This window comes from Lemur catta, chromosome 14 (genome assembly GCF_020740605.2).
Source record: "Lemur catta isolate mLemCat1 chromosome 14, mLemCat1.pri, whole genome shotgun sequence".
Lineage (NCBI taxonomy): Eukaryota > Metazoa > Chordata > Mammalia > Primates > Lemuridae > Lemur > Lemur catta.
In genome coordinates this window covers 54,973,035-55,099,757 of record NC_059141.1, presented here as the reverse complement: position 1 = coordinate 55,099,757, position 126,723 = coordinate 54,973,035, and the positions used below count along the sequence as shown (strand labels likewise).

Below are 126,723 nucleotides of genomic sequence, written 5' to 3'. Positions count from 1 at the left end.
TGCCTCAGTGGCCAGCGGACCACCCCCCACATTGGGGTAAGGTGTGCGGCTTCCCAGGGAGGACGGTGGGTGGCGACTCGGGCTTCTGCAGCTCCTCCGGCGAGCTGGGAGGATGGGGGCCCCCAGCCTGGGGCCACCTCCTCTGTGCTGAGATGCTGGGAGGCTGACACTGGCAATGCCTCTAGTGCCTCAATTTCCTCATCTGGAGAGGCTGGATGGGAGAGTGACAGCTTGGGCTCCAGCATCCAAGGGACTGGGGTTCAAACATCGGTCCCACTGCTCACCGCGTAGTGAGCTCAGAGTTTCTGAGAAACTCTAAAAACTAGAAAAGGGGATGATACTTCTTAGCTTCTATTGCTGCATAATGAATAGCCACAAACTAGAAGAGCCTCAGGGGCCCTTCTAGGGAGCCGCAATAAGTGGCTTAAAACAACACCCACTTCTTGTCTCACAGACGTGTAGGTCAGAAGTCCGGCAAGGCGTGGCTGGACTCTCCACTCAGGGCCTCACTAGCCTCAAGTCAGGTTCTCCCCTGGGCTCTGGGTCCTCTTTCAAGCTCACTAGTTGTTGGCAGAATTCAGAGTCTTCTCATGAAACCCCTCCAAAGTTCAAGGCCAGCAAAGGCACCTCGAATCTTTCTGGTGCATCAAGTTGCTCTGTTTTTCTTTTACTCTTAAGGGCACATGTGGTTCCATGGGGCCCACCCAGATAATCCAGGATCATCTCCCTATTGTAAGGTGAGCTGGTTAATAACCTTGGTGACGTCTGCAAAGTTTCCTTTACCCTGTAAGATAACAAGCACGGAGTAACATCGGTGGTAGAGAACATGGGGCCAAAACTCTGCCTGCCACAGCCCCGCCTTCTTGGGGTGGTTGTGAGGATGAGGACACCCCTGCTTGCTGCCCCTCCCCCATCCTCGAAAGAGAAGCCCGGTGTCAGGGACTCCTCGCTGTTGCACTAAGGGACTGGGGGCTGGGAATGTTCCTCACAGCAGTCCCCTGAAGGAACTGGCATTGTTTGCATCTTCCAGATGTGCAAACCAAGATCCCAGATGTCAGGGAACGTATAAGTGGCAGAGCCAAGACGTGAACTTGTCTCTGTCTTTGCTTCACATAAAAGCTTGTCATCTCACCACTGGGCCCACGTCCAGAGCTCCTGCATCCTTCGGAAATTTATTCATTTTGGGAGGCACCCACCATGTACCAGCATCTACGTGCAAGAACATTTCTCTAGCTCAGTGCAGGCCCTGGCACGCATGTGTTTCTGGGGGTCTCCAGCAGAAGACATACATGTGTGTTTCATTGTCTCTCCTATTTCTTCCTCTGTCTTTTTTTTTTGGAGACAGAGTCTCGCTCTGTTGCCCGGGCTAGAGTGCCGTGACGTCCTCCTAGCTCACAGCAACCTCAAACTCCTGGGCTCAAGCGATCCGTCTGCCTCAGCCTCCCGAGTAGCTGGGACTACAGGCATCTGCCACCATGCATGGCTGATTTTTTCTATATATTTTTAGTTGTCCAGATAATTTCTTTCTATTTTTAGTAGAGACGGGGTCTCGCTCTTGCTCAGGCTGGTCTCAAACTCCTGAGCGCAAACGATCCACCCGCCTCGGCTTCCCAAGTGCTAGGATTATAGGCGTGAGCCACCGCGCCCAGCCTCTTCCTCTTTCTTAACTGGGAGTGGCCATGGCTGCAGTGTCATGGCACTCCCGGGTATCGCTGCTTCTGTTGGACACCTTGGCTGATCCGCAGGAGCCTTCAAGTGGTCAGGACTTCAGAGGGCTCTTTCGAGAACTGGCAAAGAAAGTCTCCTGGCAGTTCTTGTTTCTCCACGTTGAGACAGCGGCCTACATTGCGAGTCCCTCTTTCCCTCCCAGAAAAGCCAAGCACACTTGCCAGGCTCCCTTGCAGGCACTTGACCCAGCTTCCACCAACCAGACGCACGGGACTTGAAAGCAAAGACACGTGGGCGATGTGAGTTAGCAGGAGAACGGAGGAGAATGATCTTCTGGCCAGCAAGTGTGACGGCGGTGGAGCTGCCTGTTTCGGTTGGGGTGGCTGTGGTCGGAGCCCCTACCGAGAGGTGGGCTGCGGTGGTGGCTGTGTTTGAACTAGAGCAGTCCTGCCCTGTGGTCGGGTGGGGCTCCTACCTGTGTGGTTCCTGGTTGTGCAGCATCCCAGCCTCCTTCCCTGGCCCTCCCAGAGTCTGCTATTTGCAACAAAGTAGAATCTGCTGTTTGTGACAGAGTGGCTTCTGTGGTTTATAATTAAGAGCCCAGCCTGGTGCGCTCTCCTCTATATGCCTTTCTGATTCCTAGATCTCTAGCCGACACTGTTTCTGTTTACCTTGGACATTCTTCCTCCTGCCTTGCCAATAGGAGCCTGATATTCTTCAAACAGCAATATGACAAACTCTGGGGGATGAATTGTGATCAGTCTCAAGCAGTCATAACCATTCCAGTTCTTCTTCCAAACTATCTGCTTTCTCACCTTCGCTTGTTGCTAAGGGTGGCCATGTGGCTCATTTCTGGTCACAGAGGTGCTTCTCAGGATATTTTCCTGCTTAGCCTCTTCTTATCTGGAATAGGGTTGTGTAAAGCTAAAACGCTTGGAACCACAGCAGCCATCTTGTGGCCATGAAGCAACAAGATTAAAAATAAAAAACCAAACAGCAAGAATGGTGAGAGGAAAGATGGAGTGTTGGTCCCTGAAGACATTATTGAGCTGTTGAACCAACACCAGCACCTGCCTATCTCCACGCTCCTTGTTCTGTGAGAAAATGGAGCGCTTTGCATTTAAGCAACTAGTAAACTGTATATTCTTTTAGTTGAAGCTCAAAGCAGTCCAGACTGATTCAGGCCCCCAAGCACTGTGGCCTGTGGTTTAGAGTTGGGGCTAGATTACCCTGTTTACTTTTTCTTCAGGCTTCACACTGAACTTGGAGTCATGCCCACCAATGGTGAGGCCTCATTTTCCTTAGGAGTATGAATTTTCTCAGAGGGGGCTCCCATCCCCTGTGCAGTTAGACTGGGGCAAGCCCAGGCCCCCCCCATCCAAGGAGTTCGAGTGCCCACACTGGGCAGCCCACCTCACCCTGCTGCAGACCTGTGGCACCTCATCAAACCCTCCCAGTCTCCCTGACAGCTAGGATTGGTCACCCACGTTCTACCAGTGAGGCTCAGACACGAGCAGTGACTCACCCGAGGTCCCGCAGCCAGGATGTGGGGATCGGCAAGTCTTACACGACCAAGGCTGCATCTTTCCACTCCAGGGGAGTCTCTCTATTTGCCTCAGGGCCAGGGGCACAGGGGACAGTGGGCGGCCAGATGGGGTGGGTGCTTCTGTGCAGTGAGCTGGGGCCGGGGCTGGGGCAGCCCACGTCCTCCCGGGCATGTGGGTCAGGTTTCTGCCACAACAATGCCGTGGAACAGCCCCAGATCTCAGTGGCTTCCAAAATAACTCTTTACTGTCTCGCTCCTGGATCAGCAGGTCTGCTGGGTGGTTCTGCTTCAAACTGTGGGTCCAGGTCATTCTGAGACCAGCGGCCACCTGGGGATGCTCTCTCCCAGTGGACAGCACAGGGGCAAGACGCCAACCACACAGGTGCATTTAGAGCCCCTGCCTCTGTCAAGTCTGCTGAAGTTCCATTGGCCAAAGCAACTCACCTGGCTGGGCCCTGAGTATTGGGGTAAGTGTGTGTGGTCCACCCGCTCCATGGGGTGGCCCTGCAAGGTCACTCGCCAAGATGTGTAATTCTGTTACAAGTGGGGGCGTGATGAGCCAGGATCAGCAATCCAATCTAACAGGTCCCACGTATCCGAGGGTGTCCCCAAAGCCTTGGTTGCAGGGCCTCCCCCTGCACTGGGCAGGACCCCAGCAGGGCAGGTGGCCCAGGGACACTGCCTCATGCAGGAGTTGCCTCCAGGCCTGGCTGGACCCAGGGCCTTGGCAGGGCACCGTTCCCAGCCTCTGCAAATCCAGTCTTGCCCAGTTCCTGAAGGCTCAGATTTCCCCATCTTGCCTTCTGTCGGCTCTGGGTGGACACGAATGTGGTTGCCCCATAGACCCCCGGCCCCCACCATCCCCACTGCCGTCCTGAGCCCAGGCTGGAAGGGAGCTGGGGGCTTGGCTCGCCTCTCCTAAGTCCAGCCCGGAGCACCTCCCTCCCTGGGAAGGACAAACTCGCAGCTCCTTTTCTCTACGCTACCCCCACACTCGGCATATGCTCACCCCCCTAGAGATGCCGGGCAACACAGCCATGGATTGCAGGGCTCAGACTCTGTTGCACGGAGACCTCTCAGCTCTTGTTTGCATCTGGCAGCCCCTGAGCTGGCCTGGGGACATATTTGGTTTGCCTTGCTCAGTGTTTTGTTTGTTTTAATGTAGCCAACACTAAACAATCAGAAGATTTCACAAAGAATTCAGATTTGACTTCCATTCCTTTTGAAAAAGTAGAATTGCCTACATTGGGCCCCCTTTGCTGCACAGCAGCGTGGCTGGGGCTGCCTGGTGCCCCTCCCCACGTCAGATGGGGCAAGTGCCCTTGCCCCAGTCCCCACCACTCCCTGCTGCCTCACTCCCAAACAACTTCACTCACTTCCCATACTGGTCTCTATGCTGCTGGCCTATGAGCTGTAACCTCTGATTTAATCCACTCCCTGAGGCCCAGAGAAGGGAGATACCTGCCTGGGGTCTACAGTGAATCAGAAGCCTTTATTTTTCTTTCTCTTTTCCTGAGTAGGAACCTCACTTGGAGCCCAGAGAGCAGTCCCTCTTTTGAACTCCAACCTGGGAACCCAGTCTCTCTCTGCCTTCCACCCCCACCGGCTCAGGCTGGGGTCCTGTCCCTCTGGGCAAAGCTGTTCCTGCCTCGGCTGAACCTCAGAATGCCCCTGGCATTGCTGCCTCAAGTTCACAGTCCCCTTGAAGAGAAGCTTTGGGAGACATTTGGGAGCTCAGGTCCTTGAACTGCATAGGGAATCCCCCCAGATGTGTAAAAATGGGACAAGAACAGCTAAGACTTCTGTAACACTGTGTGCTGGCCTCTTCTATGACTTCATATTGACTCACTTAATGCTCACAGGAGCCCTGGAAGGGCAGGGTACCAATTTTATCCTCATCTTACAGGAGAGGAAGCTGAAGTGTAGAGAAGTTAAGCAACTTGTCCCAAATTGCATAGCTTATAAATGGGAGAGTAGAGATTTGAAGCCAGGTCCTCTGGTTTCAGGGCTCGCAGTTCTTAGCCACTGAACTGTCCTGGAGGAAGTGCCACCCCCATCACGTGGCTTCTCCTCATTGGATAAGATGGCTGGTGGAGCTCCAGCCTTACACTTCACTCCGATTTCCAGGAAAAAGCTAGGACAAAACAGAACTCACCCCCTTCCTTTAAGGACCCTTTCTGAAAGTTTCACATCCTCTGACCAGCACTTAGTCACATGGCCACACTGCAGCCAAGACATGGTCTTTATTCCAGTGATTATGTGCTCAATGAAAAATCAGTTCTACCATTAAAGTTAAAAGGGACAATGGACACTGGGAACATTTAGCATCATTGCTGCATTTTACAGATGAAGAAACTAAAGCTCAGAGAGGTGCACGACCTGCTGGAGGTCACACAGCGAAAAAGAAGTGGAGTCCAGACCTTCTGTCCCTGGGCCCTTTGGGGCAGGCAGGGCCCCAAAGGCGGGCGGGCTCTGCTGGTTTCCTGCGGGGTGAGGAGGGCTGGGCCTCTGGGCATAGCCCGTCCCTGCCCCAGGAACACCCGGGGCCAGGCCCTGGCAGCCAGACCCCCTGGTGCCTTCCAGCCTTGGCAGCCGCTCTGAGCCGGGATCCGTCATGCTGGCACCAACCGTGCCCCGGGCCCGACTCCATCCATCCCACTAATGCCACCATCGGCTGCTTGGGCACATTTCTGAGGCGGCCTCAAGAGCGCTGAATAATTCAGGCCTGCGTAATGGGATAATGAATTTACTGACAGCCCAGTGCGGTCTCGTACTTACATTGCAAGAAATACTGACTCCTCAGGCCGGCTGGGCGGGCGGGGGACGTGCACTCGCCAAGAAGCTGCGGCCTCTGCCCGCCCCGTGGGGTTCAGGCCTGCTCAAGTGGGGACCCCACTTTGGTCTCACTGGTTCTGCAACTGCCCGGGGACGTGGGGAGCCCGGGGCAGGGGCGGCTTGGTTGGAACTTCGGGTTGAGCTGGCAGCAGAGTCACAGGAGCTCAGGAAGGCTGGGAAGGAGCCTGGCCACCCCGGTCCTGCATGCCCGTTTCACCAACAGGGAAACTGAGGTGGCAGGAGGGACCAGCCTGTGCTGCTGGACACTGTTGTGTGCGGGAAACGCCGGGGCTGGCTCTGGGGGCTCTCGGAGGAGATCTGCTTATTTTCCTTCTAACCTGTGTGTTACCTGTCCCCCGGCTGCTGGAGGTTTGCTGCTAGTGAATCACAGCTGCCCCTCACTGGAGATGTGTCCTCGGCCAAATGAGAATCACCTCCACGCAGGAGGCCACGTGCCACCCGCCACAACCTGGGCAGACTGTGGCCGATGACTGACATGTGGCGACCCTAAGCCTGAAGGTGGGACTAACTCTGTGATGCTATTCACGTTCCGGAACCCGTGGGATCAGGCTGTGGCCAGACTCCCGCTGAGGCCGGGTTCTGGCATGTTTGTACCCTGCCTTACCCTGCCCCGCTCGCCCCCCTTCTCCCCTGGTCAGGATCCCCACCTCAGGCCTGCTCCTGGGGAGCTGGCCTGACACACCGTATTTCCTGGTCTGAAACCTCCCTTCTGGGACTCCCCCAGAGCACCAAAAGGGGCTCCAAACCAGCCATCTTCGCCCCTGGCTCTTGCACTGATATGTGACTATGAGGAAATCACTTCTCCACCCTGGGCCTCAGTTTCCCCAGCTCTGTGGTTGGTGGGAGCGGGGAATCTCTCAGGGTCCCTCCCAGCTCTGAGGTACCAGGAAGCCTTCTCCTACCCCTGCCAAGCCCAACACACATGAGGAATCCTACCATTGGGACATCATTTTTTTTTTTTTGAGACAAGGTCTCACTCTGTCACCCAGGCTGTAGCGCAGTGGCAATCATAGCTCACAGCAACCTCAAACCCCTGGGCTTAAGCGATCCTCCCACCTCAGTCTCCAGAGTAGCTGGGACTACAGGAACACAACATTATGACCGGCTAATTTTTAAATTTTTTGTCTTGCTATGTTTTTCAGGCTGGTCTTGAACTCCTGGCCTCAAGCAATCCTCCTACCTCGGCCTCCCAATGTGCTGGGATTACAGTTGTGAGCTATCACACTCAGCCTGGGGCATTTTTTCTCTGAAGGCTTTTCCAGAATGCGAAAGTATCTGAGATGAAAATGAGTCCTGCACCAGGTGATTACACGGTGGGGCAGAATCTCTCAGTGTGGGATCCCTGGGTCACCTGCATCTGAACCCATCACCTGTAGAGGCATTTATTATAATTATTAATTTCCCTTCTTATTTTCTTGCTTTTTATTTTTAAAAATTTTTATTTATTTTTTGAGACAAGGTCTCACTCTTGGTCCCTGGGCAACAGTTCAGTGGCATCATCATAGCTCACTGCAACCTCAAACTCCTGGCTCAAGTGATCCTCCTGCCTCAGCCTCCCAAGTAGCTGGGACTACAGGCAAGCACCACCATGCCTGGCTAATTTTTTTATTTTTAGGAGAGACGGGGTCTCACTCTTGCTCAGGCTGGTCTCCAACTCCTGACCTCAAGCAATCCTCCTGCCTCAGTCTCCCAGAGTGCTAGGATTATAGGCATGAGCCACCGTGACTGGCCTCCCTTCTTCTTCTTTTTTTGAATGTGTCACATGATGTCTGGAGCTGCAGCAGCTACCTTTCAGGCATGAGGAAAGAGCATGAGCTGTAACAATGAACAATGATGGTGTAAGAGAAATCTGGAAAGTGGGTTTTCACTGGCATTTCTGAATCATTGTACCAAATCTGAAAACTCTGACCTCCAGAATCTCACTATGTGAAATCATTAAATATCTTTATTGCTCAAGCAAGTCTTGGTTGACTTTTCTGTTATTTGCAGCCCAAATCATTCCAAATTGAATCAACCATCCCTGTATCATTGAATCATAATAGCAGTCATTTGAGATAGGGATTATTCTTGTCTCAGAGAGATTAAGTGACACGGCTAAGGTCTCATGGCTGGCAAGTGGCTGTGCCCTATGAGCTGGAACTTTCAGGCTAGGAGGAATTTAATTCCCGTCTACTTTGCTGCATCCATCCCATCATGGCCTGACCACTGGGCAAAGCCTACCCCCTTGCCATGCTGGTCTTTGGCCTCCTCTCTCCTCCTCTCTGTCCCACCCTAGGTCTTGGATTAGAGACCCCAGAAAGGTCCCTTGTGTGGTGGGGAGGAGCTGTTCCTTCCTTGACAGACTTGTCCTGTGAGGAAAAGGCCGATTATCTCAGGGATAATTCTGGCCTCTAAACAGCCCTCGATCTTTGTAGTGGGGGGGTTACAGCGAAAGAGGGAAAGAGCTCAGAGACACAAAAACACACAGATGGAGGGAGGGAGGGAGGGAGGGGAGAAGGGAAAGGCAGAGGTAGAGTAGGAGGGGTGAGAGGAAGAGAGAAGGGAGGATCTGATGTTTTAGTGTGACAGACACGACGTTGATCTCAGCTCAGGAACCAACTAGCAGGCGAAGCCCCTGCCCCAGGTTGAGTGTCTGCGCAGTGTGGAGGGGACTGGAACCCCTTCTTTGTGGGGGGAACTGGCTCATGCTGAACTGTGAACGGGCATCCCGCCCTGACCCCTCACGTTCCGGGTCTGATGGTCTTGGTTGCTGCCCTGAAGGAGAAGGCAGGACTGAGGGGAGCTTGACTTGACCTTGGGCCAATCTTTGTTCAGCACCCCCTGGGATCTGAGGCCTCCTGGAGAAACAGGAGGGGTGTGTGTGCGTGTGCGCACACGCACACCTGCATGCATGTATTTGTGTGCGTGTACACGCATGTGCCCCTCAGAGTTCCAGGTCAGGCACCTCCTGGTGATCGGATAACTATATTCCCTTGACAGAAAAATGACGTCGTTGGACTATTACTGACACCAGAAATGCATTTGCCATCTTCTTATCAACGGAGTGGGGTGCGGCAGGTAGGGAGAAGATTTAAACAGATCCTCGGAAGGCAAAGGATTGGAGAGCCACGGCGGGGTCTGGTAAGGGGAGGGTAACTGCTCCAGACCCTGGGACTGAGCCCCCACACCTTGGGGGGTCGTTGTATGTGTGGGAAGCCCTTGGAGGGGCCTCCGGCCTGCCCCAGAGTAGTGGGGAAGGGAGGGGAGGAGTGGCCTTAGACTAAGGACAAAGAAGGGCCCGAGCACCTGAGCTTCCCTTCCTCCACCTTTGGGCAGTGGCAGAGAGGAGTCCAGGGGTGACCTTGGCCTCAGGCAGTGTCTGGGCAGGGCCTGGTGGTGCCCTGAGCTGAATTTCTGAGCCTGGGGCTGGAAGGGAGCAGTTTTCCAGCACCAGCTGGGAGGCTCCGGGCTGAGGGCAGAAGAGAGTGGCTCCTCTCCCTGGGACTCCCCCTGCTCGCTGGCTAATGCCCCACGCTTAGGACGTCAGGCAGGCAGACACTGCTGTCTCCAGGAAGCCTTGCCCAATCCACCAGACCAGTTGTCCCCTGACCAAGCTGTTGTGGTGGTTTTAAAGCACGTGGGGAAAGTCTTACACACTTTCTCATTAGGAGGTGCAGTCTGTGTCCCCTGCCTTGAACCTGGGTGGGCCTCTGTGATAGCCTTTGTGGACAGAATGTAGTGAAAGTGACACTGTGACTTCCAAGGCCACGTAGCTTCTCTCAGATTCTCTTGGGCACTTGATCTGAGAGCCATCAGTTGCCCTGTAAGAAGTCCATCTCCCCCGAGGCTGCCATGTGCAGAGACCACATAAAGTCGGGGATGCCCAGGAGCCCCCAACACATCCAGCCCCAGATGTTTGAGTCTTTCCAGCCCAGGTGTCAGAGAGGTGAATGAGGAAGATGACTCCAGCCCCAGTCACTAAATGGCCACGATGCTTGACAGACTCAGTGAGAACTGCCTGTCTGAGTCCAGGTCACCTGAAGATTGGTGAGTAGAATGAATGATAGATAGCTCATTAGTTTCCAAGGGCTTCCTAGGTATACAACAAATGACCACAAACTGGGTAAAACAACAGAAATTTATCCTTTCACAGTTCCAGAGGCTGAAATCAAGGTGCTGGCAGGGTTGGCTCCTTCTGCGGGCTCTGAGGGAGAATCTGTTCCAGACCCCTCTCATAGTTTCTCATGGCTGTAGGCAATGCTTGGCTCTTCTTGGCTTGTAGATGCATCGCTCCAACCTTTGCCTCCATTTTCACATTTTCTCCCTGTGTCTCTGTGTCCAAATTTCCCTCCTCTTATAAAGATACTAGTCCTTATATTAATAATTAGGGGTCCACCCTAGGCCAGTATACCTCATTTAAACTAATTATATCTATATGAACCCTATTTCCACGTAAGTTCACATTCTGAAGTACTGGGGGTTAGGACTTCAACATATCTTTTTTGGGGACACGATTCAACCCATAACAGTTATCATTAGAAGCCACAGTTTTGGAGTGATTTATTATGCAGCAATAGTTACCCAGAACACTAGCATTAGGGATGGCCAGGGAATCAAAAACACAGCAACAAAAACACCAGTGTAAATATAATGAGATGTAAAAAATTTACCAGAACATCCCTCCAAGAGGCGACTGTATGTGGTTGGAAAAATTGATTTTCTAAGTAGCTTGGGGTTGGGGTGGGGTCTAGATTTTCTCCCCAAAAGAATTGTGTTCCATAACAACATGTACTTGAAATAACAACAGACAGCTTCCTTCTAAAGCAGGAAAAGAACTTGGGTTTTCCTTTGTGGAATATTCCTTCCCCTTAAATAAATGTTGACTGTTTATTTAAAGAGAATACATTTGAATATTTATTCAAATATTTGTTTCTGGCTTCTATATATCTCAACATAGCCTCATTTCCTAATGCTTACTCCATCAGAACACTGACTGTGAAGTTCAGTTTCCTGGTTAAGTGTCTGTCTTCCCATAGACTGTAAACAACCCTGAGGGCAGGGGCAGGATCTGTCTTGTTCTCTCCTGGATCCTCAGCAGTTCTTGACGCATAATAGGTGCTTAATAGTTATTTGCTGAATGTATGAACATTAGAAAAGGAACAAAGATTTTAAATTTATATGATGACTAAAGATTTATGAAACTATCACAGATTTGCAAATCTATCAGCTATAAAACATCTAACAATGCTAGAAAAAATATTTTTGAAGCCTCCTTCAGTTAATGGAACAACTTTGTAAGAAAGTAAGGGAATTACTAGAGGCCAGAAGCAAATTGGAAACCTCAGTCCAAGGAAGTAAGTGCTTGCTGAAACTGTACACATCCTGAGGCCATCTACCTCACTGGGCAGCCTACAGCTTCCACATCTTGAGCTTCTGCGGCATAAGAAAGAAGCAAGAGATTATAAAAATTACCAGGAAGATTTGAAAAAGAACCAAACAGAGCTTTTAGAAATTTAACCATATTAAATGAAAAACTCAATGAAATAGTTAAATAGAATAGGTATAGCTGGAGATGGAATTTGTAAACTGGAAGATAGATCTGAAAAAATTACCCATAATATAGCAAAGAAAAATGGAAAATATGAAAGAGGTTAAGAGACATGAAGGATGGAATGAAAAGATCTAATACATCTGTTCAGATTTTTGAAAAGCAATGCTAAGAATAATGGGTGAGAGGCAATATTCAAAGAGATAGCAGCTGAGAATTTTCCACAATTATTAAAAAACACAAATCCTTGGATTCAGGAATCCCAATGATCTCAGACAGGATAACTAAAAGGAAGTCCATACATAGATACATCATAGTCAAATTAAAGAATACCAAAGACAAGAAGAGCTTAAAAGAAACAGAACTTTTTTTTTTGTTTTCTTTTTTTGAGATAGAGTCTCGCTTTGTTGTTTGGGTTAGAGTGCCGTGGCGTCAGCCTAGCTCACAACAACCTCAAACTCCTGGACTCAAGCAATCCTTCTGCCTCAGCCTCCCAAGTAGCTGGGACTACAGGCATGAGCCACCATGCCTGGCTAATTTTTTCTATATATATTTTTAGCTGTCCAAATCATTTCTTTCTATTTTTAGTAGAGACAGGGTCTCACTCTTGCTCAGGCTGGTCTCGAACACCTAACCTCGAGCAATCCACCCGCCTCGGCCTCCCAGAGTGCTGGGATTACAGGCATGAGCCACCGCGCCCAGCCCGAAAATTTTTTTGTTGTTGTTGTTCACAACTTCTATAATTAGAAGAAATTAGACTAATAGCTGATTAGTAATAATAGAACAATAGTAGCAATGAAAGACAGAAGTATATTAACTTCAAAGGGCTTTTCAAAAGTCATACAACTAAAGACTATGTCCTCTAGTGAAACTATCTTTGAGAAATAAGTGTGGATCCTAGGTATATACTCAAGAGAATTAAAAACATGTGTTCATATAAAAACTTATATATAAATGTTCATAGCAGCTTTATTCATAATAGCCCAAAATGGAAACAATCCAAATGTCCATCAACTGATAGATGAATAAATAAACTGTAATATATCCACATAATAGAGTATTACTTGCCATGAAAAGGAATAAAGTTCCTTTGAACTTTGAAACCATGCTAAGTGAAAGAAACCAGACACAAAGGCCACATATTATATGATTTTATTTATATGAAATGTCCAGAATAGGCAAAGCCATAAGGACAGAAAGTAGATTAGTGGCTGCCAGGGGCTGGGGGTGTTGAAGGGGAATGGGGAGTGATTACTAATGGGCATGAGGTTTCTTTTTTGAGTGATGAAATTTTTTGGAATTAGTGGTGGTGTTTGAAAAACCTTATAAATATACTAAGACCACTGAATTGTACACTTTCAAAGGGTGAATTTTATGGCATATAAATTATATCTCAATAACAAATGCAAAAAATAAGATTACAGGTAGAAAAAAGGCCTTTTCATTTATGCTAAAATAAAGAGGATTTATAAACAACAGATTCCCCTTCCCTGAAGGAATTTCTGAGGAATGAACTCGAAGAAAAGAAAAATGATCCCAGGAAGAAAGACTGAGGTATAAGAAGACATGATGAATTGAGAAAGTAATAATAATATGGGTAAAGCTAAATAAACACTCTTACTGCCCAAAACAATGTCTGTTCCATGGGGTTAAACAGAGATGAAGCTAAAAGGCTAGGCTTTAAGTGAGTGGATGGAATTACAGCTTTCAAAGTGTCTTGCCTGGTACAGAAGAGGAAGATATTGATTAATATGAGACTACGTTAAGTTAGGTAATCATTTCAAAATGCCAAGAGTCACCAACAAAAAACAAGAAACAGAACACCTATCTTCCAAGCTAATAGAGGGGGAAAAATGGAATAAGTGTAAAACCTCAATCAATTCAGAAGAATGCAACAAAGAAGAAGAAAAAAAATCCTTAGAAAGCAGGAAAAAAACCCCAAACAAAACCAAAAACAACTCCCAAAACACCATAAAATAAGATCATAGAAATGAAGCCAAATGTACTTGTGATCTCTAGAGTTATAAATATAGCTTGAATTCTCCAGTGAAATGACTGTCAGACTGGATTAAAGAAAAAAGAATAGCAAAATGCTGCTTATACGAGACACATTTAAAACATGAGGACAGATAAAAAATTATAGGTAAAACAGTGAAAAAAATACCTGAAAAGTACTAACCAAAAGAAAACCAGCACAGTTATATCGATATCAGACAAAGTAGACTTTAAGGCAAAAAGGCATCATTAGAGATACAGAGAGTCAACACAGTAACATTTAAATTCACCAGGAGAAAATTATAGTTCTAAATTCATGGATACCTAATAATAGATTCATAGCTTCAAAATATAGGCCGGGCGCGGTGGCTCACGCCTGTATCCCAGCACTATGGGAGGCCGAGGCGGGCAGATCGTTTGAGCTCAGGAGTTCGAGATCAGCCTGAGCAAGAGCGAGACCCCATCTCTACTAAAAATAGAAAGAAATGATTTGGACAGCTAAAAATATATATAGAAAAAATTAGCCGGGCATGGTGGTGCATGCCTGTAGTCCCAGCTACTCGGGAGGCTGAGGCAGGAGGATCGCTTGAGCCGAGGAGTTTGAGGTTGCTGTGAGCAAGGCTGACACCACGGCACTCACTCTAGCCTGGGCAACAGAGTGAGACTCTGTCTCAAAAAAAAAGATTAAATAAAATAAAAAAAAAACCAAAATATAAAAGTCTCTTATCAGATACATGATTTATAAATATTTTCTCCCTTTCACTTTATTGATGATGTCTTTAGAGGCAAAAAGTTTTTAATTTTAAGTCTAATTTATCAATTTTTCTTTTGTTGTTCATACTTTTGGGGTCATAGATATCTAAGAATCCTTTGCCAAGGCCAAAGTTATGAAGATTTACCTCTATGTTTTCTTCTAAGAGTTTTATAGTTTTAGCTGTTACATTTAGTTCTTTGGTCCATTTTGAGTTAATTTTTGTAGTCCATTGATCTATTCATATATGTCTCTCCTTGTGCCAGTACCATACTATCTCGATTACTGTTGCTTTGTAGCAAGTTTTGAAATCAGAAGTGTGAGTCCTCCTGTTCTTGTTCTTTTTTCAAGATTGTCTTGGCTATTCCGGGTCCCTTGGAATTCCTTATGAACTTTAGAATCAGCTTGTCAATTTCTACATAGATGTCAGCTGGGATTTGACAGGGATTGCATTGAATCTATACTCTCTTACATCACCTTGTGGGGTGAGCACAGCTCCGCAGGACAGCTGGTCCTCCAAGTAGGACAAAGGGCCTCCTGCCCAGGCCCGTCTGGTATGCCCCCATGTGTGGGTCCTCAAGTGCTCCTGTCACTGTGGGTATCACTGGGACTGAACGTGTCTACATGGCTGCAACAGGAACCCAAGTTTTTGAGGCCCTTCTAAGGTTCTCACCATGACTGTAGTAATGGATGATCTTAGGTTGGGTGCCCCAAGCAGCAGATCCTGAGATGAGAATTTGAATGAATGTAGTTACATGGGATGTGGTCCTAGGAAACCCTGGTAGGGGAGTGGGAAAGTGAGTCCGAGGGCAGGAGGGAAGAAGTCAGTATGGCTAAATGAACAGGGCATTGCTGTGGACATCTGGGGCTCAATCCCACTGGGAACCTTCGGCAGCAGGTATAGAATAGGGTTTCTCAATCTCAGCACTACTGACATTTTAGGCTGGCTGATTCTTGGTTGTCAGGGCTGTCCTGTGCATTGTAGGATATTTGGCAGCATCCTGGCCTCTACCCACTAGATGCCAGTAGCAACCACCCAACCAGAATATCTCTGGACATTGCCAAATGTCCCCAGGAGAGAGAAATCATCCCTGGTTGAGAACCACTGGTATATAACATTGGTCTCAGAATTGTCCCATCCAAGAGGTGAGGGAGCCAGGGCATTTACTCGCCAGCTCCCACTCATCATTGTTTGAGGGCTGCTCTTGTGGGTGTCAAGTCCCTGGCATCTCTGTCCTGTCCTGAGGGTTGACTGAATATGATCCCAGGCCAGAGAAAGCTCCCGGGCAGTACTGCCCATGCCCATAGTAAGCAGCCACCAGCATGTGTGAAAATAACAAGGGCTGAGGGGGGGTGGGTCCCCACAGTGCACTACATGGATCCTGCCATGTGTGGCTTTGGGTGACCCAATTCCTCCCACATCTGCAGCTCAGCCTGGAAGCGCGTGTTCCTGGGACTTTGCAAAAGGAGCTTCATAGGTGCCAGGGTGCACACGGTGTTGAAACCAGCCCAACCCTGGGCAAGGCATTGGCCCCTCAGCTTTATTCTTGGTTCTGCACTCACAGGCCTGGCCCAACTCCTGGAGGATGAGGAAAGATGACCTTGGAGAATTTTAGACTGAAAATCTCTAAATGATCTTGATTGCCAGGTAGAAGGCATTGGGGGAAGGATGTGCCCACAGCATCCGCCTCTTCTTCCCATCCCAGCTCCACAAAATGAGTCTCAGCTTCTTGCACCCACCTGCAACCCCTAAGGGCGTCCTCCCTTTTCAGTATGGTGTGTGACTTTGGGCAGCCCAAGCTTGCCCTCTGGGCTTCCGTCTCCTTTCTGTAAGAAATGGGGCGGAGTGGACCAGATGACCTTGAAGTGTCCTTCCAGCTCACGCGGCTGCTGAGAGCCCACAGAAGGCAGCGGGGAGCCTCCAGGCAGCCTGAGCCCGGGGGACAGCCGGAAAATGTGACTGCGTGACAGCTCAGCCCCCAGTGGCCAGGCTGGCCTCTGATCTCGGAGCATTTCCACAGTGCGCCCGACACGCTGGGCCCGGTCACAGCCCAGCGTGGCCCCTTGTTCACTCAGGAACATCTGCTACAGCATTTACCACGTTAATAGATTAGCTTTGAGAATCGGGCAGGTGTTTTCCACCCAAGCCAGAAAACATCAAAATCACATTGCTCTCCAAGCCTTTCCGCACAGGCAATCGAGTTAGAATGACTCATACGGTCTAACAGATAATAAAACACACATAACATTTGCTTTAAGGTACAGGTGGGGGTATTTTGTCCCGCGCATAGGAGAAACAAAAACTCACTCTATTTGGGAATAGGGTAATTGAATACAGATGGGAGGAGGTAAATGAAAGAATTTAGCAAATATCTCAGTGGAATAGCTAATGGGAATGAGACAGAATAGGAAATTAAAAATTATTCGAAGCAGATGGACCATTCTTTGAGTTTTTAAAAATTTATTAGGGCCGCGAAAAAATGTGTCTGTTTATTTTCTACGGCCATGAAATTAATGACTTGGTGAGTTTTGCTTGTGCAATTTTATGACTGCCATGTCATCTGTCATAATTTGGGGGCTGTTTGATATGGATTTATGAATGTCCCCACCGCCCGCCCCTCCCTGATTTATCGGTGTGGGTCACATGCGAATTAGGCTGTCCCCTTTGGAGGGAGCAATGCCAATGGCTGCTTAACTCGGCAGGCCGGGCTGGGGATCTGGGGGTTCTCGTTCCGAAGGTGAGTGGAAAAGCTGCGGAGGGTCACTCCGGGGCTGTGGGAAAGGGGCAGGCCCGACCTGGCTGAACTTCCTCTGCGGGGATGACCCCAGGCTGCCGGGGCTGGGGAGGAGGTGTGGAGGCAGGGGAGGGCAGCCCGGGCTGCTTGTGCTTGGCTGGGGGTGGGGTGGGGGCTGTTGCTGCAGCCTCGACCCAGCTTAATGACCACCTGGCTCCCTGTTCCTCCAGCCCCCATAGCAGGGCTCACCTGTCCCCAGACCTGAAGCTCAGGGAAGGAGAAAAAATTCCCATTTATTAGGGATCTGTTTATACCTGGCCAGGTGCTGGGGGCGTAAGTGCATTCTTTGGTTGGGCTTCACAGCCAGCAGACGTGGGTCCAGTTTTGCTCTGATTCTTCCAGTCTGTGTGGCTCTGGGCTGGTCACTACCCTCTCTGAACCTTGGTTTCCTCCTCTGTAAAGTCAGAATAGAAATACCTAATGTTAGGAAGGTTTTGAGGATCAAATGAGATAATGTAACAACCCCCATCTCCAACACACACATAGCAAAGTGCTAGGAAATAGCAACTATTATTATTCTTACTAATCATCCCACCGGCATCTTAAGGTGGGTATTATTATTTCCCTCTGACAGATGGGGAAACCGAGGCTCAGAAGTTTAAGTGATTTGCCAGAGGTTACACAATTAGAGAGATGGAGCGGGGCTTTCCTCCACCACTCTGGGGCCCGGCTTGTTCTGCACTGGGGAACGCCAGGCCCCTAGAGGCACAGTTCAGAGCTACCGACTCACGACCCTGTCCTCTGGTTCCTCTGGCTGGGGCCCGGCCTCATCCTCCACCTGACCTGGAGGTCCCCTACAAACTCAATCCCGGTGACCAGAACCTTCTGCTGCTCAGGTTCCTTTGGGGACAGAGAGCCACTTATGAACCCCATTGCTGGGGCCAGCTGGGTACCCTGCCCAAGTGTGGGTGTGTGTGGGGGGTCTGTCCAGCCTCTGGCCAGGCCCACTGCAATCCCTACCTACCCCTGGTCCAGCTCACTGTACCCTGGAGAGCAGGGCTTGCCACAGGTGGGACTTGACGTCCCCCTGAGGGCGGGGAGTTCTCTGATGGCAAATCCCTGCCCTTGACCCAATGTTGTGGCCTGTGGTGTTTGACCTCAGAACAGGCTGGGGGTGAGGTTGAGTCCCATCTGAGTTCTCTTCAGCTCCACCTGTTCCCAGCAGCCCAGCCCTGCCCCCTCCCGTGCCTCTGTCAGCACGTCCAAATTAGAGACAATGTAACTCCTGTGTGCTGAGCACCCATGACGGGCTAGGCACGGTGCAAGGCAAATGGTTCATGCGACCAGCCACGTATTTCTCTATTCATTAAATATTTGTTGAGTATGTACTATGTGCCTGGCACTGCCTTAGCACTCGGGCTAGGGCAGGAAACAAAACGACGTGGGCCCTGCCCTTGCTGTGTTTACACTCGGGGTGGGGGGGATGGGAGGAATGGGGGGGCTGGATGGGCGGTCAATAAGCACGTTACTCTCTAATGCATTTGGTGGCATTCGAGCTCTGAGGAATGTTAACGCAGGGTAAAAACAGGGAGGGCGGGCGGGGGAGGAGAGGGTGTCTATTTTAGATATCTGGTCAAGGAAGGCCTGTCTGAGAAGGTAACATTTGAGCTGCGATTATCCAGGAAGGATTCCCAGGCACAGGGAACATCAAGTGCCAAGGCCTAAAGTGGGAGCATGGTTGGCAAGTTCAAGGGACAGCAAGAAGGCCAGTGTGGCTGGAGCAGAATAAACACGGAGGAGAACCATTTTAAAGTACATTTTCTCATGTAATCCTTCCCACAGTTTCCCAGGTGGGTGTCCTCTGCCCCAATTTTACCGACTGGGACAGTGAGTCTCAGAGGGCTCAGGTGACTTGGTCAAGGTCACACAACAGAGCCAGGTTCCAGCCCCGGGATTTCTTTCTACTCTACCACTTTACTTCTCTGGATATTATAACCGGGTGCCACCAGCAGAGCAGGACCGGGGGTTCAGAGGCGCCAGGGGTGGATGTCTGGAGGGTTCGGATCTGAGCACAGGCAGGGCTTGCCCCTGTGGCCAGGAGCCCTGCGGCCACCCCGGCTACAGGGATTCTTTAAGGCCGCAGCACCGGGCTCTGACAGGGCAAGATGGATGGGAGCTCTGGGCTGAGTACCCGGCTGAGTTTCCTGAACGGTTTTCATCCAGATGGTCTCTGGGAAGATAAGGTTTAAGAAGATTGATTCCCTGGGAAGGGAGGACGGGAAGGAGAAAGGGCTCCTGGCTGGCCCGCCCGCAGTGGAAACAGCTCTTGTCTTCGAATACAGCAAACTGCCGCTTTGAAAGGCGTGGCTGCTGGTTTAGCAGGGCCCGTGTGAACATGGACGCGCATATCTGTGACCAGAGCAAAACCCACTGCATTGTACGCTTTAGGTGGGCGAATCATATGACATGTGAATTATGTCTCACTATGAATTATTAAAACAAGAACAATAACAACAAAAAGACCCAGAGACAAGGAGGGCTATTGAGGTCCCAGAGATAAAGTCACCGTGGAAAAGGGACAGGCCCAGTGGCCTGGCTGGAGGAAGGGGAGGTGGCACTGGGTGGGGTGGAGGAGGGCAGCAGAAATGAAAATCTGCCTTGGTCCAGTCATCTCGGTTTGTGTCCTGGGATTTTTGTATGTGTTGAATTATATTAAAAATTATCTTAGAAAATTTCACATAGATATAGATATCAAAGGATTCTGTAAGGAAATGTCAAACAGAAAATTTCAAATTTCAAGACAGAAAGAATAGTCTAATGAACTGCTGTGTATTCATTGCCCAACTTCAACAATGACCAACTCATGGCTAATCTGTTTTTCATCTACATCCCCACTCGCTTGTCCCCTTTGCATATTATGTTGAGCATAATCACATCATCTCATCTGAAATCACACATCACATCATCTCATCTGAAAATACCATTGTTACACCTAAGATAATTAATAGCAATTCCTTAAGATCATTGAATAGCCAGTCATTAGCCAAATTTCTAAATGTTTTATAAATGTCATACTTTTAAAAAAAGTCTAGTTTGTCTGAATCAGGTTCTAAACAAGGCCCACATATTGTTAGTTGATATATCTCTTTTCTCAAAGCCATAGGTTCCTCCTATATTTTTTTCTTCTTTTTCAAGGTGATTTGTTGAAGAAACTGATTGTTTGGAAGAGTTTCTCACTGTCTGAATTTTCTAGTTATATATTTAGGAAGCTCCTGTGTACTCTGAATTTCCTACATATTGGAATTTAGATCTAGAGGTTTGATCAGGTTTCAGTTTTTTTTTTTTTTTTTTGATACAGGGTCTTGCTCTGTCACACAGGTTGGGAGTACAGTGGCATGATCATAGCTCACTGCAGCCTTGAACTCCTGGGCTCAAGTGATCTTCAGCGTTCCGAGTAGCTAGAACTTCAGGTGTGTGCCAACGTACCCGGCTAATTTTTCGATTTTTTGTAGAGACAAAGTCTCCCTATGTTTCCTAGGCTAGTCTCAAACTCCTAGGCTCAAGTGATCCTCTTGCCTTGGCCTCCCAAAGCGTTGGGATTATAGGTGTGAGCCACTGCACTGGGCCAGATTAAGGTTTTTGTTGTTGTTGTTGTTTCTGTTTTTGGCAAGGCTGTGTCAGTGGTGGTGTGTTCTATTGGGAGACATATCGATTGTCTCTTTTTGTGATATTAGGGTCCACTGATGCTCAGTGCCTTGATTCATAAATTCATAAGGGGCTGCAAAAACTATGATTCCTTCTTCATTTACTAGTAAAGAGAAACTTCTCTTCATCTACTGTTTGGTTACCCAGTGGTACAATTCATATAGGAAAGGCAGGATTCATCCTTTTATTTACCAGTCCTCAAAAGAACAAGTTTGTTTCTTATAAACCTCTTCAGGTTGGCTCCTGAGTCCTTCTGACGCTACCCTAGTGGTCCGTGAAGAGTCCTTGCTAGCTGGTATGACACGGCTCATTTTGTACATTTCCTGACTTAGAACTGGGGTCGGCCATTTCTGGTGGGTAAGTACATCCGGACCTGTTTGTGGGGAGGAGCACCCTCTCGCATCTCCCGAGCCACTTTGGCCTGGGCACTGCAGTTCTGCCGGGGGGCAGAGTAGTGAATAGCCCCAGAGTGCACTCCAGTTCCATTGCTGCAGACAGAGCACGTGGCAAGTCTCAGCATAAACAGCACATGCTTGCGAAAGCCCTCCCTGCCCCCTCTAGACCAGATCAACACCCCTCTTTTACCTTTTTGTTTTTTCCTTTTTCTTTCCTTTGCATTAACTTTTATGGCATAGCCTTGGAATACCTTTTCCTGTTTTATCCATTTTTCTAACAATCAGCATTCTTAGTTGCAAGCAACAGAAATTGCTCCTGGTAACTTAAATGGAAAAGAGGTTAATATTTTTTCCATTTTTTTTATTATGGTAAAACACACATAAGAATAACATAAAATTTACTATCTTAATCTATTTTCTTTTTTTTAGAGATGGCAGGTAGGGAGGTGGGGTCCTGCTATTTTGCCCAGGCTGGACTTGAACTCTTGAGCTCAAGCTGTCCTCCTGCTTCAGCCTCCTGAGTAGCTTGGACTACAGGCTCACACCACTGTGCCCAGTAAAATTTACTATCTTAACAATTTTTAAGTATACAGTTCAGTGCCATTAAGTACACCCATATTGTGTGCCCATCACCACCATCCATCTCCAGAACTCTCTTCAATCTGCATGGCTGAAACTCTGTACCCATTAAACACTAACTCCCCATTTTTCCTCCCCCCCACCCCAGCCCCTGGCAACCATCATGCTACTTGCTTTCTCTATGAATTTGACTACTCTAGGTACCTCATAGAAGTGGAATCATACAGTATTTGTCTTTTTGTGGCTGGCTTATTTTGCTCGGCATTATGTCCTTAAGGTTTATCCGTGATGCAGCATGTGTCAGAATTTCCCTCCTTTTTAAGGCTGAATAGCATTCCACTACATTTAGCTTATCCATTCCTCTGTCAGTGGACGCTCGTGTTGCTTCACCTCTTGGCTAATGTGCGCTGTGAATGCCGCTATGAACACGTGTGTACAAATATCTCCTGGAGACCCTGCTTTCAATTCTTTTGAGTACAGACCCAGTCTTGCAAGCCATGTATCTCCAGAAGTGTAATTGTGGGATTATATGGTAATTCTATTTTTAATTTTTTGAGGAATCATAAAGGGGTTGACTTTTTAAAAAGCATTTTTTGGGATATTGGTTTGGCTTGGGACAGCATAGCTCTAGAGCATTGGCCTTCCCTGGGAGGCTGAAAAGGACTCCACCCACCCACCAAGTAGATGTCAGGAAAAGACAAGGGAAGGGAGGGCAAGCAGCTTCCTTTTGGGGGTAACATCACTTCCTCTCACATCCCACTGGTGGGGACTTACTCGGAGTGACATGCCTAGCTGCAAGGGTGGCTGGGAGATGAAGTCTTTAGCTGGAGCCTGTGAGCACAGCTAATGCCCAGCATTGCTGCTACTGAAAGGAGGAAGAAGGAGACTGGATATTGGTGGACATTTAGAGGCAAGGAAACTGGGCAAGTCCCAGTCAGGAGTCAAGAGGTGAGGAAGGCAGAGAATCAGGCTTTGAGTCCTCAAAGGCAGACATAAAGCTCAAAGCTCTTGCTATGGTACTTTGCCCTCCATGAATCCCCAGCACTGAGCGTTCTGGGACACAACTGAGGGGTTACTATTGCCATCCAGAATCTTAGAGCTGGACCCCGAGTTCCACAGCTAACTGTACATTCATTATTTATTTATTTAAGACAGAGTTTCACTCTGTTGCCCTGGCTAGAGTGTAGTGGCGTCAGCCTAGCTCACAGCAACCTCAAACTCCTGGGCTCAAGCGATCCTCCTGCCTCAGCCTCCCGGGTAGCTGGGACTACAGGCACATGCCACCGCGCTGGCTAATTTTTCTATTTTTCTTAGAGGTGGGATCTTGCTCTTGCTCAGACTGTTCTCGAGCTCCTGACCTCAAGCAATCCTCCTGCCTCGGCCTCCCAGAGTGCTAGGATTACAGGTGTGAGCCACTGCACTCGGCCTGTACATTCATTATTTAATCCTCAGGGAAAAAAAATCTAGGAAGAAGGATATATCACTATTCTCAGGTTTAGAAAAATTCAGTAATTTGCCCATATGTTAGTGTCCTGTGGTTACTGTAAAAAATTGCGGAAAATTAAGTGGCTTAAAACAACAGAAATTTATTTTCTCACAGTTCTGGAGGCCAGAAGTCTGAAATGGAGAATCCACTCCTTGCCTCTCCCAGTTTCTGGTAGTCCTGGTGTTGTGGGCTTGTGGCCGCATCACTCCCGTCTTCACCTCTGTCTTCACATTGCTTTCTCCTTTGTGTGTGCGTGTTTTCTCCTCTTGTCTATCTCAAATCTTGCTCTGCCTCTTCTTATAAGGACACTTGTCATTGGATTTGGGGCCCGCAAAGATAAGCCAGGTTAAGCCCCTCTTCTCAAGATCCTCAACTTATTCACATCTTTTGTCCTAGAATGTAATATTCCTATGTTCTGGGATTAGAACATAGACACATCTTTTTGAGGGGGTCACTATTCGTCTCATTACAGCTCAATTCATGTACCTAGCAAGTGGACCCCTGGGTTGCACAGTTCCAGGGACATGATGTTTAATGTGGTGGCCCTGCTGGTGATGGCAGAGCTGGGATCCAGGCCAGCCTGAGTCCAAAGCCCAGCATGTTTCCACGTAGGATTCAATGTCTACAGGTTGTGAGTTACAGTGAATTCAGCATGGTTGTCCATTAATTAATATTGAAGGCTGGAGCCAAAGGTCACATCCCCCCTGAACTGCTCAGTTCCACACTCACGGGTTTTCTTCTTCATCTCTCTCGCGCTCCTTACTGGGTCCTTGTCTTTTCCGGCAGGGTGCACTTGGCTTCTGAAGGGATAAGAATTCCTCACATCTGTAAAGTGCTTTACCCTCCATAAAGCAGTTCCACATACTATGAGGACTTTTTTTTTTTTTTTTTAGCATTGGCGCCACTTACTTCTCTTGATTTAAAAAGCAGAGAAGTTGAGTTCCTTTGTTATTTTTCAAGAAAAACACAGCCCTCAGATTAAGTTGATTTTTGTATATGACCCTAGCTTGATTTCTTTTGGGTCAGCGGCCTTTGATAGAAAAAAATATCCTCACTCCTACAGCCCGAGGAAATGGAAAGACAACAAAAGACTTGAGCAGCCCAAAGCAGGAGAAATCAGCCCAGCACCTGGGCCCGGCTCCCCAGGGCAGAGGGCTGTGGGGAAGAAGCGGCCCGGGTGCCTGGCTTTCCTCCGTGGGGAGGGTGGGCCTGGGCTCCTCGGGTCAGGGTCGGGGCTGGTTCGGCTGCTCTTCCCAGAATCCCAGCACATGTGCCCTCAAGACACTCATGCTCATTTGCTGCAAAGCTGCACGCACTTCCACACTCATAACCCACATGTGTGCACACACGTGCCCCATCTCTCTCACACATTTGCACATGGATACACATACGAATAATAATTGCTAACCCTTATCAAGCACTTCCTGTGCACCAGCACCATTTGATCAACTGCCTTCTACGCATGAATCATTTAATCCTTATAACAACCCTGTAACTTAGGCACAGAGAGGTGAAGTATTAATAACTTGCTGGGGTTAGATTTGAACCCAGTCCACCGGTGCCCAGAGTCCACTCTGCTTCACCCAGTGTGACACACATGTCGACACACACATGTATACACAGACCCACGCCTGCACAGTGGGCAAACACATGCACACACCAATCACATACGCTGCCAGGCCTACGTGTGTGCAAACGCACTCTGACACGCACTCTGCTGCTTCCTCTCCTGCCTGTCCTCTCCTCTCGGGCTCGGGTTTTATTCTGTAGTGAAGGACTGAACCCGGCCGGACGGGGCGTCAGGGTCAGGATGGGGGCAGGGTGACCGTGACAGGGTGATGGAAAGCAGGAAAGTCACAAGTAAGCAAACAGCCCAGCCTGGACACAGGCTTAGCTGAGCGTTTCCTGAATGTCCAGGGACATGTTTATTTTTTGACGACTGTCCAGAGCTGACCCCAGGTCTCTCCCTTCCTGAGTGGCCATCCTGATGGGGCTGTGGTGCTGTGGGTCTGGCTCCTTCAGGGCTGTTGTTTACAAATGTCTCTCTTCCCCAACAGAGGCGGGAGGCCCTCGGGGGTGGACCCAGTCTGCTTTTAAGACTCATTCCCCCAACCCGGGCGCCCTGATGCCAGCTCTCTGATCCCACACCTTCCAGCCCACTCCAGCCTCCTGGCCTCTGCTCAAGCTGTCCTCTGCCTGGGCTGCCCTATCCTGGGTAAATCCTCCCCTCCTTCCTGGAACCCAGCCAAATGACACCTCCTCCAGGAAGCTGTCTAGGATTCTTTCAAGGTGTAAGGAATCTCTTCCTTCCCCTGGCATTTAAAATACTTTTTAAAAATAAAAATTTAATTGTGGTAAAATGCACATAACATAAAACTTACCATCTTAATCATTTTTTTTTTTTTGAGACAGAGTCTTGCTCTGTTGCCTGGGCTAGAGTGCCGTGGCATCAGCCTAGCTCACAGCAACCTCAAACTCCTGGGCTCAAGCGACCTTCCTGCCTCAGCCTCCCGTGTAGCTGGGACTACAGGCATGCGCCACCATGCCCGGCTAATTTTTTCTATATATATTTTTAGTTGTCCAGCTAATTTCTTTCTATTTTTAGTAGAGACAGGGCCTCACTCTTGCTCAGGCTGGTCTTGAACTCCTGACCTTGAGCGATCCTTCCGCCTCAGCCTCCCAGAGTGCTAGGATTACAGGCGTGAGCCACTGTGCCCGGCCTCATCTTAATCATTTTTAAGCCTACAGTTCAGTAATGTTAAGTACGTCCATGGTGTTATGCAACCATCATCATTATTCATCCACAGAACTCTTTTCATCTTGCAAAATTGAAACCCTGTACCTGTAACTCCCTGTTCCGTCTTCCCCTTCCCCCTGATGAATTCTATCCTACTCTTTGTCTCTATGATTTTGATGACTCTAGGTACCTCATAGAAGTGGGATCATACAGTATTTAATTTTTGGTGACTGTCTTATTTCACCTGGCCTAATATGCTCCAGATTCATACATGTTGTGACATGTGTCAAAATTTCCTTCCTTTTATTTATTTATTTCATTTTTCCTTGTAAGTTGCCTGTCACTTCAAACCTTTTAAAGGCTGAATAATATTCCACCATATGTATATGCCACACTTTGCTTATCCATTCATCTGCCAATGTATGCTTGGGTTGCTTCCACTCTTTGGCTATTGTGAATATTGTTGCTCTGAGTATGGGTGTATACATGTTTCTTTGGCACTTTGTTCTTTTAACACAAAATTTGTTTATTCATTCATTTGTTGATGGAAATTTGGGTTGTTCCCGGTTTTTATCTATTACAAATAAAGCTGCTATAAACATTCATCTACAAGTCTTTGTAAGGACATAAGCTTTCATTTCTCTTGGAAGAAATTTATCTAGGAGTAGACTGAATCATATGCTAACTGTATGTTTAACTTTCTAAAGAGACCGTTACACTGTTTTCCAAAGTAGTTGCATCATTTTACATTCCTAGCAGCAGTGTATGAGCGTTCTAGTTCCTCTACATCTCGCCAACATTTGGTATGGTCAGTCTTTTTAATTGTAACTATTTCAATAGGTGTATAGTGGTATCTCCTTGTGGTTTCAATTTGCATTAAAACAATTATTTACTATTTGTATATCTTTTTTGAGCTCTGTTCAAATTTTTTGCTGATTATTTTTATATAGGGTTGTTTGTTTTCTTATTGTTGAATTTTGAGAGTTCTTTATATATTCTGGATCCAAGTCCTATATCAGATATGTGGTTTGCAAATATTTTCCCAATCTATGATTTATCTTTTTGTTATCTTAACAGTTTTTTATTTTTAAGAATAGAACATTTTAATCTGGATGAAGTCAAGTTTATCATTTTTTCCTTTATGTGTCATACTTTCATTGTCATATCAAAGGAACCTGTGCCTAACTCAAGGACACAAAGGTTTTTTCCTATTTTTTCTTCTAGAAGTTTTATTGTTTTAGGTTTTTACATTTAAGGCTGATGGTCCATTTTGATCTAACTTCTTTGCATGTGGTATGGGGTATGAATTGAACTTTAGTTTTTACATATGCTTTTCTAATTGTTTCAGCATCATTTGTTGATAAGACTGTCATTTCTTCATTGAATCATCTTTGCATATTTGTTGAAAATTAATTGCCAGTATATGTGTGGGTCTATTTCTGTTCCATTGATCTATTTGTCTATCTTGACACCAATACCACACTATCTTGACTTTAGATTTGTAATAAGTCTTAAATCTTATAAAGGTAATGTTTGAGCTCCAATTTTGTTCTTTTTTTTTTTTTCAAAATTGTTTTGGCTACTCTAAGTCTTTTGTAGTTCTATATGAACTTTAGAATCAGCTCGTCCATTTCTACAAAAAAGCCTGCTAGAATTTTGATTGTGATTACTTTGCTGCTATACATTAATTTTAAAAGAAGTGATATCCTAACAATCTCTTGACCTATGAACATGGTTTATCTCTCCATTTATTTGGGTCTTCATTTTCTTTTGGCAATGTTTTGTAGTTTTTAGTGTACAAGTCTTGCACATTTTTTGTCAGATTTATCCCTAGGTAGTTTATATTTTTGATGCTATTTTAAATGATTTTTTCATTTTAGTTTCCAATTGTTTATTGCTACTATATACAAATACAATTGATTATTGGAAATTGATCTTTTATCCTGCAATCTTGCTAAACTCATTTATTAGTTCTAGGAGACTTTTCTCCTTTCCTTTGGGGATTCCAGTTATATGTATATATATTAGGCTGCTTGAGTTGTTCCATAGTTCACTGATAATGTTCAATTTTTTTCATGTTCTTTCTGTATTTTATTTTGAATAATTTCTATTGCTATGTCTTCACATTCACTAATCATTTCTTCTGTAATGTCTAATTTGCCAATAGTTTCATCCAATGTATTTTTCATCTTAGACATTATAGTTTTCATATTTAGAAGTTGATTTGGGTCTTTTTTTATGTTGTCCATATCTCTACTTAACATATTTCCCCTTTACAATATGTGGGTACAGTTTATAATAACTGTTTTGATGTTTTGTGTGCTAAGTCTAGTATCTGTGACAGTTCTAGCTTTTTACTGATTTATTTTCCTCCTGTTTATGGATTGCACTTCCTTGCTTCTTTGCATGTGTGGTAATTTTTGATGGGTGCTGGACACTTTGAATTTTGCTTTGTTGGGTGCTTTGTATTCTTATAAACTTCTTGAGCTTTGTTGTAACTGCCATTAAGTTACTTGGAGATAGTTTGATCCTTTTGGGTTTTGCTTTTAAGATTTGTTAGCTGGAACCACCTTATATAGGGCTACTTTTGCCCCAAATTCCTGTGTTCTAGTGATCCTCCTGCCTCAGCCTCCCAAGTAGCTGGGACTACAGGCATGTGCTACCATGCCCAGCTAATTTTTCTATTTTTTGTAGAAATGGGGTCTTGCTATGTTGCTCAGGCTGGTCTTGAACTCCTGACCTCAAGCAATTCTCCTGCCTCAGGCTCCCAAAGTGTTAGGATTACAGGCATGAGCCACCACACCTGGTCTGCCTCACACACTTTGTACAGTGTTTTAGTTGTTTCAGATGGGAGGGAAATCCAATCTGTTACTCTACGTTGGTGTAAGTGAAAGGCCCAAGATGCTCCTTTGCTTCCAGCAACAGTGTTGTTAAACTGAGGAGATAGCACTTCTGGAGGAGACTGTGTGGGTTATGGAACTGGCTGGAAGAAGAGTGAGTTTATATGACAGGGTGTGCATCTCTGTGCCCATAGCTGTCAATCCCAATTACACATCTGTTAATACATCTGTCTGCATGTCTGGATGCATTCTGCTGGAGTCTGGAAAGCTTTCTGTGGCTGCACCCTAGAACACGATCCTTTCTTTTTCTTGCTCAGGTGAAACTCCATGCTGCTTACATGGTCATCCTGCCAAACATCAGGATGTCCACACCCAAGTCCATTAGGCCTGGGCTGGCCTGTGGACTGGCTGCAGTTGAGCCAAGCAGACATTTGTCTTTTGTGGTACTGGTTGGGAAAAGAGGGTGGGGGCAGAATGGCTTTTTTGTTTGGAGTCTGCTGGGGCTGCTCTCGGACCCTGCCTCCCCTTTCCTTCTGCAGCGATCCCATAAGCTCTGGGGACCCTCTGTGGCTCCTGGCTTGAGTGTGGGTCTCTCTTGACATGGAAGGGGTCTGGTTACTGCTATAAGCCCAGTCTGAGTCTTGGAGGAGCATGACCTAGTGTTCTGCACATGGATTTTTCCATGGGCCTCCAGGAGAGCTATCATACATTCAGGAGATCCAGCCTTTACCAGAACAATCTCCTTTTTCCCTCTTGCTCACCTCACTTGTGCCAGAGTGTAGGCAAGGGCTGATGTTTCCTAGGATACCTCCATAGTACCCAGCTCATTCTGAAGCCTTTTTCTAAGGGTGGACAATGGCACATAGAAGATGTGTCTATAGCAGGTGGCAAATTTCCCATGATGCCTGGAATGTATCTTAGTCCCTTCAGGCTGCTATAACAAAATCCTATAGACTGGGTAGCTTATAAACAACATAAATTTATTTCTCACAGTTCCAGAGGCTGGAAAACCCAAGATCAAGATACTAGCAGATTTGGTGTCTGCTTCTTCATAGACAGCTGTTTTCTCACTGTAACCTCACACAGCATAAGGGTCAAAGGATCACTCTGGGGTCTCTTTTATAAAGGGACTAAAACCCTCATGCTCTAATCATCTCACAAATCCCCCACTTTCTAATATCATCACCTTGGGGGTTAGAATTTCAACATTTGAATTTTGTGGGGACACATATGATACATTCAGTCTATCGTGGGATAGAAGAAAGGTGCAATTTTTTTTTATCAAATTAAATTTGACTCAAGGCCCCATTTGTCAAGATGGATAAACAGTCCAAGAATTCTAGAACTTGTACAGACCAAAAAGAAAAAAAAAAGGAGAAGGGGGATTAATCCAAATAATTATATACATCCCTAATGACCCATCAATTCAGCTACTGGAAAATCTATATTGCAGGGAAATTTTCACACGGGTCCCTAAGGGGACATGTACAAGGATGTTGGCTGTGGTGGTGTATGTGGCGATACGGCATTGGAGGCAATCTGGCTGGTATCTTGCCTGAGGTGGGATGAGAACCAGGCACGGAGAGGCCTGTGGTGTAACGTCCCATATTCCCCTTTCCTGACCATGGCCTCTGTTTGAACTCCTCATGCTGTAGGCAGCTCAGAGTGACCTGTTTTGCTGCTGGGAAGCTCAGATTGTACCAGAAATACATCTCCCTGGATGTGATTGTGGTGAACTTGGTATCTTGAAGTGGGATGTGTGTGTGTGTGTGTGTGTATGTGCGTGCGTGTGCACACGTGTGTGTATTTTCGAGAAATAGTGTGTATCATTCATTCATTTATTCATTCATAAAACCTATGATTATGGGGCAATAGCCTCATGTTAGGTTCTGGAGATACAGTGGCCTCTGCCATCATGGTGCTTACAATCTAGTGGGGCCAACAGCTATTAAACAAATAGACATGTCATCATAACTGATGATTCAGGCAATAAAATAATTTGGAAAGCATAAGAAATCTTGGGGTGAGAGAGGCAGCCAGGAACCCAGAAATGGCCGTTGTAGTCCCGTGGGATGGGTGGTGAGCTGGTTACTACTGAGTGTGCCACCTGTTTCCCATCTGGTTCCTGACAGGTGCCCCTCCTAGCAAGTGAATCTGCCCCAGCTGGGTAGGAAAAGCCAGTGATGAGTACAGACTGGGGTAGGGGGATGCCCTGTCCTGCCCCAGCTGCAGGTGGAGGTGGGAAGAGAACAACCCCTTTATAAGAGCCTAAATCAGTCTGCTCATCAATGATTTTACAAGGCAAAAGTGTGAGATGTATGGATTAGATGGCAAGGCTCCCATTCTTGCACCCCTGCAAACTGGTTTTCACTTTCCTGTGGGAATTACCGCCCTCACTTCACCCATTCAGTACTTTGTCTGTCCCAAGCTGAAGCCACTGTTGACTCTGGAGCTCACACATGGGAGTGATCATGGGGTCACCCCTGCCCACGTGCACATAGATCCACAGACTCAGGTCCAGAGGACAAAGCACCCCTCACTACACATGCAGAGAGCTCAGGTAGACAAAAACCAGAAATGATGGTAGCTTAGGAGGGAACCAAATTTCCAAAACTCCCCAGAGCTGTTTGTGCACATACCCAGAACATCAGAGTCTTTCTCCAGCTGTGACTCAGGTCTCTTCCATCAGACTAAGAGTTGGCCAAGGGTAAGGACTTCGTGTGGCAGACACTGTCCATTGCATATCCAGCATCCATCTCCTCTCCTTCCCAGCTAACAATGTGATTTGTGCAATTAGCAACTGGAGATCCTTTGATCTTAGGGAGGCTAGGACCCTGGGCCATTCCCCAGCCCCAGGAGAGGAATCCTGATTGGTCTAAATGAGTCATGGCGACTCATTCCCTTGGCCAATGGCTGGTCTGGCTGGGGGAGAAGGTGAGGGCCATGGGATCCAGTTCTGGCCAGTCACAGGAAAGGGGAAATCTGCTGGGGAGGGCTCCTTCTCCCAAATAAAAAGGAAAAGCCTTGACTGGAGAATTCCTTTTATCCCTTCTCTCTAACACCTTTTCCCTCTCTGGACTGAAGACATGATGCTTGGTGTTGCAGCAGTCACTTTGCAACCAGAATGCAAGAAGTTAGAATGCGAGCAGGAAGGTAGAAAGGGTCTCTAGGTTCTTGAAGTCACCCTGAGCTGCACCAGCCCTGGACTGCCTGCCTCTGGGTTTCTTGTTTTGTGAGACAAATAATCTGCCCTTGTGTAAGCTGCTATAGCAAGGCATTCTGTGATGTGCAGCCAAATCTGGCTCTGACCCCCGTCCTCATGAAGCAGATGAAGCTGTCACTTTGGGGGATCCCTGCCCCCAGCCTTAAAGGAGGGATTGAATTGCTGTCAAGATCATGAATCCCAGCTTGGCCTCTTCCCAAATAGGTTGACCTTGGGTGAATTAACCTCATTGGGTCTTGGTTTCCTTGTCTGTACAATGGAGGCAATAATAGCTCTTGCCTCGTAGAGTTGTTGGGAAGGAAATGTGATAATAGATGGAAATCACTGGATATAAAGTAGGCGTTCAATAAAAGTCAGCTCCTTTCCCTCTCTGGGAGTGACATAGGACCGCCCCTCTAGCCCTGACTGTCAAGTTGCATACATGCTCAATGTGCATGTCACCTTCTTACCAGGAGAGGATTTGCATTATGGAACCTTGAGTTTTAAATTAAGTGTCAAATATAATTTGGCAATACTGAGAATTAATTATGTGACCGCCCTTAGAAAAGCCAGGAAGCTCAGCTCTGAGTGTGAAATTGGTGTCTGCCCCCAATGGAGGGAACCACCCCCCTACCCACCAGGGAATTGGATGGACGGGAATTGGATGGATGGTGGTCTGCATGTTCAGTGAGTTTCTCACCAGGGACCTTCAGAAGCAGGGCTCTTTGAGGGATGACCAAGGGGTGGGCTCGAGGACTAGAGAAGAAACTGTTTCCAGGAGGCGTCCCCGCTGCCACGCCGGCCCCGCCCAGCCTGGCCCCAACCTCCACGGCATGCGCACATCTGTCAGCTGCAGACAGACATGTGGCTGGTGTCAGTCCTCCCCCTTGAAGGGAAGGGAAACATTTCCTGCAAGGGTGGTGGGGGAAGAGGGAGACATGCAGGCCAGAAGGGAGGCCACATTTGTCTCGATGACAAACCAAGGACAAAACTCAGCCTGGAGCATTCCAGGAAGGGCCTGGCTCCTCCTGAGGATGGAGAGAGCCATCAGCCCCTGGCTTTGGGGCCAGGGCATGTTTGGAGGGGGGTGACAGTGTGCAGGGAGCGAGCAGCTGGACGTGGGCATCGGGAACCCAACCCTAACTGCATCCCCCACCCCTACTCAGCCCTCGCGCCACCCTCTCCACCCTCTCCACCCTCTCCGAGGGGTCTGGGTTTAATTTTCTGGTCAGTAGGAAAAGGAGGAGGAAGAGGACGAGGAGGAGGAGAAGAAAGGAGCGAGTTAAAGTTCTAATGCAATCGGCTGGGATCTGTCACTCAGCATACAGCCCGCTGACGACTCAGGGCAGCTTCAGCTGTAAGCAGCCCATGATTTATGGACACCGAGTGAACTCCCGCGGCAGAAACCAGCCTTGAGATCAGAGCAGCAATAGGGCCCTTTTTTTGGCAGGAGACAGGGCCTGCATTTTTCTCATTCATGCCAAACTGCTTTGCACGGCAATTAGCTCTGTCCTCATTTAGTCTCCAGTCCCAAAGGGTAATGAAAGTCATATATCATCTTCAAGACTGCTAATTATCGAGCTCGCTTACAGGTAGGCTTTGTAACTGTGAGAAGGGCCTGTCGGCCCAATATTTATTACTCTTCCAATAAGTAAGCAAAGCGGGGCGGGGGGTGTGGGGGAGCGGAGGGGGCGGGGGGGGAAGGGAGCGAGGGAAAGAGGGGGGAAAAACAACTTTCTTGAAAGACCGCCCAACCCTGGCCCCGGGATCTCTGACATACCTTCTGCAAATGTGCTCATCAGAGGGGAAACGTCTTTATTCCTCGGAGCCATTTTTCAAGCCACAACAAACCAGCCTGTGAGAGCCGAGGGGTGAGGACAGCCTGCAGAGGGAGCAGGCTGGGGGTCGCTCTGGTGGGTGGGGAAGGGGCCTGGGTGGGGACACGGGGAGGAGAGGACAGGAAGAGCAGAGCAGAAATGCCAGGAAGAACTCCCCGAGCCCCACCGGGGTCCACAGCGTTCCCCCATCCTTTCTGGGCCTGATGGGTGGGTGTGGTTGGGTGGGTGGATCAGGACTTGGGCTGGGATTAGCTGTGTCTGGCGCTTCAGAGAGTGGGTGTGTCAGACTAACACTGAAAAGGTTTTTGTCTGAGCCCTTTGCTTTCAATTTGGTCATCTTGCCACTGAGTGGACGTAGTGTCTGGATTAGAGTCTGCACCACACGATTTCCATGGCTGTGGTTAACTCAGGGGAAGGTCAGTCCTTATTTCCACTCAAATGGACTTCAAAGATATAATTACTGTTAGCTGCAGTTACTGATGGTTATTTATTTTTTTTTTTTTGAGACAGAGTCTCGCTCTGTTGCCCGGGCTAGAGTGAGTGCCGTGGCGTCAGCCTAGCTCACAGCAACCTCAGACTCCTGGGCTTAAGCGATCCTACTGCCTCAGCCTCCCGAGTAGCTGGGACTACAGGCATGAGCCACCATGCCCGGCTAATTTTTTGTATATATATTTTTAGTTGGCCAGATAATTTCTTTCTATCTTTAGTAGAGACGGGGTCTCACTCTTGCTCAGGCTGGTCTCGAACTCCTGACCTTGAGCAATCCACCCGCCTCGGCCTCCCAGAGCTAGGATTACAGGCGTGAGCCACCGCGCCCGGCCACTGATGGTTATTTTTAAACAGAGGGTGCAATTAAAGCAAGAGCTAAAGAAATACAAAATTTTAAGCACCATTAGATGCTATACTCTCAATATTCAACATGTAACTGATAGTTATTGAGTGCCTACTGAATAAATAATTCAAGCACTGTTTTAGCTATGGGGTTACAGCAGTGACCAAGATGGACAAGGTCCTTGCCCTCATGGAGCTTCTAGTCCAATGACCAATCACTGCTTATTGACCGTGGTTTGTTTTCCACCTCAGCTTCAATGACGATAACACTGAGAACCCTGACTTGAGTTACCAACATAGCTAGCATTTTTGGCTCCTATTTATTAGCATTAGTGTTTATTATGTGCCAGGCACTGTGCTGAGAGCTTTGTGTTCACATTTCTCATTGAATCCTCACAACCACAATGAGGTTGGCGCCAGTATGTCCCCATTTTACAGACAGGTTAAGTTACTTGTCCAAGGACACGCAGCTAGTTAGGATTGGACCTGTACCATCTGGCTCCAGAGTCCATGCTCTAAACCCTGACATGATATTTTCCTCAATTCATTCTGAATCATTTAAATTTCTATTAATAGTTAATGACATCGGTGCCTTGGTCTGCTTGGCAGCAAACGGCCTCACAGACAGATTTTTCTCCTTTGCCGTTGGCATCCCTTTCGCTCTGAGCCTCTGTGGATGGTGAACTCATTGATTCAAACTGAATTGGAGGGAGACTATTAGTTTGACTTGCAAGTCCTTGCGATTAGCACCGCCTGCTAATCTGGAATCCTTCTTTGCCCGTGGGAGAAACAGCAATGTGCTCCAGTCCTCCCAACTCCATTCAGGGACATCATGTTGGAAGCTTGAAACTGACCATGGTAGAAATATTTACACCATGGAAAGCGGCAAATGCTGTGAATCAGGTTTTTGAGTGTGTTGCTTTCCTGAAGAGCTGCTTAGTAAACACTAACGGGCGCACCGCTGGGGAGAACCCAAGTGGCTCTCCGTGGGAGAGGGGGAAACACTGTGCCCGTAGCTCATGGTGACCTCCTGGTGGCCTCTCTCCATCTGAGGGAAGTGCAGCAGCACCAGAGAGCGAGATGAGAGAACTGAGTTCTAGACCTGCCTTTGGGACTGAGGGAGCCGGTCTCCAGCCCTTTGTCCTCATTTACACCGCGGGGGTGGGGTGGGGGGCGCCTCTTACGTGTCACCATAGCCAGAGGATTAGGTATAAAACTACTTTCAGAAAGAGCCTGGAGCTAAAAAATAAAGCTTAATTGAATGTAATCACGTTTTTGCTCAACGACAAGGTGGCTGCACCCCGTGCTACTGGGCTAGGGCTGTGGGTCTGTGTGTCGCTCTATGAACACAGGGCACAGATGTTCCCTCTGCTGCCTCTTTTGCAGCCAGACAGGCCAGGGTGGGAAGGCTGCCTCCTCCCACCTCTGTGGCCTCAGGCAAGTTGCTTGGCATCTCTGTGCCTTGGTTTTCTCCTCTGTGACATGAGGACAATGGGTAGCACTTGTCTGTAGGCCCCGTGAGGCTGACGGAGAACGTGCTTACCGGACGCTGGGCGCTGACTGGGCACGTGGGAAGTGCACAACACCTGGGCGGTGTTGCTGCCATTTCTTCCTCATATTGTCCCTCACTGTGTCCCACACCCTCTTCCTATCCGCCAAAGCTCTCGTACAGGGGGCCCGGGCTGAGTAGGGCAGTGTCGCCTCTCCAGGAGGAGCCAGCCTGCTCCACGGAAGCCTCTCAGCCTCACAGTCGCGGCTGAACCGTGTCTTTCTAGCTTACGGCGCCCCTGGCAGCTCTTGCAACCCTTTTAGTGTTTTTTTAAGTTACTCCCACCGGGAGCAAGGTTTGATCCTGATGTCTCCTGTCCTCTGGTGTGGAGGCTCCAGCTGAAGGGGTGTGGCCCTGGAGTCTGCAGGCAGGTCAGCTGGGAGGATGCCAAACAGGCCTGTGGGTCTCCCCTGCTGCCACTTGCTTTGAGCCTGTCTGTGCCCCCGTGGGGTCAGAAATGCCCCGCTGCATGGCCGGCTTCTGGTCCTTGAAGAGGGTGGCCTGGTCCTCTCCTGTGCTTTTGGTGGTGACCATCCTTGGGGTGGCTGCCACCTGCCTGCCGCCTTCTGTGCTGTGGCTCCCTGGTGCTGGCTCTGGGAGAGGGCGATGCTCCACTGTCATGCCTCTCCCCACTCAAGGTGTCTCCCCCACACTTGCACAGAATGTTCTCTTTTCCCATCCTCCAGCTGCCACTGTCCCCTGATCCTAGGGGACAGGTGCATCTACCAGCTGGGATGCACACCCCATCCCCCATCCTCTCTCCTGACCCTCTTCCTGGCCTTCTCTCTAGCCCACCTCCCCTTCCTCAGTCTCCCATGCCTGTTACCTACCCTGCCATCCCCACACCAGGCTCTGGACCCTGCGATCCTGTCTGGACCTGCAACTTAAGGCTTCCTGAGAGTAGGTTGAAAAAACTGAGCCTTGAGCAGGGCGGGGGCGAGTGGCCCAGGGCCTTCAACAAAATCAGGACTCCAGTCTCCCTCCACACTATGCTGCTCTGTGTCGGTTTCATTCTCTCTGCCCAGCTTCTCCTGACATCAGGGACACAGCTGCCAAAGTTGTGGCTGCATATCCATGCCCCTGGAGGATGGAGGACATCTATCCCTGGGCCTAGTTAAAAATTCCTAGAAAAGGACTCCTATTTTCCAAGCTGGGAACCTGTGCTTAACCTGGGACCACTCACTGTGCTGAGAAGATGCGGTACTGGCGTTGGTCTGGCGGGGCCACCTACCCACTCTTGTCTGTGGTTATGTATAGTATTGTCCCCAAGAATGGAGCTGCCAGACTGAGCAAGGAAAACGTAACTGCACTGCAGGTAGAGACAGACAGCCCTGACATTCCAGCACCAGTGACACGTGTGAGCCAGCCGTGTGGGGCACCAGGTTCAAACACAGCTGATCCTGCCCCATCGGGATTTGTCTCAATAAAGCCACAGTTGTATTTGGAGCAAGAGGATAATCTTTTTATTTATTTATTTTTTTCATCAACCAAAAGTGATTATTACAGAAATTTGGCCAATGTTCCAACTGGGTGGCCCCAGCTGAGGTCAGGTCAAGGCTCCCTGCCCAGGACCAGGCAGATGAGACAAGAGTAGAAGGAGTGTGTCTGGGCCTTGGGCCTCAGAACTGTGAGATGGTGTTGGGGGTCAGACTGCAGGTGAGGCCTGTGCCATTGGGCTCCATGCTCAGGGCCTTTACCACACTGCTCTCCATCGCCATGGAGAACTTTTGAGCCGTCAATTCCCAAACAGTGGCACCAACAAATCGTCTAGTAACAAATCAGTCTCCTGCTGAGAGGCCCCCATTGGGTCAGCCAGGAGCTGAACCTTGCCTTCTTCCTGTGTGGGCTCCCCACCAACTCTCCAGTCACTCCGACCTGGTGGACACTCAGGTAAGCCACCACCTGGACCTACTGGGCCTGAAGAGCCCCAGCCTGCTCCACAAACCCCAGCAGGTGGGCCCTGGGACAGCTCAAGATAAAAGGGTGACTCGAGACCTATGATAACACAGGACACCTACCCACAGGAAACTGGGCTCAGGATAAAGAGAGGAAATTCACCCACATTGTGAATTTAAGGGTTGGGGAGGGAGTCTAAATGGGAGTCATAGAACAAAAAGTTTTTTCCCATAAACTTTGCTGTGTATAATGTTCCCCCTTTCCAGGCATCCATATCTTTTCTCTGATCTGTCTACATAAGGGTACAGCTGGGACTGCACACTTGGTTGAGGGGGCTGATCTGGCTTTGTCTGCAATGGTCTGCTTCAACAGCCCCTTCCAGCTCTCCCAGAGTTGGCCTGGCTCCCTTGGGGTGTGGCTAGAGGGGTGGGCAGACTGTCTTGGGACTATGAAAAGAGGGCCTGTGTGGCGGGGCCTGTGGGGTAGGTCTTCCTTGTGCAGGTACAACTCCCACACCCTTAATACTTCTTGCTACCTGGTGGGCCCGTGCAGATTTTGGAGGCCAGAAGGGGTGAGAGAAAGACTGTTTATGTTAGGGGCAAGGGTTTCAAATCAGGATTAGCCCTGGTGGGGAAGAGGGCCAGGCTGGGGCAGAGAAGGGGCCAATGCACAATACAGGGCAAGAACCAAGTTGCCAGTGTGTCCCAGCCTGAGACTTGTCTCCTGCCTACAGGCCTCTGAACGTGTCCTGGCCATCCTGCCCTACTGTTCCTGTTACTATTGCTGTGTAATGAACCATTCCGACACATTTTATGGTGTCCCAGTTTCTGTGGGTCGGGAATGTGGTTGGGCACAGTGAGAATGGTTTATCTCTGGGACCTCAGCTGGGCCAACTCAAAGACCGGCTGTGACTCAATAGCTGGGGGCTGGAATCATCTGGAAAAAGTCTTCATTTACTTTTTTTTTCAATTGTTTTTATTGTGGTGAAATACACATAACATAAAGTTTACCATCTTAACCATTTTTAAGTGTACAGTTCAGTGTTATTAAATACATTTGTAATGTTGTGCAACCATCACCACCATCTGTCTCCAGAACTCTTTTCATCTCGTAAAACCGAAACTCTGTACACATTAAATGTTAGCTTCTCAATCCCTCTTTCCCCTGCCCCTGACAGCCACCGTTCTACTTTTTGTCTCCATGAATTTGTTTTATTTATTTATTTATTTATTTTCTGAGACAGCGTTTCACTTTGTTGCCCAGGTAGGTGCTTGCCACCATGCCCGGCTAATTTTTTCTATTTTTAGTAGAGACGGGGTCTTGCTCTTGCTCAGGCTGGTCTCGAACTCCTGAGCTCAAGTGATCCTCCCGCCTCTGCCTCCCAGAGTGCTAGGATTACAAGGGTGAGCCACTGCGCCTAGCCTGTCTCCATGAATTTGACTACTCTAGGTACCTCATAGAAGTGGAATCATACGGTATTTGTCTTTTCTGTGACTGGCTTATTTTACTGAGCATCATGTTCCTCAGATTCATCCAGATTGTAGCATATTGCAGAATTTCCTTCCTTTTTAAGGTTGAATAATATGCCATTGTGTGTGTATAGCATATTTTGCTTATCCATGCATCCATCGATGGACACTTGTGTTGCTTCCATATTTTAGCTATTGCAAATAATGTTGCTATGAAAAAACTTTCATTCCCTTTTGGAGAATGATGCTGGCTGTCAGCAGGACCTCGGCTGCACTGTGGGTCAGACACCTCCATGGGCCTCTCCATGTGAACTCTCTGCATGGGCTAGTTTGGGCTTCCTCACAGCATGGCAGCTGGATTCAAGGAACAAGCATCCCCAAAGAGCCACCGGAAGCTGCATGGCCTCTGTAATCTGTTCCTGAATATCATTCAGAGTCCCTTCTGCCACATTCTGTTTGTGGAAGCAGTCACAAGCCAGCTTGGATTAAACAGGGTAGGAATTAGCCTCCTCCTGTTCATGGGGAGAGGCAAGGTTATACCATAAGAAGAGTGTGTGGAGCAGGAGATGTCGCTGCAGCCATCGTTGAAAATACAACCAGCCACATCTTTGGAAATATCCGTTTACCACACCCATAAACTTAGGAGGAGGGAGCAACTGAGGCTGCAGAAGTCATTGAATTGAAAAAGACCCCTGAAAGCCCAACATTCATTGAATTTGGGGATTCTCTCTATAGCAGCCCTGTGAGCTAATCATCCAGGTCCTGCTTGAATATCCACAGTGATGTGGAGATCACTACCTTACAAAGGGACCCATTCCAATTGCTACATGATTGAGATTGTCAGAGTTCTTAGATTGTGATAAAAGCTGCTTCCCCTCTCATTGGCCCCTGGTGAATGAGGCCTGGACAAGCTAGAAGGAAACGAGTGCTCTTGAGTGCCATCTGTGTGCCAGGCTGTGCCTGGGGGTCCACAGCCACTTCCTGAAGAAGGGGCATGAGTGACCCTTTCTGTGTTGATGATGTCACTCCTGCCTCCTCAGCTCTTTCCCCTCTTTTTCCAACACTGGATTTCCCAATTGCTCATCACCTTCGCCTGTGTTACTGTTTCTTGGACTCCTTAAAACATCATTTGAACGTGATGTTCTAGCCTAACTGGCTCATCTTGTTATTTTTCTTAAGGTGCGGCATCACACAAGGTTGGCTTATCTTAAGCTCACAGTCAACTAAAACCCTCCAATCATTTTTCACTTTAACTGCTGCCACCCTGGTCTCTCCCATTTGTCCAGGAACCTTGTCATCAGACCAGAGCTAGAATGAGCAAGGACACCCAGAGGTCCATTTAGCCCTAAAGGACCTTCTGAGATCAAAAAGGTATCTGAAGAGTGAGACTTGTGGCTGTGTCCGAGGTAGACGAGGTGTCAGCTTGAGCCCTGGCTTCCAGCTGGAAGGCCAAACAGTGTCATTCAGAGGCAGCAAGGACTGCCACTCTTGTTGGCTCTGCTTCTCACCAAGTACCTGTCCCCTCTTGCTTGGGGATGGGGACAAACCACAGAGCTAGGAAAGTACCATCCTTGCCAGGCTCAGAACTCCAAGCTACTTGGCCCTGACCTGGGAACATGCAGACAGCTATTCAGATTGATGCCCTGGACTGAGGGGTGAGGTCACAGAAGGGACCATAGCCCTCCTTGCTCTGTGCCTCATGGGTTCTTATTCATGTACACATACATAAAAAGAGGGTAGAATCATTTATTCATTTTAGGTGAGTCCTCCTAAATTGACATGTCCCCTGAACACCAGTATGAGGACTCTCCTGAGTTGCAAGAGATAGAAATCAAACTAAATTTAGTTTAAGCAAGAAAGGGAATGAACTGGATCACCTGCTGGAAGGCTAAGTGTGGAGTGGGCTTCAGGCTTGGCTAGATCCAGGGACATGAAGAAGTCACTGGGACTTAATGTCAGTGGGCTCTGCTGCTCTGGCCTCATTTGTTCCTATAATAAATAGGTTTCCTCCAGGCAATGGCAGCCATGGTGCTAGAAGCTCAGGGGTCCTAGCCTTACAATACTAAATCCAAAATGAATGAAGAACATCTCTCTCTCAGGATCAATATATAAAATCCCAGGGAAGGGCTTTGATTGGCCTAACATGGGTCACATGCCTATCCCTGGACCAATCACTTAGGAAGATGGGATAGAACGATTGGCCAGGCCTGGGTGATATCTCTTTTCCAGTGGCCAGCTATCTCATAGGCATCTAAGGGCAAGAAACAGTATACCCAGGCCTCTGGGGACAGGCACTGGCAAGGCAGGAATTGGAGCTAAATTGTCTTCTCTTGGTCTACCTGGCATCTCATGTCTGCTTCTTTATGCCCACCTCTCATTCTCTTGCTTTCCTTTGAACATCAGCTTTGGGTTTTTTCCTCTCCTCAGCATGGATGTACGTGGCTCAAAATGGCTGCCCCAGCCCCAAACATTACATGACTTTCAAGAGCTCAACACCACCTGTGGCTGCATTTGAATTTTTCAAGGAAGAGAGAATCTGATTAGTTGCAGGGATGGGGTTAAATACTGGAACACTCAGCTGTGGCGAGGGGCAGGGTTATAGAGTACAGCCGTGGCCTCTGAGGTGTTCCTGTTCAGCAGGCCACTTGGGGCAGTTCCTTAGAGAAGGGGACTGCGGGTGGGGCAGGCACTTCAGAACAAGGCATCAGGCTGGCCGGTGACCCAGAAGACAGCAAAGCATGGCGCCATCCTGCCCTCAAGTACTTCAAGTCTAGCTGGGCAGGCAAGATGCTCAGCTGAGCCAGGCGACATGGGATATCAGAGGAGGGCCCAAGTGGGCCAGGACATGTGGCACAAGCTCCCTGGAGGCCATGGGAAGGAAGCTGGCCTTGTCAGGTGGGCAGGAAGGAAGGGACATGCTGCTCTACAGTATGGAGGAGACGCTGCCTCAACAGATGCTCTTTTCTTCACACCTGAGCTGGCCCCGCTGAACCAATATGCAAAAGCATTTGAAGGGTCCTGTCCATTATGGAGCCTTTACTCAGAGCATAAGCACTGGCCTCCCTATCTCCTCCCCCCGGGTTCCTGTCAGACCCCTGCTAACAGGCTCTGTCCTTGGATGACCACTGAGTGGCCCTCCCCTCCTCCGCTCACCATCTCTGGGGTGTGTGTGTGTGCGCGCGCCTGCACAGGCTGTAGGGAGTTTTTCAGGACATTTTGGCAAGTCAAGGAGTTTCTTCTCTTCTTAAAAGCCAAGAATGGGGGCGGGGAGAAGCTCCTAGAATAAAAGGAGGAAAAATAACCCTTTGCATTTGGAGAACGTAGAGATCTGTAAGAGCCCCCCGATGTAGGGATTTCTATTCCCATAATGTGGTCCTGGAAAGTTCTGAACTTGCCCAAATTCTCACAGCGGGGACTAGAACCCTGGCTTCTGCCTGCCAGCCCAGGGCTCTTCCATGAGCCCTCACGCGCCAGGGGGAGCGGGCCTGGCAGGCACAGGTCTGTGTGTGGAAGGGCTGGGGGCTGCCCGGCCTCACATGCAGGGAGTAGGAGCCCAAACCAAACCCAGACGGCATTTGGGGGATCCAGACAGCCACTAAAGGGTCACGAGCGTCTCCGCAGGGAAGGGGGTGGAAGGTCCGTCTAGTGCACCTTATCTGACCAGATACTTCCCGGCGGAGGAAAAGGAAGCGATCTTTGTGTTTCTCTGCTGTTTTTTCCCTTTCAGACAGACCAGAAATCAGATCCCAGTCAGATAAGTCCAGCTGAAAAGAAAGAGGCCAGCATAAAGAAAAGGGTCTCTTGCCAAAGTCACACGGGGAGACTCCCAGAGAGACCCCCCCCCAAGAGGAGGGAGAAGGAGGTTCATGTGGGGCTCGCTGTCCCCAGCGCCCTGGCTTTAGACTTTTGATAATATTTCCAGTTGAGTTTTATATCCGGCGATCGGATTATTATTATTTTTGCGTGGGTTAAAAGGCAGAAATTGTTAACTATAAATTTAGACGTCCCACTTTTCTCCCTGATGTGGCATCTCTGCATTGTTCCACACACGGGCAGCCTCACAAAATACAACATGGACGTGGCCCGAATCTCACTTGACCTCTGAGGGGCCCCAAGGCAGTCACCGGAGGGCAGGGGACAAGGGGGCGCGGAAGGAGGGGAGAAGGGGGAAGGAGAGGGGGCCGGGGGGCGGGGGCGGAGGAGGGACTGCGGGGGGGGGGGGCGGAGGGAGAGAAAGCGGGGAGACCCGCGAGGCCGGGGGTGGTGTCAGTGAGGGGCCAGTTGTCAAGGTTCTATCTGCGCGATGATTGATGCGGGCCTGGGTTTTTCTGTCAGCCTGTCACGGCGCAGGAATGTTTAATGTTCTCATTATTGGTTACGCTGTTGTGTATATTTCTCTGTCAGCACCGCGGACCCAGCTGAACTGGCAGAGCACTTCAAAGGCCTGCGGGTCATTCATCATCCCCATGACGCTCCGGCAAATGCTCAGCTTCAGCTCCGCGCCAGGGATTTGTTATGACTTGCGAGCCGCCTGACAGACAGGGCTGTGGCGGCCGGAGGGGACGCGCGGGAGGCGGGCTCGCAGCCCTTTCTGTCACTCCGGGGCCAGGGCGGCGCCCGGGGCCCCGACTCCCCCGGCAGGCGGTGCAGGAGCGGCCAGGGTGACCCCCGGGGGTGGCCTGGGGGAGACGCAGGGCGCCCCCAGCCGGGGCCCCAGGGCGCCCCAAACTCCTCTCCCTGCAGTCCCACCCTCCTCCTCTCGCCTGGCGGTGGCGTCTCCCAAAGTTGTGCCGAAAACCCAGAGGTCGGGGGGAAAAAGCGAAACTTGCAATCGCCCAGGGCCGGGGAGGGGCGCGGGCTGGGGGGGACGCGGAGGGAGAGCAGGGGAGTATCGGAGCTTTGTTTCCTTTCCCAGGCCGTGACATGATTAATCGTTTTCTTCTGATCTAATTTTGGAACATGAAAAACAGCACATTTGTCTTGAAGAAAAATGATGTGCCGAACTGCGCAGATGGAAATTTCGAGCAATGAGAAAGATTAAAGTGAAACCCCACTCCTTAGACCTAATCATGAGTTGTAGATTATTCTGTCGGCCCAGCCAGATGGTAGCTCCGATTCCACAGCCCCTTCTTATATTAATGAATACTAGACTGTTATATTTGACTTAGGTAAGTGAAATGTCTATCAGCGCTAATGGACTGCCAGCCAGCATAACACATGTTGTACCACTAAGGGTCCTTGCTGCATTTTTCATGTTTTATACTAATGTAGAACATTTTGTTTCCTACTGTTTTTCATCATTGTCACTGTTTGCTAAATATTTTCACATGGAAGGTGGGGGGAGAGAGAGACAAAGTCAGGAGGAAAAAGAACCCCCTGCCCCCTCCAAACTTGTGTCCAAAGCTAATTTCCTCCCGTTGGGCTTGGCTATAACTCTACAAGTAAAACAGTCACCCGGAGCAATGCGTACAGGAACTCAATAGTAACGTGATTAAGTTCCTAGTCAACAAGACTATGCTCGACTGTATGTTAACAAACCTAATTATAGCCCTGTGGTGATAAATTGGGCCGGGTCCTTGCTGCACATCTCTGAGGTCATGTCTAAAAGAGCAGCTTGACCCTCTTGTCCCAGGGGAGAGAATTGTCCTGGAGAAGGGGCCCAGGCTCAGCATGGTGGTGGGGTTATTACCTAGTTGTCCAGCCCCTGGGGAGGGCGGGCAGATGCCAGGAAGCATTTCAGAGCAGAAAGTTAGCAGAATATGGGCATTAGACTTTCCTGGAGGAGGCTGGAAGGACAGTGGCTTCTGAACTATTGGCCCTTTCTGTGTTGTGAGTGACATCAGGATGCCTGGGAGTGTGGTGGTTCCGGTTCATTGGTACCATGCAGACCTCCGTGGCTAGTGGCTCATTCCCTCTGGGTTCAGCAGAGGGTGGCTCAGACACTCCTCCTTCTTCCAGACTTCTCTGTGGCTGGTGAGGAAATCTTGATTACCTCTCTACGAAGGACCCAAGTCTCACTGGGGATGAATGAGTCAGGGAGATGGAATGTGAAAGCCATATGGGGACAGCCAAGATGTAAAGGGTCAAGGGACATCTTCAGGGAGTGGTGTCTTGAGAAAAAACTAGAAAGAAATCCACAGGCAGAGAGATCTAGACACGAAAACATGGACAGAAAGAAAGAAAAGAAGAATGTGAGAAAGAGACAGAGAGGAGAGGAGATGTAGATGCCAATAGAGTAGATGGCCCATGAACCCAGAGGAGAAACCCTCCTTGCTCCAGCCAAAATGAGATTCCCCAAAAGCAAATTTGACCCCTGCTTAAAATTCTCTCCTGGCTGTAATTCCTGCAGGGGTCAGTTCAAATGTCTTGGCTGGGAATAGGTGACCCTCTCCATTTATCCCCTGCTTCTCTCTCCAGCCCACCTCTCAACTGTCTTCAAATAAGAGCACTGCACTTCTGCCACATGAGCCTTCTTAGGGTCCCCAAGAATGCCAGACTCTTTCAGAACAATGTGCTTTTGTCTGTGTTTATCTCTGTCTATTCCGCCCCCTTGTATTCTTTCTCTAGCAAACTCCTACTCATCCTTCAAGACCCATATCCCATGTCTCCTCTCTGCCACACTTCTCTGACATCGTCCTAAAGGCTTTATTCATCCTCTGGCACTCCACCCCCCTCAATGTTTTTGTTCATATCCCTGTGAAATATAGACATGTTGGCCAGCTTGCATTGAAAAATGTCTGTGTTTACAAGTTTCTCCCTCTACACCATCCTTCCTCTAGAACTACTCTGTTCATTCACTCATTTACTCATTCAAGAAATGTGCATTGAGAACCTACTGTGTGACAGCTATTATTCTAGGCACTGGGGATTTAGCATTATACAAAATTCCCTGTCCTGCTGGAGGTGACATTTTGGGAGTTATATTTGTGGGTGTATTAGTGAGACTTTTTCATAGTAAGAAACCAAAAATCACTCAGGCTAGCCTGAATAAGGGGTATTATTGTAAAATGGTAGCAATAAGCAAGGCAGAAATCTCATGGACGGCCAAGTGCAACTGTTCAGCTGAGCCTCTTAGCTTCGGTAACTTGTACTGGCTTGTTCATGGCCCCTCCCTGCCCCTCATGCCATTTTAAAAACTTTTTATTGTGTTATGAAAGACATCCAGAAAAGTGCGCATGTCACAAGAGCACACCTTAATGAATTTTCACAAACTGTAACCCGTGAAGGGGTCAAATGACAGATCATTCAGTACCTCCCATTCTCCTTCTTTGTTTCATTTTTAAGATAAATTCCCATCCCAACTTTCCCGCCACTATTCATTGTGACATTTTGATTTCTGTTTTCAGTGGATTCATTTTTCAAAACAGATTTGTTGAGGCAAAACCTACATATCATAAAATCAGCCATTGTAATAAGTTAACAATCCAATGATCTTTAGTAAATTTGTAAAGTGTAACCATGCCCACAATCCAGTGGTAGAACACGTCCATCATTCCAAACAATCTCTCAAGTTCATTTTCAGTCAGTATTCAGCTCTAGCCCCAGGCCCAGACAACCAGTATTCACATTTAGGTCTGTGATCCATTTTTTAAAAAAATAACAACTTTATTGAGATATAATTCATGTACCATAAAGTCTACACTATAAAAAGGTAAAATTCTATGTTTCTGGTATATTCACAAAATTGTGCAAATATCACTATATAATTCCAGAACATTTTCATCACAAAAAAGAAACCCCCTACCTATTCACAGTCACTCCCCATTTCTCCCTCCCTCCAGTCCCCGGAGATCACTGATCTACTTTCTGTCTCTCTGGATTTGCCTATTCGAGACATTTCGTATAAATGGAATCATATGACATGTGTCTGGCTTCTTTCACTCAGCATAATGTTTTCAAGATTCATCCTTGTTGCAGCATGTATGAAAACTTCATTCCTTTTTATGGCCAAATATTAGTCCATTATATGGATTCACAACATTTTGTTTATCCATTCCTCAGTTGCTGGACATTTGGGTTGTTTCTACTTTTTGGCTATTATGAATAATGCTGCTATGAACATTTGTGTACAAGTTTTTGTGTGGACATATTTTCAATTCTCTTACGTATATACCTTTGAGTGGGATTGCTGGGCCACGTGCTAACTTTGTGTTTAACGTTTTGACTGTGCTCCATTTAGAGTTAATTTTTGTGTGTGGCATGAGTTAAGAGTCTAAGTTTATTTTTTTGCATATGGATATCCAGTTGTCCCAAGATAACTTTTTTAAAATCATGATTAGCATTGGATTTTGTCAAATACTTTTCCTGCATTTACTAAGTGAGGTATTGAAATCTTCAATTATTATTGTTGAATTATCTTATTTCTCCCTTCAATTCCATCAATTTTTGCTTTATGTATTTTGGGGCTCTGTTGTTAGGCATATATATTTATAATTGTTACTTCCTAATGTGTTAAGCATTTTATCATTATAAGATGTCTTTCTTTGTCTCTAGTAATGTTTCTTGTCTTAAAGTCTATTTTTTCTAGTAGTAATCTAGCCACTCCAGCTGTCTTATGGTTACTGTTTGCTTGGAAAATCTTTTCCCATCATTTTTACTTTCAGTCTATTTATGACCTTGAACCTATGGTGTGTCTCTTGTTGACAGCATTTGGTTGGATCTTACTTTTTTATCCAGTCTGACAATCTCTGTCTTTTGAATGGGATTTTTGGTTCCTTCCCTTTTAATGTGATTATTGATATGGCTGGATTTACAGCTGACATTTCTGTATTTGTTTTCTATTTTCTTAATGCCTTTTTCATTTTTCTGTTCCTCCTCTAGTGATTTATTTTGTGTTACATTTTAGTTAACTAAAATTACATTTTAGTTAAAAAATAAAAATTTCAATTCCTATCTTGATTTTTTTTACCATATTATTTCAAGTTATTTTCTCAGTAGTTGCTCCAGGGATTACAATTGCATTTAACTTATCACAGTCTATTTCAGAATAATACTGCTTTAATTCTGGTAAAACATAGAAACTTTGCCCCAATACTTCTTTTCTTCCTTTCTCTTTTGTACTGTTCTTGTCATACATATTACATCTACATGTGTTATAAACATATACAGTGTTATAATTATTTCTTATAACAATCTCAAGAGAAACTAAGAGAAGAAATAAGAAAAAATATACATTATATTTACTCACATATTTATCATTTCTGGCACCCTTTGTTGCTTTTTGTGGATTCCGGTTAACACATGGGGTCACTTTCTTTTAGCCTGAAGGGCTTTACTTTTAGCCAGATATGGAATTCTTAGTTAAAAATTTTTCTTTTCTTTTGGCAACTTAAATATGTCCTTCCATTGCTTCTGACCTTTGTTGTTTCTGATGTGAAGTTGGCTGTTCATTGTATTGTTGTTCCCCTGTACATGGTGAACTCTTTTTCTCTTGTTGTTTTCAAGAATGGTTTTTTGTTTGTTTGTTTTGTCTTAAGCTTTGAACAGTTTGACTATATGAATGTAGGTGTAGATCTCTTTTTAATTATCCTACTTAGGGTTTATTGAGCTTCTTGGATGGGATGTGTAATTTTTTCATCAAATTTGAGAAGATTTAGACCATTATATCTTCAAATATTTTTTTCTGCCCCATTCTCTTTCTACTCTTCTTCTAGGACATTCATTACAGATATGTTGGTACTCTTAATATTGCTTTGCATCTCCTCTGCACATGTGCACAGGCTCTGTTGGCCAGGAATGTGTGGGTACATTTGGCCCTCTTTGGTCTCTAACATACATGCACACAGCCTCTGGCTAACCTGGGATGTGTGAAAAATCCCCTGTGGCTGTCTTACCTCTTAAAACTTCCTGATAAATCTGCACTAGTCTGTCAGTCCTTTGCTTACATGAAACAGAACTGCAACCTCAGATTAGAGGAGCCACCGGTCCTTCATATTTGCTTGCCACTGAGATAACTTCAACTGACAATGCTTTGAATTAAGAGAGCCCCTCCAGCCTTGGTGGTGAAGGTTGTCATGGTACTAGAAGAGCTGGGGGAAGGGAGATGAGATGTGAGCAGCCATAGACTCATGCTGTTCTTTCTCAAAGTTCAGTAGTTTTCATTAATAAATATTTCTCAGTTTTTATATGCCTTTGGTAGAATTCCAGAGTGCTGAAGTGGTTGTTTTTGACAATTTTGTCTGGCTTTGTAGTTGATTTTCGGGGGAAAGGTTTTGTAGCCCTCCTAACTTCATCATGCCAGAAGTCAGAAGCCCCTTGGTATGTATTCAGAGCTTCTGGTTCTGTTATTTCCTGAACATTTCTGTCCTCCATATTTCCAATTCAATAGAAATAATCTGATTGGACTAAACAGACTTGGGCAATGCCCCTGCTCCAAGCTATTTCATAAATGACTGCCTGACTCTGCCTTGAAAGAGATGGGAAGGTTAGGGGAGAAATTTCATGTGAAAGAAACAACTGCATGTAGCCAGGGCCAAGTGTGGGCCACAGATTTGTTTATTGTGGTTTCAGCACGGGTCTAACTGATCCCAGATGTAGTTGGAAACTGGTTCTGGGCAACCTTAATGAGGTAAATAAGGATTGGGCAAGGGTATGCATAAGGGAGGGTTGGGGTAGTGGGCAGCAAGGCTATTGGGTCCCCACTGTACCATGTGAAGCCAAGATAAGGCTGGTGAAGTAGGCCTGATCAGATTGAATTGCTCTTGCCTCATTCCTGCCCTGCCCTGCTCCTGACTCTACCGTAAGTCACCACTGCCTCTGTCTGCAGTGAGTAGATGCTCTAGTGTTGAGTATAGTTCCCCACACTCTTTTCTGTGAGAATTCATTCATTCATTCATCCATGCATGCATTCAAGCAGTATTTGATCAGCTTCCTGTGTCCGATGGTGTGCTAGATGCTAAGAATGTTGTGGTGAGCAAAGAACACTTGGTCCTTCCCCTCACACAGCTTACAGTCTACTGAAGGCCAAGGATCCTTTTACCACAAAGGCTGAGAGTGGCTAAATCTTTAAAGACAAGTTGGGTTGTTATTTTTAGTCTCTGGGAAGAAATGTTTTTTTTTTTTGAGACAGAGTGTCACTTTGTTGCCCTGGCTAGAGTGAGTGCTGTGGCGTCAGCCTAGCTCACAGCAACCTCAAACTCCTGGGCTTAAGCGATCCTACTGCCTCAGCCTCCCGAGAAGCTGGGACTAGAGGCATGCGCCACCACACCCAGCTAATTTTTTCTGTATATAATTTTAGTTGGCCAGATAATTTGTTTCTATTTTTAGTAGAGACGGGGTCTCGCTCTTGCTCAGGCTGGTCTCGAACTCCTGAGCTCAAACGATCCGCCCACCTCGGCCTCCCAGAGTGCTAGGATTACAGGCGTGAGCCACCGCACCCGGCAGGAAGAAATGTTTTGATTACCAGGTGAAGAGTATCCACAAGTTTGCGGAGATTATGTTTAAACTATTTAAAATAACTTGTTGTATCTAAAGCCTCGAATATTTTGTCCATTTTCAAGTTCATCTTGTTAGTTATTAATGTGTATCATTATTCATTAAAACAAGCCCAGTGAGACTCCCGTTTAGTAAACTTTGTTATTAGTGAAAATACCATGATCTCCAAATGTACAGTAGAAACTCTGTTAACTGACTTGCATTTAAATATTACTTCATTCTCTCTATGTGGAGTGATGCCTTTGTGCAATAAGCCCTTGCAACTGGTTTGCTACTCCCAGCATGTCCACCACCTGTGCTGTACGCTTACTGCACGTCACTTGTGTGTTCCCAAACCTGTTTATGTCACTTGCACTTATAATTTTAACCATTAATCTAAATATAACATAAAACAATAAAATATGACAAGAAATACACATTTTTGATGATAACTAAATAGAATGTTTTGGAAAGACTCAAGAAAAACAAGCAGCAAAAAAATTTATTTTGAATTGGGAGTGCTATGAAAACCAGAAAAGGTTGGAGGAAAAAATCACAAATATCCAGAAGGAATTTCTATACGTGAAGAATTCTACTTGAAAATTATTTTAAAATCCTCACTGAATCTTAAAGAATCCCAAACTAGAATTCACAGATGATTCATTAAAGGTTTAGTTTTCCACAGGAAAAACTATGCAGAAATATGAAGAGTGAAACTATGAGAGGAAAAAAAAAGGCCTTAGCTCTGCATTGGAAAAATAGCTAAATAAATGTATAATTGTATATTTGAACTTAAAAGAAAATGTGTAAGGTTATGTTTTATCATTTCCTGCCCTAACTTACTTTAAATATTTAAAAATATCATCATAAATGTTATCTAAATGCTATCATTATCAAAATATTATCATAAAATTTTATCATTTTTGAGTAGGAGTCTTCCTCATTCTTTTCCCTAAAGATAATGAATGATGTCAGTTTCTTGTTTATTTTTTCACAGACTCTTTAGTCATATAAAACCTGAAAGACTCCCTTCTGTTTTATAACATAAATTAATGGACTTTTTGGATAAACCAACAATTACAAGTGGAATAAGAAGCCCTTTACTGTATAAAAGACCATTTCATTAAAAAATTTCTTTATACATGTTGTTTGTCAAATAGGAAGTATAATATACTGCTTAAGAGCACATTGTGACACAGAGATATGATTTCTCCTTTTATTTAAAAATGTATAATTTAATTTCAAACATTGGGGATTAACTGGTTATCTTTTTTTAATAAAACTTTTTTTTTTTTTTGAGACAGAGTCTCACTGTGTTGCCCGGGCTAGAGTGAGTGCCGTGGCGTCAGCCTAGCTCACAGCAACCTCAAACTCCTGGGCTTAAGTGATCCTACTGCCTCAGCCTCCCAAGTAGCTGGGACTACAGGCATGCGCCACCATGCCCAGCTAATTTTTTCTATATATATTTTTAGTTGTCCAGATAATTTCTTTCTATTTTTAGTAGAGATGGGGTCTCACTCTTGCTCAGGCTGGTCTCGAACTCCTGAGCTCAAACAATCCGCCTGCTTCAGGCTCCCAGAGTGCTAGGATTACAGGCGTGAGCTACCATGCCCGGCCTAATAAAACTTTTTATTTTGGTAAAATACACATACACAAAATTTACTATCTTAACCATTTTAAGTGTGCAGTTTAGTAGCGCTAAGCTATTTATATTGTTATGTAGCCATCACACCATCATCTTCAGAACTCTTCTGATCTTGCAAATCTGAAACTCTCTACCCATTAAACAAGAATTTCCCAATTTCCCCTACCCCAGATGAGATTGACCACATTTAGGGTAGTATGGCCATAGATTATAATCAGTTATTTTTGATCTTTGTTATTGTTTGGGATGCCACAAACCATGCCCATAGAAGATGATGAACTTAATCAATATATGTTATTCGTGTTTTTTTTTTTTTTTCTGGAGATGGGGTCTCACTCTGTCACGCAGGCTGGAGTGCAGTGGTGTAAACACTGCAGCCTCGAACTCCTGTGCTCAGGTGATCCTTCCACCTCGGCCTCCTGAGTAGCTGAGACTACAGGCATGTGCCACCTTACCCAATTAATTATTTTCATTTTTTTGGAGATGGTGGTCTTGGTATGTTGCCCAGGCTGGTCTCAAACTCCTGGTTTCCAGGTCATCTTCCTGCCTCAGCCTCCTGAGTCACTGGGATTACAGGCATGAGCCACCATGCCTGACTCCTGTGTTGTGTGTGTTCTGTCTACTCCACCGACCAGCCACTGGCTCATCATTCTCCCTCTCCCGGGGCCTCCCTGTTCCCTGTGATACAATAATATTGAAATTAGGCCAGTTAATAACGCTACAGTGGCCTTTATGTGTTCAAGTGAAATGAAGAGTCACATATCTCTCACTTGAAATCAAAAGCTGGAAATGGTTAAGCTTAGTGAAGAAGCTGAGACAGGCCAAAAGCTAGGCCTCCTGTGCCAGTTGGCCAAATTGTGAATGCAAAGGAAAACTTCTTGAAGGAAATGAAAAGTGCTACGTTGGTGAACACATGAATGATAAGAAAGTGTAACAGCCTAGTTGCTAATATGGAGAAAGTTTTAGTGGTTCAGATAAAAGATCAAATCAGCCACGATATTCCCTTAACCCAAAGCCTAATCCAGAGCAAGGCTCTAACTCTCTTCAATTCTGTGAAAGCTGAGAGAGGTGAGGAAGCTGCAGAAGAAAAGTTGGAAGCTAGCAGAAGTTGGTTTATGAGGTTTAAGGAAAGAAGCTATCTCTATAACATAAAAGTGCAAGGTGAAGCAGCAAATTCTCATGTAGAAGCTGCAGAAAGTTATCCAGAAGATCTAGCTAAAATAATGGATGAAGGTGGCTACACTAAACAGCAGGTTTTAAATGTGGATGAAACAGCCTTCTATTGGAAGAAGATGCCCTCTAGGACTTTCATAGCTAGAGAGAAGTCAATTCCTGGCTTCAAAGCATCAAAGGCTAGGCTGACTCTCTTGTTAGGGGTCAGTGCAGCTGGTAACTTGAAGTTGAATCCAACGGTCATTTACAATTCTGAAAACCCTAGGGTCCTTAAGAGTTATGCTAAATCTGCTCTGCCTGTGCTCTATAAATGGAGCAACAAAGCCTGGATGACAGCACATCTGTTTACAGCATGGTTTGCTGAAAATTTTAAGTTCACTGTTGAGACCTACTGCTCAGAAAAAAAGGTTCCTTTCAAAATATCACTGTTCATTGACAATGCACCTGGTCACTCAAGAGCTCTGAAGGAGATGTATTAATACAAGGAGAGGAATGTTTCCATGCCTGTTAACACACCAACCATTTTGAAGTGAATGGATTAAGGTATATTTTTAACTTGAAATCTTGTTATTCAAGAAATACGGCCGGGCGCGGTGGCTCACACCTGTAATCCTAGCACTTTGGGAGGCCGAGGTGGGTGGATCGCTTGAGGTCAGGAGTTCGAGCCCAGCCTGAGCAAGAGCAAGACCCCATCTCTACTAAAAATAGAAAGAAATGATCTGGCCAACTAAAATTATATATAGAAAAAAATTAGCCGGGCATGGTGGCGCATGCCTGTAGTCCCAGCTACACGGGAGGCTGAGGCAGGAGGATTACTTGAGCCCAGGAGTTTGAGGTTGCTGTGAGCTAGGCTGATGCCACGGCACTCACTCTAGCCTGGGCAACAAAGCGAGACTCTGTCTCAAAAAAAAAAAAAAAAAAGAAATACAGTTTGTAAGGCTATAGCTGCCATAGACAGTGATTCCTCTGATGGATCTGGGTAAATTGAAAACCTTCTGTAAAGTGTTCCCTATTCTAGATGCCATTAAGAAAATTACAACCTGCTGAAGGTAAAGTATTAACATTAACAGGAGTTGGGAAGAAGTTTATTCCAACCCTTGTCTCATGGATGACTTTGAGAGGTTCAATACATCAGTGGTGATAATTACTGCAGATGTGGTGGGAATAGCTTTGAGACCTAGAATTAGAAGTAGAGCCTGGAAATGTGACTGAATTGCTGCAATCTCATGATAAAACTTGAACAGATGAGGAGCTGTTTCTTATGGATGAGTGAAGGAAGTGGTTTCTTGAGATGGAATTACTCCTGGTGAAGATGCTGTGAATATTGTTGAAATGACAGCAAAGGATTTAGAATATTACATAAACTTATTTGATAAAGCAGTGGCAGATTTTGAGAGGATCAGCTCCATTTTTGAAGAAAGTTCTACTCAGGGTAAAATGCTATCAAACAGTATTACATGATATAGAGAAATCTTTCATGAAAGGAAGAGTCAAGCAATGTGGCAAACTTTGTCTTATTTTCAGAAATTGCCATAGCCACCTCAACCTTCAGCAACCACCACCCTGATCAGTCAGTAGCCATTGACCTCAGGCAAGACCCTCCACTAGCAAAAAGATTAGAACTTGCTGAAGGCCCAGATGATTGTTAGCATTTTTTAGCAATAAAGTATTTTTAAATTAAAGTATGTACATTGTTTTTTAGACCTATTAAGTGTACTGTTGCACACTTAATAGACTACAATATAGTGTAAACATAATTTTTACATGCACTAGGAAACAAAAAATTTCAGGCGACTCACTTTATTGTGACATTCATTTTATTGTGGTGGTCTGGAACAAAACCTGCAATATCTCTGAGGTATGCCTATATTTTTTATTTTGTTGCCTATGCCTTTAGTGTCATATCCAAGAAATAATTTCCAAATACAATGTTGTGAATCTTTTGTCCTGTGTTTTCCTCTAGGAATTTTATAATCTTAACTCTTATGTGTAGGTCTTTGATCAATTTTGTGTTAATTTTTGTATGTGGTGTTAGGTAAGATACTGATTGTCTTTTTGTTATTGATTTCCAACGTAATTCCATTATGGTCAAAGAACATATTCCATATGATTTCTATACTTTGAAATTTGTTGAGAGTTGCTCTAAAATCCATCTTGAAAAGAAAATGAATTCTGGCTGGGAATGATGGCTCACACCTGTAATCCTAGCACTCTGTGGGGCTGAGGCAGGAGGATTGCTTAATGTCAGAAGTTTGAGATCAGCTTGAGCAGGAGTGACACCCTGTCTCTCCTGAAAATAGAAAACTTAGCTGGGCAACTAAAAATATATAGAAAAAATTACCTGGGTGTAGTGGTGAGTGCCTGTAATCCCAGCTACTCAGGAGGCTGAGGCAGGAGGATCGCTTGAGCCCAGGAGTTTGAGGTTGCTGTGAGCTAGGCTGATGCCATGGTACTCTAGCCTGGGCAACAAAGCCAGACAATGTCTCAAAAACAAAATGAATTCTGAAATTTTTGGATACATGCTCTAACATATGTCAATTAGATCAAGAGTGTTCTGTCCTTCAAATCTATATCCTAGAACTTCCACTTAAAGGAAGATGAAGTAGGTGTACTTTTCTCTATTCCTCTTCTAAGTAAAGTTAAAAATCATGGTCATTACATATAGAATAAACACCAGAAAATTCTGCCAGATGAATAGAAGAGGAAAGACATGAAAGGAGCCTTTGGAACTCAAGAAATGATGGTAAATTCCATGAGTTTACTTTTTGTCTCATATATGCTGGACTTGGAGCTAAGGCAGCTGGCAACCTATGAACATAGACAAAACAAAAACAAAAACAAAAACAAAACAAAACCTCAACAAAAGCCTGCACTTTCCAGCCAAAGGACCAGGAAAAGGGTAGCCTATCAAGACATAAAATGTTTAGACAATAACCACTCTACTTCAGCCAAGCACCACAGAAAACACTGTGGCTCCACTCCCCAGAAAAGGCCAAGTGGGGAGCTTATATTTAACCCTTGAAAGTCTATAATAAAGTGCCCCCAAACTGCACCATAGTGATATCAGAGACTACTAAGTAGAAAGCAAAGACTTTTATTCTCATCAGCTGGTAATGCAGTACTCTCCAGTAAGGTAGTGGAGATCATGTGAGAAGCTGGAAGTCCCACCCCTGCCCAGAAATAATGAGGATCTCTCCCTTTTAGGTGTCAATCAAGTCTGAGTGGAGAAACTGGACTACTGCCTGCACCTGGAAATCATGAGGTAGTCTCCCTCCCTCCCCCTTCCAGAGCAGTGTCAGAAAAAGCCAGTAAAATAGAGAGCTTTAAAAAGATCCAGTCTCATAACATAATATGTAAATGTCCAGGTTTTAATAAAATAACAAAATGTCATGCCAAAAACCAGGAAGATCTCAAACTGAATAAAATAAGATAATTGATAAATGTCAACACTAAGAAGCAGTGATGCCAAAATTATCTGACAGATTTGAAAGCATCCATGATAAAAATGCCTCAGTAGGCAATTACAAACATTCTTAAAACAAATGAAAAAAAAAAAAAAACAAGAACAAAAGAAAGCCTCAGCCAAGAAATAAAAGAAAAAAAACAAAGGAAATATTAGAACTAAAAAATATAATAACTGAAATTAGAAGTTGAGTAGATGGGATCAACAGTGAAATGGAGGACAGAGGAAAGAATCAGCAAACTGGAATATAGAAATATGAAGATTACCTAATCTGAACAACAGAAAGAAAATACAATAAAAAAAGATGAACAGAGCTTCAAGGACATGTGAGACTATAACAAAAGAACCAACATCCGGAATATCAGAGTCCAGGAATGATAGCAGAAAGAGAGTGGGGCTAAAAAAGTATGAAAAGAAATAATGGTGGAAATCCTTCCAGATTTATCAAAGACATAAACCTACAATTCAAAAAGCTGGATGAACTCCAAACAGGATAAACCTAAAGGACTCCATATTAAGATACATCATAATTAGCTTATTAAAAACTAAAGATGATGGAGAAAATCTTGAAAGCAAACAGATAAAAACATCACCTTACCTATAGGAGAAAACAATTGAATGGGTGGTTTGGTCTCTCTTCAGAAATCATGGAGGTAGAGTGATGTCAGCAAGATGGCATTATAGGAGCTTTCTGCAGCCATCCCCTGCAGTAGTGTCAATTTTGACACCTATTCACAAAAAGAATATCTTTGTGGAAGTCTAGGAATCCAGTGGAGAAGTTCCAGCACACCGATAAGCAATAAATCCAAGAATAGACTCATTGAGGCAGTAAGAAAAGCATTGTCACTTTACCCATGTCACCCTTCCCCCAAGGTGGCACACCTCAGTGCCAAGAGACTCCTTGGGCCTGTGATTTTTTCCAATGTGGGAAAGTGAGAGTGTAGTGAGTGAGCCCAGTTCCCACGGCCATGTGAAATGGTGACCAAGAGGCCACTTCTTTCTTGCCCAACCCAAAATACTGAAGTTATCAGCACATCTAAGTTGTTGGAGAAGCTGGGAGCAGGAAAGAGAGTCTGTGGATTTTGCTAAAAACTCCATAGACTCCATCAAGAAGCCTGCCCATAAGCCCACTTAGGATTCCTTGCCTATGTTTCCCAATGGGCTCATGGACATCCTAAACTCTCTGCACCTCCTCCCCAGCTCCTCCCTGAAGCTGGCTGTCTGCAAATATCTCAGGCAGGCAGCCAGCTCAAATCTGCAGGATTGGGAGAAGGCAAACAAACTTGAGTATTTTAGGGCACTGCCCTAGGGAAAACAAACAGGAGGCCCTCAACACCTGGCCTGGCTTTGGAGGATAGAGAGAAGGCATATAATCTTAAGAATCTCCCCACCCCTGAGAGGGAACAAGAGATGTGGGGTGAATTCATCTATATAAAAGCCCTGAAAGAACCTCAAAATACCTAGTTGGGCTGTTGGGTGAAGATGTTTCTCTCCCAAAGCCAGTCAGTAAAAAGTAGAGGAGGTGACTACTTCTTCAAATATGAAGACAACAGTGCAAGATTTCAAGGAACATGAAAAATCAAGAAAACATGACACCACCAAAGGAACAAAATAATATTCCAGTAACCAACTCCCCCATGGAGATCTACAAATTGCCACACAAAGAATTTAAAATAATTGTTTCAAAGAGACTCAGTGAGCAACAAGAGAAAATGGATAGACAACTCAACAAAATTAGAAAAACAATATAAGAACAAAAGTAGGAGTTCAACAAATAGGTAGAAATCATAAAAATGAGGTAAACAGAAATTCTGAGGCTGAAGAATACAATAAATGAAATGAAAAATGCTATTAGAGAGCATCAAGAGCAGACTTGATCAAGCAGAATAAAGAATTTGTAAACTCAAAGACAGGTCATTTGAAAATGCCCAGCCAGAGGAGAAAAAGGAAAATAGAATGAAAAGGAATGAAGAAATCCTGTGGAAATTGTGGGACACCATAAGGAGAACTAATATTCACACTCTGGGAGTCTCATAAAGAGACTAGAGAAAGATATAAAAAGCTTATTTAATGAAATATAGCTGAAAACTTCCCCAATCTGGGAAGAGGTATGGACATCAAGGTATTATCTATGAACATCTGTTGGCAAATTTCTCAGGAGAAATCTTGCAGGCTAGGAGACAGTGAGATGATATATTCAAAATTCTTGAAGAAAAAAATTCTCAACCAAGAATGCTTTACCTGGCAAAGCCATATTTCCAGAAATGAAGGAGAAATAAAGACTTTTCCAAACAAACAAAGCTGAAGGAGTTTATTACCAGTAGACTTACCTTACAAGAAATGCTAAAGGGAATTTTTCAAGCTAAAATCAAAGGATACATATTAGTAGCATGGAAACACATGAAAGTATAACACTCACTGGTACATGTAAGTATATACTCAAATTCAGATTACTACTCTAATGGTGGTTTATAAATCACTTATAACTCTAATATAAAGGTTAAAAGACAAAAATATTAAAAGTAACTATAGCTTCAATAATTTGTTAATGGCTACAGAATATAAAAAGATGTAAATTATGACATCAGAAAACTTTTATTTTATATATATATATATATATATATATATATATATTTTTTTTTTTTTGAGACAGAGTCTGATTCTGTTGCCCAGGCTAGAGTGAGTGCTGTGGCATCAGCCTAGCTCACAGCAACCTCAAATTCCCAGACTCAAACAATCCTCCTGCCTCAGCCTCCCAAGTAGCTGGGACTACAGGAATGCACCACCATGCCCGGCTATTTTTTCTGTATATATTTTTAGCTGTCCATATAATTCCTTTCTATTTTTTTTAGTAGAGATGGGGTCTCGCTCTTGCTCAGGCTGGTCTTGGATTCCTGAGCTCAAACAATCCACCTGCCTCAGCCTCCCAGAGTGCTAGGATTACAGGCATGAGCCACCACGTCCAGCCTCAGAAACTTAAAATGGGGGTGGGGGTAAAGTGTAGAGTTTTTGTATGCAATTGAAGTTAAGTTATCATGAAATATAGACTGTTATAAGATGTCTCGTGTGAGCCTTATCACAACCACAAAGCAAAAACCTATAGTAGATACACAAAAAGACAGGAATCAAAGCATACCACTACAGAAAATCATCAGATCACAAAGGAAGGCAGCAAGAGAAGAACAAAAGAACAAGGGATCTACAAAAGAGCCAGAAAACAATTAACAAAATAGCAATAGTAAGTCCTTACCTATTAATAATTACCTTAAATGTAAATGGATTAAATTCTCTAATCAAGACATAGAGAGACTGAATGGATTAAAAAAAAATAACAAGACCCAAATATATGCTGCCTAAAAGAGACTCACTTCACCTTTAGGGACACACATTGATTCAAGTGATGAAAAAGATATTCCATGCAATTAGAAACCAAAAGAGAACGAGGTAGTTATATCAGACAAAATAGGCTTTGTGTCAAAAACTGTATTAAGAGTCAAAGAAGGTCATTATATAATAATAAAGGGGTCAATTCATGAATAGGACATAACAATTGTAAATATATATGCAGCCAACATTGGAGCAACTAAACATAAAAATCAACTATTAACAGATCTAAAGGGAGAAATAGAGAGCATTACAATAATAACAGTTGACTTCAATGCCCCACTTTCAACAGTGGATAGATCATCCAGACAGAAAATCAATAAGGAAACATTAGAGTTGGACTATACTTTAGACCAAATGGACCTAACAAATATATATAGAACATTTCATCCAACAGCAGCAGAATACACATTCTTCTTAAGTGCACATGGAGCATTTTCCATGATAGATCATATGTTAGTCCACAAAACCAGTCTTAACAAATTTGAGAAGAGAGAAGTCATATAAGGCATCTTTTATGACCACGGTGCTATGAAACTAGGAATCAATAACAGGAGGAAAACTGGAAAACTCACAAAAATGTGGAAATTAAACAAAATGCTTCTCAACAAACAATGGGTCAAAGAAGAAATCAGAAGAGAAATTTAAAATATCTTGAGACAAATGAAAATGGAAATACAACATACCAAAACTTATGAAATGCAACAAAAGCAGTTCTATAAGGGAATTTTATAACTAAAAGTAGTTCAGAGAGGGAAGTTTTATAAATACCTACCTGAAAAAAAGGAAAGATCGCAAATAAACAGCATAACTTTGCAATGCAAGGAACTAGGAAAGTAAGAGTTAACAAAATCCAACATTAGCAGAATAAAGGAAATAACAAAGATCAGAGTAGAAATAAATGAAATAGAGACTAGGAAAACAATAGAAAACATAAAAAAAACCTAAGAGTTATTTTTTTGAAAAGATAAAATTAGACTAAGAAAAAATAGAGAAGATTCAATAAATAAAATCATATCTGAAAGGAGAGACATTAGAACTGATACTATAGAAATACAAAGGATTATGAGAAACTATGATGAATAATGGTATGCCAACAAATTGGATAACCTAGAAGAAATGCATAAATTACTAGAAGCATATAACCTACCAAGGCTGAATTGTGAAGAAATAGTAAATCTGAACAGACTGATAATGAATAAGAAAATTGAATCAGTAATTTAAAGTCTTCCATCAAATAAAAACTCAGGACCTGATGGCTTCAATGGTGAATTCCACCAAATATTTAAAAAAGAATTAATAGCAATTCTTCTCACTCTTCCAAAAAATTAAAGAGAAAGGAAAACTTCCAAACTCATTTTATGAAGCCATTATTATCCTGATACCAAAGCCAGACAAGGATATTACAAGACAAAAAAATTACAGGCCAATATTCCTGATGAACATAGATGTAAAAATCCCCAATAAAATACTAGCAAATCAAATTCAACAGCACATTAAAAGGATCATACACTATGATCAGATGAGATTTATCCCTGGGATGCAAGGATGATTCAGCATACACAGATCAATAAATGTGGTACACCACATTTACAGAATAATGGATAAAAATCATATGATCATCTCAATAGATGCAGAAAAAGCATTTGATAAAACTCAACATCCTTTCTTGACAAAAACTCTTAACAAATTAGGTATACAAGGAATTAACCTCAACATCATAAAGGCCATATATTACAAATCCACAGCTAACATCATATTCAATGGTGAAAGGTTGAAAGCTTTTCCTCACATAGGATCAAGATGGCCAAGTAGACAGATAATATGTGCCTCCTTTGTGGAGAGGAACCAGAATAGTAAGCTGATCCTCACATTTTGAACAGATTGTCTAGGAGAGAACACTAGGATTCACCAGGGAAGTTATGGGAAGCACTAAAAGTGGGTAAGGAGAGGGCTCAGGGCAACTTGCCCAGGGGGGACTGGCTAAGAGCCGGGAGAAGCTCCTGGATGCAGGGAAATAGTAAGAGAAGCTCCCAGGGTGTCACATTCCAAGGCAGGCTTTTACGATTTTGGCTACAAGGGAACCCTCTGTCCCGTGCAGATCTCAGGCCTAATATAGGGAGCTGCTTGGAGATTACACCGAGATGTTGCTCCAGAATCCCACAGGCATCTGAGCCTAGAACAGCTTGAACCAGGTGCCATTCTGACAGCCTTGATACCAGGGAACTATAGGCATGTCTGAAGCCATCATGGCTTTGAGGATGAATAGAGGAGTCCTGTCACTCCCATGCACCCCTGGAGAGGTCCCCACCACTCTTCTGTGGGCTGCTGTTGAGGCTAAGACATGGGTGGACACTATTTTCCACAGTGTCTTGCCTACACTGCTTGCCAGGGTGGGGTCCAAGACTTTCTGTTTGCATGCCTGAGATGCCATTTTGAGAGTTTGACACTGGGCTGTGTCCTGCCCTCAGGCTGTTTGGGTTGATGTGGCTGCAGCCCCTGCCTGGCTGTGGAGGGACAGGGAAACCAGGTTTTCCAACACACATCTGGGATGATGCCCACCATCCTTCAGCTGGCTGCTGTGGGACCGAGTCTTAAGACAACTGCACTCTCCACAGTTTACTGCCAGTGCAGTTGGACTGAGAAGGGCCCTGCCCTCCCTGGTTACAGGTCCAATATGCCATTTTGAGAGTTTAAACCAGCCAGTCTCCTGCTGTTGGGCTGAGTTCAAGCTGCTGCAGCTGCAGCCCCAACCAGCTGAGTAGGGACAGGGGAGCCCAAGCTCTCCTACACATAGCTAGGATAATTCCTACTGCCCTGCTATGGCCTGCTGTGAGACTGAGACATGAGCAGACAGCACTCCCCTCAGCATCTTGCCTATGCTGTTTGTCTGGAAGGGGTCCAATCCTCTCTGGTCACAGGCCCAAGGTGTCATTTTGGAAGTTTAAAGCCAGACAGCACTCTGCCCTTGGGTGGAGTTTGGGCTGTCACAGCTGCAACCCTGCCCAGCTGAGGAGGAACAAGGGAGCCCAAGCTCTCCTAAACACACCTGGGACAATTTTCACCGCCCTGCCATGGGCTCTGGTGAGACTGAGATGTGAGTGGACCACACTCCCCACAGTTTCTTGCCCATGATGCTTGCCTTAAAGGACCCTGCCCTCTTTTATTGCAAGTCCATAGCTGGTGCCATTTTGAGAGTTTAATGCTGAGCCATGACCCAACCTCAGGCTGAGTTCAAGGTGACTTGGCTGTAGTCATTATTTAGCTGGGAAGGCACAGGGGAGACCAAGCTCCCCTAAGTACACTTAGGACAATACTACCATCCTGTTACAGGCAGCTTTGGGACTGGGGACTAGCCTGCCCAATCCATTGTAGCTACCAGTAACACCAACATGGACCACTTGGGTCCTAGTGGGGAGCTCCACCATTGCTATTGCTACTTCCCACATCCTGCCAGCTGTTCAGGGGCCTGAGAATGCATGCACACACCTGGCCTTCTGTTCCACCTACTATCTTCTGAGAAAGCCACCTGAAGGTCCAAGAATTGGCTCCCCAGGACACACTAACACTGCTGTCAGTGTAAGCTACTCTGGGTCCTAAAATCAGGCACAATCAACCCACTGCTTCCACCACTGGGGACCAATGGTCTATCTGATGTTCAATTCCCCAGCAAAACTTTACCACAGCCTCAAATAATAACTATATCCTAAGCTACCAAGGAAATCAAAATACCACTGACCCAGTGTACTGCCTAAAACTCATACAAAGATCACACTATTGCAGGCACTCAAAATCAAAGCCAAATGTCCTATTCAACCAACAACATATATATATCTTCAGGAAAAAATTCTCCCCATCAAAAGCAATTTCAAAACATTAGAACAGGTGACTGCTAAATCAGATACACAGATATCAATGGAAGGATAGGAAACATGAAAGAACAAGGAAATATGGCACCAGTAAAGGACCACAACTTTTGTTCAGTAGTAGATCCCAATCAAAAAGAATTCCTCATAATGCCAGATAAAGAATTCCAAATGTGGATTCTAAAGAAACCAATAAGATGCAAGAGAAATGTGAAAAGCAATACAAAGAAATCAGAAAATCAATTTGGGATATGAATGGGAAATGTACTAAGGAGATAGATTCTTAAAAAAAAATCCAGAAATTCTGGAGCTGAAAAAACTCATTAGAGGAAATACAAAACACATTCACAAGCTTCAAAACTAGGCTAGACCAAGTAGAAGAAAGAATCTCAGACCTTGAAGACAAGTCTTTTGAAATAATTCAAACAAAAATAAGGAAACAAATTTAAAAAGAATGAACAGAGCCTTTGAGATATCTGGGACTACATAAAGCAATGGAACTTACAAAGTGTTGGTATTCCTGAGGAGGAAGAGAGATCAAAAAGTTTGGAAAACCTGTTTAAGGAAATAATAGATAAAAACTTCTCAGGACCACTAAGAGAGTTAGACATTCCGATACAGGAAGCCCAGTGATCACCAGGAAAATGCACTGCAAAAAGGACTTCACCACAATATGTTATAATCAGAATGACTAAAGTTGCAGTGAAAGAAATAATGTTAAAATGAGCAAGAGAAAAGCATCTAGTCACTATAAAGGAAACCCCATCAGACTAACAGTGGACCTTTCAGCAGAAACCTCATAGCCAGAAGAGAATGGGATGGCATTTTCAAAGTGCTGAAAGGAAAAATTGCCAGTCTAGAATCGTATATCCTGCCAAAATAAGCTTCACAAATGAAGGAGAAATAAAGTCTTTCCCAGAAAAGCAAACATTGAGAGAATTTGTCACCACTAGAGCAGACCTACAGGAAATGCCCCAAAATGCCTTGAACATGGAAATGAAAGGTCAATGTCCATCATCATGAAAACACATGAAAATATAAACCTCAAAGGTCTAATAAAACAATAACACAAAAGAGGAAGAGAAAGGAATTAAATGGCAATATGACAGAAGTTTATCAAACCACAAAGAAAAAAAGAAAAAGAAAAGGAAAGAATGAATTTATAAAATAATTAGAAATCAATTAACAATATGACAAGAACAAAACCTCACATATCAATACTAATCTTGAATGTAAATGAATTAAATGCTCCAGTTAAAAAGTATAGCTTGGTGGATGCGAAGAGACAGGAACACTCATACACTGCTGGTGGGACTGCAAACTAGTGCAACCTCTGTGGAAAGCAATATGGAGATACCTTAAACAGATACAAGTAGACCTACTATTTGATCCAGCAATCCCATTATTGGGCATCTACCCAAAAGAACAAAAGACATTCTATAACAAAGACATCTGCACCCGAATGTTTATAGCAGCACAATTCACAATTACAAAGATGTGGAAACAACCCAAGTGCCCATCAATACATTAGTGGATTAATAAAATGTGGTATATGTATACCATGGAGTACTACTCAGCTATAAGAAACAATGGTGATATAGCACCTCTTGTATTTTCCTGGATAGAGTTGGAACCCATTCTACTAAGTGAAGTATCCCAAGAATGGAAAAATAAGCACCACATGTACTCACCATCAAATTGGTTTCACTGATCATCACCTAAAAGCACATTTAGGAATAACATTGATCGGGTGTCGGGCAGATGTGGGTGGGAGGGGGGATGGGTGTATACATACATAATGAGTGCGATGGGCACTGTCTAGGGGATGGACACGTTTGAAGCTCTGACTCAGGGGGCGTGGGGGGCAAGGGCAATATACATAACCTAAACTTTTGTACCCCCACAATATGCTGAAATTAAAAAAAAAAAGTATAGCTTGGCAGAATGGTCAAAAAAATGATCTAACTATATGCAGCTTTGCAGCTTACAAGAAACTCACCTTACACATAAAGACACATATAGACTGAAAGTAAAGGGGTGGAAAAAGATATTCCACGCAAATAGAAACTAAAAGTGAGCAGAAGTAGTTATATTATGTCAGATAAAACAAACTTTAAATCAAAAACAGTAAGAAAAAAATACAAAGAAGGTCATTCATTACATAGTGATAAAGGGATCAATTCAGCAAGAGGATATAATGATTCTAAATATATATACAAGCAACATCCGAGCACCCAGATTCACAAAATAAATATTACTAGACCTAAAGAAAGAGATAGATACAAACACAATAATGCTGGTGAACTTCAATACCCCACTCACAGGACTAGATGGATCATCAAGACAGAAAATCGACAAAGAACCATTGGACTTACACTGTAGACCATGTGGACTTAGACATTTATAGAACATTCTATCCAACAACTACAGAATATATATTCTTTTCATCAGCACATGGCATATTCTCCAAGATAGACCACATTTTAGGCCATAAAACAAGTCTTAACAAATTTAAAAAAAAGGAAATCATATCAAGTATATTCTAAGACCACAGTGGCATAAAGCTAGAAATCAGTTCCAACAGGGACTCTCAAAACTATACAAATACATAGAAATTAAACAACATGCTTCTGAATGACCACTGGGTAAATAAAAAAATAAAGATGGAAATTAAAACATTTTTTGAAATAAATGGAAATAAAAATATAATATACCCAAACTAGAGGGATACAGAAAAAATAGTGCTAAGAGGGAAGTTTATAGCATTAAATGCCTACATCAAAAGGTAGAAAGATCACAAATTAACAACCTAACATTGCACCTCAATGAGCTAGGAAAACAAGAAATATCAAACCTAAAGTTAGCAGGAGAAAAGCAATAACAAAGATCAGAACAGAACTAAACGAAATAGAGACCAAAAAACAACACAAATGATCAATGAAAAGAAAAGTTGATTCTTTGAAAAGATAAACCAAATTGGTAAACCACTAGCTAGACTAACCAAGGAAAGAAGAGGGAAGATCCAAATAAATACAATTAGAAATGAAAAAGAAAAGACATTACAACTAATACCACAGAAACACAAAAAATCCTCAGAGACTATTATAAACAATTATACATTCACAAACTAGAAAATCTAGAGGAAATGGATGAATCCTGAAAACATACAGCCCCCCAAGTTTGAACCATGAAGAAATAGAATGCCTGAATAAACCCATAGTGAATAGCGAGATTGAATCAGTAATAAAAAAAATCTCCCAACAAGAAAAGGCTCAGGACCAGATGGATTCATAGCTGAATTCTACAAGACATACAGAGAACTGGTGCCAATCCTACTGAAACTGTTCCAAAAGATTGAAAAGGAGAGAATCCTTCCTAACTCATTCTTTAAATCCCATATCACCCTGATACCAAAGCCAGGAAAGGATGCAACAAAAAGAGAAAACTACAGAAAAAACAATACCTCTGATGAACACAGATGCAAAAATCCACAACAAAATACTAGCAAACCAAATCCAACAGCATATCAAAGGGATCATTCATAACAATCAAGTGGGTTTCATCCCAGGATGGTTCAACATATATAAATCAATAAGTGTAATTCACCACATAAACAGAATTAAAGACAAAACCCATATAATCATCTCAATAGATGCAAAAAAAGTACTCAATAAAGTCCTGCACCCCTTCATGATAAAAACCTCAAAAAAAACCCCAAACAAACAAACCAAAACTCAGCATAGAAGGAACATATCTCAATATAATAAAAGCCATATATGACAAATTTACAGCCAACATCACACAGAATAGTAAAAAGATGAAAGCATTCCCCCTAGGAACTGGAACAAGACAAAAATGCACACTTTCACCACTTTTTTTTTGAGACAGAGTCTCACTCTCTTGCCTGTGCTAGAGTGCCGTGGCATCAGCCTAGCTCACAGTAACCTCAAACTCCTGGGCTCAAGCAATCCTCCTGCCTCAGCCTCCTGGGTAGCTGGAACTACAGGCGTGCACCACCATGGCCGGCTAATTTTTTCTATTTTTAGTTGTTTGGCTAATTTTTTTCTATTTATAGTAGAAATGGGATCTTGCTCTTGCTGAGGCTGGTCTTGAACTCCTGAGCTCAAGCAATCCTCCTGCCTTGGCCTCCCAGAGTGCTAGGATTACAGGTGTGAGCCACCGCTCCTGGCCCACCACTTTTATTTAACATAGTACAGGAAGTCCTAGCTAGAGAAATCAGGCAAGAGAAAAAAAAGAAAGTGCATCCAAATTGGAAAAGAGGAAGTCAAATTATCTATGTTTGCTGATGATATGATCTTATACCTAGAAAACCCTAAGCACTCCTCTAAAAAACTCCTGGATTTGATAAAGGAATTCAGCAAGATCTCAGGTTATAAAACTAATGTACAAAAGTCCATAACATTTCTATACACGAAACAACAACCAAGTTGAGAACAAAATTAAGAACTCAAACCTGTTTACAATAGCTGCAACAAACAAACAAACAAATAAATAAAAAGCAGAATACCTAGGGATAAATTTAACAGTGGAGGTGAAAAATCTCTGCAAAGAGAACTACAAATCACTGATGTAAGAAATTGTAGACAGGCTAGGGACGGTGGCTCATGCCTGTAATCCTAGCACTCTGGGAGGCTGAGGCAGGAGCATCGCTCGAGGTAAGGAGTTCGAGACCAGCCTGAGCAAGAAGGAGACCTTGTCTCTACTACAAAAAGAAAAAAAAAGAAAAGAAAAGAAAAAAAAAAAGAAATCAGCCGGACAACTAAAAATATATAGAAAAAATTAGCTGGGCATTGTGGTACATGCCTGTAGTCCCAGCTACTTGGGAGGCTGAAGCAGAAGGATTGCTTGAACCCAGGAGTTTGAAGTTGCTGTGAGCTAGGCTGATGCCATGGCACTGTAGCCTGGGCAACAGAGTGAGACTCTGTCTCAAAAAGAAAGAAAGAAAGAAAAATTGTAGACAACACAAACAAATGGAAAAACATCTCATGCTCATGGATCAGAAGAATCAATATTGTAAAAATGACCATATTGCCCAAAGAAACTCACAGATTCAATGTAATTCCTATCAAAATACCAATGCCATTTTCACAGAATTATTAATATTTAAAACATTCTAAAATTCACATGGAACCAAAAATGAGCCTGAATAGCCAAAGTAATCCTAAGCAAAAAGAACAAAACTGGAGGCATCACATTTCCTGACTTCAAATCATACTACAAGGCTATAGTAACAAAAACAGCATGGTACCAGCATTAAAGTAGACTCTCTTCTATGGAACAGAATAGAGAACCCAGAAAAAAAACCATATACCTACAAACAACTGATCTTTGACAAAGCAGAAAAAAGCATACACTGGGGAAAGGATATACTAATCAACAAATGGTGCTGGGAAAATTGGATAGCCATATGCAAAAGAATTAAACTATCACTCACCACATATAAAAATTAACTCAAGATGGAGTAAAGACTTAAATATAAGACACGAATCAATAAAAATCCTAGAAAAAAACCTAGGACAAACTCTTCTGGACTTTGGCCTAGGCAAAGAATTTATGACTAAGACCCCCAAATCAAATGCAATAAAAATAAAAATTGACAAATGTTAATTAACTAAACTAAAAAGCTTCTGCACAGCAAAAGAAATAATCAAAAGAGTAAACAGACAACCTACAGAATGGGAGAAAATATTTGCAAACTATGTGTCCAACAAAGGATTAATATCCAGAATTTACAAGGAACTCAAACAACCCAGCAAGAAAAAAAAACCCATTAAAAAGTGAGGAGATGACAAGAACAGGCATTTTTGAAAGGAAGATATACAAATAGCCCAAAAACATATGAAAAAATACTCAACATCACTAATTGTCAGAGAAATGCAAACCAAACCACAGTGAGATACTATATTACTCCAATTAGAATGGCTACTATTAAAAAGGTAAAAAAAAATAGGTGTTGGTACAGATGCAGTGAAAAGGAAACACATACACTGTTGGTGTGTATGTAAATGAGTATAACCTCTATGGAGACCAGTATGGAGATTTCTCAAAGAACTAAAAGTAGATCTACCATTTGATTCTGTAATCCTACTAGTGGATATCTATCCAAAGGAAAAGTAATCATTATATCAAAAAGATACTTGTACTCATATGTTTATCACATTACAATTCACAATTGCAAAGACATGGAGTCAGCCTAAGTGCCCATCAACCAATGAGAGGATAAAGAATATATGTGGTACTTAAATGTTGATCAGTTAATAACAATTTGATGGTGGGTACATGTGGTGCTTGTTTTTCCATTCTTGTGATACTTCACTTAGTAGAATGGGCTCCAGCTCTATCCAGGATAATACAAGAGGGGCTAGATTCCCATTGTTTTTTGTGGCTGAGTAGAATTCCATGGTATTCATATACCACATTTTATTAATCTACTCATGTATTGATGGGCACTTGGGTTGTTTCCACATCTTTGCAATTGTGAATTGTGCTGCTATAAACATTGTAGTGCAGATGTATTTTTTATAGACTGTCTTTTGTTCTTTTGGGTAGATGCCCAGTAATGGGATTGCTGGATCAAAGGGTAGTTCTACTTATAGCTCTTTGACATATCTCCATATTACTTTTCACAGAGGCTGCACATATAGTAATAACCTTCATCGAGTGTTGGGCAGATGGCGGGGAGGAGGAGAGGATGGGTATATGCACACCTAATGGGTGTGGTGTGCACCATATGGGGGATGGACACACTTGAAGCTCTGCCTCAGGTGGGGCAAAGGCAATATATGTAACCTAAACATTTGTACCCCTGTAATATGCTGAAATAAAAAAAATTAAAAAAATGTATGTGGTATATATATCACGGACTACTACTCAGTGATAAGAAAAAAAGAAACAATGTCTTTTGCAGTGAATTGAATGGAACTGGAGGCCATTATCCTAAGTGGAGTAACTTAGGAACAAAAGCCAAATGTGCACATTCTTTCTTATAAATGGGAGCTGAACTATGGCTAAAGAAGGGCACAGAGAGTGGTATAATGGACATTGGCAACTCAAAAGAGGGGTGAGTGGAAGGGGAAGCAATGAAAAATTACTTATGGGGTATAATATACACTGTTTGGGTGATGGGCACACCAAAAGCCTTGACTTTACCACTATATAATATATACATGTAACAGAATTCAACTTCTTCACCCTGAATCTATTAAAATTTCAAAAAGAGAAAAAAACTTAAAAATAAAAGAAAGCTTTTCCTCAAAATGAGGAAAAAGGCAAAGATGCACACTCTCACCACTTCTATTTAACATAGTAATGGAAGTCCCAGCCAGACCAATTAGGCAATAAAAAGAAATAAAAGCCATCCAAATCAGAAAGGAAAAAAGTAAAATTTTCTCTGTTTGTAGATAACATCGTCTTATAGAAAACCCTAAGGACTCCACCAAAAACTTATTGGAATTAATGAACAAATTTCAGGAAACTTGCAGGACACAAAATTGATATACAAAGTCAGTTGTTTCTACCCACTAGCAACAACACTAGCAACTTTTTCCCTTTAATTTCTTAAAGAAATTAAGAAAGCAACCCCACTTACAACAGCATCAATAAGAATAAAATACTTAGGAATAAATTTAATCAAGGAGATGAAACATCTCTAAAACATTGATGAAAGAATTTGATGAAGGTATAAATAAATGGAAAGATATCCCATGTTCATGGATCAGAAGAATTAGCATTTTTAAAATGTCCATACTAATCAAAGTGATCTACAGATTCAATGCCATCCCATGAAAATTGCAATGGTATTTTTACAGAAATAGAAAAAAATCCTAAAATTTATATGGCAATACAAAAGAACAGAATTGGTAAAGCAATCTTGATTAAGAAGAACAAAGATGGAGGCATCACAGTTTCTAATTTCAAATTATGTTGGAAGTCTATAGTAATCAAAGTTGTATAGTACTGGCATAAAAACAGAACCATAATACAAAGGAATAGAATGCAAAGACAAGAAATAAACCCACACATATACAGTCAACTAAATCTTCTACAAAGTGACTCAGAATACACAATGGGGAAAGGATAATCTCTTCAATAAATGGTGTTGGGAAAACTGAATATACAAATTGCCAGACAAGGAAAGTAGATGCTTTTCATGCCATGCAAACACCTTAGAATACTTTCACTCCATTTGCTACCTCCAATTTTTGATGATACTGTTTTCATGTATATTAGTTCTCTATGTATTTTTAAACCCCACATATTATAATTTTTCTATAGAAATAATATTCATTTTTCTTTTGTTATGGTTTGTATTTCATTGGGGGTTTTTACTCACATCCTGGTTGATTTTTAAAAATTTACATACAGTAAACTGCATTATTTTTTTTATGTATTCTATGGGTTTTGTCAAATGCATAGAGTTGTATATCCACCACCATAGTCTTGGATTAGAATAATCTATTACTCCAAAATTCCCTTGTGTTTTCTCCTTGTATCCAACTCTCTTCCCAACTCTAACTCCTGGAAATTGCTTATCTGTTTGTCTACATAGCCTTCTGGATCTGACTTCTTTCATATAACAAAATGCATTTAAGATTCATACATGTTGTGTGAATCAATAGTCTGTAACATTTTATTGAGTAGTGTTTAAGTGTATGGTTGTACTATATAGTGTTTACCCATTTAGCAGCTGAAAGATATCTGAGTTGCTTCCAGTTTTTGGTAATTATGTATAAAGCTCTTATAAACATTTATTTCTTTATTATAAGCATAAGTTTTCATTTCTCTTGGTAAATACGAAGAAGTGGGATTGTTGTTTCATGTTGTATATGTATGTTTAATTGCTTAAGAAACTGCCAAATTGTTTTCCAAAGTGGCTGTGTACCATTTTGCATTTCCACCAGCCACATTTGAGGCTTCCAATTACTCACATCCTTGTCAGTACTTGGTATTGTCAGTCTTTTTAATTTTAGCCCTTAATAAGTATGTTGTAGTATCTTGCAGTAGTTTTAATTTGCATTTCCCTAATGACTAATTATGTTGAACATCTTTTCATGTGCTTATTAGTCATCCATATATCTTCTTTGGTGAGGTGTATGTTTAGGACTTTTGCCATTTTAAAAATTGGGTTGCTTATTTTCTTATGTTGAGTTTGAGAGTTCTTTGTACAGTTCATACACGAGTCTTTGTCAGAAATGTGATTTGCAAATATTTTCTTCCACTTTATGGTTTGCTTTTGCATTCTCCTAATTGTGTCTTTTAATTTTAATGAAGTTCAAATGGTCATTTTTTTCTTTTGTGGGTAAAGTTTTTGTAGATCATACTTTTAGTATCTAGAAACTCTTTGCCTAAATTAGGGACATGAAAATTTTCTCTTGTATTTCTTCTAGACATTTTATAATTTTACATTGTACATTTAGGTTTATGATCCATTTTGAATTAATTTTACATTTAGGTTTATGATCCATTTTGAATTAATTTTATATTTTTTGTTTTTTAAGATATAATTCACATAACTTAAAATTTACCCCTTTAAACCATAGAATTCAGTGGTTTTTAGTATATCCACAAAGTTGTACAGCCATTAGCACTATCTAATTCCAGAGCATTTCATCATCTGAAAAAGAAATCCCATACCCATTTGCAATGACTTCCTGTTTCTCCTTCCCCCAACCTTAAGCAACCTACTGTTTTGTCTGTAGATTCTTTCACTTAGCATAATATTTTCAATATTAATCTATTGCATAGCCATATATCAGTAGTTCATTACTTTTTATGGCTGAATAATATTTCATTGTATGGATATATACATTTTACTTACCCATTCATCATTTGATGGATATTTGGGTTGTTTTTACTTTTTGGCTATTGTGAATAATACTTGTATGAATATTCATGTACAGGTTTTTGTGTGAACATATGCTTTTAATTATCTTGGGTATATATATATATAGGAGAGTCGAGTTCATTTTTACATAAGGTATGAGGTATGGGTTGAGGTTAATGTTTGTTTTGCATATGGACATCCAGTTATTCAAGAAACATTTGTTGAAATTACTGTCTTTTCTCCATTGAATTGTCTTTGCACTTTTGTAAAAAATCAGTTGACTATTTGTGTGGGTCTATTTCTAGACTTTTTTGTCTGTTCCATTGATCTATGTTTCTATCTTTTTGTCAATACCACACTGTCTTAATTTCTATAGCTTCAGAGTAAGTCTTGAAATTGGGTAGTTTGAGTCCTCAAACATTGTTTTCATTTTTCAAAATTATTTTGTCTATTTCAGGTCCTGTACATTTCTCATATACACTTCAAAATTAGTTTGTCAGTAGTGATAAATAAACGTAATCTGAGATTTTGTTTGGGATATTGGGATTGCATCAACTCTATAGATCAATTTGGGGGGAATTGTAATCTTTTTTTTTTTAATATCAATACCGTATTTATTTTATTCTTCTTTTTTTATTTCATCTTATTATGGGGGTACAAAAGTTCAGGTTATATATATTGCCCATGTCCCGCTCATCCCCCTGAGTCAGAGCTTCAAGCGTGTCCATTCCCCAGACAGTGCGCCTGGCACTGTAATCCTAGTAATTTGATTCTCCCAGTCCATAATCATAGCATATCTTTCCATTTATTTAGGTCTTCTTTGATTTTGTTCAACATTTTTTTGTTTGTTTGTTTATTTGTTTGTTTTAGAGACTGGTCCTTCATTCAGTCACCGAGGCTGGAGTGCAGTGGTGTGATCATAGCTCACTGTAGCCTCAAACTCCTGGGCTCAAGAGAGCCTTCCATCTCAGCCTCCCGAGTAGCTGGGACTACAGTTGCCTGCTACCATGCTCAGCTAATTTCTTTAATCAGTATTTTGTAGTCTTCAACATACAGCTCCTGCACATATTTTGTTAGAGTTACAATTAAGTCTTTCATTTTTGGGGTGCTATTATAAATGGTATTGATTTAAAAAATTCGAATTTCTATGTTCATTGCTAGTATATAGAAATACAGTTGAGTTTTATATATGGACCTTGTGTCCTGTGGCCTTGCTAAAGTCACTTCTTAGTTCTAGAGGATTTTGGGGATGGATGATTTGGAATTTTCTACATAGACAAATAAATAATATATTCATTTTAGTTTTACAAATATTTTTACTTTTTGTATTTTTCTTCCTTCCTTCCTGAATGTCCATGATTTTATCTGGTATCATTTCCTTCTGCCTGTAGATCTTTCTTTGGTATTTTTTTTCTTTTTGGTGAGTCTGCTGGTTACAAATTTTTCAGTTTTTGTTTGGCTGGAAATCTTTTTATTTTCCACTTATCTTTAAAGGATATTTTTTCAAGATGCATAATGTTAACTTGGCAATTATTTTTATTCAGAACTTTGAAGTTATCCTCCATTGTTCTGGCCCTCACTGTGTTTGCAGAGAAGAAAATTATATTGTTACTACTTTGAAGAAAATCTTCCCTTTTTTGTTCTATTTTTTGCTTTTATTATTTTTAATTGACAAATAATAATTATATATATGGGGCACCATGTGATACTTTGATACATGTATGCAATGTGTAATGATCAAATCAGAGTAATTAACATGTCTGTCACCTCAAACATTTATCATTTCTTTGTGTTGGGAACATTTAAAATGTGCTCTTTGCATTATTTGAAGATATGCAATAAATTATTGTTAAGTATAGTCACCCTATGGTGCTGTTGAACAATAAGAACCATTTCTCCTATCTAGATGTACTTTTGTATTCATTAACCAACCTTTGGCTGTTCTCTCCTGCTCCCTACCCTTCCCTATCTCTAGGAACCACCGTTCTACTCTCTAGTTCTATGAGATCACATTTTAAAAAATATTTTTATTCTTTTATTTATAACATACTCATTATTATCCAAAAGGAGAACATATAACTCTTGAAATACTTGAAACATGAACACCATCCTAGAAAGACAATGTGAAACAAGTACACATAATGTTTATATTAAAACACAAAAAAATAAAAATAAAATAAAATAAAATATTCATTACGTAACAGTCTTCTGCTAGGCACTGAAGACAGAAAGCTGAATAAGAGAGACAGCTTAGATTCCTTTCTGTAAAGCATGACATGTACCCCTCCCAAGTTTTCTGTTGAGGACAGATTTCTATCATTGGGTTCCTTATAATTTTGTATTCTTTCCTCACTTATCAGGCCAAGCTCAATATGGTGACTTTCCTCAAACTTGAGACACTGGACACACTTCCCTTCTCCTGTGGAGTTTCTGGTGTCTAAGAAGGCTTGACCGCCTGCTAAACTTTCTCCTGCATACGCTACAAGTATAAGGCTGCTCACCTGTGTGGGTCCTCTGGTGTTTAATAAGGTGGGAGTTCTGAACGAACCTTTTCCCACATTCATTACATTTAAAGGGCTTCTCTCCTGTGTGATTTCTTTGGTGTGTATGTAGATTTGCATTATGACTAAAGCTTTTCCCACACCATGAGCATCTATATGGTTTTATTCCTTGGTGTGTCATGAAGTGCTTATTACGATCTGAACTCCATCTAAATCTCCTATCACACTGTTGACATTTATAGGGTTTCTCTTCAGTGTGAATTCTCTGGTGCTTAATAAGGTCAGAGCTAACTTTGAAGCTATTACCACATTCCTGATACGTAAAAGGTTTCTCTACTGTGTGGTCTTTCCCATGAATATCTGTAAGTTTTGGAAGCTCTTCTTTACAAGTTGAAAGTTTCTTTCTTTTGTTCCCTGGAAAAGCTAGATGCCATTTCTGAACCCTGTGTGTATCACCATGATTTTCCTTGTTCGTTGTTTTCTGGGCAACTTCCGTTCTGGTCTTTTCTGAAACTTTGTATCCTGGTATTTGTATTTCTGATGCAGGAAAAGATACAGGCTGATCGTTTCCAGTGTGTTTTTTGAGCATTAATGTTTGAAGATGTGGCTATGTATTTTTCTGAGGAAGAATGGCAATTATTGGATACTTCTCAGAAGACTCTCTACATTAATGTTATACAGGATATCTATGAGAATGCCATCGCCATTGGGTTAATGCTCTATGAGATCACATTTTTAAGATTCCACATATGAGTGAGACCAGGCAGTATTTATCTTTCTGTGTTTTGCTTATTTCACTTAACATAATGACCTGTAAGCTCCTTCATGTTTCTGCAAATGACAGGATTTTGTTCAATTTTACGGCTAGATAGTATTCCATTGTGTATATATACATTTTCTTTATCCATTCAGCTGTTGATAGACACTTAGGTTGATTCCATAATGGCTGTACTAATTTACATTCCCACCAACAACGTATAAGAATTCCTCATCCTTGTTAGCATTGCTATTTTTTACCTTTTTGGTAATAGCCATTCTAATTCAGATAAGATGATATCTCATTGTGGTTTTGATTTTGAATTCCCTGATGATTAGTGATGTTGAACATTTTTTCACATGCCTTTTGCCTGTTTGTATGTCTTCTTTTGAGAGATATCTATTTGGCTCATTTGCCCATTGTTAAATTGAATTATTTGCTATTGAGTTGTTTGAGTTCCTTGTATATTTTGTATATTAATTCCTTGTCAGACGAACAGTTTGCAGATATTTTCCCCCATTCAGCAGGTTGCCTCTTTACTCTGTTGATTGTTTCCTTTGCGGTGCCGAATGTTTTTAGTTTGATATAATCCCATTTATCTATTTTTGCTTTTGTTGCCTGTGCTTTTGAGGTCTTTTTCGTAAAATCTTTGCCCAGACTAATGTCCTGAAACATTTTCTCTATATTTTCTTCCAGTGGTTTCATAGTTGTGGGTCTTACATTTAAGTCTTTAATCTATTTTCAGTTGATATTTGTGTATGGTGAGAGACAGGTGTATAGTTTCATTTTTCTGCATATGGATATCTAGTTTTCTAAGCACAATTTATTGAAGAGATTGTTCCTTCCCCAATGAATGTTCTTCACACCTTTGTTGAAAATCATTTGGCTGGATTTCTGGGTTCTCTATTATGTTACATTGGTCTCTGTGTCTGTTTTTGTGCCACTGTCATACTGTTTTTGTTACTGTAGCCTTGTACTATATTTTGAAGTCCGGTAGTGTGATGCCTCCAGCTTTGTTCTTTTTGCTCAGGATTGCCTTGACTATTTGGGGTCTTTTGTAGTTCCATATGAATTTTAGGATTTTTTTTCTATTTCTCTGAAGAATGTCATTAGTATTTTGAGAGGAATTTTATTGAATCTGTAGATCATTTTTGATAGTATGGTCATTTTCATAATATTAAGTCTTCCAATCCATAAACTTGAATGTATTTCCATGTTTTTGTGTCCTCTTCTATTTATTTCATCAACGTGTTATAGTTTTCCTTTCCTTGTAGAGAGCTTTTACTTCCTTGGTTAAATTTATTCCTAGATATTTTATTTTTATGGCTATTGCTTTCTTTTTTAAATTTCAAAATATTAAGAGTGCACACATGTTTTAGGTGACATGGATTGTTTTTGTAATGCTTAAGTCCCAGTTATAGGTTGCCCATCACCCAAATAGAATTCATAGTACCCATTAGGTAGGTTTTTTATTTTCCCCTCCACTGTCCTTCCCCCTGATTGATTTCCACTGAATTTTACTTCCTTCTGTGCACATGTGTGCTCATTGGTTAGTTCCAATTTAATAGTAAGTACATGTGGTGTTTGTGTTTCCATTCTTGAAATACTTCGCTTAGGAGAATGGTCTCCAGTTCCATCCAGATTGTTGCAAAATGTGTTAATGAATCCTTTTTATGGCTGAGCAGTACTTCATGGTATACTATACCATGTTTTATTAATCCACTCATGAATTAGTGGCACTTGGGTTGATTCCACATCTTTGTTCTTTGTAAATTTTGTTTCTTAGCCCTTTATCAGATGGGTAGCCTACAAATATTTTTTCCAATTCTGTAGGTTGTCTATTTGCTCTGTTGATTGTTTCCTTAGCTTTGCAGAACCTTTTTAGTTTAATCAAATCTCATTTATTTATTTTTGTTGTTGCCATGATTGCCATTAAGGTCTTAGTCATAAATTATTTGCCTAGGCCAATATCTAGAAGAGTTTTTCCTACCTTTCCCTCTAGAATTGTTGTGGTTTCATGCCTTAGATCTAAGTCTTTTATCAATCTTGAATTAATATTTGTGAGTGGTGAGAGGTAGGGGTCCTGTTTCATTCTTCTGCATGTGGCTATCCAATTTTCCCAGCACCATTTACTGAATAGGGCTTCTTTTACCCAGTGTACATTGTTGTTTGCTTTGTCAAAGATCAGTTGGTTGTAGGTAGATGATTTTATGTCAGGTTCTGTGTTCTGTTACATTGGTCTATGTCTCTATTTTTGTGCCAATACTAAGCTGTTTTGGTTACTATAGCCTTGTAGTATGGTTTGAAGTCTGGCAATGTGATGCCTCCAGATTTGTTCTTTTGGCTTAAGATTGCTTTGGCTATTTGGGCTCTTTTCTGTTTCCAAACAAAGCATAGAATTATTTTTTCTAGATCTGCGAAGCATGACTTTGGTAATTTGATGGGGATTGCACTGAATTTGTAAATCACTTTTGGTAGTACAGACATTTTAGCAATGTTGATTCTGCCTATCCATGAGCATGATTTGTATCATTTTATTTGTTTGTATCTTCTGTGATTTCTTTCCTCAGAGTTTCATAGTTCTCCTTGTAGAGATCTTTCACCTCCTTGGTTAAGTATATTCCTAGGTATTCTATTTTCTTTATGAGTGGTATTGAGTCTTTGATTTGACTCTCAGTTTGACTGTTATTAGTATATAGAAATGCTACTGATTTATGTATTATATGTTGATTTTGTATCCTGAGATTTTGCTGAAATTTTTTTAGCAATTCCAGGAGACTCTTGGTGGAATATTTGAGGTTTTCTAGATATAAGATCATATCATCAGTGAAGGGTGATGGATTTACTCCCTCTTTCCCAATTTGGATACCATTAATATTCTTCTCTTGCCTGATTGCTCTGGCTAGGACTTCTACTACTACATTGAATAGAAATGGTAACAGTGGGCATCCTTGTCTTGTTACTGTTCTTAGGGGGAATGATTTCAACTTTTCCCCATTCAGTATGATGTTGGCTGTGGGTTTGTCATATATGGCTTTTATAATTCTGAGATATGTTCCTTCTATGCCTAGTTTGTTGAGGGCTTTTAATCATGAAAGGGTGCTAGATTTTGTCAAATGCTTTTTCTGCATCTATGGAGATGATCATATGGTCTTTTCTTTTGCTTTTGTTTATGTGGTAAATCACATTTATTGATTTATGTATGTGGAACCATCCTGGCATCCCTGGGATGAAACCCACTGGTTCCTGGTGAATTATTTTTTTGATGTGCCATTGAATTCAGTTTGCTAGTATTTTATGGAGGATTTTTACATCTATATTCCTAAGGGATATTGGTCTGTAGTTTTATTTATTTATTTTTTTGTTGTGCCTTTTCCTGGCTTTAGTATCAAGGTGATGCTGGCCTCATAGAATGAGTAGAGGAGGATTCCCTCCTTCTCAATATTAGGGAATAATTTCTGTGTTATGGGTACCAGGTATTCTTTGTAGGTCTAGTAGAATTTGGCTGTGAATTTATCTGATCCAGAGCTTTTTTTTTTTGTTGAAAGTTGTTTTTATTACTGTTTCAATCTCACTGTTCATTATTGTTCTGTTTAGGAGTTCTATTTCTTCCTGATTGAGTCTTAGAAGGTTGTATGTTTCCAGGAACTTATCCATTTCCTCTATGTTCTCCAGTTTATGCATTTAGGATATATGTATTAATAATATTCATGGATGATGTTTTGTATATTTGTGGTATCAAGTGTAACATTACCTTTTTTATTTCTGATTGAGTTTATTTGGGTCGTTTCTCTTCTGTTCTTCATTAATCTAGCAAGAAGTCCATTGATTTTGTTTATCTTTTCAAAGAACCAATTTTTTGTTTTGTTAATTCTTTGTATTTTTTTGTTTGTTTCTTTTCCAAGTCATTTAATTCTGCTCTGACCTTCATTATTTCTTTTCTTCTGCCAGCTTTGGGTGTTGTTTGTTCTTCCTTTTCTAATTCCTTGAGGTCATTAGGTTGTCGATTTGTGATCTTTCTGTCTTTTTGATGTAGGCATTTAAGGCTATGAATTTCCCCTGAAGAATGCTTTTTCTGTGTCTCATAGATTTTCATAGCTTGTGTCCCCTTTGTCATTCAGTTCAAAGAATTTTTTGATTTCCATTTTAATTTCATTCTTGACCCAATAATCTTTCAGGAGCAGTTTGTTTAATTTCTATGACTTTGTGTAGGTTTCTCTTGTGATTGATTTCTAGTTTTATTCTGCAATAAAAGGTACATAGTCTGAGAAGGTACATGGAATGATTTTAATTTTTTTGAATTTGTTGAGACCTGTTTTGTGGCCTAAGATATGATCAATCTTGGAGAATGTCCCATGTGCTGCTGCTGAGAAGAATGTGTATTCTGTGGTTTTGGGGTAGAATGTTGTGTAAATGTCTGTTAGGTACGTTTGATTTAGAGTTTAAGGTAAGACCATTGTTTTTTATTTATTTTCTGCTTTGATGATTTCTTGAGCTCTGACAGTGGGGTGCTGAGGTCCCTGGCAATTATGATGGTGCTATTTTCTTTTTCTTTCCTTTTCTTTTCTTTTCTTTTTTTTTTTTTTCCTTTTTGCTTAGCTCTAGTAAAATTTGCTTTATGGGAGCACCTGTGTTGGGCACATATCTATATATATTTAGGATTGTTATGTCTTCTTGTTGAATTGCTCCCTTGACCATTATATAATGACCCTCTTTGTCTTTCTTTACCTGTGTTGGCTTAAAGTCAATTTTTTTCTGACATGAGAATAGCTACATCTGCTCTCTTTTGATTTCCATTTGCATGGAATATATTTTTTCCATCCTTTCATGTTGAGTCTGTGTGCATCCTTGTGGTTTAGATGTATTTCCTGGAGACAGCAAATACTTGAGTTGTGATTTTCATTCATTCGGTCAGCCTATGTCTTTTGAGAGGAGCATTCAGTCTCTTAACATTAATTGATAGTATTGATATGGGGGATGTTGGTCTGTTCATCCTGTTGGATAGTCCCTTATTGCTTTACTTTACCTCCTGCTCTGTCGTTTTATAAGAGTTGTATGTTTTGGGGTGTTTTAGGTGAATTTATGCTGGTGGGTATCTGTTGTACTGATTTTTGTATAGTATTGTCCTGAGTATTTCATGCAGAGCAGGTCTGGTCATGGCAAATTCCCTCAGTGTTTACTTGTCTGGAAAAGACTTAATTTCTCCATCAGTTGTGAAACTTAGTCTTGCAGGATACAAAATTCTAGGCTGACAATTGTTATGTTTAAGTTGATTGAAGATGGGGCCCCAATCCCTTTTGGCTTGTAAGGTTTCCACTGAGAAGTCTGCAGTTAGCCTGATAGGTTTTCTTTTGTAGGTTATTTGATGCTTTTGTCTTGCTGCATAAAGAATTTTCTCCTTCATTTTGACTTGGCCAGGTTGATTACTATGTGTCTTGGAGAGGACCTATTTGGTATGAATCTTCCCAGTGTTCAATGTCCATCTTGTATGTGTATATCTGATTTCTGGTGATACCAGGGAAGTTTTCCTCAATAATTTTCTCAAATAGGTTTTCCATGCTTTTAGTTTTTTCTTCTTCTTCCTCAGGGATACCTATAATTTGAATGTTAGTTCATTTCACATAGTCCCATATCTCTCTCAGTGATTGCTCAGTCTTTTTATACTTTTCTCTGCCTCTTTGAATGACTGGGTTATCTTGAGAGCCTTGCCTTCAAGCTCTGAGATACTTTCTTCTCCTTGGTTTAGTCTATTGTTAAAGCTTTCTGCTGTGTTTTGAAATTCCCTACATGACTCTTTCATTTGTTTAAGTTCTGATGTATCCTTTCTTATGTTGTCTAGCTTTCCAGTAACTTTTTCATTTTTTTCATTGATTTCCTGAAATATTTTGGGGGCTTCTTTTTCAACTTTCTCTTCAGTTCCATTCACATTATTTGCCACATATTCTGAATTCCATTTCTGTCATTTTGTCAATTTCCTTGTGGGTGGAGTCCACTACTGTAGTGCCATTGTGTTCCCTTGGGGGTGTCAAACTATTTTGTTTTTTTCACATTACCGGGTTCTTCTGCTGGTTTCTTCTCATCTGGCATCTCTTCTCTTGGATCCAGGTTAAGAGGATGGCAGGGCACCTGTTCTTCTTTTCTGGGAACTCTCTTGAACCAAGTCCAGGAGTGATGGCTGCTCAGGGGTGTCCTGAGTGAAGTGTTGGACCTTGGGGAGGTTCTGCCAGCCCAGCAGTATTGGTGGGGACTCAGTAGTGGGATATTGGCATCCTGGCACAACTCTGGAGGCTTAGAGAAGGTGTTGCAGGCCCAGTGGGGACCTCAGAGCTATAGGGGAAGAGCCTTGGACTTGGGCACAGTGAGAGCTCCAGAGCTGGCTCCGAGGATTTCAGGGGCAGAGCTGCCCATATGGAGGGATGTTCCATATGTGTATTGCTGGTGCCCAGTCACACAGGCAGGGGTTTGTCTCAGCAGCCCAGGGTCTGTATAGGTGGGCAAGAGCTGATGCTCAGCCAAGGTTCTCCCCCTACACCTAGGACCAACCAAGGCAGTTGCCCCAGGTTTCCCAAGTCATGCTTGTGATGTCTGGGACTCCTCCTCTGTTCACCAGGACTAACCTCTGAACGTTTAGGAAACTGCTTATGTATGCCACTAATGATAGGCGATCGGGGCACTGTGACGTGCTGGTGGGGGAGACATTTTGTCAACAGCTAAGGAGAGAGCCCGCTGACAGTTGTCTACTCTGCCAGCACACCAGACAGGCATCTGGCTGTGACGGGTCAAGCCACCTGTGCCACCCTGGTGCTGCCCTCGGGGAGGCAGAGTCCCTGCATGGAAAGGAGGCTGTAGGGCAAAGGGGACTGTGTCACAGAAAATAGTTTTAAACATTTTGATGCCATTTAAGTTATGAAGACATAGCCTGTAGGTGTTCACAGCTAACCAACTGTGTTTCTCCTGAGCCCATGGGAGGTGGGTTGTGAGGCTCTGGGGGTCAGAATGCCTTCCTGGGCCGCCTCCTGCTCAGACAGGGGAGTGAAAACAAGTGAAGTGAGATTTAAACAATAATAATTGCGCATAGTACGGGGAAACAGGACTTTCAACCCTAATGGTGGGAGCGTCAATTTGTCCAATCTTTCTTGCAGCATTTGGGCAGTTATCAGAAGTCTTAGAACTGTCTATACATTTTGACCCAGCAATTCCACTTCTAGGATTGTGTTCCAAGGAAATAGTTGGACAAGCGCACAAAGATCTATGCATAATTACATTTGTTACAGTTTTTTCGCCATAGCGAACAACTGAAAACAACCAAAATAGCCAGCAATTAGAGACTGGATAATAAATAGGAGCAACTTTGTGTAATACTGGGCATCTATTAAAAAGGATTCTGCTGCTGTTTCACATTTATTGACATGGAAAGATGGTTATAATATTTTAACTGAGGAAAGCAGATCCCAGAACAATATATTCACTACAATCTCATTTTTATAGATAAAAAATATATTTATTCACTTCAGCAATACTTTTTTCCCAGACCATTATTTCATTAAAGGTGATTTCCTGCTGAGACTGTACCATGTGGAGGCCCAGTTTTACACAGGTTATTGCTCCAGATTAGTTTATAGCCCCATGCTGCGAAGGCTACAGGTAGAGTGTGTACATTACTTTGCACAGTGTCTGACACATAGTAGGTGCACAGAGGTGGAAAAAGTAAATTTTACTTCCAGAAAGTCCCTTAAACTGTTAAAGAGAATGCCTCTCTAGAATGGTTTGGTATTTTAATATTAGTAGAATAGAAAGTATGATATAAAATTTGGCAAAGTTCAGTATCCAGAAAGCATGTAGTGGGTGTGATCTCAATTTTGAAAATATAATACATGTACCCATAAGAAAAGTCTGTAAAGATATAAAGAAAAATGTTAAAAGTGTTTGAGTAATGTTGGATTATGAGTGATTTTTGTCTCTTTTTTGCTTTAACACACCCAACCTCATGTGAGTAGAACAGACAAGTCTTCATTACTATCTTTCTCCTCATTCAAAGTTCTTTTTAAAAAGACTATAATTACTGATATAAAGTAAAACAATTACTTGTTGGTTGGCTGAGAATTGCTAAAAATTAATAAATAGTTTGGAAATTATTTAGTAAATTCTAATTACTTAGCAAAAGTAATTAAAATATTTATAAGTGAACACCCATAAAACACCACCAAGCAAATACATTACTCAATAAATGGTTTAATTAGTATTTCATTACTAGAAATTAATCTCAGTAACCAAACATTACTACAAATTACATGTGGGATGGACAACTTATTTTACTGCTATTAATGAGTTCAATTACTAAGTTTGTGTGAGTCTAATTCCTTTCTGCTTCCCCCCGGCCCCTCCTCCTGCACCTACCCAGGCAATTTCCCACACATGGGGCCTGAATTAGGGTGCTGGGGCTGGTCTCCCACATTGCTGGGGTTCCCTGGCACATGGATTTACAATTTTCCTCAGCTTATTTCCTGGTTGTCTTGCTGAAATACAGGCCCTATGTACCTCTTAATCAACTGGAATCAGACTCCAGGGGCCAGTGGGCTTCTAACCACAAATATACTCTCCTCTGGAGTCTCTAAGTCACTTGGCTGTAAGACTTGATTCCTTCCCCACTCCTGTGCCAAGGCCTTTCTGGAACCAGCTTGTGTTCCTGGTTTACATCCCAGGCTGGGTGGGTGGGGGCTGGGCTGGGCTACTGCTAAGTCATAAAGGGGCATCTTTATACAGATTAGAAAAATGAGTCCTAGCTGAGCGTAGTGGCTCACACCTGTAATCCCAGCACTTTGGGAGGCCAAGGAGGGAGGATTGCTTGAAATGAGGAGTTTGAGAGCAGTCTGGGCAACATAGTGACACCCTGTCTGTAAAAAAAAAAATAAATAAATAAATAAATTAGCCAGGTATGGTGGTGCACACGTATAGACCCAGCTACTCAGGAGACTGAGACAGGAGGATCGCTTGAGGCTAGGAGTTCAAGACCAGCCTGAGCAACATAGCGAGATTCTGTCCCTACAAAAGATAGAAAAAATTAGCTGGGTATGGTGGCATGCACCTATAGTCCTAGCTACTTGGGAGACTGAGGCAGGAGGATTGCTTGAGGCCAGGAGTTCAGGGTTACAGTGAGCTATGATTGGGCCACCACACTCCAGCCTGGGTGACAGAGTGAGATCCCATCTCTAAAAAAAAGAAAAAAGAAAGAAAGAAAAGAAAGAAAAGAAAAATGAGTCCTTTCCTCCAAACAGATGCAGTCACACACCAGGGTAGATTTCAGTCCCTACTTCTTCCTCGGTTTCCCAAGAGAAAGCTCAAACTAGAGTGAGTTGTACGGGGGCCATGCTCTCAGGAGTGAGGGAAGCAGGATTGGGTATGGGGGCAAGCTGAACACCAACCCCACGGGAAGCTCTGAAGCTGGGATAATCCGTCCAAAATGTCCTGGATTGAGACAACAGTTGGGGGGAGGTTTTGTCGTCTCAAATGACTAGACATCAGTTGGGGGCTACTCTGGGGAACTCTTGTGGGCTGAAGACAATTCCTGGAGGGGGACTCAGCTGCCAACTGTTAGCAGCCCACACTCTCTGCATCTGGAGGAATGAGCGCCTCGGCTCTGAAGGAGGACTGTGGGCAGCACACGCCAGCATCCACTACAGTCCCTCTGTCATGTGCATCCTGGACAACCACTCCTGGAGGCGCCCTGAGGAGTGTGGTGTCCTGCTGGCATATCACTGATGCACACATTGTCTCAGTGTTCTGCTGGGGACGGGGGGAGTGTCACTTTGGGCGTTAGAGTGGACTCTCGCTGGGACTTACACCTAGACCATAAGCTCCATGAGGGCAGGTTCACGTCTCATGGTATCCCCAGACCTTAGCACAGTTCGAGGCCCCATTGACATTTGCTGATTGGATGTATAACAGTAAAGACAAATATTCACTTTGCGGAGGAAAATACAGAGAATCTGATTTAATCTGAGGGGTCGGGGAAGTTTCCCCAAAGAAATGACGCTTAAGCTGAGACCCAAGGCATGGGTAAGAGTGAGCCAAGCAAAGTGGGGGTGCAGGGAGTTCCCCAAGCCTCCCCTGGGCAGGCTTTCACCTTTGCCACCTCCTGTGTATGTCCTCTGGGAGGAAACCGAGAGGACCTGAGAAGTCATGCTCCCTGAATTTCTCCTGTTACCTGTTGCCAAAATGTGTCCTTTGTCCTTATCACAGCCTTATCTTGTACAAGATTCATGTGTCAAAGAGCTTGTTTCCACCAAACCTCAGCCCAGGCCACTGTGGGATGAATTTGCCAACACCTGGAGATGCTTTCTGGAGCGGGAGATACAGGTGGGGTGTCCTGGCTGGAGGTGGAGGTGGAGGTGGGGCTCACCGTGGATCATCTGGGGGGTGTCTTGCAGGCAGATGCTGCCTACTGGGGAGGAACCGAGGCTGGAAACAGCTGGGCTGCACCACATCTAAACTGTTTCCCACCTGGCCTCGTCTCCGTCCCGCCCCATCACGGCCTGCTGTACACGCCTCACCACCCCAGGACTGTGCTCTGCTTATTTCTCCTCCAACCTGTGCCGGGGGCCTCCCCTCTCTCCAGGACCACGTTTTTTTTTTTTTTTTGAGACAGAGTCTCACTCTGTTGCCTGGGCTAGAGTGCCGTGGCGTCAGCCTAACTCACAGCAACCTCAAACTCCTGGGCTCAAGCGATCCTCCTGCCTCAGCCTCCCAAGTAGCTGGGACTACAGGCATACGCCACCATGCCCAGCTTATTTTTTCTGTATATATTTTTAGTTGTCCAGCTAATTTCTTTCTATTTTTTTAGTAGAGACGGGGTCTCGCTCTTGCCCAGGCTGGTCTTGAACTCCTGAGCTCAAACAGTCCTCCCTCCTCGGCCTCCCTGAGTGCTAGGATTACAGGCGGGAGCCACAGCGCCCAGCCCAGGATCACCTCTCGATGCACAAAATCCACTCCAGAGCCCCTCCACAGGCCCCTGCCCAGCCACTTTCTGTCAGGCTGCACTCAGCCCTTTCTACGTTTCTGCAGCCCCCAGCTGCAGATTCTTTAGGGCAGAGACTGGGTTTGTTTTAGAAATCCCATGCCTGGTTCCACACCTGGTCCAGAGCATGGAGGTTGGAAAAAGGCTGGAGGAGAAAGAAGACCCAGTGTGCCCATCCCGCTTAGGCTGCTCTGGTTGGTGCCAGGCAGTGTGCACTCTGACGTGGGTGACGTGTGCCGGGTCTCTCCAGGCAGACGGAAGATGAGGGGTGCCACAGGCCTGGCTTCTGCTGGTGGCAGCAGGACTGGGAAGGCAAGAGGAAGATGGGAAGTCCACGGTTATCGTGTCTGGGGCTTTGCCTGTCTTGTCCTTAATCAGTCTATAGCTAATAGCTGCCTGTCCCCAGCTTGGCAGAACACCATTAATCAGAGCAGGAGAAAGCCCTTAGCAGTGCCTTTGGGCTCAGGGGAACTCTGGCTCCTTGGGTGGGCCCTTCTTGCCTGGGGCACTGAGAGGGCCCCAGGGATGCAGGGGCTCCACTCTGAGGGGCCCTGGGGTGACTGGGGAGGGGCCCTGGGGCCCTGTGGCAGACGAGGCCACTGTAGGAGAAAGGGTATCTTTGACTTACTCCTAGCTTCCACATTTCACTTTTGTTCATGGTGAAAATGTGCCTAGCTGCAGACAAGATACTTTTCCAGACTCCCTTGCTGCTAGGGAAGGCCATGTGACACACTTCAGACCAATGAGGCATAAGGGGGCGGTGGCTCTAGGAAGTCTTTCCTTTTCCTGATAAAAGACTGTGGATGCTACCAATGCTGCTCCTTCTTGTTCTTTCTCCTTTTTGCCTGGAATGAAGACTTGAAGGCTGGAGCTGCAGCAGCCATTAGCCTCTATGAGGGAAGGCCAAGAGAATTCCAGTAATGCCAGCCCTGACATTGCTGAGCTGATAAACCAATGCCAGTAATCATCTTACATCTAGATTTCTGTCATGTGAAAAGAATAAATCTCTGTTTGGGCCACTGTCAGTTGGATATTTTGTTACCTGCAGCTGAACACATTTCTCTGCAAGTATTTTTTTTTTTTTTTGGATACAGAGTCTCACTCTCTTGCCCTGGGTAGATAGAGTACAGTGGTGTCATCATAGCTCACTGCAACCTCAAACTCCTGGGCTCAAGTGATCCTCTTGCCTCAGCCTCCCGAATAGCTGGGACTACAGGTGCACACCACCATGCCTGGCTAATTTTTCTATTTTTTTTTTTTTTTTAGTAGAGACGAGGTCTTGCTCTTGCTCGGGTTGGTCTTGAACTCCTGGGCTCAAGCAATCCTCCCACCTCAGCCTCCCAGGGTGCTAGGATTTCAGGTGTGAGCCACCATGCCTGGCCTGAACACATTTCTAATATAGAGGGGAACTCTGGGTAGTGCCAGTCTCACTGCAGAGATGCCCACGGTACCCAGAGTAACCCAGACATTCTCAGCTTCTCCGGCCATTGGGCATGAGTGAGGTAACAGTAGTAATAGTAACCCAAATGTCACTAGCTCTGCCCCTTTGATCATGCAATATATCCACTTCTTTGTCCTTTAAAATCTCCATATTCAACCCCTTTTAGCCACCTGTGTCATTAATAAAGTATTAAACTCTGTGTAATGGAGTGCCTAGTAAGGGAAAATTAGATTTTTTTGGCAAATAAGTGATGTTTCTTCCCTTAGTTATGCAACTTTGAGGTAAGTAGGCAAACACATTGCTCTGGGAAAAGGAAGGGTGTGACAAGCAATGTTGTGATTCTAAGACGGTTTTGGTGTGCAGAGCTGGTCACAGAGGTGGGGATGTTTGCATAGGGGACAGGCAGTCTCCTGGCAGGAGTGAGGTCAAGACCCTGACCGACCATTCCCTTTTGGGTTTAAGGTTACTGGTGCCTTTCTGATGAACGGAGTTGGTCCCCTCTGAGATCCTTTAGGAGGAAAGGATAGAAAGGACCTAAGAGGGGAAACTCACCATCAGGAAATTTGGAGTTGGAAGAGGTGAACCCAGTTAATATCAGTCTTAGATACTTCTTAGGGAGGCTGGTGCCAGCTCAGAACATGGCAGGGTGGAGACCCTCCTGCCCCAGACGATCTGGCAGTGGTCACGCTATGGGAACAGTGGTTGCACATGACAGTGTGAAATAAAAGAGCTGTAGCCTGGAGCCCACTGTGGGGCCCCACGTGCTGTCCCGTCCAGGCATCTGGACCAGCAAGGACATCACTGCAGCTGTGGATATGCAGGTGTCAAACTGCACGAGGTCAGTTTTCAACGGTGACTCCTTGTGGCAGCCAACTGATGAGACTTTCAGTCCTATCTGCACCTGGGTTTTAGAAACAGGACAAGTCTTCATGCTCTGAGTAAGCCTCTCTGGTTCTTGGACAGTTTGGAGGAGGTCGGGGGAGGAGGATCCTGAGAGTTAGGTAGCATGGCACAGCGGTTAGGAGAAGGGACTCTGGAATCAGACTGCTTGGGTTCAAGTTCTCGCTCTACTGCTTACAGTTTTACCTCGTGTGCACGTCTGGATTCATGAACGTGCAGACCCTGTGCAGGCTCACAGGGCCCTGCCCTTAAATAGGCCCCGTGCTTGGCTCAATGCTTGGAATCTTAAAATCTTAACAATTTTTGAACAAGGGCCCCACGTTTTCATTTTGCACTCAGCTCTGCAAATTGGGTAGCCAGTCCTGTTTGGGGAATTTATTTATTTCTCTATGCCTCTGTTCTCTCATCTCTAAAATGGGTTTTAAAAAATTATCTGCCTTAGAAAGTTGTTGTATTCAATGAATTATATGCACAAAATACTCAGAGCAGGATCTGGCAGTCAGTAAGCTCCGTGTTAGGTGTTAGCCGTTGCTATCATGCCTATTAATGGAGGCAGGTGAGGACTCCAGCAATTAATCTGCAAAACGCAGGGATGTGACTGTGTTCGCGTCTCCAGCTAGTGGAGCAGACCAGATCAAGTGCATGGGGAAACAATGCAAGGAGAGGAAAACGTGACCCCTCGACTTAACCCTCACACAAGATGAGATGCCTCATTAATCCCACATCCATCTGGGCCTGTGGGGCTGACAAGAGAGGAGAATGCCAAGGCCTGAGAAGTGTGGGGTCAAGGCCACCCTCCCACCAGACGGGCAGGCAGGCTGAGGCACCTCCTGGACGCAGCCTGCGTCCTTCCTGAGGGGACAGGCTGGGGGCGGGAGGGGGGAGGCTGTCCTCAGACACAGCCCCCTGCCCCTCCCCCAGGTGCAGCACAACAGGCGGGGGTGGCCGTCCCAAACATCCAGAAAGCCTTCAGAAAGCTCCCCTCCCAGATACTCCCAACTTCCCTGATTCACCACTATCCTGCCTATTATTAATATTTTTCAAAATCATTAGAATTCACTTTTCCTAATTTTTTATTTAAAAATTTCAATTCTATAAAATAAATTGGTAGGCTAGAATAGGAGCACTCATATAGTCACCTAAGGTACCCGTTGTTAACATCTTGCTATGTATTCTCTCTGTCTCTTTTTTCCTTTTTTTTCTCCCCCATCCCTATACACAATGTTCTGAACCATTTGAGTTATTTGTAGACATCATGATACTTTATCTCTAAATATTTCAGCACACTTCTCCTAAGAATGAGGCCATTTATACAGTGCACTGGTCACACTCAAGGAATGTAACCTTGCTACGATATTATGTAAGCTGATACTCATATCTTCCCAATTATCCCAACAATGTTTTTTATGGGTATATATATTTTTTAATCTATAATCCAATCTTGGAACACTCTTTGCATTTAGTTATATGTCTTGCTAGTCTTCTTTAATGTAGAACAGTTCCCCATTTTTTTGTTTTTGTCTTTTATGACATTGATATTTTTGAAGAGTACAGGCCAGTGTTGCAGAATGTCTCTGAGTTTGGATTCGTCTGACGATTTCTTCCCTTTTAGGCTTACTTTAAACATCCTTGGCAAGAACACTGCATGAGTTTTACTATTCCTCATATATTTATTATTTATAATTAATTTATTATTAATAATAGTGGCAGCAATTTATTGAGTGCCCATCATGTTATGTGGGGATTATTGTATCCATTTTACAGGTGAGGTAAGTGAGGCAGAGAGTGGCTAAGCACTTTTCCCAGGGTCACATAGTCACAAAGGGGACATGCCGGGATGGGGTCTGTCTGCCTGCCCTGTTCATGCTCATAGGCACCATAACCGACTGCCGGAGGCAGCTGCTTCTGCTAGAAGGAGACCTGAGGCCGTGGCTGGAAGGCAGGGACTGTGTTGTGTTCTCTGCTAAATTCCAAGCTCAGCCAGGGCCAGACCCAGAGCAAGGGTCCATAATTGTTTATCGAACAAAAGAATAAATGAATGAATGATTGTTCTAGGAACAAAGGTCAGCATGGCATCCAGGGACCACTGTCATCGAAATCACCCAGAAACTTGTCAGAAATATACATCTGTGGGCGCACTGCCAACCCACTGCATCTGCACGTCTGCTGGGCCCTGAGGATCTGCGTTAATCAGGTTTTCCTGATGATCCTGATATAGACAAAAACGAGTGAGAAAAGCAAGTTTTAGGACAGTGTGCGCTGTACAGCTGCACACGTGTCTTTCTCTGCTGTAAGGTTGTGTGGTTCTATGTGGACTCACAGTGCCAGGAGGGACGCTAGAAAACTGCTACCAATATTTACCTCTGAAGAATGGGACTGGGAACCTGGAGGGTTGTAGGAGGATTTTACCTCCTGCCTTATGCCTTGTTAGAAATGACAAAAGTGATGAATTAATACATTCTTATTGTTAAAAAATTAAACACTGCAGATAAGTAGGGTCATTATATAATTTATCACCTTAACTGAACACTTCTGAGTGTGAAAGGCAGTGCTGTTATTAGTTATACCAGCAACAGAGAAAACAGAAGCCTTCCTGGGCAAACCTGGACAGGTGGTCACCCTGCAAAAGCCAAAGTCCCCTTTGATCCTCCCATCTGGTTACAACCACCCCCAATCAGAGGCAACCACTGCTGTCAGTTTGATGTATATTTTGCAGACCCTTTAGGTGCAATATGTCGTCACTGAAAGCACTTTGGCAGTTTCTCTTTTTCCATAAGTGGTATCACACTAAATATGCCAACGTGCAAGTTGCTTTTTTTCATTCAACAATATATGTCCTGGAGATTTAGCCACGTCAAGACCACAGGGATCTACTTCATTCTTTTTAACCATTTAGCATTCTACATATGAATAGACCCTCTCCCATTTTTTCCATTCTCTTGGGGATGGGTATTCAGGCTGTTTCTAATTCTTTGGAATTACTAACAATGCTAATGGGTCATGATGATGGCGATCATGTCCCAACGGTGGAACAATCTAGCGTTCATGAGAAGTCAGCCTAAAGTTAAAATATTATCAGGAGGTGGCATTTTTGAGGCACCAGTGAGTTTAGGAGGATGATCCCTCACCAGGCCTGAGGATTCTCCACTTTTCATCTCCAGGGACAGTGCAGGCGGGTTCAGAACTGGGTTCGCCCAGTTCCACCAGCAGAAGATTAGAAGACTGTTGGTCTCTTCAAATCTTTCCTGTATTTGAGGTTCACCAGAAGCTCCCAGGAGAACCGCTTCCTCCATTCTCACTCCACATGCCTCATCGCCCCTGGCCTCTACTGCTCACGAGGCTCTTTTGCTCACCTGAGGTGACATTTGGATAAGGTGGAAAGAGCCTGGGCTTTGGAACAGGAAAACCTGTGTTCAATTCCCAGTTCTACCACCAGCTGGCTGTGTGATCTTGAGTGAGTGGCTTTACTTCTCTGGGCCCCCCAGTTCTTCACATGTAGAAAGAGGAAATATTGTCTACCTCCCAGGCCTGTGAGTGCTTACGTGGGATAACAGAGCAGGTAACGTACATGTCCCCTGCGGCCACAGAGTGAGCACGGCCTGAGTGTTCATTTTGGCCCCCTTCCCTGGTCTCACCATTGCTTTGTGTGGGTTAGTGTCACTGCCAAATTGAAAAGACTGTGAGTGCTCCTGAGGGCAAGGATTACCCCTTCTCCCCCTTTGGCACCAACCCCACTCCTCCCAAGTCCTGGCACAGGTTTGGGGCACATTTTGGGGCCCAAAGGGGAAGTAGATATGCAAGGGCGCTGCTGCAGGAGCTGGGCTCTGTTTTCATCCAGGGTCCTGGGGGCTCCCCAGGAAAAGACAGGGCGACAAGGCCCTGCCCTCGGACAGACGCCTCCCTCATGGGAGTGGCCATCTGATGGGAGTGGCCATCTGATGGGAGCAGTAGGTCCTAACCCTGCGGGTCTCCCGCCTGAGGGAAGAGACCCGGTCTTTGCCTCTGGGAGAGCTTCTATTCTCATGTGAGGGATGTGGCCGGCATTCCCTGAAGCGCCTAGCCTGATGCGGGAGACTTAATACCAATTCCCAGGGAAGTTTCCAGACTGATGGGGGAGACACTGTCATCTGGGAGCCTTCCCAGCTTTCAGTGAAGACTGCCCCTTGGCACGAACCCTCTCTTGCATGGCTTCCTTGCATACATACGCGCGCTGGTGCTCCGTGGTGCAGACGTGGTATCCCACTCCGGGGGGCTCTGGTCCCAGCTTGCGGCTCCAATCTCCAACAATGCTTGCAGGTTGGGCACATTCTCGGGGGCTCCCTATGTGAAGGAAGAGTCAGGGTCCTCTCGTGACCCAAAGGCAGAGACAAAGCAATTCAGAGGATGAGCGAGTCTTCAGAGACGGCCGCGAGAACGAGGGAAGAAGACTCAGATCCTGCGCTGACGGGCAAGTAAGAACTGCTGGTTAAATGGCTTTAAAGTAGCGGCCATTTATAAGTTAATGAAAGAGAAAATAGGCACATTATACATAGAGATTTGTCCTTAATGAGGGGAAAAGGCATTGTTTACTGATGTTCAGTTCTAATTACCCATGCGCAAGGCTAGCCTTTTTCCAGCAGTGTCCCCATTCTCCTGTCTTCCACCACATGCCGTTAACCCTTCAGTGCCCACCTGGGCACCGTCTCATGCCCCAAAGCACAGGTTCCAGAGCTGGCTGAGTGGTCAATTCCTGACTGAGTCTGCAGGGACCTTTGACCCTGGCCAGTGGCTCGGCAGCTGCTTGTGTCCTCTGCCTGCCTTGGCTGGATGGCCAGATGGAGGGCAACATGGCCAGGACCCTCAGGGCAGCCACCCCTGGAGGGAGGCAGAGCTCAGGGTGGCTGCTATTTTAGGAAGGGGGCTGCAGGGTGGCAGGGAGGACCCAACAGAGGAGGCAGAGGGTGGGGACTGCAAGCCAGGGATGCCCCAGGAGGCAAGGGTTCACCCGGTAGAACCAGCCACCAATCCCATCCTTTATGGTTTTTCTGAAACTGTCAAGAAGGAAGGGGGCTCCACTTGGAAAGGCAAACAGCAGGGTACATCCCAAACGAGCATCGCACTGAAACCATTCCTGAGGTTCCACCCATCTCTTCTCGCTTCAGCATAAGTACGTATGCAGTCACTCTGGGATAAACAGATAACCCCTCACCACCCCTTAAGGGGCCCTCTCACCCCCAGATCCCAGTCTTAGCCCAGCCTGCTAGCTGCGGCTTGTCCTCAGTGGGGAGTAAACAAGCAGTAGACACGAGAGCAGAACACGCGTGACTGCTACCGTCAAACTGAGCTCATGGAGCCTTCTCAGCTTGAGAAATGGGTAAGGAAGAAAGAAGGAGTTACCCACTGTAAGTTGGGTGGGCGAGATGACTCAGTCAACCCCAAACCCTAATCATCCAGGGGCACACTTGAGCTGTCTTTGGGAGCCTATGCTGGGAAGGAACTTGGCTTTGCCTTGAACTTCCAGGTGAGCTACAGGCAGCAGTTCTAACTTGCTAATGCTGAGAATGCATTTGTCCCTCTGCCCTAGGAGGCCCAGGAAAATGTGTCTGGGCGCTCCAGGTGGTGGTGGCAAAACCGCTACCTCCATGACCACTAGACAAGAGAATATGGAGCAACCCCACAACACAACCTTGGGGATTTGACACAAGAGGGGACTTCCTGATTGATTTAAAAGGCAGGGCAACTTTATACCAACAAATGTGAAAAGTTAGACAAAATGGACAAAGTCCTAGAACAACACAAATTACCAAAACTGACAAAAGAATAGAAAGCCTGAATAATCCTACGACTATTAAAGAATTTGGATCCTCCATTAAAGATCTCCACATAGAAAAAACCCCAGGCTCCAAAGGCCGCTCTTCCTCTGGCAGTTATTGGGCATCTGGTGCTATTAATAAAGCTAAGACTTCAACCCATCTTCACCTCCTTTGGCCTATTTTCTACCTATTCAAACCCTGAGACAAGCAGAGTTATGTTTTAATCTTCCTTTCCACCCTTAAATCAGAAGAGATGTCCTGTAGCAGCCTATTCATAAACACCTCTTATTTATTGCAGGTTTGAATGGGTAATCAAAAGACCTTTTATAAAAATATTTATTAAGAGTCTTTGTGTCAGGCAAGTCACCTGTATTAACTTAATCTGCATAAGCGTCCCCCAAGAGAGGTATTACTGTCCCTACCTGAGGCTCAGAGACATGGACTGCCTCGTTCAGGTCACCGAGAAGGTAAGAGAGGAGGCAGGAAAGATGGGGCCCAGCACCCCCCACTGTGAAGCTGTTCTTTTCCCAGTGAACCACCCTGCTGCCCCAGAACAAGCCCATTCCTCCTGCAGGGATAGGAAGGTCATGCCTGAGTCCCCTCCCCCCCCACACCCTCAAACCCTCCACTCCCATCTCCAGCTTTTCACATCTAGGTCACCGTTCCAGATCCCTCCACTCTGGTTACTGTGCTTGGGAATTTCTTGAGTCAGTCAATGACCTTCTTACATGGCAGCCCCCAGAACAGAACCTGGCATTGAAAGGTATAGTTGGCTATTCTGGTTATGTACTGCTAGGTTAAAAATTATCCCAAACTTAGTGGTGTGAAACAACCATTTATCATGCGTGTAGACGCTGAGGGTCAGGAATTCAGATTAGGGTACAGCAGGGGTGCTTTGTCGCTGCTCCACAACACGTGGACCTCAGCTGGGAGATTTGCGGACTAAAGGTGACTCAACTGTGAGAGGCTGGAATCATCTGAAGGCTCATTCACGCGTGTCTGGTGGACGGTGCTGGCTGTTGGCAGGGACCTTAGCTGAGACTCTTGGCCAGAACATCTCTGTAAGGCCTCTGCACATAACTTTGGCTTCCTCACGGTATGGCGGCTGTATTCCCGAGCGAGAGCCAGATGAAAGCCATATGACCTTTTATGACTTCGCTTTGCAGTTGTGTAGCATCACGTTTACTACGTTTCATTGGCAAGTCCTGCCCCATTTCAAGGGCGGAGTGTCAAGATTCTAGAAAAGCAGGTGGGACTGGAAATACTACTGTGGTCATTTTTAGAAAATATCATGTGTCTCGTCCACCTAGCTCAGAGGAAGCTCTCCACACAGGAGGACCTGAGAGGTGCCCTGGGTGTTATGACGTCATTCATTCAGCCAGCACAAGTGATCGGGGCCTACCATGTGCCGGGTGCTCCCCACCCCCACTGGTGCACAGCTGCATGGCCTTCCAGCCCCACCCCGCCCAGGTGCTCGCCTTAAGGTCCTGACAGATTTGATCAACATGGTGAACTTTGGGCTTAATTCTCTCCAGCCTTTGGGGAAACATTGCTCTGGGTCACCATGGCTACCACCCAGAGAATAATTTCTTCCTCTGGGGGCTGCTGTTGAACTGGAGTTTTATACTCCTATTTCTTAAGGTGCAGGCATATCGAACAGTTTCTATTTACTGAAGAAGAAAATATTAGAATAAGTTATTTTTCACTTATACATAGCTCTCGTTTTTGTTGACCCCATGGGAAAAAAAAAGGTTCTCCAATCAGAAGGAGGTCCCTGGCATTCAGCGAAACTCAGAAACGGGAGACTCTACTTGTGAATTAGGTCACTGTGGTATAGAAAAAGAAGGTGGGTGAGTGCTAACTCTTTTCTTTAGCACAGGGGCATAGCTTTAAAGCTGGTTCACTAGGTATCAACCTGGAAAATGTAATGGGCTAGTCATGACAAGCTCAGGTGTAGCTAGTCTAATAATCACAATTATAACCAATATGTATCATATTCTAGGCTCTGAGCATTTTATACAGCATTGTCCCATTTAATCTGCTTAACAATGCTGTGAGGAAAGTACTAACATTGTTTTCACAGATGAGGAAAGTAATTTCTCTAAGGCTCAGAGAGGTGAAGTAATTTTCCCAAGGGTACACAGCTAAGAAGTGGTGGAACTGGGATTTGAATCCAGGCCCATGGGCTCTAGGGCCTGTTCTCTTAACATTGGGCCATGGTGTGCAGCTGGTAGGCCTGATGCTTAAAGGGAGGGACGGGAATTGGAGTATAACCGGTGAGGCACATAGGCTCTGGGTGTTGGGTCTCTCTTACTTGGACACCAAAGACTCATTCTGCAGCCTCAGTCTCCTCATCTGTAAATGGGGATAATACCCACCTGAGTGCATTATAAAAAGCACTAGCATAGCACTCCAGACCCAGTGGGTGCCCAGTGCATGGCTGGAGAGTTCCATTCCCTTCCTCCTTCCTCCATATTTTGCCTTGGGCCACTCTCTGCAGAGGGCTTCCCTGCCCAGGGCAGAGGGAGATGGCCAGGATGACTTTGCTATCTGTGGCAACTCTGAAATCCCTGGTTCTCTAAGCTCCTGCTGGATTTCAGGATTCCAACCCCTCTCCACTGTGCTTTTCATTGGCAGAACTTTAAATGATTTTATAAAAACTGCAAATGTACAAGGTAATTGAGTCTTCTGTTTTATTACCCTGAGCTGCCTGGACCTTGCCTGGCCTCCTCCTCACTCACTGAGCTGCCGGAATAAAGTTGGAAGTGTTTGCGCTGGTAATATATAGGACTTAATTAACCTGGCCTTTTATAGCATTTCCAATGGAGGGTTGGAACGAACTTCGAGACAGTTTGAGAAAAGGGAAGGGGGGCCTGGGGTGAGAGTGTGTATGTCCGTACAACACTTGATGTTGGTTTTTTTCTCCTGTTCTTTTCTCCAGTACTTTAATCAGCATTTAATGACCCAGTCGAAAATTCATTGTTTGGACCCAAGCACTGGTGGGAAGGGCTGGAGGGGAAGCCTGCCTTCCTCCCTCCCTCCCAAGCCCTGCAGCAGGCCATGGAGTGGTAAGTGAGTTCCTACTAGGCCAGCCACATTTCTAGAAACTTCCAGCAGAGGTTAATCCAGCTCATCTTGGGTAGGAGACAAGGAATGAACATTAACTAGAGGACTCCCTGTGTTGGCTAATGCCACTCCCTACGCAAATGCAAACCAACCTAAGATGGCTCCAGCAGAGCATGGCCCCATTGCGGACTCAAGGCCGAGTTAATGTCCTATCCTGCCTGCCCTTCATCCCTCCACTCCCCAGCGTTTGCACTCCTTTCCCCTCCCATGCCTGAACTGGACACCCTTCTACACCAGCCCAGGAAAAAGGGACTCAACTCAGATCCACCCAGGATGCAGGGGTCTTTCTGCCAAGGTGCCTTTATGTCTTACAACCATTATTTTCGGGAGACTTCCAAGTGAGGGCAGTTAGGGTAAGAGCCTCTCACCGGCCGCCTGCTCAGACCATCGCTCCACATACTGTGGCTCATAAATCCTGCCCCGACGCTGCTGAGTGGTTACATCATCCCCAAACCTCATGCAACAATTCGATTTGGAAATAAAAAGGCAGGTGTTAATTGACTCACTTTCTCTGCCCTTTTGTGGTGCCCCTGACCCTCGATAGCTTTTAGCCTCGCAGTTAATAAAAGTTGGGGGCCCAGCCCTAGCACAGTTCTTCATTCATTCTTTCATAACGTCAGCACATTCTTCCTGAGTGAGTGTAATGCACAAGTCACTGGCCAGACCCTTAGGGGAGAGGGTTAGTCGGCCAAAGATGAGCAAGAAGCATTTCCCGCCTGAGGACAGCCTGCAGAGGATGGCCGTGAGTGACATGGGTTTGGGCAGCAGGCGAGGGCCCCGGGGAAGGCCGGGTGCAGCAGTGTTAGGGGAGTCTCCAGCTCTTGAGTTGACCCCTCCTGAGTCTTCCTCCCAGCACCTATCCCTCCTCCAAGAGCACCCAAGATTCTCCTTTGGGGAACCCTCATCTCCCATTAAGTCTATGTAGTTCCAAGTGGGGCTGAATGTCCAGGGTCCCCAGGGGTCAGCCCATGAGTAGAGCTGGCCAATCAGAGCAGGTTGGCCCCCTGGCCACAGCCATTGGCTCAGCTATTGCTGCAGCTCCTGGGAAGCAGCTCTCTTTTTCCACTGGGGCAGGCCAGAAACCTGGAGCTGCTCGGGACCAGCTCGCCCTCACTCAGGAGAGGCTCCTGAACCTGAGTGAAGCCATCACTTCATTTTCTCCCCAGGGACAGCCCCTGGCTTTTGGCCTTGCAGTCCCCTGCATCACAATGAGCAGCTTTTGGTTTGCATGTGTGGATGTTCTCCCAGGCCCAAGTGACCTGCTGTCGACCTTCAACTCGTCTGTGCCCAGGCAGAACATCAAGGAAAGCAGAGCTGAGAGATGGAAAGAGAAAGAGGATTGAGGACTTTGGGTAACTGGGTCCAGCCCTGCCTAAGGCCAGATAACCCCTGAACTTTCACTTACATGAGCTAGTAAATGGCTTGTGTTTTTTCTCTGTTTATACTTGTGTAAGTCAGTTTCTTTAGAAGTTCTGTCGCTGATCCAGCCCCTGAATTCCAAGCTTTGTAGGTGCAGGGACAAATTGGAAGCCACACGTCCACTCCCTCCACTCAGGGATGGGCCCAGGAGACATGGGCTTCTTTCCACTTTCCCACCTGTGATAGAGTCGGGGGAGTTCAGGGTCAGGGTTTGGCAGGAGAGGCGCCTAGAGCACATCATTTGGGGGTGGGCACTCATTTTTAAGCCCTGCGCTTGTGCGTGCCTCCCTGAATACCCTAGGCTCTTCTCACTTCTCCCTATTTCTGGCCCTGTTTGAGTTGCTGGGGGTCCACCCTGTCTGTCACCAAACCCAGCCTGAAGAACTCATAGTTGATCCCTATTGTTCCTCCTCCCCCATAGGTGGGCTTGGCCCACTCTTAGACCTTGGAAGCTACTGTTCCACGGAGGCCTGTTCTAGGGTTTCGGCAGGTCAGACCAGAGAAGAACCCAGCCATGCAACTCACCCCAGCCCTGCTGTCCTTCAAGGGCAGTCAGCCTACAGCACCTAGGTCTGAGAAGAGGCTCAGGCACAGAGAAGTCAGAACAATGTAGAATCCTCAAATTAGTGTTGGCTCAGAGTCCGTGTGGGACACTGGCTTTACTGTTATCGTTATCTTATTTGTGTTCAGCCATGATGTGGCTTATCTCAGGATGAGAAGATATTCTTCCTGGGCACAGAGTAGTTGAAGGTAGATGGAGAGACAGGCACGTGGACCTCAGGACACTTCTGCTGAGAGTATACACCCACGAAAACCCAAAGCTGTTCTTTGCGGGGCAGGAGACAGCAGGGGCCTGAAGCCAGGGGCTCTCTGTGTCCTTTACTCCCCTGACACCTGTTACCTTGATTTGGAGACACAAAGCACAAAGGGTGGGCCCTGGAGGCAGACAGATCTGGTTACAACCCCAGCTCTTACTAACTTAGGCAATTCCCACTCTGAGACTCATTATTGTTCCTCAGTAGAATCATAAAGGTACTTTCCTCTTGGGGTCGTTTTAAGATTCAGTGAGATACAGAAGGGCTTCACACAGGGCCTGATGTCAATTCTCAATGAATTAGTGTTGTTAATATTGTTCTATAAAACAAGAGGGTCTATTAGATCAAAAGTACTGCCAAGCGTTGCAGCAGTACTTCTAGATCCAGTCCCAGCCCTCTGAGAACTGATAGTTACTATTTTCAGGGCATCTGCAAACCAGTGTGAATTGAACACCTACTATGAGCTGTCTGGGGGCAGAGCCAATCCTGCATTGTTAATCATAAGGGGTCCTTCACACCTCTAGCCCACAGGAGTGTGTCCAGCAGGGTTTCTCTCCAACATTTTTCATCTCCTTCCCTTTTCTCAATGGAAATCCTTTTAAAAAAAATCCTACAGGGAAACTTGCACTTCCCAGATGGACCACTCAGGTGACCCTGAAACCATTTACACTGTTAATTTCTTTCCAGAAATGTATCTTTTTCCCTAGTTAGATCGTCAGCACCTTGAAGGCAGGGACAGGTCTTGGACTTCTTCACAGGCCCATAAATCTAGGTGCAGAACCAGTTCTTTGACATCAGGACCAGGCCCCAGAGCCTCACACTGCCCAGCTGGGTGCCCGGGGAAGACAAAAGGGAGGGCACTAAGGAGGTTCCTGGGAACAAGGGGGCCCTCTGACAGCAGAAGGGAGCCCACACTCTTTTTGGACAGCTGTAATATCAGAAAGTTCTTTCTAGAGCAGGGGCAGTTGGAAAGACCCAGAGCACTCAGTTGCCCAAAGCCCTTCCTCAGGCAGCAGTGGCCCCCGGCAGCCAGCCAGGCCTCCCCACCAACCTCAGGGCTACAGCTGAACAGGGTTGGCTTCTTAGTAAAAGCAGCACCAACGCCAAGCCCTAACTCCACTGGAGAAATAGCCCGCACCCCTCGATCCATTAACATTTCACACCTTAATGCGGCCATATTTTTGGAAAGCCAATATGAGCTGAGTAGCTTATTGGTATGCAGCTCCGGCTGGGGGTGGGGACTCCAGGGAGGGGCACTCAGTAAAGGGGATGTAATTAAGCCTCAGAATTGTTCAATATATGCCCCACAAGGGGGGGCACTTGGGGGCATGATAGCAAGAGCGATGGGCTTGTCCAGGTGTGTGTGGACCCAGAGCTTGACTGTTGCTGGTAAGTCCCACCTCGGCTCCCACCCTCGTCACCCCCCAGCCCCCACCCGAGCAGGGCCACCCACGCACCCTTTGGGTCTCTAACTTCGAATTTCCCAAGCAGACCCTATCGGCAGCTCTTCTCAGATAAAATACATCATCATTTGCTCCATTAGAAAATAAATGTATGGCTATATTATGGGATTTGCATTCCATTACCTTGGTTTGCATGCCATAAAACATTTATTACACCCTTGGGCTAAAGTCTTAATAATGACTGGGTGCGAGGCACTAATGTGGTGCTGGTCTTGCTCAGGAACTAGAGATTAATGCCTTTTGATGTCACCCAGCTAATAGTTGTGCTCACCAATTTGTCCCATCAGAAGACATTAGAGTCAGGCCCCGTGCGAGGGTGGGGGAGCCGCTGCTCAGCTTCAGCTGGGAGTCGGGCTCCCCCTTCCTGCCCTCCTACCTGGCCTTGTTCAAAGTGGCCAGAATGAAATCTCGGAGTCCCCCCTCTCGATCCCCCATTCCACTCCCACCCCCACCCTTAGCCTCGGGCAGGTCCCCACCTCTGGTTGTGAAAGCTACATGGAGGGGGTAAATGTCTGCTTTGCCGTCAGACAGCAGCAGCAGCAGCAGCAGCAAGAGTGTACCGCCTGCATGTGGGGAAACACACACACACACACACACACACAACCCTCCCTTCTCTGTTAAGGAATGTGTTTTCCAGGCTGCCCCATTCAGCCTCCCGTGAAAGCCCAGCAGCCCAGCAGAGGAGGCTCAAGTCCACCGTCGCCCCACAGCCGGGCTTACCCACAGGCCCTGGCCAGGAAGACAGGCCCAGGATGGGAGCTGAGCAGGCCCCTTGGGGCTGTATTGCGTGTCTTTTGTGTCAGCGGCTGGCTTGCCTGGAGCAGCCCCTGGGGCTAGGCCTTAGGGAATGTCCTGGTTTGTGGATTGTGGTGATTCTCTGTGTGGTGCTACAGCATCTCTCTTGAGAGATTAAGCCAAAAGATTAGACATGCCCCCCCCTCCCACCACCACACACACACCTCTTTTGCTCAAGGCTGTGGCCAGGAAATGACCAGTCACTTAACCTCTCTGCCTCTGTTTCTCCACATGTAAACACCAGCATTTATGCTCTCTGAATCTTGCCATGTGCAGGACAGTCTTACCCAATGAATAATTCTCCAGCATCCCATGCAACTTTTGAAAATCCCAGCCAGGTCACTGTTAACTCCAGAACCCTAGAGGGCACCATTCACTTAGCTGATGAAGTAAATGGCTGTGCAGTGTACAACCTGCACAACCATCAGTTAGGTCCTAGTTTTGACAGTGATCACAGTGGAAAAACCTATTTACGGCCGGGCATGGTGGCTCACGCCTGTAATCCTAGCACTCTGGGAGGCCGAGGCGGGTGGATCGTTTGAGCTCAGGAGTTTGAGACCAGCCTGAGTAGGAGCGAGACCTCATCTCTACTAAAAATAGAAGGAAATTACATGGACAGCTAAAAATATATATAGAAAAATTAGCCAGGCATGGTGGCGCATGCCTGTAGTCCCAGCTACCCGGGAGGCTGAGGCAGGAGGATCACTTGAGCCCAGGAGTTTGAGGTTGCTGTGAGCTAGGCATGGCACTCTAGCCCGGGCAATAGAGTGACACTCTGTCTCAAAAAAAAAAAAAAAAAACAAAAACAAAAAAACCAAAAAAACCTATTTACAACAACCTGAGCTCTAAACTTAGCTCTGTTTTACATATAAGCACAGAGTATCTTTGTATGGCTAAAATATACACTGAATTTTCTAGGAATGCAACCCTTGTGACCACTGAGAGGGAAATTGTCCTCTGCTCTGCACAGAACCTTACCAAGAGTTGTTCACCATTTCAAAAGCCACTGTTCATGCCGGCACACCACTCCTGGCCCCTAAGCCAACAGCACACTGCCCTGTGGCAGGCAGCACTGACTGATGTCCCATTGGGTGGTTTTATGTTTAGGTGCAAGCATTCTATGTCTTCATTATTCCTAAACATTTACATGTTGAAATATGTATTGTTTTATTATAACTTACTTTCTTTTGATTTCTCCTATATATTACGGTTGGGTCAATATATTGATTTTTCAGAAATTCTGTAGATAAGTTGGTTATATTATGTCTGCTCTCCATTCTCGATGGTAAATGGGGCGTGACAAACCTGGTCCCTGGTAATAAGGGGGCAGCTGTGGGTCTGATGGACGGGGCGCTATGGCTGGAGAATTCCAGCCTTGACACCTTCTCCGGAAAGCCTCTCTGACCACTTTTACCCCATCCTCCCAGCCAAAGCCTGGTTTTCTTCCTTCCTGAAATGAAGCACTTCATTATACCTATTTTCCACTTTTTTTTTTTCTTGATCATCTCATGGACAATCATGTCAGTTTTGCCCCAAGAAACACACAAGCTCCCCAGGGACAGCCTTGAAGAGATCGCCATTCATGGCCCTGACCACGCCCTGGAGAAAAAGACACCAACGTGGTGTGCTGACCTGAAATACACCAGTGGCAGGGCCCCTGTGGGCAAACACCGAGGAGGCATCCACAGCAAAGTAACACAAAGTCAGAAAGCCCCGTTGCTTAGCTCCAGAGACCTGGGGCAACACGGGGAGCCCCAAGGGGCGAGAAGAGAAAGTTCACAACGGTTTCATCAAAGTAAAGATTGATTAGAAAAAATATATATTAGTGGGAAATCACTGAAAAATAAAATGTCCAAAGCCTAGGACTGTTTAAAAACAACTTACTGGAAGTTCAAAGACAAGATACGTTGAGCAATAAAGAGCAAATCTTATGTGGTGCGATGGTGACTTTAAAGCGACTTCTGCGGCAGAGAGGCATCCTTCGTAAATGGGAAGAGTGGCCAAGCGCAGAGAACGGGGTTTAGATAAGTTAATGGATGATAGCTCCATAAAAGGTTATTAAGGGGAACTTGGCTCCTCTTAGGAGCTGCACTTGTGATATTTGGGGGATGACTGCACATTCCCAAGGCAGAGCTCTTGTGGTCCAACCCCAGGCAGACAACGGCCTTGTGACCAGGAAAGAAGGAGGCAAGGCAGGGTCTCCAGTCAGTTCTAGGGGCCTCCCAGGTGGATGCAATAATCCACTTCAGTTTTTTAAAGAGACAAAAAAGAGAAGAGATGAGTGAGATACATGCTGCATTTTTGGAAAGTCCATTTTTTAGTGTATGTGTATTTCAGTTCGGGGGAAGCGTGAAACAGAACCCCATGGGAAGTTGGGCATGATGGCTCACACCTGCAATCCCAGCACTTTGGGAGGCCAAGGCAGGAAGATTGCTTGAGCCTGGGAATTTGAAGCTGCAGTGAGCTATGATTGTGCCACTGCACTATAGCCTGGGTGATAGAATGAGACCCTGTCTCTAAAAAAAGCCCCCCAAACCCAGTGGGAGTATAGTGAATGACAGACTTCATCACTGGGGTTCCAGACACAGACCCCTGCCTGAGCTCATATCCTACCTCCATGATTGACTAGCTGGGTGACCTCAGGAAAGTTACTTAACTTCTCTGTGCTTCTGTGTTCTCCCCTCTAGAATGGGGATAATAATATTACTTTACTGGATTATGAAAATGAAGTGAGTTAGTATGGTACATGAAGATGCTTAGAATAGTGGGGAGCGTTCAGTAAATGTTTGCTGTAGTTATTGTCATTATTCTCAAGAAAAGGGCCAAGTTTTATTAGTTCCTCTCCCTTCCTGCTGATTAACCAATGAAGGGCAGCTTTGGGAACAGAAGAGAGGAGCCAGGGCAGGTATGTCTGCCTCCCGCTTTCCCAGAGAAGCCAAGGTGGGGAGGTCAAGTTCCCTGGTCCTGGTTCTAAATCCACTGTTAAGAGTAGCAAGTACATTTGCAGTGGAGATAGAACCTCAGCCCCAAAGATTCAGCTAGTTAGGGGACAAGGAGTGACTTGTAGATTACCCACAGGTAATCTACCTAGGTAATCTGTGCCCCCTAAGACATTTTGATTCAAGAGCATCGTGTTCAGGAGGGATACTCTCTCTGGGGCAGGGGAGTAGATCGGTTTTAGCTCTTTTGTGTATACCATTGCTTGATAGCAGCTGCCTGCTGTGTCCTATTGGGAAGGATTCTGGATACAGGGGGAAAGGGTGCCAAAGCCAATCAATTAGCAATGTCTAGGGACACAGGATACAGAAGTGTCAGCACTGGCTGGAGAGGAAAAAAACCCATTAATTCATAATAGCCTGACCCGAGATAGCCCGGGTTCCTAGATCTGGCACCCACACACCAAGCCATAGTGAGGCTCAGTGGGGTTTGCCTACTGCCGAGAGCTAAGCAGCCTAACTTCTGAGCTCTCCTCTGCCAGGCTCGGAGGCCCTGGGAATCACCCCGCTTAACCCCTCTGCCTCTGAGTCTCCACATGTAGCCTCAGAGGGATGTCCAAGAGGTACTGGGGAAACTGCAGGACTTTTGAACTGGAAGGGGTCCTAAAATTTCGAGCAGACATGGCACCCCTCGTAGGCCTCTGCCTTTACCATGTCTGTGCTCCAAGCCTCATTCTAGCTGCCAGCATCTGCAGTTCTTTGCCTGGGAGCTTTCTCCAGCCACTGGTGTGCATTTATGAAGCAGGTTGGCAGCAGTCTTTGACCAGTGACAATAGCATCATTGTACACGTAACCCGGCTCCTTCCTGCCACGATGGGGTAACTCTGAGATGCATGTTCTATGATGTCTCCCAGAGTTCCCCAAAGCTCCAGGTGCCCACAGTGCTAGGTTGCTTAATAATACACCTCTTAGCAGCTTCCTTTCTCTTGGGATCACCTCCCATATCCTTATCTCAGGGTCTGCTTCTGCCAAAGTAAGGTAGCAGTGAGCTGGCTACACCACTTTGTGTCACTGAAGCAAGATAATTGCCAACATGCTTGCTCACCAAAAGGGCCATTGATACAGGGTATAAGAAGTATCCACCTCGCAAGGCCCACACACAGCCTGGGAAGAATCAGCACATTTGCATCATTAGGAAGAAGCTCCCTCCCTCCGCTCAGGAAATGATTATCTCTCTACCCCCCACCCAGAAAATCTTGTTGTAGGTAAAAGCCCTGTGATGAGACCTCCCTCTCTGGCTTCTCTCACACAAGCCCTCTGCTCCTAACAACCCCACCCACGCACCAGAGCCTCCCTGTCTTGATATTGCAGGACACTGTCACTTGAAATTAATTGCAACTAATTAAAAATGATCCGGTTAGGACAATTGCACAATGGTGCTCCGGAGACCGCTTCATTCCCAGAGGTTTGGTGGCGTTTGCGGCTGCTGCAGCCCCGGTCTGCCGGACGGGGCCATACATCATCGTGTCATTTTACATTGTTATTTCTCTGAAAGCAGCAATTTAAAAGAGTCTCAGATGAACCTTGAGCAACTTTGCGCTAAAAAGAAAAATGTTACTGTCCAAGATCTGTAAAATATAACATATGGGCTCAAAGAAGCCTCCTAACATGAAAAGCCGCCTTAAGTTTGTGCTGTGATTTGCATATAATATATAATGTTGTAGTAAAAGGACCCACAAAGCAGGCAGCAGCTGCGGAGCATCGATCCTTGGCCCCTTTGTTCAAACTGGGTCACCTACTGTTCCTGGTTATTATTTTATCACAGCCATTCCTCACGTAAGGTGACAGGACAGCATCTAACCTGCTGAGTTCCGGGAACTGACACTCCCTCCCCCTTATTTAGTGGAAGACCCAAGGGTCCTTCCTGACTCTGATTCTAAAAGCATTGCAAGTCCTGCTTGGCCCTGCCAGTCTCCAAAGCTGATCCCGGGAGCAGCAGCTGTGTTGGGAAGAGCCACTTCCTGGGCTTGGGGGAAGCTCAGTAAACCTAGAATTGAGGCGATGAGCCTCGCTAAGCAGCCGGGCAGCCCCCACACCTCACTGGGAGGGAGCCCAGCAGCTTGAATGAATTTTGGCCCCATGTCCTTGTGCTCCAAATCATCCCTATCAGGCCACCTGCTGCCCCATCTAGCTCTGTGGTCTCCAAGGTGCTCTTCAAACTTCTCTGCATCAGCAGGACAACAGAAAGGGATATGTCCAAAAAGCATCTTCTAAAATTATTATTCTAATGTGCTGGTTCATTCTGCAACTTAAAAAAAAATGAGGTGATTTTCAAGGGTACCAAGGAGAATAACAAATCTCTGCAAAATAGAAAAAGAAAGTTTAAAAATGAAACAATCAAGATCTTTAAAATTAAAGGTCCAGCAGAAATCGAAATGACTAGACGGATAAGATGAAAGGAAAAAAATAGTAAACATATGCAGACAAAGCTTATGTAATTACTAAAATTTGGCTCTGGATTTCCTGGAGTTCAAAGCAAAAAAAGGGAAATAAAAAACATGATTAATTACAAATGTCACACGATCTCAAAGAAAAGCAGACCAGCTCCTTAGAAGAAATAAGACATTTATTGCATGGACCTCATGTGGGTCATGCAGTGAACATGCTCCTCCACGGCACCCTCATAGTTACAACACGGGTAAGGCTCGTGGAGACCCCTACATTGGAAATTGGGGTCATGACCTGGTGAAGCCAACTCTTTGGGAAACGCAGGAGATGTGCACCAGGTGTGTGGTTCACTGATGGATGGCTTTGTGGATGAGACCGAGGCACTGGAAGAGTGAAAGGACTAACTCCACACTGACCTCCAGATTATTCTCCATACAAAGAGTTTCTTTCATCTCTGCTTTTATTCGAGGCTGGGCAGCAGACAGGTGGAAGCTATAGTTTCAAAGACCTGGAATGCAGGTGAAAATTGGATCTAGACACATGAATTACAGCACATTTGTACAGTGGGATACTATGCAGCCATCAATGGGAACAAGGGAGACATTACATGCTATTACGAAAAGTTGTTTAAGAAACATTAAGTGACCAAAAAAGCAAGTTGCAGAAGAGTCGGTATAGTATGATCCTGCTTGTATTAAAGATTAAATAATAAAAAACATGTAGGTATTGAAAATTTCTAGAAGGGTACATAAGAAACTAATAACAGTGTTTCACTTTAGGGGAGAAGGAATTTTGTAGATTACCTAAGCCCTCCTTAGTATAATATAATTATGTATTACTTTTAGATTTTAAAAACAGTTTTGGAAAAGTTAATCAAGAAAACAATGAAGTTTTGTTAAAAAGAATGAATCAGATTAGTGTTCATGAAAAGGTGAGTGAGATAGGGCCAGGTGTGGTGGCTTACACCTGTAATCCTAGCATTCTGGGAGGCCGAGGCGGGACGATCGCTTGAGGTCAGGAGTTTGAGACCTGACTGAGCAAGAGTGAGACCCTGTCTCTACTAATAATAGAAAAATTAGACGGGTGTTGTGGCGCATGCCTGTAGTCCCAGCTACTCGGGAGGCTGAGGCAGAAGGATTGCTTGAGCCCAGGAGTTTGAGGTTGCTGTGAGCTAGGCTGATGCCAGGGCATTCTAGCCTGGGCTACAGAGTGAGACTCTGTCTCAAAACAAAAAGAAAGAAAAAGAAAAACTAGGATAGGAAGAATCTGGACATATATAGATCAAGTGTACAGAAATGGTTATCTTCAGGAGGTAAGAGTACAGCAGACTTTTTCACTTTCTAAGTTAATTTCTGTAACATGTTTTATAGTAAGTATTTACTTTTATTATAATAATAATAATTTTTAAACAACACATTGAGTCAACCCAGGGGGACTGTTAGGTTGACTGCCTTTTATGAAAAAAGAAGAAGTCTAACCCAGACTTGTCCAAGTAAAGAGGATGGAATCAGCAAGCAAGAATTTTTCTTCAGGAACAAGCTGGCCATCTATTCTGGCGAACGAATGAACGAATGACCTTGACATTAACATTCTGGCCTCCCAGAGCACTGGTGCTCACCTGGCCAGGTGCCCGTGTTTTACCCCCACTTTCATGCTCTATATTCCCATGGTATTGAGTTTATGTCTTTCATACAGTATTTGGCATATGTTTATTTATATTATAGTCATTTATATACATGGTTTATCTATTTTCAAGACAGTAAATGATTTGGGTTTGGAATGTATCTTATATGTCTTTTTTACTCACACTTATTTATTCAATAAAATTTTATTGATACCAAAAAAAAGTTCCTGTTGTTTCGTAGCGATTTATATTTGAACCATTAACTAATTTTTAACAATCCTGGCCATTTCCTTTGTCCCAGCCCCTTCAAGCCAGGCTGTTCTATGCTGGATGGCTCAGGGTAGAGGGAACTGCAGAAAGAGAAACCGAAAAGCTCGTCCTGGCTTTTGACTTCTAAAAGCCTGGCTGGTAGTGCGAAGAGTGGAGGGGCAGGGAAAGGACCCAGGGAAAGCAGAAACAATGGCCCGAGAGAATATCTCACTGCCAAGACCAGACAACTAGGAGGCAGGAAGTGGGAGATCAGCGGTGAGGATGCTGAGAGGACAGGGACTGGCCCCTGAGGTGTCGTGGGTGGAGCAGGAGACTCCAAGCTTCCTCTTAGAGAAGCTGAATCAGCTTCCCTGGTCCACAGAGTCTCCACCTAGGGCTGGGGATGTGGATCAAGAAAGGCCTGGAGCTCTGCAGGACTCCAGGAGAGTCTAGATCCCTCTCTACCCCGACTCTCTCTCTCTCTCTCTGCACACCTGCTTCAGTCTTCCCTGTGCCTCCAAACATCTTTCCCTGCTCTTCACACAGTAGCTTGATTTAACACCTGAGCCCGACTGACTTCTTTCTTGGTCTCCGCGCCTTATGCCTGAGGCCATGTGTGATTGGCTCAGCCTGGATCTGGTGCCCATCAGGCTCCCATCCCTGGACCAATGTGCCGTGTGTGGGGGTGGAGTCCCATTGTATTAAACCTAGAGATACCAGGGTAATCCGTGATCTGAGTGACGGGGTGGGTGGTGTGGAGGGGGTCCCAGAGCAGAGTGGGTAATTTCCCCTGGGCTGTCCTGGGAGGCCACGAAGAGTCCATCTGGCCCTCCTACCCACCACAACTGTGCAACTGTCCACTCACCTTGCCTGCCTGAGTTACTCAGTCTTTCTGTCTTTCAATTAAAAAGAGTTTTTATTGTGTATTTTATTTTTCTTAATATAAGAACAACAAATGTTCATTGTAGAAAGACAGACTTTATGTGCCAAGAAGCATGAGTTTCTTGGATTTCCAAAATCAGAAAAGAAGTGGTCCAGAGGGGAGACTGACAAGAACTTAGTGACAGTTGTGCTCACCAGCGTCATTGGGCTTGTCTACCCAGCTAGAGGCTGAGGCTGTCAGGAGCAGAGACAGCATCCTCCACAGCATCAAAATGTTAATAGTTCAAAACAGTGCCTAGGTTTTCTGCAAAGACTTGCATGACTCAGTGAATGGCTGCATCCTAGGCTCAGCCCACCTTGGGTGGCTGGCAGTCCACTCAGCCTGGGACAGGACTGTTTAATGGTTTCAACCCAAACACTGGGAACAGTCAATAAAAACCTGCCCTTGTTGAACAAGAGTAGACTGGTGTTTTCTGAGCTGACTTTAGGATCAAGTTAAGCCAGTATGGGCAACAACCCAGTATCCAAGCCTGAGTTTCCTGGGTCGTGTTCAGGTTTGGGAGGGTTCAAGGGATGTTTTCCCAACTGAAGCCCTCTTTGGGTCCCCCAGGCACCCTGGACAGCTTCCACTACAGCCTCCTTAGCATCTTGGGGGCACTTTCTCATTCACATCTTTAGAAGGCAAAGACCTTCTCTTGTTCAGCCCTGTATCCCAAGAGCTTAATCCAGCGCCTTCCTTGCAGAGGGAGAGCGAAGGGAGGGAGTGAGGGAAGGAACCCACCCACTCTCTCACACTAGGAAGAGTGAACCTTTTCTCAAGGCCACACAAGCTCCGCCCTCTTCTGCGACTGTCCGCTGCCGACTGCTCACAGCTCAGCCCTTCACTGGGCGTTGCCCCTGGCTGCAGGCAACTGCTTTACCGAAAGTTATGGACCCTACCCGCGTGGTTTGTGGCCAGTGACTGGCTGATGGAGGCACAAAGGCCAGCCCTTTGACTCCTAAATTGAGGAGGCCATCCCAGCTCTGAGGAACCATCCCAGCTCTGAGAAACCATCCCAGCTCTGGAGCTTCCTGAAAGATTGGCTGAGATGTCTGTTGCAGCCACATTTGGGGTCAGTTTTTCCCTCTGCCCAGTCCTGTCTTCCTAGTGTCCTTGCAGGTGTACCTCCTGGGAGCACGCCCTGATAAACTTTCCACACACCACTCTCCATCTTGGCGTCTGTTTCCAACCTAAGACACTCACCCCCCAGACTCCCGGTACCCACCAGACATATCTGGAGCCTACATTAAAGCCTGCAGCTGCCCACCTACCTGGGAAGTGCTTTCCTGGAGGGCGAGGGAGCTCTGGGCAGCATTCTCAACACCAGGCAGCGTGAGGCTGAGGAAGAAGGCCTGGAATGAGAGAATTCAGAAGCCCTGGGCTCTGCTGCCGGTGAACTGGGTGACTTGGGCAAGTCTGTTAACTCCTCTGACCCCCAGGGTTCTCAGATGCAAGACAAGGATGGGAATTTCTCCCTCACAGGGTTCATTCAGAATTCACAAAGTGCATCTAAGTATGGGCCTCACATGGTGCGTGGCACAAAGTAGAAATATCAGGGGGTGAGAGACAGCTTGGCTTTCAGAGCTTCCTGCCTGTCTCCAGCCCCTGCCTCCCTCCACCCAGTTCCCTCTTCCCAGCCACACCAGGACAGGTGCAGCTGGCAGCAGAAGGGTCACCTGACCCCCACCAGGAGACCTGTGGCTCTGGGAACTGATGCTACCGTCTTTGGCTCTCCACAGGGACTTGGCACATGCTGAAATGTCAGTCACGTTAAGTTATATTAAAAGGTAAGTCGTGGTGTGTCATGCCCTCTGCTCCCAAGGCTCCCCGCCCCACTCAGGGTCTAGCACCAGGGCCCACTCTTATCTTTTCAACCCTTTTCTGCCACTGAACACCTGTTGTTTTCTCCAGCTCCCTTGGCCTCCTGGCTGTGTGTCACCCGTCCAAGACATACTCCCATGCAGGGTCTTCTCACTTGCCGCTCGCTCTTCCTGGAGCATTCTTCCACCTGGTTCACTCTCATCTCCTTCCAGTTCTCACCCAAAGGTCGGTGGGGCCTTTCCTGACACCGCTGCCTCCATTAAAAACAGCAACACCTGTGGCCTATCCCGACTCTCCAGCGCTCCTTCCCGTCTGACACACCACACATTCTATGCGCTTGCTGCTGTCTTTCTCCATTGGAATCGAGGCTCCATGAGGCCAGGGATCTTGGCCTGCTTTATTCTCTACTGTCTGCCGGTACTCACAGTGGCATCTGGCACGAAATATGTGCTCAGTATGCTTTTGTTAAATGAATGAATGAACTGGTTGTATGCTTTACAGACAGGTGAAACTCAACACAGTAAATAAACTAATGAAAACAATGGCAAATTGATGCCAGCCCGTGGGAAAGGAGGGAGAGATGGCCCAGCTTGGCTAGATTCTAAAGTTCGCTGCCAGGCCAAGGCAGTACTAGGCTGTCCCCTGCCAGCCAGCCAGGGAGCTGGTTGAGGGCAGGAGCTATCGCTCCACTGTCTCTCTGTTAGGCAGCTCAGACCCCGGCAGGTGCTCACCTGAGGTTTGCTGAATGTGCCGATGCACCCAGGGGCCACGAGCCGAGGGGAAGTGGCTGCACCTTCACTCGGGCACAGGGGAGAAGGCACCTTCAGGTGCTGACATATTCGTCTGCCTCTTGCCTCAGTCCTTGCTACTGGCCAGTGTCTCCCAAAGTTTGTCCTGTAGAACCCCAGTGCCAATAGGTGTTTAGTGGAAAAAAGGCTCTGTAATCAAGTGCTTTTGGGAGGGATTAAGTAAAGTTAAACCGGTTTCCTGACTCCAGGACTCCTCGGAGCCTTTAACATGCAAGTATAAATTATAAATCCAAAAGGGGGCTTATGTTTTGAAAACGTTTCCAAACTATCTGACCATGGAAACTATTTTTCAAGGAGAGCAAGGGATCCACAAAGTACTCTTTGAGAGATGCTGGCATAACCTCACACCTATGAGAAATGGAAGGGATTCTGGAGGAAATCTAGTACACCACTCTCTCTTCACGGAGGAGGAGGTGAGAGAGAGGAAGCCCAGAGAGGGAAAGGGAGGTCCTGCAGGCCACACAGCAGGGCAGAGGTGAGGCTGGGGCAGGAATCCAGCCATCTGTGGCCTCTGGGGCACGTGCTGCTTTGGGTCTTGACCTCTGGGGCTCTGGACCGCGGCTTATCAGGCCTGCTTTGCTCACTTGCACTTGAGGAGTCCTGGAAACTTAGAAGAGTAAAGACCTTGGAGACATGGAAGTCCCACTCCTGACTTTATGTCCTGTGTTGGCCTTAGCTTCCTACCATGACCCAACTCTGAGCTTGTAACCTGTGCCCGGGTGTCACCTACACCTCCCTTCCTTCCCCTCTCTACTCCTACCTGGCTTAGGTGTTCTTACTCCCGAACTCTGGTTCTCAGCATGTGAGAACCTGGGACCGGCAAAATCACCACCACCTGGGAACTTGTTAGACGTGCAAACTCTTGGGCCTCACTCCAGACCTACTGAATAAAGTAGCTCTGGGGGTTTGGCCCAGCAGTCTGCTCAAACAAACCCTCAGGAATTTCTGACTCAAGCTAAAGTTTGGGAACCACTGCCCTAAGCCATACTAACTCAGACCAAGCATCTCCAAAGACAGGCCTTTCCTGTCCCCCCCAGCCCCCGAGGCCCCCAATGAGGAGGCAACCTCCAGAGCCCTTAGTAAGGATCATGGAAAATCCAGGATGTGAAATCTTTAGAGGTTCTTATGTAGCTCAGTGAGGTCCAACCACTTGAATTTGGTGCCATCCAAACACTGAAGTTAATTTACTCTCTGCCTCATTTCATTAGCTGGTCTAATCGATAGATGCAATTCTACGAAACACAGAACTGGGCTGGGGAGTTTTTCAGGGTCCCATTGTACCTATCAAACACCCACCCCTGAAACAGACCACGGCAGTTGGAGGACGGTATGAAGCATGCTTCGGGGGTCTGGAAGTGTCTGAGTCGTACCTCAGCCCATGAAAGCCGAGGTCGGGTCTTTCTAGTGCATCAGGAGAGGTGCCTCAGTGGAGTTCAATAGCTCAAACTGGGTACTCCACCTGCTTCCTGGATTTCTGTGCAGGCCGATGTGGGCATGTGGGATTTTCATAAAGAAATGGTGATCCCACGGTTGCCTCACTGAATAATTCCAGGGAATGCCATTGTGCACTGTCAGGTCTGCATAGCCACACGTGTTGGCCCTGGGACCCGCACCCTCTCTGCTGTCACTCAGAAGGAGGACAATCCCCTCTTTTCCTCCCTCCACCCCCACCGGTGGGCAGGAAGCCCCTCAAATGTGCCCATCAGGAGGGTGGCTGGGCTAAGGTGGGTCACCATCTGCTCACTACCAAGCGGTACAGCCCTGAAGGTCTCCAGATTGCCTCTGCAGTCACTGTCCTGGCCCCCACTGCATCCCTGCTCCTGGAAGGAGGGTGTAAATAACCCGGGCACCCACTCCCCTACTCATCCATCACGCTCTCCCTCCCCCTCCCTCCCTCAGCCCAGGTGGCAGCCAGTGCCCTCTGCAGTGGCAGCCCTCCATCCATCCTCGTCATTCAGAGGCCTCTGAAAGTATGCCTGTCAATATAATGCACGGCCTGTTGAGGGGAAGTGACATTTTGAATAGTGGACACTTTTCCGGGAGCATTCATCCCAGGTCAGCCTCATGATAAATAAATACATTTGGCGTTTGGAGTCAGCAGGCGGGATACAGTGACCGAAACACCAGCACAGAGGCACACGCCATAGAGCTGCATTGACGGGGTGGGGGTGGGATGGGAGAGAAAGGGAGAGAGCGAAGGCCCCATGAGCGGATTTGGGGGACAATTTATTCCCTTTCTTCCTGGCACCTCTGGGGAAAACAGGAAGCCAAAGACGCTGCAGTCTCCTTTTATCCCTGAAGCACAGAGGGTCCCTTCCTCCTACCACCCCTTCTGCTCCTCACCTGTGCCTCTCCACCCCTCCCAAACCCCAGTCCCAATCTTAATTACCCCTAACAGTGCCCTAAACAAAGTATTTATAAGGCTTACTATGTTTGTCTTCCCGTTCCTATTAATAAAGTCTGGGAATGTAGGGAAGAAATATGGGTGGGTGACAGGGTTTTTAATGGTGCCTCACCTTAAATGCATTTTAAAATATGTAAATCAATAAAAAAATTATTTGTAATAGCAGCCTAAGAGTGCTGGTTAGCCTGGCGCGGAGTGAAATGCATGCTACAAGCCCTATTACCATACATCCTGGGAGCTGTAGTTAGGATTAATCTGTCAAAGGGGATGGTTTAGTGTTGATGAATATGACATGTGACCATTAACGATGTTGATTTTATCTCCCGAGATTAGCATGATTTACTTCGGATGGATAATAATGTCATTTGCTTGATGCAGTAGATCTGTTTACGAGCTGATTAAATTGTAAGGCCTTGCCTCATTTCATGCTATTTGGTTTACAGCTTCATTACCACAATCACAAAAGCTGGGGAAATGTCCCACATTCCATGTCACAATAAATCACTGCTTCACGTTGCCGGGATGGATTTTAGCAGTTCTGCCCAGCACGGACCATTGGTGGCTCCCCACTAATCTCTGATCCAGAATACATTAGGGGATCTTCAGGAACACTGGCATGAGGGGGCAGGAATCCTCTCGGATCTTTTAATTGAGTGAGATTAAGGAAGTCCTTGAGTAATTAGCTGTAACAAATTACCTTATTATTTAGACAGTGAAGTCACTGTTTTTGTTGCAGGGATGATTACCATAAATACGCAGAAAAGTGACACTCAGGGAACCAGAGGGAAGTGTGGAAGCGAATTTCATTTTCATCCCGTTATCCTTTGTTCTGGGAGAGCGGCCATCGGAATGCAAGCTGTCCAGGGGGCCAGTGCAGGGGGTCCTGGTCCCAGACATGCCCCTTCAAAGTGGGGTGGGAGGGGGTGTGCACCACACCCCACAGCATGGCCCCCTCAGCACCCCTGGGTGGGAAGTGGCTGCTGAAGTGGATGGGAGAGAGGGGAGCGCCTGGCACTCGAGTTGGAAGAGAAATGTGCAAACCTCAGACCAGTTCACGGCACGCCAGCCCTGTGCCCAGACTGACCTGGCGGAGGCGACTCTCCACTCTGTGCATGGGAGAGGGGAGGGGCCACGTGAGATAGAAAACACAGGGCTGTTCACCCCTTGAAAGCCTGGGGAGGCAGGTGACACAGGCCTGAAATGACTGTCTCCATTTCCAGAACACCTGAGCGGTTTTGAGCTCTCACCACCCGCCAGGCCCTGTTCCCACCACTTACATAACCCCATGAGGCTGGGACTCCTGTTCTCACCCCACCTGATAGATGACAAAACTGAGGCTCAGGGAGCAATGTGCCCAAGGTCACAGAGCCGGCCAGTGACAGAGAATCCAGGCGATGGGGCCCCAGAGCTCTGCACGGTACCTGTGCGCCGCTGAATGGGCCCTGCCGTTTGACTCAGGGTGTGGAGAGCAAATTTTCAGGATTTTTTCTTCTTACTTCAGAATTGAAACCTGTGACCTTGAAAGGGCCCTGTCTGGGAAGGATTTAAGATTAATAGCAAACAGGAGCACTGAGGCCAGGTCTCCAGTGGGAACGTTAGTAAGATTTTGTGATGAGCAGGATCAAGGAGGATATAAGACTTTACCTCCTCAAGAGCAGGCCTTTGAAAATAGAAAGCAATCATTTCCAAGGGCAAAGGCGTCTTCTCTGCTTCACAGCTCCGAGTCTCCCTAAGACACCCACAGGGAATGAGGAGAAAACGTGGCCCTCTGAAATTGTGCAGAGGTAATGCCATTCCAAAGCTCCGTGCAATCTTACCGCTGTCTTGAGACTTGGCCCTCAAGTGTCTGCGTCCCTTAACCAGAACCCCCCATCATTGTCCCCTTATGGCAGAGGCCACTAGTGGCCCCCCAATCTCCATTCTCTTCTTTCTTTGTAATAGAATCCTGATTTGTAATTAATTTTAATAAAAAAAAGAAATGTTTTCCCAGCTTCTCTTTTATTTAGGTGGGTCATGTGACCCAGTTCTGGCCAATAACATGTAAGTGGAGGTATCATGGCAACTTCTGGGATTTGTTCTTAAAGGGAAGGGGTATGCTTTTCTCTTCTTCCTCCTACTAGCTGGAATGCAGATGTGATAGCTGGCACTCAAGCAGCCATCATGGACCATGTGAAGAGGATAGTAGAGCAACTAAATAGAAGGACCCTGGGTATGACAACTTTGTGGATCTACCATGTCGATCTTGGACTGTCTGTCTCCAGATTTCAACTCAGATTTCAATTGTGTGTGTGCATATGTGTGTATGAGAGAGAGAGAGGAGAGAGAGAAGAGAGAAAGAGGGAGGCTTTTTAAAAAGTTTTTTGTCACTTGCCACAGAACCTAATTCTAATGAACAAACCCATAATTCAGCCAAAATGGTGGCAGATAGATACTCCTTTGAATTTGAGGGAATCCCGTGCAATCCAGATTACTCCCTCCTCTGACCCCATCTTCTAGGGTTTCATGATGTCTGTCTTCCAGGACAATTCAAGACAAGCACTGTCCAACCTGCATCCTTCTTACTGTTATCTGACTTTCTTCACCTCAGCTTCCTAAACCACTGTTCTGGGTTCTCCAGGTTGAAAGTTCAGCTGTGGCTACAGTCCTTGCTCGTAATGTCAAGATACTGGGTTGAAACATCTAGGGGCCCATGGTCCTTACCCTGTAACCTGGGAAAAAGTTGGGTTTCCATACGAGTCCCTGTGATCTCTGTCTAACGGAGTCCTCCCTGTCCTAGCACATACCTCACAGCCTCTTGACAGACACCCCGCTGTCTGGGCTGGGGTAAGACCAGAGCTCTCTGGGTGGGGTCTGCAACAGGCTGTATTCTAGAGTGCTCCTCAGCCCCTGGCCCTCCCTGTATGGGCAACAGGTCCAGCCCTCTTCCCCCAGCTCCTCCCTGCCCCAGCTGCTCCCACCTCCTTGTGCTGTCTTTGGAATCTTTGGACCTCCATGGTGTCCCAGGGCAGAGGTCATCCCTGAGCCTGTGTTGGTGGCTGCTACCTCTGCTGCTCAAACCCCAGTATTTCCTGAGCTCTGTGGGCCACCCAGTCATGCCATCACCCAGGCAATACCAGAGTCACTTTGTGACTCAGTCACTCAGTCTCCCAGTCACTTAGTCACTCAATCAGCTCCTTTTCATTAAATCAACAAACCATCCACATGCTCGGGCCCTCAGCCAGGCACTCAGCTACTTTATCACTCTGCCATTTCCTTTGCCTGTCTGTTCATTTATCAGCCATTCATTGAGCATCTACACTGAGCCAGCCTGGTGCTAAATGTTGGTGGGGACAAAGACACAGAAGGTGCAAACCCTGTCCTCAGCCAGCCAGACTGCCTGTCTCTCCATCACCGATTGATCCGGCAACGTGCTGGGTGTTTAATCAATCTATCGGTCAATCAGGATGCCAGCTCTTTGGTCAGTGGCCAGACCCTTACCCTGGCAGGCACTAGTTCTCATGCTGAACTCTTGGTGTGCTAGCCCATTCTTCAAAGGGTTTTAGGAGACCCCAAAGCCTCCAGGAGGAGGTGCTCTTGAGCTGCGATGGAAGCTGGGCAGTTTGGGACCACTCTGGTTCCTGTGAGGACAGGAAAGCCCGAGGGCCTGCTCTGAAGGCAGGTCTCAGCCCAGGCCCTCGGAGGTCTGGGGTGGGGACAGGGTCTGCTCTGTGGGGTGGGTGCTTCCGTCTGAGGACGCCGTGGACTGAGATTCCAGCCCCCTTTTCTCCCTCCCTCCTGGTCATGGTACAGACAGACACACACTCACGCAGATAACCTCACACATGCACTCACAGACTTACACAACACACAGACCCACAAACTCACATATTTGATCATATACAAATTCACAAACACAGACACACGCACTCATACACATTCTCCCATACAGACTCACACAGGCACAAGCTCACACACACACAGTGTCACTTGGGCTTGCCCACATGGAGGTATGCCCCCTATCACAGCCAGGCCCCTGCAGATGCCCCCACCACACTCTGAGTAGCACTGTCACACAAAGGCACAGTGCCATGTGGACACACCTCGCTTGCCACATGCTCGCTCCTGGCCCTACTCTAGTAACTACCAGCCAGGCCCCTAGAAGGGACACAGCCCCTACAGCCCAGCACCCCAATAATGCTCTGGCTGTGCAGCCCTGCGCAGCCCCCCCATGCCCCCACTTGGCTGGTGACATGCTCAGGGCCTGAGGAGCCCCGAGTCCCGGCACTGCAGCCACATCCCAGCTTGAGCCAATTTTCCTCTGGGTTTCCTGTCCCCACAGGCTGTGGTGCCTCTGACCACCTCCCCATCTCCAGTCCCCTGGGGCTGGTGGTCTCAGATTCTTCTTTGCTGACCTTCATCCTTCTGTCTCTCCACGTTTGAAGTTTGATCCTCACACAGATACTCTATTCCAGGCAACACGGAGAACTTTCCATTCCTTGGTGCTGAGACCCTGTGCTCTCCTCCCACTCCTCTGCCACCAGGCGACCCTTCCTGGCCCCCTGGGGATGGAGGAAGAGGAAGGGTGCAGCCTGGAGACGCCCTTTTGATGGGGTGGCCTGTGAGGCCAAGCCAAGGGCCGGGCCTAGGGGAGGGACAGTGAGGACCCGGAAGGCAGACAGAGGGATGTGCCTGGGCTGGAGGAGGGGCGACAGGAAGAGAAGTGTGGGGTGGGCAAGGCCAGCCCTGGGCACCCCTTTCTGTACGGCTGGGGGCTTTCTCCTGGGGTGGGAAATGGCCCATATCAGTTATCTATTGCTACAAGAAAAAGACTCCCAAATTGAATGGCTTAAAACAACACTAACATTTATCTTGTTCATAAAATGGCGATTTGGGTGGGGCTTGGAGGGGTGGGCTCATGTGGCTCCACCCAGAGCCAGCTAGGGGCGGGAATCCTCTGAGCCGATTCACTCACATGGCTGGACTTGATGGCGTTGGCTGGGGCCTCAGCTGGAGCCGAGGGCAGGAACTCCCCCACGTGGCTAGTCCACGTGGCCGCTTGGCTTCCTCACTGCATTGGGACTGGGTTCCGTGGGTGAGCACCCCAGAGGAGGCTTGTTGCCTGTTACACATAGCCTCAGAAGTCACCCAGCATCACAGTCCTGCCCATGTCCCAGGGGACAGAACATAGACCCCACCTGTCGAGGAAGGAGTGTCAGCTTCATAGTGTGAGAAAAGTACATGGGATGGGATGTATTGGTGCCACCAGTTGACTGGAAAGTACCACTAGCAAAGTGACTGGTCTTCACAAGCCTTCCTAACACGTTTCGGGCTTCACCCTTGGCCCAGTTTTCTTCTTCTATTTTGTCTACTTGGATACACATCACTCACACCCTGGGTTTCTGCTCTCTCTTCTCTGCTTACAACTCACAAATTTATATCTCCAGCCCTGACCTGATGCAGGCATCAAAAATACAACCCGTACAAAACTCTCTCTCCCTTCCAAAGCCCGCTTTCCCTCTGGAATTTCTTCCAAGTACTGAAATGTGGATTCTACTTCAGCCCCAAATCTATTCTCCCTGGTACATGGCCACCCCACGATGCTACATTTCACAGCCTCTCCAGCCAAGACCACTACCCGAGAGAGAAACTTCTTTCTGATTTAAGTCACTGTATTTGGGTCTATTTCTTGCCACCATGCAGCCCAGTACATGAGGCTACTTCCCTCTGTCCACTCCAGCCCCGCCCTTCGCAGAGTATGGTCCATTCGACCTCTTCACTGCCCCCTGCAGCTGTCCTTGCCCTGCCTGTCCTGCAGCCTCTCCCCTGCTTCCAGCCCTCACCTCCTCCTCTCAACTGCAGGACCTCCAAATTGGTCTCTTTCGCTCCAGTCTCTCATTTTCCCCTTGCAATGTTTCTCCTCTGCTCAAAGACCTCTAATGGCTCCCTATTGCTTATCAAAGAACAGCACCATCTGTCCTGCCTCCATGCCTTTGATCCTGTTGGTCCTTCCTCCTGGATTCCTAAATCCCCTTGTTCTACCCATTAAATGTTACTCACCGTCCGAGCCCAAACCAAATGCTGCCTCATCCCTGATGATTTCCACATCCTCCTATTGGAATTCATCCCGGGCCTCATCATAGCCCACTGTAAGGCCACAATTGTTTTCATGATCCACTAGACTAGACAGTAAGTTATTTGAGAGCAGAAACCATGTCCTGGCCATCTTCCCACTGCCTCCATGTCTACCATAATGCTGTGTATGCAGCAGGTGCTCAACATGTGCTTGCCAGTGAACACTCACTTCCCATGGCGGGAGGCTCATAACTCTGTCTAGGCACTGGTCTTGCCACAGGTGATCAAGATTGTCTTCCCTTGCACCTTGGGGGCTTCCCCAGAGACTCCCGAAGGAGGTAAGAGGGGCTGCCCTTCCACACTTCCCTGGGGGCTGGGGAAGGAGCAGCCATGGGCTTTCTGTTGGCTCTGAGTGTAGAACCTGTGAGTGGAAGTACACAGGTTTTATAAGCAAGGGCTTTAGCATGAGATAGACCTAGCTTTGAATTTCAGCCTTGACACTTGTTAGCTGTGTGACCTCAGGCATGTTACTTAACCTCTCTGTGTTTCAGTGTTCTTCCCTATAACATGAGGTTAATATATTACTTACATCCTAGAGATCTTGTGGGGATCTTTTTAAATAAAAGATAATGCATAAAAAAGCACTAAGTACAGTTTTTGGCACAAAGAAAGTACTTACTAAATGGTAATGATAATCATAATCCAATTTCTTTCCTGTGGCCTGAGACTCTGCCTCGTGAGAGGGCACCAGGGCAGGCTCCACTCTAGCCTGGCCCAGTGGAGTCCTTGCTGTCGGATGGAGGTTTCCCTACGGACAAAGGTCAGAGAATGCATGTGCATTGTCACAGCTGGCTTGGCCCCAGCTGGGCAGTTTACTGGGAGCTCCCAGAAGGTGGAGGACAGGGAGCAGAACAGGTGTCTGGTGGGGCTAGAGGGATGGACTGGCTGTCTACTAACCCCGAAGGGGCTGGCTTAAACCAGATCTGGCTGGCAGTTCTCAATAGCCAGAGGTCAGGGGTACAGAGCTGGCAGCCTGCAGAGGCTTCCAGACATCCAAATTCCCCACATCAAGGGGGGCTGCCAAAACCATCCCTCAGTGGTCAGCTTGCTCTGGGCTAAAGGGTCTGGACCTATGTGGGAAAGGGGTTCTGGACTCCAGATGACCAGGCTTGGGTTCCAGGAGAGGGAAGGCACTGAGGGCAGTTGGAAGGTCACCCACATACAGTGGGGTTAGAGAGGAAGGTAATGTTCTCTCTGAGTGCCCCACACACTAAGCCTGGGGGTGGCAGACCACGTCCAAGACCTCTTCCCTGGCAGGGAGGAGGATCTCTGCATACCACTGATTCAGGGCTGTAGGCTGAAGTTGTCTGGACTAGAATAGGTGGGTCCAGCATTGAGCTTGTAAATGTTGAACAAACAGCTCTTTGGGGGGAAAAAAGCCTTGGTGTGTAGCATCTGCCAATTGCTGTGGTGTAAATACTCCCACCATGGCTGACTTCAAGCTACCAACTTGGCACCACTGATAGAGGAATTGGGAAGAGATGTGTACAGTTGGCTCTTATGACCCAGTATGAGCTGATTGCACCACTGGGTGGGGCCTGACGCCTGCGTTTGTGGAGACAGGCAGGTGTGTGTGGCTTCAGTGTGCAGAGAAGTAAAGGCCACTGTGTGGTGTGGCAAAGTGGTGAAAAGCACAACAATAATAGGCCCTGGAGCCTAATATCCTATAACAAATCCCAGCTCTGCCACTTCTTGGCTTTGTCACTTTGGGGAAGTCACTTTGCCTCTTTGTGCCTCATTTTCCTCATCTATCAAGTGGGGCTAATGACAGTGATACTTCACAGAGTTCTGGTGAGCACTGCACAAGTTAACTCTGGCCTGTGGTGGGTTGACATAATGTTTATTACAGTTAACACACAGAGTAGTTGGAATTGTCTCCTTGGCTGGAATGATTTTGAAAGGAAAACCCAGAGTCTCTCGGAGCATTTCCCAAGAGCATGCTCTTTTTATATTTAAATCTTGGATTTCCCTTAAGAGCAAGGATTTTAAGTCTGCAGGCCCATGACCTACCTGAAATTATTTTTCCCATGCTGAGTATGTGGACTTATTTCTATGAAGAGGGGCCACAGCTTTCATTGGATTTTCAAAAACAGGCTGTGGTTTCTGCATCCTTCCCGCAACCCACAAAAGGCTTAAGAACTACTGATGTGGAGAATGTAGAATTCTCACACCATGGGAATGGCCCCTGCAGGGTTTTGGAGGACAGGAGATGTGTGTAAAGTGTGTGAATGACACAAGGCAGAGTGGAGGGACACACAGAGAGGTCATCTGAGAGCTCTGAGATGTCTGTTCTTTGTTGAGACCAATGCTAGAGGAAACTTCCAGCAACAGGGCAACCAAAAAGCTCACATTTCATGCTCAGTACCCCTCTTGAGGAACCTGTGGCCTCCTGGTTCCTGCTTTCTCCCAGTCCCTAGTTCTCTAGTCTCCTCCAAGTCTCCCTCCCCTCCCGCACCCTCCCGCACCCAGCACGGCGAGCGCTCTGCAGGTGTATGGACGCACTCGCACGTTGCTGTGATTGATTCAGTGATATCTGTCTTCTTCTGGGTTGTGTTTTGTTTCTTTTATGTCTCGGTAGTTACACTATAATTATTTAAGGCAAGGTTAGCCCAAAGTTGAGTTAGCATAGGTCTGCCTCCGTTTGGGGGTAGAGGCTATATTCAGTTTTTAATCAATTACATGGAAGCGGGTGGCTGGTAGGTTTAATATGCTACTCCCTTTCATTTCCTTCCTCTTTCTCTGTTCCCTTCCCTTCCTCTTCCCTCCTTCTCTCCCCTTCCTCCCTCCCTCCCTTCCTTCCCTTCCCTTCTTCCCTCCTTCTCTTCTCCCCTTCCTTTCCCTCCTCTTCTCTTCCCTTCCCTTCTTTCCCTTTCCCTCCCTCCCTCCTTCCCTTCCTTCCTTCCTCCTCCTCCCTCCCTCCCTCCCTCCCTCTCTCTCTCTCTCTCTTTCTCTCTTTCTTTCTTTCTTGCCTTCCTTCTTCCTGG

The 126,723-nt window shown here is 45.3% G+C and overlaps 1 protein-coding gene across 1 annotated transcript; it reads right to left on the bottom strand.

The window, feature by feature from the left end:
* Positions 1–44,199: 44,199 nt before the first annotated feature.
* Positions 44,200–77,482, bottom strand: LOC123649744 (zinc finger protein 75D-like). Its single transcript, XM_045567918.1, has 2 exons — positions 76,802–77,482; positions 44,200–44,463 (listed from the first exon to the last, which is right to left on the bottom strand). The coding sequence occupies exons 1-2, from the start codon at positions 77,480–77,482 to the stop codon at positions 44,200–44,202; spliced, it is 945 nt and encodes a 314-aa protein (XP_045423874.1).
* Positions 77,483–126,723: the final 49,241 nt, after the last annotated feature.

What these genes read in the sequence shown, in the direction of transcription:
- LOC123649744 (XM_045567918.1), bottom strand. Translation starts at nt 77,482, where the DNA reads ATGCTCAAAAAACACACTGGAAACGATCAGCCTGTATCTTTTCCTGCA. An exon ending in AACTCCACAGGAGAAGGGAA is followed by an intron (nt 44,464 to 76,801) that starts GTGTGTCCAGTG and finishes CGTCCCCCCCAG; the next exon opens with CCCGCGCCCCTCCCCGGCCC.